The 122,500-nt window shown below is 41.7% G+C and overlaps 1 protein-coding gene across 1 annotated transcript; it reads left to right on the top strand.

The window, feature by feature from the left end:
• Positions 1–7,193: 7,193 nt before the first annotated feature.
• Sec10 (Exocyst complex component Sec10) lies at positions 7,194–90,837 on the top strand. The gene is made up of 16 exons (XM_068378401.1): positions 7,194–7,332; positions 45,300–45,430; positions 46,290–46,407; positions 48,011–48,208; positions 57,531–57,595; positions 58,402–58,585; positions 66,091–66,231; positions 70,228–70,415; positions 71,558–71,653; positions 72,633–72,795; positions 73,820–73,913; positions 76,876–77,014; positions 80,118–80,313; positions 82,095–82,251; positions 82,731–82,891; positions 87,133–90,837. Exons 1-16 carry the CDS (start codon positions 7,300–7,302, stop codon positions 87,217–87,219), a joined length of 2,151 nt encoding a protein of 716 aa, XP_068234502.1. The 5' UTR covers positions 7,194–7,299; the 3' UTR covers positions 87,220–90,837.
• Positions 90,838–122,500: the final 31,663 nt, after the last annotated feature.

A 122,500-nucleotide genomic window follows, 5' to 3' on the forward strand; every position in this document is an offset into this window, starting at 1 on the left:
ACAGTGCAGTAGTTAACCCCTTGGGTAAAGAAGAATTGTTTGGTATTCTCAGTGTTGTCAGGTGTATGAGGACAGAGGAGATTCTGTAAAGAGTAGGCCTGAATATTCGGTGTATGTGAACCGTAACCAGAGAGAAGGATCCAATGAAGTACTGTATGGCCAGTCAAAGGACCCCATCACTCTCTAGCAGTAGTATCTCAACGGGTGGTCATAATTATAAAGGTTATAATAATTAAAAGAAGCAGTGTAAAATTGACTAATTCAGTTTTATATGCCCTACGTCAAGCTTTTCTAGATTTTTATGATGGTGTAGTCAAGACGAATCTAATTGTTCGAAGTGCTGATCAAACCGACTTTACTCTTGGCAAACCTAATGTGTCCAGTGAAGCAGAAAGTGGATTTTTTTTTTCTAACGAGGCAGAGAGAGTGGATTTTTTTTTTCTGTTGGCTGCTCTGTAAACAAGAGCTCGTGCAGGTATAAAGTCAACATAATCTCTAAACCAACTGAAGTGAAAGTGTTTGACTGTATATATATATATATATATATATATATATATATATATATATATATATATATATATATATATATATATATATATATATATATATATAGTGTGACTGCAGACTTTGAACAGACTCATAGACCCAAACGCTAGGCTATAGATCTGAAATTCATCAATTTGTGAAATCAAACTTGTTGAGAATGTTAGTTGACTGTGCCTATCATGACAATACAGTCGGAATGGACATTCTCAATTAAAGTTTCTTTACCCTGATCACCAAATAGGCCTATTGTAGGCTTACACTTTCAACTTTACTCAACATCAGGAAATGAATTTACAACCTTTGTCCATCAATAGTATTGTAAGGAGAAGTTTAAAGTTTAAAGGACACTCGTGAATGGCAGAGGCAAGGGACAGTGACATTACCCTACCAAGCATGACAATGCCCTAGACACTGAACATATATACTATACATATGATCAGCGCCCAAACCCCCTCTCCATCCAAGTTAGGACCAAGGAAGGCCAGGCAATAGCTGCTGATGTCTCAGCAGATAGATCTATAGGCTTCCCCAAACACCCCCATCTTTAGCTCACAAGGATGGTGAGGTTGCAGGGACCAAAGAAACTAACGAGTTTGAGGAGGACTCGAACCCCGAGTTTTTAAAGGTTTTAAAGGTCGCTCATGAATGGCAGAGGCAAGGGACAGTGACATTCCCCTAGCAATCAGGACAATGCCCTAGAGACTGACCATATATACATATAATCAGCGCCCAAGCCTCCTCTCCACCCAAGCTAGGACCAAGGGGGGGGGGACAGGCAGTGGCTGCTGATGACTCAGCAGATAGACCTATAGGCTCCCCCAAACCCCCCAACCTTAGCTCACAAGGATGGTAAGGTTGCAGACACTAATGGCACTAACGAGTCTGAGCGGGACTCGAACCCCCGACTGGCAAATACCAGGTAGAGACGTTACCAGTCAGGCCACAGTCAGAGACGTTACTACATCGGCCACCACATTATGCACTAGTTAGGTCATGTACAGTGGTAACGTGTTTGCCAAGCATTCATATGGCAGCAGATCGATCCCAGACCGGGACTGTGAGTTTAAGCTGTTTACTGGGGAAGCCATTGCTGTGGTTGAGCTTGCACATCGGATGTTCCGGTGAGTATATTCTAATGAAACTGGAACTTAAACAAGACACCTTTATTTTGCCTTCAGTATAGTTTTGTGGAGAGTCCTGCGTTGTTATGGAATTCCAGTGAACAGAGGAGTACTCCAAGGGAATGTGTTGTCACCTATGTTGTTTATCCTCCTCATGGACTTTGTAATATTATGTAGAACAGTCAGTATAGTTTTTTTATATTGAAAATACGGGACACAAGGCTTCCCGGGAAGGGGTAATACAGGACACGGGATAAATGCCATAAATATGGGACAATCCCATCAAATATGGAGCGTCTCGTTACCTTGACTCTAGTCTCATTCAGAACCTTGAGCCAGATAACATTCAAAGCTGACCTCCTCAGCAGATAGGTTAAAAAAAAAGATGAATAATTGTATTTGTTATTCTAAACCAATCACAGAATTGGAATATATTAAATACCAAAAAATATATCTATGATGAAGTAAAGAAATAAACGAAAAAAAACCGGATATCTAATCAATACAAATTTTATCGGTAGGATTTTTTGCTCTCCGTTTTACATAGGCCTACTCTAGAGGTCATGATAACGGGTTATGATATTTTTTTGACGAGTCAGCCTAGATAAAAAGGCCTTTAAAGATAAATAAAGAAAATAAATATTTATATATATATATATATATATATATATACATATATATTTATATATATATATATATATATATATATATATATATATATATATATATATATATTCTTTTTTGACGAGTCAGTTAAGATAGAGAGGCCTTTAGAGATGAATTATATATATAATTTATATATATATATATATATATATATATATATATATATTGTATGTATATATACACACGCACACACACACACACATATATATATATATATATATATACATATATTATATATATACATATATATATATATATATATATATATATATATATATATATATATATATATATATATAATGGATTATTCGCCAATCTTTCTTCCATGGTTTATCTAGGCTTGTTTTCTTTGCAAAGATGGTAATAGCAATAATCTATTTTAAAATATTTAACCTTAACGGTAAAAATCTATGATTTAAAGTATTCTAACTTGTGATTTATTTAATCTGAAACACATTTCTATGTCAAATAGAGATCTCAATGTAACTATATTTGTGTACATAATTAATTAAAGTCATTCATAATTACTTGACACTGGATCAAGGGAGCTCTGATAATAAACAATAATTGAAGCTTTTACCTTTCCAGATAAAATTAATTTAGACCATTTTTTTTTCATATATTTTTTCCATGGTAACTTCCCTAACTGGTGAACGCCAGACTGGGGTTCGAGTCCCACTTCAAATTCGTTAGTTCCTCTGGTCACTTTAACCTCACCATCCTTGTGAGCTAAGGGTGGAGGGTTTGGGGGAGCCTATAGGTCTAACTGCTGAGTCATAAGCAGCCATTGCCTGGCCCTCTTTGGTCCTAGCTTGGGTGAAGAGGGGACTTAGGCACTGGTCATATGCATACACGGTTAATCTCTAAGTCATTATCCTGCTTGATAGGGCAATGTCACTATCCTTTGCCTCTGACATTCATGAGCAGCCTTTAAACCTTCAAACAGTATGTGTATGAGTACGTGCGAACTCGCACATGCTGAATGCAACGGTCTAAGAATTTAGTTAAATATAGTCTAGCTTATACAGAATTGATGTCACGAAGCTTACACGGAAAGGGGAGGTGATGACGTCAGCAGATCATGGCAGGAAGTACGCATTCATAGCCCTAAATAAATGGGGTCTTTGCCATGTCCCACACTCCTGATGTTAATTATCAATAAAAGTAGGAATGACGTTTATGAAATTGTACGCTGAAGTCTTTTAATTATCCAGAAATGGGGAACAAACGAAATATATAAAAAACGTAGATGTTCAAGGAGCCTTGGAGCATGTGATGTCCTTATTACAATCTCCAGTAGTGTACAAGAATCCCTTAATTGTGGTCAGGAAGTTAGTATGATTGACCTTTATTTAAGCACTTCCTTTGACAGGGCTAATCACGAGGCCCTTTTTCCCATTTTGGGCACATGGGATAGGTAGGTCATTTCATAGTATCGTTATTGACTTTTTATATCATGATTTGGAAAAAGTAGTGATTGATGGACACCAAAGTTACTAAAAAAAATTGTTGTATATGATGTTCCTTAGGGTATTGTTCTCGGTCCATTGCTTTTCATGGGGTTTAGCCTAGAAAGCAAGCTTGTTGCATAACCAGATGGTGCTACTCTTCGAATCAATTTCATCTCCTGACTGTAATCCTATTGTTGATGAATCCCTTAATTGTCTGTTTCTTCTTCAATTAGACAAAAAAATAACACACGTGAGAAAATATTTTAAGATTTTAAGGCCACTCATGAATGGCAGAGGCAAGGGACAGTGTCATTGTCCTATCAAGCAGGACAATCCCCAAGAGACTGACCATATTACATATGATCAGCGACTAAGCCTACTATCCACCCAATGTAGTACCAAGGAGCGCCAGGCAATGGCTGCTGATGACTCAGCAGGTAGACAGATAGGCTTTACCCAAAACCCCAATCCTTAGCTCAAAAGGATGGTGAGATTGAAGCCACCAAAGGCACTAACGAGTCTGAGCGGGACTCGAACCCCAGTTTGGCAATCACCAGGCAAGGACGTTACCACTAGACCACCACAACCATTAGGATATGTTTTAGATGTTTCATTTTACCATGCTTCGAGTAATGTTCTCCTGCCTGGTCGTGAGCTGCTGACTCTATTCTTGGTTTGTTGGATAAAAACTAGCAGTCTTTTAGATTCCTTATTCTTCGACGTTCTGTTAGTTCATTATTTATGTTAGATAAGAATTTTATAATTTTGACACTCCTTTGTAGTTATATCTTCCCAGACTCTACCATCTTGTATATAGTAATGTACTAGGTCTGCAGTTAACCTTAACAATCTTGCCTTCTCCGTCATAAGACTCAACGCCAATCAGTATTCTAGAAGTTTTATTCCAGCTGGGATCAGATTGTGGAATGATCTTCGTAGGTGAACAACTGAATCGGTGGAACTTCAAAGCTATGCACATCGAAAAACAACCGAGAGCATAGAATAAACATTTAGTTGACCAGCTTAGTTGTATTTCTTCGACATCAACAAACATTGAAATCCAGCCAGGCGTGTCATAATTTTGACAAGGTGCTTATTTCTGCAATTATTTCAGCCGAGCATAACTCCCATTAAATATAAAAGGAATTTCTAGCTATATGTTTTGTTGCTCCTGTCATACAAAAAAGTGTATATTGAGAAAGTCTTTCAAGATTTTTGATAAATTATCATGAGGAAAAGTTTTAATTATTTCCTACTGCCATGTTTTGAATATTGTTCTCCTCTCTGGTCTTCAGTCGCTGACTCTCATCTTAATATATTGGACAAAATCTTACTCTCTATTAAATCCTTTTTTTCCAAATCTGCATATTAATCTCTGGCTCTGTCGTTCAGTAAATTCCTTTTGCTTGTTGCATAAGATTTTTCATATTCCTGATCGTTCTTTGCGTTAAGATCTTCCCAGACTGTAGACTTCCCATCCTGTAGGTAGTACTAGATACAGACAGTTAATTCTAAGAGTATTGCCTTCTCGAGCATAATTCTCTATATTACAAAGTAATCAATAAATTTCAACCCAGCTGTGATAAAATTTTGGAATGATATTTCAAGTCTGGTAGTTGAACCGGTGGATTCGTGGAGCTTCAGAAGACCAAACTTGTTACGACTCCTATTGCTGAAGAGGTTAGCATGTCTCATTTTCATAGATTATGGCTTATCTCTTTAATGTTGTTACTGATGTTAATAAATCTTAGTTTTGGTCGATCACATTTCCTTCTTGCTTGCTTTAATGCTTTTGTGCAAACTTGGTGCACATGAGTTTCATATGGTAATTTGAACTTACTTTAAGGACTGCTTTTCTGTTCCTATACTGCAGTGGAACCCTACTCTCTACAGGACCTTTGCATTTTGTCTGCGCATGTAACTAAGAAATCAAATCCTTCTTTACTTCATTATTTTGCATCATGTTACAGCTTTTGTAAGTTTAAATGATTAAGTATTAATTAGAGATCTTCTTTGTAGGTAGTAGGTTAGCCAGGGCACCAGCCATTCGTTGAGATACTACCGCTAGTGAGTTATGGGGTCCTTTGACTGGTCAGACAGTATTACATTGGATCCTTCTCCAAGGGTTACGGATCACTTTCCCTTTGCCGACACATACACCGAATAGTCTGGTTTATTCTTTTCAAATTCTCCCCTGTCCTCATACACATAACAACACTGATATTACCAAACAATTCTTCTTCACCATAGGGGTTCACTACTGCACTGTAATTGTTCAGTGGCTACTTTCCTCTTGGTAAGGATAGAAGAATAGCTATGGTAAGCAGCTCTTCTAGGAGAAGGCCACTCCAAAATCAAACCATTGTTCTCTAGTCTTAGGTAGTGTCATAGCCTCTGTACCATGGTTTTCCACTATCTTGGGTTAGAGTTATCTTGCTTGATGATACACTCGGGCACAAGATTCTATCTTATTTCTCTTCCTCTTATTTTGCTGTTTTATAGTTTATGTAGGAAATATTTATTTTAATGTTGTTACTGTTCTTAAAATACTTTATTTTTCCTTGTTTCCTCACTGGGCTATTTTCCCTGTTGAGGCCCCTGGGCTTATAGCATCCTGCTTTTCCAATTAGTGTTGTAGCTCAATAATAATAATAATAATAATAATAATAATAATAATAATAATAATAATAATAATAATAATAATAATAATAATAATAATGTGCTCGCATAGGGTATCAGTTCTTGGGCGGCAAGAAATTATAAAAGGGATCTCACCATAGGTGGAACTGTCTCTTATTTTACTGATGATATTTTGGTTGTTTGTAGCTTGGCAAATAATAATAATAATAATAATAATAATAATAATAATAATAATAATAATAATAATAATAATAATAATAATAATAATAATAATAATAATAATTCTCTACATCAAAATATAAATAACAGTAAAATAATTAATTGTTAGTTTAATTTCCTGTATTTTGTGTTACGTATTAATTTATTTTATTTAGATTTAACAATTGTAAAATTTCCTGAAAATCGTTTTGGTTATCGTCAAAATGGGTGTTGACATTTGATAAAATTGATTCAATACATACAATTTCTTCATACTCGCACTAAGTATTCAAAGAAAACTATTTTGTCATAAAATCGTGAAATTATGAAGTAGTAAACTTTTAGATATGTTATCGAGATCAAAACATATTTAACTTTCGAACATGGCATTTGTAGAAAGATTAAAATATTGCATGGACATGCATTTTGTAATTCTTTTTACTGTTTGACATTTGTCCTAAATTACCACAAATCCCTGAACAGTATACTAGTTTAATGATTACCATCTGACTTTATATTATATCTCCATTTTTTCCATTTTTGCTTAAAATTTTTTCGCAATTTGGCACGGCCTCAACTTGCTAGATAAGCAGCCAATTCTTTGTATCCTTATAATAGCCGACCAATGCACCAAAACAACAGAGATTTGACGCTTTCGTCTGTCCTCATTTAGAATTATGTTAAACCAATACATTCAAGAGTTAGAACAGGTCAGTATTACAATATTATGATTAATATAAAGTTTATATGTTATTTGTCAATGCTGATGGTACAAAATTGATTATACATGATAGAAGAGCATTGTCAAGGGCTAAACTGAAAATAGGCTATAGGCCCCAAGAGTTCGTAATGTCATGGTTCTTTAATTTTTCGTCAAATACATTGATCGTAATTTTCCATTATATTATTTGGTAAAGTTGCACTGTATTACAGATTCTCATTTCGAACAGAAAAGATATGGGTTCCTGTAGGAAATGACGTGATTTAACCGAATTTGACCTTCATTTCAACCGTCCAACAAACAGAACAACCAGTTCGACTGCAAGTAGCCGAACTGTTTGCTGTTGTTGCTGATGAAATGAAGGTGAAAACCAGTTAAATCACATTATATATTTTACAGGAAAACATATATTTTCTGTTAAAATGTTTAGATATAATGGCTCTTGTTCAAATTCCGTCCTCACTTCACTCATCAAGAACGTATGTACTGCGCACACTAACATTAGCGTATAGCAATGTTACGCTGACATTTCTAACGTTAGCAATGCTACGCTAATATTACCATGTGTATTTGAAAGTTTTTTTCCATATACCCTTTACACAATATATGAAAGGGTACAGAACCTAACAAACCCACCTAACCTAACCTAGTAGTTCCAAGGTCACAACCCCTAGCCGGGGGCAAGCCCCCGGACCCCCTTCCCTGGTCACAAACTTGTACTGGTAATCGGTAATATTGAGCTGCGAACAGCTAAGAACATTTAAATTAAAGAAATTAATGACTTACTTTATGACCCGGACGACGAAACTTGTGGGTCACCGGGGTGTTGAGACTGTGACGTCTTAACTTGTATGAACGGCACTTGGGATACTGCAAACGATGTGGTATTACATTATGTGATTTAAGGAAATTATCAACATTGGTTGACGTATCAGAAAATTCGCCATGAAATTTAGTAAATCCTTTTAAGTATTTCTATAACTTCCATCGCAAAATACGAAAAAAAACCACTTGAAATAACAAAGGCCTGACTTGGACAAAGGTTTCCACATTAAAGGATTTGTTGGAAGGGGTATGAAGAGATAAGGGAAAGGGTTAGGGAAATATTAACCCCCACCCCCTGTGCAAACTTTCCATACGTATGGGTTCGTGATTGGTTAATGGAAAAACAACGGAGTCTAGAGAGTAAACATGAAAGAACTAGAATGGGAAACTTGTCCAGAGCAAGTATTTAGGCTATGTGAAATTGGGGTGTGACAAGGTAATAAAAAAATGTATGAAAGTAATATAGCAAGATAAAATGGAGTGTATGATAAATATATATTTAATTGGAATATAAAACGAGGTGATTTTACAGTATAAGGCATCGGATAATAAAACAAATAATACTGGGGTCAAACGTAATATGTATACGAAGGTATTACAGAGAAGGAATGGTATAGTTGTACTGGATCAAGTCATATACTTGATTAAAGCGGGTGGTCGAATAGATAACTTTGGTGGCTAGAGAAGAAGAAATCCTATTGGTGGAGGAGGAGTCTATGCGCAGGGGGGGGGGGGAGTTTATGCGCAGAAGGTCAAAACCTGCTATGTACAGATGAACGAACGAGAGCGACTACAACCGACCAGTAGAATGACAAAAAAATAAATGAAAAACACTGCTAATATTTAGCATGTTACTCTAACATTGATAATGTTAGATTGCGCAGCTCAATATTACTGTATTTTTTCATCAATTTATTATACCTGTACATCCAAGGAGGTAATGTATAGAGAAGAAAAGGCTTATTTTACCATTATATACCATTTTTCAATATTAAACTTACCCGGTGATCATATAGCTGTCAGCTCTGCTGCCCGACAGAAAAACCTAAGGACGAAATACGCCAGCGATCGCTATACAGGTGGGGGTGTACATCAACAGCGCCATCTGTCGAGCAGGTACTCAAGTACTCGATGTCAACACAGAACCAATTTTCTCTCTGTCGTGCCACCGGCAAGACCTATTGAATACGCTGTTGTTTTCTGGATTGATTTTCACGTTATTTGGTGAAGTATTCATTTCTGGTTATTAGCTATCGCTGTGCAGAAGTTATCTTCAATACTTCCTTGCATTCTTTTTTGGATTTTGGATTATTTGTTGACGACTTGGATAGATTTTGAATTCCCCCCTTTGACTAATTCAAGATGTCTGACCCTTCTCAAGTCCCCAAGTACAGGAAGTGTAGCGCTAGGGACTGTTCTAGGCGTCTTCCGAAGGCCTCTATCGATCCGCACACCGTTTGTTCCAATTGTAGGGGTAAAGCCTGTCAATTGGAAGATCGATGTGAGGAATGCGTTGGGCTTTCGGAATTCGGGTTTCAAGAATTCCTGAAATATGCACGTAGGCTAGGCTAGAGAAGGATAGGATCAGGAGGAGTTCGTCTCGCTCAATTGATTTTTCCTCTCCCCATGCCCCTCAACCTATTCCTTCCCCTGTAGTGGTTGCACCCGACCCCCCTGCTAGCTCTCATCAACCTTCAATGGCAGATATGATGCGTGCCACCTAGGCTCTAGGTGAGAGAGTCGAGTCATTGGCGAATGACCGCAATCAACTCATGGCTGACGTCAGGGAGTTGAAAGGTAAAAGTGCAGTGGGAAGTGAAGTGAGTGTCAGTGCAGTGAAAAGTGTCAGTGTTACGCATGAGGGTGCGTCTGTTCGTGCCTGTCGTCCTCCCAGTCCGGGACCTCTTGCAAGCTCCCAAGCCCAGGGGAGAAGCAATGTCGTACGACCAAAGGGTTCGACAGGCTTTAATCAGCGGACAGACGTTCCCTCCGTGGTTTCGGACATATCTTTCCTAGATCGTCCCACCCACAAGAAGACGAGTGAGCCCGTTTATTCCTCGTCTGCGGAAGAGGTTTCTCGACAGAAACGATGGACCAAGGTCTCACGGCCTCTTAAACGTAAGGTCCCTTCCGAGCAAGTCCAACGGCCCAGGTGTAGCCACTGGGTCAGTTCGGACTCGCTGCAGTCCTCCGACGACTGCACACCTCCTAAGAGAGGCAAAGTGGTACCGCAACAGGCAGTAACTCCGTCTGTTGCCGCACCCGCTGTTTTAGACCCTCAGTCACAACGGACAGTAACTCCGTCTGTTGCCGCACCCGCTTTTGTAGACCCTAAGTGGTCTTTGCTGCAGTCTATGCAGACTCAGTTAGCTGCTGTTATGCAGGAGTTTCGTGCGGAGAAGGTTGACGCTGCACCCGTTAGCCTACAACCTGCCACGGTTGTGCGCCCAGCAGACGCTGAGGCTGCCTGCTCCCACACTCCAGCTGTGAGAGCTCCTCCACCCATGCGCAGTCTACCCTGCCAGACGCATGCTGACGTTCACAGACGCACGGAACCCTCCGTTGCCGTTCGTGAGCTACCACAACAACAGGAGGGTGGAGTTAAGCTGCCGTGTTTTGACGCGGTGCGTCAGTCTCCGCAACCCACGGTGGTCTCTGCTATCCTTCCACAGTCGGGAGTAGACGCTTTGCACACCCACTCAGCTTTGGTTGTTGCCAGTTCTCAGACTGACCAACAGTGGCATGACGTTGGGTCCAGTGCAGCCACGCATGCACCCGTGCTGCCGGACTCAGCCGTCCAGCTTGTACCTACTCCGTTGCCTCTTCCTCCTCAACATTCAGACGATGGAATCTCTGATGATGACGAAGCTGCACATCTTGACGACCAACACTCGGACATCGAAGAACCCAAGACCACGCCTCCCTCCTTAGACTTTAGGAAAGTGCTTGCGCTGTTCAAGGATTTATATCCGGATCAGTTTGTGTCTGCAGCACCACGCTCGCCTCCCTCTGAGTTCGCTTTAGGCATGCAGTCAGCAGCACCTGCCTTTACGAAGCTCGTACTCGCTCGCTCGTCCAAGAGAGCTTTAAGGGTACTGGGAGAGTGGTTGCAGTCCAAAAAGCAACTTGGCAAGACATCCTTCATGTTTCCCCCGGTCAAGCTTGCTTCCAGATCTAGCGTCTGGTATGCCACGGGAGAAGTTCTCGGCTTGGGAGTTCCTGCCTCTGCCCAGGGCGACTTCTCAAGTCTGGTAGACTCTCCCCGCAGGCTGGCTATGAGACGCTCCAAGATTTGCTGGACTCCTTCGGATATGGACCATCTTATGAAGGGAGTTTTCCGTGCATTCGAAGTCTTTAACTTCTTGGACTGGTGTTTGGGAGCGTTGAGCAGGAAGACCTCCCCTTCTGATAAGGAAACTTCCATGCTCATCATGTCCTGCATGGACAAAGCCATACGGGATGGTTCTAGTGAGCTTGCGGCTTCTTTCGTGTCTGGGGTCCTCAAGAAGCGGGATCACCTTTGCTCCTTCTTGTCAGCTGGAGTCACCCCATGTCAAAAGTCGGAGCTTATGTTTGCTCCACTCTCGAAGTGTCTCTTCCCTGAAGAGTTGATCAAGGAGATTGCTGCCTCCTTGATCCAGAAAGACACCCATGACCTGGTGGCGTCATCCGCACGCAAAGCCACCCCTTTGCCCTCCGTGCCTAGACCCAGGATGGACACTCCAGCGTCAAGGTTCATTCCGCCCTTTCGTGGCAGAGCCTCCAGCAGAGGAGGTGCTCGTGCCGGAAGTCAACGTGGGAGCAAGAAGAAGGGTTCCAAGTCCTCTAGAGGCAGAGTCTGACTGCCACCTTCTTCAGACAGCAGTGGGAGCCAGGCTCAAGAACTACTGGCAGGCCTGGGAGAACAGGGGCGCAGACGCACAGTCTGTGAAGTTACTCAGGGAGGGGTACAAGATTCCATTCTTGCACAAGCCCCCTCTAGCAACAACTCCCATCGACCTCTCTCCCAGGTACAGAGAGGAGGACAAGAGACTAGCTTTACAGCAAGAGGTGTCTCTCTTACTTCAAAAGGGAGCGGTAGTCATAGTCCGGGACCATCAATCCCCGGGCTTCTACAACCGCCTCTTCTTCTTATTATTATTATTATTATTTGCTAAGCTACAACCCTAGCTGGAAAAGCAAAATGCTATAAGCCCAGGGGCCCCAACAGGGAAAATAGCCCAGTAAGGAAAGGAAAGAAGGAAAAATAAAATATTTTAAGAAGAGTAACATTAAAATAAATATTTCCTATATAAACTATGAAAACTTTAACAAAACAAGAGGAAGAGAAATTAAATAGAATAGTGTGCCTGATTGTACCCTCAAGCAAGAGAACTCTAACCCAAGACAGTGGAAGACCATGGTACAGAGGCTATGGCACTACCCAAGACTAGAGAACAATGGTTTGATTTTGGAGTGTCCTTCTCCTAGAAGAGCTGCTTACCATAGCTAAAGAGTCTCTTCTACCCTTACTAAGAGGAAAGTAGCCACAGAACAAATACAGTGCAGTAGTTAACCCCTTGAGCGAAGAAGAATTGTTTAGTAACCTCAAGTGTTGTCAGGTGTGTGAGGACAGAGGAGAATCTGTTAAGAATAGGCCAGACTATTCGGCGTATGTGTAGGCAAAGAGAAAGAACCGTAACCAAAGAGAAGGATCCAACGTAGTACTGTCTGGCCAGTCAAAGGACCCCATAACTCTCTGGCGGTAGTATTTCAACGGGCGGCTGGTGCCTTGGCCAACCTACTTCTTAGTGCCGAAGAAGACAGGAGGGTGGAGACCGGTGCTAGACGTCAGTGCTCTGAATGTCTTTGTCACAAAGCAGACGTTCACCATGGAGACGACAAAGTCGGTTCTAGCATCGGTCAGGAAGGAAGACTGGATGGTCTCGTTAGACCTAAAGGACGCTTACTTTCACGTCCCCATCCACCCAGATTCCCAACCTTTTCTAAGGTTCGTTTTCGGGAAGGTTGTATACCAGTTCCAAGCCCTGTGCTTTGGCCTAAGCACGGCACCTCTAGTTTTTACCAAACTGATGAGGAATATTGCCAAATTCCTGCATTTAGCAAACATCAGAGCCTCCCTCTATTTGGACGACTGGCTTTTAAGAGCTGCGTCAAGTCGTCGCTGTCTGGAGAATCTACAGTGGACTCTAGATCTGACCAAGGAATTGGGTCTCCTGGTCAATATAGAAAAGTCCCAACTCGTCCCATCCCAAACTATAGTATACCTAGGAATGGAGATTCAGAGTCAAGCTTTTCGGGCTTTTCCATCGGCCCCCAGAATCAGTCAAGCCCAAGAATGCATCCAGTCCATGCTGAAGAAGGACCGATGTTCAGTCAGACAGTGGATGAGTCTGATAGGGACGCTTTCATCACTGGACCAGTTCATCGCGTTAGGGAGACTACACCTCCGTCCCCTTCAATTTCACTTAGCTGCTCACTGGAGAAAGGACAAGACGCTAGAAGCGGTCTCGGTTCCTATTTCCGAGAAGATGAAGTCGTCACTGACTTGGTGGAAGAACAACATTCTCCTCAGGGAGGGTCTGCCACTGGCTGTTCAGACCCCCGACCACCTTCTCTTCTCGGACGCATCGGACACGGGCTGGGGTGCGACATTGGACGGTCGGGAACGGTCGGGCACGTGGAATGCGGTTCAAAGCGAGTTGCACATCAACTGCAAGGAGCTACTGGCAGTTCATCTGGCCTTGAGAAGCTTCAAGTCCCTCCTTCTAGGCAAGGTGGTGGAGTTGAACTCCGACAACACCACAGCCTTGGCGTACATCTCCAAGCAAGGAGGGACTCATTCGATGACGTTGTACGAGATCGCAAGGGACCTCCTCACCTGGTCAAGAGATCAAAACATATCCCTAGTAACGAGGTTCATTCAAGGCGACATGAATGTCATGGCAGACCGCCTCAGCCGGAAGGGTCAAATCATCCTAACAGAGTGGACCCTTCACAAGAATGTATGCAACAGACTATGGGCATTGTGGGGCCAGCCCACCATAGATCTGTTCGCAACCTCGATGACCAAGAGGCTCCCTATTTATTGTTCACCGATTCCGGACCCAGCAGCAGTTCACATAGATGCCTTCCTTCTGGATTGGTCCCATCTAGACCTTTATGCGTTCCCCCCGTTCAAGATTGTCAACAGAGTACTGCAGAAGTTCGCTTCTCACGAAGGGACAAGGTTGACGTTGGTTGCTCCCCTCTGGCCCGCGAGAGAATGGTTCACCGAGGTACTGCAATGGCTAGTAGACGTTCCCAGAACACTTCCTCTAAGAGTGGACCTTCTGCGTCAGCCGCATGTAAAGAAGGTACACCCAAACCTCCACGCTCTTCGTCTGACTGCCTTCAGACTATCGAAAGACTCTCGAGAGCTAGAGGCTTTTCGAAGGAGGCAGCCAGAGCGATTGCTAGAGCTAGGAGGACATCCACTCTCAAAGTCTACCAGTCGAAGTGGGAAGTCTTCCGAAGTTGGTGCAAGTCTAAATCAGTATCCTCAACCAGTACCTCTGTAACTCAGATAGCTGACTTCCTTTTATACCTAAGGAAGGAAAGATCCCTTTCAGCTCCCACGATCAAGGGTTACAGAAGCATGTTGGCAGCAGTCTTCCGTCACAGAGGCTTAGATCTTTCCAACAACAAAGATCTACAGGACCTCCTTAAGTCTTTTGAGACCTCGAAGGAGCGTCGGTTGGCCACACCAGGTTGGAACTTAGACGTGGTACTAAGATTCCTTATGTCAGCAAGGTTCGAACCACTTCAATCAGCCTCTTTAAAAGATCTCACTTTGAAAACTCTTTTCCTCGTCTGCTTAGCAACAGCTAAAAGAGTCAGTGAGATACACGCCTTCAACAGGAACATTGGATTTACATCTGAAACGGCTACATGTTCCTTACAGCTTGGTTTTTTAGCCAAAAACGAACTTCTTTCTCGTCCTTGGCCCAAATCGTTCGATATTCCAAGCCTTGCTAATTTGGTTGGAAATGAACAAGAAAGAGTACTATGCCCGGTAAGAGCTCTTAAGTACTATTTGAGACGGACTAAGCCATTACGTGGACAATCAGAAGCTTTATGGTGCGCCATTAAGAAACCTTCTTTACCAATGTCGAAGAATGCAGTTTCTTATTATATCAGACTTTTGATTCGAGAAGCTCATTCCCATCTGAATGAGGAGGACCATGCTTTGCTGAAGGTAAGGACACATGAAGTTAGAGCTGTCGCAACTTCAGTGGCCTTCAAACAAAACAGATCTCTGCAGAGTGTAATGGATGCAACCTATTGGAGAAGCAAGTCAGTGTTCGCATCATTTTACCTTAAAGATGTCCAGTCTCTTTACGAGAACTGCTACACCCTGGGACCATTTGTAGCAGCGAGTGCAGTAGTGGGTGAGGGCTCAACCACTACATTCCCCTAATCCCATAACCTTTTTAATCTTTCTCTTGAAATGCTTTTTATTGTTGTTTTTGGGTTGTCCGGAAGGCTAAGAAGCCTTTCGCATCCTGGTTGATTTGGCGGGTGGTCAAATTCTTTCTTGAGAAGCGCCTAGATTAGAGGTTTTGATGAGGTCCTTTAGTATGGGTTGCAACCCTTCATACTTCAGCTCCTAGGAGTCGCTCAGCATCCTATGAGGATCGCGAGGCTCAGTAAGGAAGACGTACTTAAAAAAGGCAGAGTAATTGTTCAAGTCGACTTCCTTACCAGGTACTTATTAATTTTATGTTTATTATTTTGAATAACTGCTAAAATGAAATACGAAATACTTAGCTCTTAATGTTAACATATATGCTGGTCTCTACCCACCCCCCTGGGTGTGAATCAGCTATATGATCACCGGGTAAGTTTAATATTGAAAAATGTTATTTTCATTAGTAAAATAAATTTTTGAATATACTTACCCGGTGATCATAAATTAAAGGACCCACCCTTCCTCCCCAATAGAGACCCAGTGGGCCGAGGAGAAAATTGGTTCTGTGTTGACATCGAGTACTTGAGTACCTGCTCGACAGATGGCGCTGTTGATGTACACCCCCACCTGTATAGCGATCGCTGGCGTATTTCGTCCTTAGATTTTTCTGTCGGGCAGCAGAGCTGACAGCTATATGATCACCGGGTAAGTATATTCAAAAATTTATTTTACTAATGAAAATAACATTTTCCCAGTATGTTTTCCCCACCCAAACCCCGAGTTCCCACTGGGGGTCCCCCATTATCGTTGGATATAGATATACTGTATATATATTTCTGAAACTATTCATTTGCGACGGGAACGAGTGTCCTTTTCGAAGAGAGTGGAATTTTTTCTATAGTGAAAAGTAGTTTATGTCCTAGGTTACATTGCCCTGTAATACAGTACATTAATACCTATTATTTTGTGTCTTAGGCCTTTATGACCATTATATGTGGCCTCTGACCAATATCTTGATGTAAACCTCAAGATTTCGTGTCCATCCTGCAAATATAACCTACGGAGTAAGTTTATCGGGAAACAAAGTTTTTATAGGGAAACTAAAAATATTATTGTATCTTACACATTGCACTCGTGTCAGATATGCATATACATACTAAAATAATAAAAAAAGGAGTGTATGTATGATAGCGGCCACCTGCATGTATGATTACAGCAGTATGGTGGTCGTAGGGGGTCGTAAGCCCCCCCCGTTAGGTAAGTAGGTAAGGACACGGCTTGTAGGTTAGGTTAGGGGGGAAAGTTGAGGTTTGTTAATATTCATTTTTAATCCACACGGGAGGAACTGGCCGCTGACATACAAAGGCTCCTAAAAAAATACATAGTTCATGTTGTTATTAAACGGAAAAATGGTACGGAAGATATGTATATTAGTGGACATAGGTAGGTTCAGGCATAGAAACAGAAGGTGGAGCTTTTGTAGGTGGATATGATAGATTTTGTGTAAAATTTTAAGAGTTTTGATTGATAAAACCATATTCTAAAAGGGTTAAGTAAACACAAGAACATCTAACCTAAGGTTCCCCTCCATACCTAACCTAACCTAGGAGCCATATCCTTATCTACTTACCTACCAGGGTGAGCTACGCTCCCTTAGACTGCTGTATCCGTAGCTTACTCTAAGACTAAGTCTCAACCCTGTATTTGCTTCCCAATCAGCTTCACTCCCGGCAATGTAATACTAAATCATACTTTGTAAACCATAAAACTACAGCTCTTCATATCATATTTCAGACCACAATAAACAACATTTTCCCCATAAATGAAATCAATTTTTTCAGGTAATAAGAAAGTTCACGCTTGTCCCAATGAACTCCATTCACCCCCATTAGTGCAAATTAGTTATACTAAATCAGATATGTCGTAACCTTAAGTAACCCTCCCCACGCTGAAATTATCACGTCCCTTCATAAATTTGGTGAAATATGAGTTTCCTATTTTTATGCGTTTTCAACCAATTTTCATATTCATTTTTGTAAGAAATTCATTGTTTTTACATTGAAAAAATTTTTCCGGGGTCTAAAATCTAAAATTTTTTGGTGATACAGTGAACCCTCGCTACTTCGCGGTTCGACCATCGCGGATTCACCACTTCGCGGATTTTTTCCATAACCCATATATATACAGTAATATATATATATATATATATATATATATATATATATATATATATATATATATATATATATATATATATATATGTATGCATGTATTTATGTATATATATATATATATATATATATATATATATATATATATATATATATATATATATATATATATATATATATATATATATATACACACACACACACACACATATATATATATATATATATATATATATATATATATATATATATATATATATATATATATCTAAAGTAGGAAGATGTGATGTAGTTCTAAGGGAAAAGTATGGGAAATATGTCTGGGTAATAAGCAAAGCTCTACCTCCAGTTTGTTTCTACATTATGATCAGAGATAAATGTAAACAAAACATTGGTTGCCATTTTTTATCGTGCTTTTTAGCATGTTTAGGAAATGCATGATATAAAATCACCTTTAATATTTGTGCCTGTTTTAGTTTAGGGTACTGTAGTACATGCATTAAGTGTTCTGTACATTAAAGGGTAGTTTGTTAACAGTACTACGTACAAGGGGAGGTTTTAAAAGTCTGAATATACATGTTGAATAAATAGGTAAATATGGTGTCACTACTTCGCGGATTTTCACCTATCGCGGCCGCGACTGGAACCTATCTACCGCGATAAACGAGGGTTCACTGTACCAAAACTTTCTGTAACAAAAAGATACAGTATGCCATAAAGATCATTTGTTCCGTAACCGAAATACAAACCACGCTATTTACAAAGGGTTTACTTTTAGCGCAGCTGAAATGACGAGCCAATAGTTTTTAACGAGGGTTAATTACCCCCGCGCTAGTTAGCGGGGGGTGGGGAAGGGTAGCTTGCTACCCCTCCCCCCTCCACACACCGGTGACTTGCTTCACTTCACTTTTGGCTCGGCGGTGATCAGACGTGTCTGCTCATCGCCTTCTGTGACAGCCTTTAATTTTCTGCTTTTTCTTTTCAGCGTGTGTGTTGGTTGAAAGTTGACCTTCAGTTATTTTCTTTACTATGCGTACATGCCCTGGAGTTGCCGGCCGTCCTTGTGGGACTGTCATGTCGGACGTTAATACGGATCCACACACCCTTTGCCCTCAATGTCGGGGCCGACGGTGTGACCAGGAGAACATGTGCCGTGAGTGCAGGGAGTGGTCTGCCTCCCAGTGGGAGAGGTTTGGCCGTCGGCGTAAGAAGAAGTCCAAGAGAGACCGTTCTCCTCCGGGGTTAGCCTTGAAGGAGGAAGGTTCTCGGGACTCTTCTTCCGCCGCCCAAACCTCCTTCGAAGCTCCCCCTCGTCCGCCTCCAAAGGAGAGTCGTCCGAGTGGGAGCGCAGGCCTTTGTTCTGTTTCCCTACCTTCGGTGGGGGGAGAGGGCGTCGCCTCCCATAGCGAGGCGGTTCCCCCTCCTCCTCCGGGGGAGGTTATTGATAATGCCTTATCCAGTGATGATCTTTTACAGATTTGGTCGTCCCTGGGGCTTAAGGGCTTGCCCTCCAGGGTCGCTCTTATTGACCTTGTCTCGTTGGGGGCCGCTGTTAAGCAGTCGCCGGTGGTAGCAGAGGTAGACCCTCTGTCTATTGTCGACGTCGTGGTGACAGAGGCCTCCGACGTGGCTGGGCCTTCCGCCGCAGGTGCTGTTGCTGGTGATGGTGCTCAAGGCTCTCCTCCTCCTTCCGTACATCCTTCGAAGGGGGAAGTGAGTCCTTCGGTCTCGACTGCTGCTCAGCTTCCTTCTGAGGGAAGTGTTTTGACGGAGACTCCCCTTCGGAGGACCGATGATCCCGACGATCTCCCCCGAGGCCGCCTCCGCCGTAAGGCTCACCGCCCTTTACGCCACAAGGGCCTCCCTTCCCCTTACAAGGGGACTAAGAGGCGCCTTTTTGGGTCTTCGTCCTCCGGGGGGGACTCTCCTCGTCAGCCTCAACCTACTGCTCCGCCCTCCTTGAACCTCTCTGCAGACCGCTCACCATCTCCTGCCGGATCTTCGCCTTCTGGAGAACTCGTTACCCGACGGGCAACGGTCCCTTCGGGGCTAAGGGATTCTTCCCTTACACGAGCAGTGCTAGGGCACAAGCGCTCTCCTGCTCGCCAGCGCTCTCTTGCTCGCCAGCGCTCTCCTGCTCGCCAGCGCTCTCCTGCTCGCCAGCGATCTCTTGCTCGCCAGCGCTCTCCTGCTCGTCGACCATCTCCTGCTCGCCGACGCTCACCTGCTCGTCGGCTCTCTCCTGATGTTCGCCCCCCTCGCCAGCGCTCTCCTGCTCGTCAGCTCTCTTCCGAGCGTCAGCGCTCATTTGAGGACCCTCGCCCTGCGGTCTCTGACCACCCTTTAGTTCCTGCTGAACTCCTTGCTCACCATCTGCCTGGTCCTGTGGCTACGCAACATCGTGCTGCGCGTGTGTCAGAAACACATGTTCGCCAACGCGCCAGCGATCTTCCCGTTCCTGCTCGTGAACGCGCCGCGCCACCTGTCCTCTCACAGGTCACGCGTCGACCTTCTGCTCGCCAGCGATCACCAGCTCGCCAGCGATCACCTACGCGCCAGCGATTACCTCCTCGCCAGCGTTCACCTGCTTGCCAGCGGGCACAGGCGATCTTAGTATCACCTATTCAACAGCGACAACTATCGCGCCGACGTTCGCAACGCTCCTGAAGGAACATGGTTCGCCAGCTTCTAGCTCGCCATCACGCGATCGCCCGCCTGCACATGCTGCTCGCCATCGCTCGCCATTGCACGATCGCCCTCCTGCGCATGCTGCTCGCCATCGCACGACCCTGCACGATCGCCCGCTTACGCATGCTGCTCCTCATCGCACAACCCTGAACGATCGCCCTCCTGCGGATGCTGATCACCATCGCACCCCATCACGCGATCATTCACCTGCGCATGCTGCTCGCCATCGCTTGCCCCTGCACGATCGCCCGCTTACGCATGCTTCTCCTCATCGCACAACCCTGAACGATCGCCCTCCTGCGGATGCTGATCACCATCGCACCCTATCACGCGATCATTCACCTGCGCATGCTGCTCGCCATCGCTTACCATTACGTGGTCATTCACCTGCGCATGCTGCTCACCATTGCACACCAGTGCGTCGACATACTACATCGCGCCATCGCCAACTTGAGCGACTGCACTCACCAGCTCATCATCGATCGCCTGTGGATCTACATCGCCAGCGATCTTCCTCACCTACGCGGCAGCACGATCCCTCGCCGTCGCGCCAACGCTTGCGTTCGTCGCCTCGGACACGTGTTCATTTACCTGCCCACCCTCGCGCCCACTCGCCCGCGCGATCGCTCGCCTGCGCGCTCGCTCGCCTGCGCGCCCGCGCGGCCGCTCGCCTGCGCGCCCGCGCGACCGCTCGCCCGCGCGCGACCGCTCGCCCGCGCGCGACCGCTCGCCCGCGCGCGACCGCTCGCCCGCGCGCGACCGCTCGCCCGCGCGCGACCGCTCGCCCGCGCGCGACCGCTCGCCCGCGCGTGACCGCTCGCCCTCGCGCGACCATCGTTCGCGGCGAATTTCACAGCCGGTGGTAGCAGCAGGGACGCGTGCTCCTAGACGGCACTCGGGATCACCTCCATCCAAGCACAGGTTGGTAGTGCAGGACGAAGACAGGTTAGTACAGCATTCTTCCCCACCTTCTTTTCAGGCAGGTACCGTCGTGTCCACTCCAAAGGATCGCCCGATCCCTTTCACTTTAGCGAGGATTTCGGACTCTGTGTCCTTGGAGCAGCAGACTTGGTTTGGTCCGCTGGCACGGGCGTTAGTGAGGGTTATGAAACCAGCACTCGCCGGCCAGGGTAACAAACCAGCGGCTGTCTCTCCTACGCTGAAGAGAAAGAGAGGAGTGGACTTCGTGGTGACTTCCCCCAGGGCGAAGTTGGTTCCCAAGAGGTCGGTCTCGAAGGTCCCTTCTCCTGCACGAGTACTCTCTCCTTCTCCCGTGGACGAGGCCTTTCCGTCCTCAGGTGAGTCCAGTGGGGCGGTAGTCTTCCCCTCGGCACCAGGGGGGGAGACTTCGCTTCAGGCAGGAGAATCGTCTCGTGAGGAAGGGGCCCCTCGAACCTCGTTGTTGGGATCCTGTATCCCTCCCAGGAGGGAACCCAAGGATTCCAAGGCCGTCCCTAAATCCTCTGCAAGGATTCGTCAGGAACCCACGACTACCCAGGGGAATGTCCACGTATCACCCCAGGAAGAGATTCCTGGGGCAGGAGACTTAGCTGCCAGCCCGCAGGGAGGAGAACAGCAAGAGTCCGAACATGCCTTCTGGCAGGTCCTAAGCCTGATAAGGCAACTTAACAGACTTACGGATCCAGTCATCCCCCCCCCCGTGAAGGCAAAGACACGATTCTGGATGAAGTGTTTGACGTTCGGAAGGCTCCTAAGACCAGTGCAGTTCTGTCCTGGTCTCGGGGGCTGAAGAGTGCCAGGGCTAGGGCCAACGCTCAGCTCGCACTTCTTGCCTCCTCCAGTCGTTCCACTGCCGGGAACAAGCTCATCCCTCCTCCTCGCCTTCAGCAGAGGAGGTATTTCGAGATCCTGGGTGAGCACAACCTCGCTCTTCCTCTCCATCACTCTGTGGAAGAGCTGGCGAAGGGAGTTCCCCTGGAGAAACTTTCTGCCCGGCAGGTGTCGTTCTCGGCGGCAGAGATCCTTAACCACGAGAAGGTCGCTAAGTGTGCCATGCAGGCCACTTCGTGGCTGGACTTCTGGTTAGGATCTCTGGGCATCCTATTGCGATCGGAGGACATGTCCAAGGAGACCAATAGGAAGGCCCTAGAGACCTTCTTGCTCTCGGGCACCCGCTCCATCGAGTTTTTGGCGCACCAGGTTACCACCCTGTGGGCCAACTCGGTGTTGAAGCGTCGCGATGCTGTGTCCGAGAGATTCCATCCGAAGGTCCCCGCCGTAGATGTGTGTAGGCTCCGACATGCTTCCCTTCTGGGGGAGAGCCTGTTTGAGCCTCAAGACTTGGAGCGAACGGCTGAGAGGTGGAGGAAATCCAGCACGGACTCCCTCCTCCACAGGGCCCTTACAACTCGGCCCTATAAGCCTCCAGCCCCGCCACAACAGCAGCAACAGCCTCGTAAGGCTCCCAAACAGGCACCGGCAGCTAAGAAAGTGGTGTCTAAGCCCCAGCCCTTTCCAGCCAAGGTCAAGATTGATTGAAAGTTTTCTGGCATCCTGACATCTAAGGTCATTGACGCCGATACCATTTACTGTATATGAAAATTAAAAGAGAATTCGATTAAAACCATAAAAATTAAGAAGTCATTAAAATAGTTAAATAGTTTTCAGAAGACCTGCTTCTGAAATAAATCTAAAAATTCCGCTCGCATAGTAAGACACATCATGTCCAAGAATCTTGGCAAGGATAAACCTGCCATCCTCACCTTGAGCCTCAAACAGATATCTATTTCTTAGGTTAGTAAAATTAGGGCATTCGGTCAACAAATGCCTCACTGTTAAAGGTACTAAGCAGTCCTCGCAATACGGTTGGTGTTGGCCCTTCAGCAGAAACTCGTGTGTCAACCGTGTGTGACCAATACGGAGACGACAAAGAGTCGTCTCCCATTTTCGGGGAATCATGTTATACCTCCAAGGTGATATGATATTTGTTACTTCCCTCATTTTATTGCCGTCTTGACTGTCCCAGTGCTGTTGCCATTTATCACAAACCAATTTCTTGATGTAAGGTAGGAGATCGTTACATGGAATGGGATACCTCCTTGGTAACAACTCGGATGCCGCATTCTTCGCCAGTAAATCTGCCTTCTCATTCCCACACACACCTACATGTGCTGGAACCCAACAAAATCGAACAGTTATACCTTTCCGTGAAATAATAAAAAGCCATTCTAAAATCTTTAAAACTAGAGGGTTACTAGAATTAAAAACTTCTAAAGCTTGAAGAACACTCCTTGCATCACTAAAAATTGTAAAATTACCCTCCTTTTCCAAAGCTATTTTCTCAATAGCGGTTAATATGCCATACAGTTCGGCAGTAAATATGGAAGCTGTTAGAGGAAGTGCACCTCTACAATTAAAATCATTACTATGTACTCCAAATCCAACGCCAGCATCAGATTTGGAGCCATCAGTATATATAAAAGTCGATCCCCTATGTTCTTCGACATGTTCCATAAAAAGAGACCTGGATTCTAAGTCAGTCATATTCTTCTTAACTCCAATAAAGTATTTACAAAATGATATGTCAGGTAATTTCCATGGAGGCGTTGATGATACCTTGAATGGAAGTACCTTATTTCTAATTATATCCAGACTATTTAAAAATCGTTTCACCCGAAAGCCATAAGGTTGAGGAGATTTTGGGTGCAACTCAAAGTATGATGCGTGTCTTACAAGGCTTGCAGTCTGAAAGGCTAGAGAGCTAGGGAGTCTTTGCAATCTAAACCAATACCGAAGAATGGAAGACATTCGGTAAAGGTCTAGAGGTAACTCTCCAGCATCAACAAGGAGACTTGGGATAGGCGAGGTTTTAAAAGCTCCAGTAGATAATCTAATACCTGCATGATGTATCGAGTCTAATATTTTTAACCGGCTTGGGGTGGCTGAAGAATATACCTCACAACCATAACTAATTTTGGAAAAAATCAAGGCCTTGTATAATTTTAAAATAGTATTGCGGTCTGCCCCCCATGATGTATGGGACAATACTTTTAAGATATTCAGAGCTTCAACACATTTAGCTTTTAGCGCTTTTAGGTGAGAAACCCATGTAAGTCTACAGTCAAATATCAAACCTAAAAATTTGGTTTCCGATACACATGGTATCCGTTGACCTTTAATGTATATATCCGGGTCTAGATGTACTCCCCGGATACGACAAAAATGGACAATGGTAGTTTTACTTGTCGAGAACTTAAATCCATTCATGTCAGCCCACTGGATAATTTTATCAATAGAGAGTTGGATTTTTCTCTCAACCATTGCCATTCTAGTGCCAGCAAATGATATTGAGAGATCATCCACAAATAGTGTTGAGAGAACATCCTGGGGAATGGCTGAGGATATCCCATTAATTGCTAGTGCAAAAAGGGTTACACTCAGCACACTACCCTGAGGAACTCCTTCTTCCTGGCACTTACTCTCTGATAGAGTTTCCCCCACTCTCACTTGAAAAACTCTACGTGAAAGAAATGCCTGAATAAATAGTGGCAGCTCTCCTCTCAATCCCAATTCATGAATGGTTTTAAGAATACCATATCTCCATGTGGTATCATATGCCTTTTCAAGGTCAAAAAATACTGTAACATGGTGCTGTTTGGAAGCAAAGGCTTCACAAATAGAAGACTCAAGTCGTATCAACACATCAGTCGTTGAGTGCATTTTTCGGAATCCACATTGAATCGGTGATAAAATACCTTTCTTTTCAAGGTACCATATCAGCCTTGCATTGACCATCTTCTCCATAATTTTACATAAACAAGATGTCAATGCAATAGGACGATAGTTTGCTGCTAAAAACTTGTCTTTACCGGGTTTTAAAAAGGCTAAAATAATGGCTAGTTCCCAAACACTTGGGTAACTATGATCATGCCATATTCTATTAATAATGCTTAAAATAAATAGCTTTGTATTGAAATGTACATGTTTAATCATTGCATATGGAATTCCATCGGGTCCAGGGGCTGTATCGTTGCAATGAGCAAGTGCGGAATCAAATTCTCTTTCAGTGAAAGGAGAATTATACGACTCTTCCCTTCTTGTTGCAAAATTTAAAATTTTATTTTCTTCAGTGCTCCTATACTGGTGACCAGGGGCTCCTTCACACTTGCTGGATACATTTGAAAAATGATTAGCCAAGGCATTGCTAACTTCATTTGCTTCAGTTACATACTGGCCATTCACCTTCAACACTGGTGGTGGGTTGGGGGTGAATTTGCCAGCTATCTTTTTTACTTTCCTCCACACAGAAGATGCTGGTGTTCTACTGTTAATGGAGGAAACAAAAGACATCCATGACAGGCGCCTTGCTTCTTTCATGGCACGACGGAACTGTGCTCTACATTTCTTGTACATAATTAAATTCTCATCAGTTCGGAGTCTACGCAATCGTGTTAGAGATCTTCTTGTGGCTCTGTGGAGTGCAGTTAGTTCTGAAGACCACCACGGGACTGGTCGTCGTTTGAATAACCCTGTTGTTTTGGGAATTGAATTGACTCCTGCTGTATGAAGAGTTCCATTCAGCAGGTCTATAGCATCATCAATACTTTCAAACTGTTCTGCTCTCCCTTCGATTTCACTTAGCTCGGAAAATTTAACCCAGTCTGCCTTGTCTAGATTCCAACGTGGCGATCTTTGCAAAGGTGGACCCTTGCTGGTGTTTATAATGATTGGTGCATGATCACTAGTATGCCAATCATCTAATGTCCTCCAATCAAAATCAAGAAGGCAGTTAGAGCTTGCAATTGAAAGGTCAATGCATGACAAAGTACCTGTCTGAACATGGAAGTGCGTGGGCTCTCCTGTATTAAGGAGCCCCACATCCTCATTCTCCACAATTGATGAGATAATATTGCCCCTTGTGTTGGCCAAAACATCACCCCATAAAGGATGTCTACCATTCATATCTCCCAGTAAGAGAAAAGGTTGAGGGAGTTGTTGAATAACTTCTGCTAAATCATCATATAAAATATCATCATTTGGAGGTAAGTACAGAGAGCATATTGTATATTTTCTCCCTATATCAATTTGTACAACAACTGCCTGCAGGGTTGTACGTATAGACATAGGTATTTGGGGAACATCTCGACGAATGTACATGAGACTTCCGCCATGGCTCCCTGCTTGTTGATTATATGGTGTTCTATAGCTAACATACTCTCGAGGACTAGGAGTGTTAGAATCAAGCATACTTTCCTGTAGACATACTATTATGGGGGAATGCTCATGAATTAGGAGCTTAAGTTCTTCATATTTCGCCCTCAAACCCTGACAGTTCCATTGCAAAATGGAGGAGAAAACTATGGATTATTTCTGGAAGACGTCTTGGGTGAGGTCTTCCCATTAGCAGTTTTTAATCTAACATTATTACTTGTAGGTTTCTTCAGAGATGGTCTTGTTATGTTGGGTTTTACGTTGGAGTTTTTCTTTGTATCTTTTTTATATATTTGTTGAGGGGGATGGTGGACCTCAACTTGAATTTCTGATTTATTTAAATTGTCTTCTGGTTGATCGCCAACATCAACAGACAAAACATCATATTTATTTGATGTCATAATTCTAGTATTTCTTATGGAAGGGGGTGAGAGAGATGGAGGTCTCTCTCTTTTACGATTAATAGGTTGCAGGTTACCAGGTTTTTGTACCTTCCCCACTACAGGTACACCTGATAACTTGGTGTCAGGTGGAATCTCCATTAAATCAGGCAAGGATATGGCCTGGGAGAGGTTAGTACTATCCTTTGTAATGGGGGACAAAGGTTTGATAGTGGTGGGCAATGTCTTTTTGTTGATACTCAATGATAAATCTTTAGGAGGAGATGTTCTTGTCTTATGCAGCACTTTATCAATAGATTGTGAATTCCTTTTTCGAGAACTACCTACAGTAGTAGGTGGGTGAGATGATTCCCGAGGAACTTTTTCTCCTGTTTTTAATGTTTTTGCATAAGTATTAGATTTATCTAATAATCTCTTGGCATGCCCCACGCTTACATGTTCAATAATTGATTTATTGAGGGCAGCCTCTTCTAACTTATAAAACTGGCAGCTCCTATCATTAGATTTATGATTAGAGTTGCAGTTTAAGCATCTTGCCTCAAGTGTACAATCCCCATGGTAAATTTTGGAGCAAGTATTACAAATTTTTTCATTATTGCAAACTTTGGAAGGATGTCCAAATTTAAAGCAATTACAGTATAACATTGCAGTGGCTTCTGCTTAAAAGGTTGAACTCTGATCCTTTCGTTTTCTATGTCTATGTGGAAAGGTACATCAGCATCCTGGAAAGTAAGAACAATCATTGATGTTCCAGGTACTTTATGTACTTTCCACACTGATAGGGGACACATGGCCAATATCTCCTCTTCAGTAAATTCATACAGATCCCTATTAAAAACCACTCCCCTTCCATAGCTAAAGTTTAGATGGGGTTTGATGTCCAATTTTATATCATCATTTACTGTCTTCAAATTAGACAGTATAACAGACTGTGTGTATGACTTGGCCTTTATCAAGAAACTTTTCTTCCCGAATCGAGATATATCTCCAGGTGCGATCGTACCTACCTTCCTCTGAAGAAATTTGCATATCTTGAAATAATTTTCCGTACCTCCCACAGATTGAGCAAGAAGCCACATTGGTGGTTTTGGCTTTCTTTGGGATGGTATATCTGCCTCTATATCTTTATCAGCCCAGTCTGCTGGTCTGTAGACATCCAGATCTTTAGGTGCCCCATCACAAAGAGCACCCTTAACACTCATATTACCTACTTTAATATCAACAATGTTACAGCTTGCATTAAATGCTTCCTCATGACAATTAAATGATAACCAAGATTCCCAATTATCATCTTGAAGTTTCATTCTAATTTCTTTTATTGATCCGTAACACTCAAATATTTTATGTAGCACATCATAATTAGCTTCTAAAGGGATTTGGGTAACGTGCAGGACTTTCAGTTTTCCTGTGTTGCCCAAATTACCCTTTTTCAGAATGTTTAAAGAACAGTCCTTTTTAGTTCCTAGGTCGTCAACGGAGTTTTCTTTAAATGAATTGCCAGAGGTCGTCAACAGTGCCGGGGGCGAGTCAGCATATCCAGGGGAGGTGGGGTCATTTTCACAAGAATCCATCATAAAAAAGAAGAGAGAAGAGTGATTTTTTGAAGTTTGATTTACCTGCTTGAGAACATTAAGGCATCACATGTTGGGAAGGAAATTTACACTCTCCACTACCGGCACAGTGAGAGTATACTTCCCAGATGGTCCACTCCATACCCTACCCGAAGGATAGCATCAAAACAGATATAGAGGCACAGGTGTAAGCTGAACCCGCCTGTTAGGACTGAGACCAAGAAACTATGGAATCATCCTCCCCATATCTGTAATGACGGGCTTCCGGCCAGAAGCCGAGAGTCCTACCCCAAGCATTGGATCCCCCTGGATTCCGAAGACCCAACACTTGGAATAGTTCCGCCAAAAAGGTCCAAACCATCTTCGGGATGGCTGAGATCATCCTATACACTCACATATAGCTTTGAGCACAAACGCCTCCCAACCGCGACACCTTTCACATTCATCAAAGCAGGCAGCAATACCGGATGCATAAACATCCGCCCAAGTGGCAATAACAGATGTAGAAACATCCATGCCATAAATAGAAAAAAAAAAAAAAAAAAATAATAAACATACATATATATGTAAAAATATACACATACATATGGAAAATTTTACTCATAGGGTTGGGACAGCATCATGAAAGAAAGTTTATAATATTAGGAGAAGGTTGAAGCAATATAAAGAGGAAGAAAAAGATAAGAAAGAGAGAAATTTAGATTCGAACTGGGGGAGCAATTTCCCCAAGTTCGAGAGCCCTCTTGCCCGTCACCAAGATTCAGCATGGGAATGAAATGCCGTGCTGAAGCTCAATGACTTCATCAAGGCATTCTCTCATTAAGAGGGCCAAGGTCAAGAGGGGCGGTAAGTCCTCCAGGGGAGGCAAGACTCCTAGGGGTGGCGGCCGCGGCCGCAAGCACTAGGGGTGGCAGTCCCTCTGCGTGTCCACCTGTGGGGGGATGCCTTCAGCGTTGTGTCCGCAGGTGGCAGCAACACGGGGCCGATGCTTGGACGGTCTCAGTGATCGGCCAAGGTTATCGCGTCCCGTTCACGTCATCTCAACCTCCCCTGACAGCGAATCCAGTGTCGTTGAGCTCCTATGCCATTGGATCGGCAAAGGGGCTGGCCCTTCAGGCCGAAGTCGAGACCATGTTTGAGAAGGGTGCTCTCCAGGAGGTCGTGGACGGCTCCCCAGGCTTCTTCAGTCGACTCTTTCTTGTAAAGAAGGCTACTGGAGGCTGGAGACCCGTCATTGATCTCTCAGCTCTGAACAGGTTTGTCAAACAAACCCGGTTCAGCATGGAGACAGCAGACACGGTCAGACTTGCGGTGAGACCACAAGACTTCATGTGTACACTGGATCTAAAGGACGCGTACTTCCAGATCCCAATCCATCCGTCTTCCAGGAAGTACCTGAGATTCAGCTTAGACAACAAGATCTACCAGTTCAAGGTGCTGTGTTTCGGTCTCTCCACAGCTCCTCAGGTGTTCACCAGAGTGTTCACCCTGATTTCATCTTGGGCGCACAGGAACGGCATTTGTCTCCTTCGTTACCTAGACGATTGGCTGATCCTAGCAGACTCGGAGTCGACCCTTCTTCGGCACCGAGACAGGCTTCTGGATCTTTGCCAGGATCTGGGGATCGTGGTAAACCTCGAGAAGTCCTCTCTGCAGCCGTCCCAACGACTGGTTTATCTAGGCATGCTAATAGACACCAATCTCCACAAAGCCTTTCCATCAGACGACCGGATAGCAAGGCTGAGGAGGTTGGCGGAACCTTTCCTCAGGCGAAAAGAACTCCCCGCCCAATCGTGGTTGCGTCTCTTAGGCCACCTATCCTCCCTGGCCCGTCTGGTTCCAAACAGCCGCCTCAGGATGAGATCCCTTCAATGGCGGCTCAAGTCCCGGTGGAATCAAGGATCCGATTCCCCGGACATTCTGATCCCAATGGGGTCTCTGGAACAGACGGACTTGCGGTGGTGGCTGGCCGACGAGAACCTGCGGAAGGGAGTGAGTCTTCTCGTCCTCCCCCCGGAATTGACTCTGTTTTCGGACGCGTCAAAAGAAGGGTGGGGGGCGCACGTTCTGAACCAGAGGGCCTCAGGCCTTTGGTCAGAATCAGAAAAGTGCCTACACATCAACCTGCTAGAATTGAAGGCCGTCTTTCTGGCTCTTCAGCAGTTCCAACGGTTCCTGGCGGGTCACTCCGTGGTGGTGATGAGCGACAACACCACGGTAGTGGCTTATATCAACAAGCAGGGAGGCACTTTTTCGCAACAGCTATCCCATCTTGTAGTAGAGACTCTGAGGTGGACCGAAATCCACTCGATAACACTATCAGCTCGCTTCATTCCTGGCAAGAGGAATGTGCTCGCCGACAGTCTGAGCAGGGCCTCGCAGATAGTGAATACCGAGTGGTCTTTGGATCCTCAGATAGCCAACAAAGTCCTGACTTTGTGGGGTTCCCCGACGGTGGACTTGTTCGCGACAGCCTTGAACTTCAAGCTGCCCCTGTACTGCTCACCAGTCCTGGACCCCAAGGCACTCTGGCAAGAGGCTTTCCAGCAACGGTGGGACAACATCAACGTGTACGCCTTCCCACCATTCTGTCTGATGAGAAGGGTGCTCAACAGGACCAGACTATCGGTCAACTGTTCCATGACTCTAGTAGCTCCGCTATGGCATCACGCGGAATGGTTTCCGGACCTTCTGCAACTCCTGACGGAACTCCCAAGGGAGCTTCCTCCACGACACGAGCTTCTCAGACAACCCCACTCCGGTGTACCTCACAGGGCCGTAGCCTCGCTTCGGCTTCACGCCTGGAGACTATCCAGCATCTCCTCGCGGAGAGAGGCTTTTCGCAACAGGTTGCGGAGAGAATGTCTCGGCACCTGCGAAGGTCCTCTGAGGGAGTCTACCAAGCGAAGTGAAGAGTCTTTTGTGGTTGGTGTCGTGGAAGGGGTATCTCTCCACTCGATGCCACTATTCCAGCAATAGCGGACTTCCTCGTGTATCTGCGAGAAGAAATGCGCCTTTCTGTCTCGGCAGTGAAAGGCTATCGCTCAGCCTTAAGCTTGGCCTTCAGATTGAAGGGCGTGGATATTTCTTCATCGCTAGAACTCTCTTTACTCATACGTAGCTATGAGCTTACCTGCCCCCAGTCGGAAGTGAGACCCCCACCTTGGAACGTGGTTCGAGTCCTCAGGTCTCTCAAGAGACCTCCCTTCGAGCCATTACGCCAGGCCTCCGATCGCCACCTGTCTTGGAAGACGGCTTTCCTACTCGCCTTGGCCTCGGCCAAGCGAGTTAGTGAACTTCATGGTCTCTCGTACGACATCGCCCATTCAAGGGGATGGGGGGAGGTAACGTTCAGGTTCGTCCCTGAGTTTGTGGCCAAGACTCAGAATCCTGGAGTGCCGGATCCTCGGTTCGACTCTTTCAGGATCGCGAGTCTCCGTTCTGTAACAAACGACCCAGACCAGCTGCTACTGTGCCCAGTGAGGTGTCTGAGGTACTACTTGAAGAGAACGGCTGCAGTCCGTCCTCATGTGCGAGCTTTGTTTGTGAGCACAGGCAGGACAAAGAGGAGGGTCACCAGGAACACCATCTCAGCTTGGATTCGAAGGGTTATCCACCATGCCCTGAATCCTGACCCTCCTCCGTCACGTCGCCCTCGGGCCCACGATGTCAGGGGTATTGCTACATCCCTGGCCTTCAAGAGAAACTTCTCTGTGACGCAGGTACTTCAAGCTGGGGTCCGGAAGCGTCAAACGACCTTCACAGCCCACTACCTGCAAGACGTGACCCACAGGAGCCTCGATACGTTCTCTATCGGCCCTGTGGTGGCTGCACAACAGCTGGTCTAACCTCAGGCTCCTTTTTGGACAAGTAGCAGTAGGTTGAGGGCGTTGTTACCCGGTCTTAGTCTGCGTGAATGAAAGAGTATGTCTGACCCTTACTTCTTTCTTCATTCTCCCCTCTCTTGGGGAAGCAGCATCCTGGTCCTCGCATAGCTGACCTCGACCTCTGCAGGTAACCCATGCTTCTTTGTGCTCCTAGTATTAAGCTTAATACTGTTGCGTCTCCCATACCCTGACGAGGTGGTATGGAGAACGTCCTATCCTAGAATTCCTATCTGAAGGTCTCAAGGTCAACTTCATAGGACGAGTCACACTCTCCTCCTCACACTGCTTATGTAGGCCACTCGTTCCTAGCGATGCTAGGAACCTGTGAGGTACAGGGGCTCCCTCTCTCTAGTGCTGCTCACTGAGGGATCGAGCCCCCGGGCAAGCCGAAGTCAGTAAGGCTGGGGACTTTCCACCCTTCCTAAGGGGTAAGTCACCCTTTGTAAATAGCGTGGTTTGTATTTCGGTTACGGAACAAATGACAAATTCGAAGATAATTTGTATTTTTCCTAACCATACAAACCTTAGCTATTTACACATATGTGCCCGCCATCCCTGACCCCCAAGTCAAGTCCTACCTCTAAGTGAAGTGAAGCAAGTCACCGGTGTGTGGAGGGGGGAGGGGTAGCAAGCTACTCTTCCCCACCCCCCGCTAACTAGCGCGGGGGTAATTAACCCTCGTTAAAAACTATTGGCTCGTCATTTCAGCTGCGCTAAAAGTAAAACCTTTGTAAATAGCTAAGGTTTGTATGGTTAGGAAAAATACAAATTATCTTCGAATTTGTCATAGCTTATCTGGTAAGTGAATTTACATAGGAAGCATTGCAGCTTCCCCAGGATACGGTGACCATATCTTAACCAAAGTGTCTTACCTTGTTGTTTGAGGAGTAGATAGATTGCCAGTCCATAGAGGATTTAAATGTGAATTCAAGGTTATCCACCACAGTCCGGCAATCCCAGTTGTGGTGGAGAATTGATTGATTGATCGATTTAAAGTTTTCAGGCATCCTGATATTTAAGATCATTGACGCCGATATAATTTATTTTGTATGAAAATTAATAGAATATTCAATTAAAATCATAAAAGTTGAATGTCATTACTGTATAGAAGTTAAATAGTTTTCAGAAGACCTGCTTCTGAAATAAATCTAAAAATGCCGCTCGCATAGTAGGACACATTTTGTCCAAGAATCTTGGCAAATTATTATAATTAGGGCATTCGGTCAACAAATGCCTCACTGTTAAAGGTACTAAACAGTCGTCGCAATACGGTTGGTGTTGGCCCTTCAGAAGAAACTCGTGAGTTAACCGAGTGTGACCAATACGGAGACGACAAAGAGTCGTCGTCTCATTTTCGGGGCATCATGTTATACCTCCAAGGAGATATGACATTTGTTACTTCTCTCATTTTATTGCCATCTAGACTATCCCATTGCTGTTGCCATTTATTACAAAACAATTTCTTGATGTTAGGTAGGAAATCATTATACAGAATGGGATACCTTCTTGGCAGCAACTCGGATGCAGCATTTTTCACCAATGAATCTGCCTTCTCTTTACCAGGTATACCTACATGTGCTGGAACCCAACAAAATTGAATCATTATACCTCTCAGTCCAGTAATAAAAAGCCATTCTAAAATCTTTAAAACTAGAGGGTTACTAGAATTAAAAAACTTCTGAAGCTTAGAGAACACTCCTTGCATTACTAAAAATTATAAAATTACCCTCCTTTTCCAACGCTATTTTCTCAATAGCGGTTAGTATGCCATACAGTTCGGCAGTAAATATGGAACCTGTTAGAGGAAGTGCACCTCTACAATTAAAATCATTACTATGTACTCTAAATCCAATGCCAGCATCAGATTTGGAGGCATCAGTATATATAAAATTCGATCCCATATGTTCTGCAACATGTTCCATAAAAAGAGACCTGGATTCTAAGTCAGTCATATTCTTCTTAATTCCAATAAAGTATTTACAAAAAGATACCTCAGGTAATTTCCCTGGAGGCGTTGATGATACCTTAAATGGAAGCACCTTAATTCTAATTATATCAAGACTGTTTAATAATTGTTTCACCCGAAAGCCATAAGGTTGAGGAGATTTTGGTTGCAACTCAAACTATTTTGGGTGCCTTACAAGGCTTGCAGTCTGAAAGGCTAAAGAATTAGGTTATCTTTGTAATCTAACACTATACCGAATAATAGAAGACATTCGGTAAAGGTCTAGAGGTAACTCTCAAGCATCAACAAGGAGACTTGGGATAGGTGAGGTTCTAAACGCTCCTGTGTACAATCTAATACCAAAATGATGTACTGTATTGAATCTAATATCTTTATCTGGCTTGGGGTGGCTGAGGAGTATATTTCATATCCATAATTAATTTTGGAAAAATTAAGGCCTTGTATAATTTTAAAATAGTATTGCAGTCTGTCCCCCATGATGTATGGGACAATACTTTTAAAAGATTCAGAGCCTCAAGACATTTAGCTTTTAATGCTTTTAAGTGAGAAACCCATGTGAGCCTATAATCCAATATCAAACCTAAAAATTTAGCTTTTCTTACACATGGGATCCATTAACCTTTAATGTATATATCCGGGTCTGGATGTACCCCCCGGATACGACAGAAATGGACAATAGTAGTTTTACTTATCTAGAACTTAAATCCATTCATATCGGTCCACTGGATAATTTTGTCAGTTGAGAGTTGTATTTTTCTCTCAACCATTGCCATTCTAGCTCCAACAAATGATATGGAGAGATCATCCACAAACAATGGTGAGAGAACATCCCGGGGAATGACTGGGGATATCCCATTAATTGCTAGTGCAAACAGGTTGTGGTAGAGAAATGATTAATGAAAACGACTAGGTTTCACAGTTCAAAATTTGTCTCCCTGAATGGCATTATTCTGAAAAATGGAGTAATAACACCAACTCCATATCTCGGTTTTTGGAATACAAAGAGTTTTATGGCAACTCCAGACATGTTCTTCCCTTAACTTAGGGTAACTACCATAGTTTGGACACTTGACTATGTAGTAACCTATTATTTTCTTTGTGTTTAGAAATTATGAAAATTACCATATGATAGTAATGTCAGAACTTCCATATGATAGAAATGTCAGAACTAAAGCAAAGAAACGTTTTAGTAAAACAAGAGTAATAAAAGAACCTTTTCAAAATGACAAATATAGTGTCACATTCAAAATGAAGGTACTGTAGGTGTTTGATTAAAAATGAAAAAAATTAAAAAGTCAAATCATAATGACCAACATCACTAGAAGACTGTGAATGACCCTTTGGATGATGAATGCATGTGGAGCCGGTGTTCTATGACACGAGAAATTAAGCAATAAAAATAGTTATTTCAAGTTTCTGACAAAATTCACCTAATGAAAGTGATTAGGTAAGAACATCATTGGGAGTTTAAGAATATATACTATATTTCTTCTTATATGAAGTTGGTGATGTGATATATTTATATATATACTATATTTACAGTGCACCCCCTTACATTTTGTGACTCTCCATTCGCCTGCAGTCTGAGAAAATCACTTCAGTCTAGCAGATCTAGGAGCTCTTGCTTTTCCTGTTGGATATCAATAGGCTTCGATACATTTCACCTCCATATGGATGGTAGCATAGACCAATTTGGTCTCTCAGGGTGATAGGCTTTGCCTTTGTTCCTATGTAAATACAAACCTGTCTTCCTTTAGATAATAGTATGAATTTATTAGTACCTGAAACGACCATTAAACTGTTAACTAGGTTGTTATAACTACTGACAGGTGGTTGGGTGAAGCCCCGCCAGTCAAGACACTAACACTTGATTTTAGCCGCAAGTAGTATTGTACACATACTCTTTCTGCCTCTAGACTTATGGCTTTTATATCTTTTTCTTTATCTTTTCAGGGTGTGTATATGTTTTACCAATAGAGACACATGAAATGAAATATTACCCTGTATGGGTGGAAAGTGGTATGGCAGATTTATATGTAAGCCTGCCATTGATCCCCATCTTCTCTGTTTGTTTTGTAGGGGACACAACTGTTCAGCCGTCTTCATGTGGTAAATGCCGGTTGTAGCCTCCTTTTCAGCAGTAAGGTTTCTCTAAGAGGAGGAAGAAAAAGACTGAAGGATTCTTCGTTGTCAACTTTGGAAGCACCAAAGTTTATTCTGAAGAAACTTTATAGCTCCTTCTATCATGGAGAGACCTAACTCGCTGTGCATTCTACGGGTTCTTCTGGGGCTTGGTTTTCTGGAAGTACTCATGGGGAGGAGACTTTGGTTTGCTCTCGGAATATTCTTCAGGAAATGTCAAAGTGTCACCTTCCCCTAGTGAAGGGAACTCTCTTGTGCCTCTTAGTTCACTTGTAACAGTTTAGACTGATGATAACAACTGTGGAGGCATTATAAGATGGTGATCCAGTGACTGAATCCCTGGAGGTTCCTGTTGCTGTTGAAGAAGCCCCATGTGGATCTTCCACTGTGAGAGCAACCTTGTTGGTCTCTCAAACTTCATCTCTGAAGAAAGCCAGAAGGGGAAGAAGCATGTTCACCCCTCCTCTTCCAGTACTTCCTCTTATTATGACACTCCTTCTAGAAATTAGAAGAAAAATTCAGGAAGACATTACAAGTAGTCTTGTGAACCTCCTAGTAATATTTCTTCTCATATGTGAGACAGTGACCATGTGCTTCCTGTTACCAAACCTGCCATGCAAGGTAGCTCAAGCAGAGTTAAAGATGTACAGGCTCATTTTACCAGTGCTAGGCTCCCTACAGGACCAGGAACGTACAATAGAAGTCACGAGGTTAAAGAGCGATGCTCTTCTGGACAGTTGAGGATCATGTTGGTCACTAACTTAAGAATTTTTAGTATTGAATGGGAGAAGACGATACGAGGTGACATTCCATTGTGTGCGCATGAACTAGAACAAGTACTGAGAAATTGGCAATGTACTGGAAGCTGTTTGCCAGAAAGTTGGTAACCTTTCTGGAACACCAGAAAGCCAATCAATGGGTTATGAAGAGGAGAGAAACAGTTGAATCTGGACTCCCCAGATTGGATCAGAGGTGATGAGAACTCCTCATTACTGGAGGCCACCTCTCCATTTCTGAAGTGTGACTTTGAGGGAGGGTTAGGAAAACGGAGAACTGCCAGACACGATTCTTTCTTTATCCTACCAACCTTTGAAATAATTGTGGAATATTCATGAATCTTGCATATGAAAATGCTGGTATAATTAAAACATACAATTTTAGCCCTGTAGTGTTTATAATAGAATTACAGTGTGTTCTATATATGGAACATTGGAGAGTTAGTGACAGGATAACAAATTTATAAATCTTACCAGTATCATTAATTTATTTTATTAATTTCTCAAACACATCTTAAGAACTTTTTGATAAAGAATAATCTGCTCAAGCATACATTTCTATATTAGGACCTAGAGTAATTTTCTTGAAACTTTCTAACTCCTTTGGTATGAAGCTGTGCTTTTAATTTTTTGGATGTTATTGTGCTTTACAAATTTTAAAACTTCCTTGAGATGTAGATGTCTAAACATGATTTACTCCATTAAACCAAGCATCATTTAGAATTGCCTTGGTATCAGATAGCAGTTGTTGGTGTGGTAACTGTTTTATTATGCCATCTGCATGAAGTAAGCATAAAGTGACTTGCTGCCTGAATCCCAAATGGGAGAGATTTTTCTATTCAGCACATCATGTACTCGCTCTGCAGCATTGGTAGGTACATTGAGTCGGTTTGGAAATAACGGCCAGTACCCTTTTTCCCTCGAATCATTGGCCGCTATGAGGGTGAAAGCCTATCCATTATATCAACACCACCCATGCCTTTATTGTAGGATTTAATTAGCAGTAGTTGTGGGATGTTCTTTGTGTCACAATTCCCTCTCCTTTTCACATTATGGACTGGAGTGCGTGTGTCCTGATTGCTTGCAATAGAAGCTAATGAATTATCTTGCCACTTTGCAATGTATACCTTTCTTTCACTGAAACAGTCAAATAAAAAGTAACGAATTATCATGCCACTTTGCAATCACTGAAAAAATCAAATGAGCCTCTTTCTATCCTTTCTTTAGAGTTTTTGATGAATTAAAAGAGATCATTTCCTTTTCATCATGTTCAGATAGCTGAAAGAGTACAGTAGATCACAGCTGGTGGAAAAACTTAACACATTAGAGCTGTTGTTTGTCAGCATCAGAATTTACTGTAATCACATGTAGTATCCAAGTAATGACACATGTGCTATAAAGATGAATTGCTCTATTCTGCTCCTTCCCTTGATATAACTTGAAAGGCACCATATCTAGTAACCAAACCGGATTAGTTTTCCCCTTACGAAGGTCTTTGCACTATGGCAACCACAATATGGAACCATTGATTTCTACACTAAGCAGTTAATGAAAGACACCAAACTGTACAAGCTTTTCATTCAGCATATTATACATTGAAAAATGACGTTCTACACTAGGCAGTTTATAAAGACAAAAAGCCTTTATAAGCTTTTCATTCAGATTATTATACACTGGAGAAAGCTTAGCCATTTTGGTTCCTGTCTCAAGATTCTGGTTATCAGAGAAATGCATGTATCTTTTTAGATTTAGAAAATTGTTCATAGTCATTGTACAAAGCTGGTACACCCAAATCGGTTCAAGTTGACAATGTTGTTCTTCCGGTACAATTTGATAGCCTGAAAGCAATAATATGACTAAAAGGTTCTTTGCATCTTTTTCAGTAGTTTTAAAGTTTGGGTTATCACATTTACCATAAAGTTGTTTTGCGTTATAATTATTTTAAAGTTTACCATAAAGTTGGTTTGTGTTAGAATTATTTTAAAGTTTACCATAAAGTTGGTTTGCGTTAGAATTATTTTAAAGTTTACCATAAAGTTGGTTTGCGTTAGAAGTTGGTTTGCGTTAGAATTGCTTTCACCACATCAGAAAATAAAATTTTTCATACTTCATATGGTGACCACCAATCCTCTGCAACTCATCAAATAAACTTATGTCCCCTGATGTCATAATCTTATCAAAATCCCACTTTATTCCTCTTCAGTAAGTCAACGAACAATTTTTTTTTTTTTTTTTTTTTTTTGACGATGGTTGTTCACTGCTATCATCACTTTCAATCTCTTCTTCCACCTCCAGCTTTCTTTCCTGCTGATTCATATTCTTCCTCTGGATTTTCATCCACATCCTCTATATCACTTTCTTGGGCACAAGAAACTCCAGCAGCTGGTGGAAGTACAAATATCTTAACTACATGACTTGAGAATCCTGCTGTATCCATTGCATGTCTGGGAGATCTTGCTGTATCTACTGCATGTCTTGAAGATCTTGATGTATCTACTGCATGTCTTAAAGATCTTGCTGTATCCACTGCATGTCTTGGAGATCCTGCTGTATCTACTGCATGTCTTGAAGATCTTGCTGTATCCACTGCATGTCTTGGAGATCTTGCTGTGTCCAATGCATGTCTTGGAGATCTTGCTGTGTCCAATGCATGTCTTGGAGATCTTGCTGTGTCCAATGCATGTCTTGGAGATCTTGCTGTGTCCACTGCATGTCTTGGAGATCCTGCTGTGTCCAATGCATGTCTTGGAGATCTTGCTGTATCCACTGCATGTCTTGGAGATCTTGCTGTATCTACTGCATGTCTTGGAGATCTTGCTGTATCTACTGCATGTCTTGAAGATCTTGCTGTATCCACTGCATGTCTTGGAGATCTTGCTGTGTCCAATGCATGTCTTGGAGATCTTGCTGTGTCCAATGCATGTCTTGGAGATCTTGCTGTGTCCAATGCATGTCTTGGAGATCTTGCTGTATCCACTGCATGTCTTGGAGATCTTGCTGTGTCCAATGCATGTCTTGGAGATCTTGCTGTATCCACTGCATGTCTTGGAGATCCTGCTGTGTCCAATGCATGTCTTGGAGATCTTGCTGTATCCACTGCATGTCTTGGAGATCTTGCTGTATCCACTGCATGTCTTGGAGATCTTGCTGTATCCACTGCATGTCTTGAAGATCCTGCTGTATACAATGCGTGTCTTGAAGATCCTGCTGTATCTACTGCATGTCTTGAAGATCTTGCTGTATCCACTGCATGTCTTGGAGATCTTGCTGTATCCACTGCATGTCTTGGAGATCTTGCTGTATCCACTGCATGTCTTGGAGATCTTGCTGTATCCACTGCATGTCTTGGAGATCTTGCTGTATCCACTGCATGTCTTGGAGATCTTGCTGTATCCACTGCATGTCTTGGAGATCTTGCTGTATCCACTGCATGTCTTGGAGATCTTGCTGTATCCACTGCATGTCTTGGAGATCTTGCTGTATCCACTGCATGTCTTGGAGATCTTGCTGTATCCACTGCATGTCTTGGAGAACTTGCTGTATCCACTGCATGTCTTGGAGATCTTGCTGTATCCACTGCATGTCTTGGAGATCTTGCTGTATCCACTGCATGTCTTGGAGATCTTGCTGTATCCACTGCATGTCTTGGAGATCTTGCTGTATCCACTGCATGTCTTGGAGATCTTGCTGTATCCACTGCATGTCTTGGAGATCTTGCTGTATCCACTGCATGTCTTGGAGATCTTGCTGTATCCACTGCATGTCTTGAAGATCTTGCTGTATCTACTGCATGTCTTGAAGATCTTGCTGTATCCACTGCATGTCTTGGAGATCTTGCTGTATCCAATGCATGTCTTGAAGATCTTGCTGTATCTACTGCATGTCTTGAAGATCCTGCTGTATACAATGCGTGTCTTAAGATCTTGCTGTATCTACTACATGTCTTGAAGATCTTGCTGTATCTACTGCATGTCTTGAAGATCTTGCTGTATCCACTGCATGTCTTGAAGATCTTGCTGTATCTACTGCATGTCTTGGAGATCTTGCTGTATCTACTGCATGTCTTGGAGATCTTGCTGTATCCACTGCATGTCTTGAAGATCTTGCTGTATACAATGCGTGTCTTAAGATCCTGCTATATCCAATGCTTCTTGAAATGTGGTAACCTTTTTTGTTACTAGTTTTCCATAAAATGTTCTGGCATTCATGATCTGCAAGAAGAAATATCATATCGAGTTACTGTACTGTAAAATAGTAAAAGACAGAATGACTAAAGGAATGATCATAAGTAATACAGGTTATGTAAACATTATAGAAAAAATATGTATACTAATGTTTAGCATAACAAAATATTTAGATAATCAGTTTACAGCTAAACACTATGAGGAAAGGAAAGGCTATTTACTTACCCAATTTATCAGTTGTATATACAAAGTTTGCAGAGATGTTAGATCCAACTAACTGCTACAGATGTGTGAACAGTGTGATGTCTCTCTTGTATCTTGTTTTCAGTCACAAACATGGATCATAGAGTGATAGAAGTGCATCAAAGGAGACAAGTGGAGCCCTCTAGTTACTGCATGTAGAACTAATAATGTCTATTAGCTTATTAACTTGCTTGACTAGCAATGAGTTTCTACACCATGAATTGTTTAAACCTCCTTCAATGTTCCTTAAATGGAACATGAAATAAATCAGTAGATTTTTCATATTTTTAAGATTAAATGAAAATATATTTAGCTTTATATTCACATAGCCTCTTATCTTAACGAAGAAATTAAAACAATAAAAGTACATACTAAAGATCATTTACTGACAATGTAAGTATTTCCCCAAAATATAATTTTTTTTTATATTTTTTAAGAATTTCAAATATTCTTCAAAATTATAGCACACAAGGCGATGTCATTTATTATCTTTCATTTGGTAGGTTTAGCAGTAATGTATGCTAGAAGAAGCATAGTTCTTCCGGCACAACATACAAAACTTCCGCTCTTTATTGTTGAGTATTTATTTAGGAGAAGCTGAAATTTCAGGTTATATCTATCCACTGCTAGTTAATGGCGGAGGGGGGGGGGTGTAGTCTAGTCCCCGCCCCTGCTTCCACCAACACTAGTGAATAACTGTCACTTTTTAATTCGGCTCTGTGGATTGTAGACATGTCTCACTCCCCAGTTAACGAAACCTAAAATTTTTCAGCTGGCCTAAAGATAAACTTTTCTATTTTTTCCTTTTGCACGCATGAGTGCCTGTGAGGATCCCTGTCATATGGGTTTGTCTGGGTACTGAAGGGCACCGGTGCGGCACCTTCATGCCGGCGAAGGAGACCGATCCTCACTGTGTCTGTCCTTCTTGCCGAGGCTAGTCTTGCACACAGGAGTCTCCTTGTGCCGTGTGTAAGGAGTGGTCACCCTCCCATTGGTTAAGATTTAGCAAACGAAAGAAAAATAAGGCTAAAACAGAGAGAGAGGGGAACACCAGAGAAATATGTTAGACTGATTAGACTACGGGCCGATGTCAGGACCGGGCTAGAGAAGGACACTCTCCAAGAGGTCCCAGGAGTGTCTATAGGCTTCAACAATCGCTTATTTCTGGTAGAAAAGGCTTCTGGAGGTTGAAGACACGTTATTGAAATCTCAGTCTTGAACGAGTTTGTTCTGCAGACTCCGTTCAAAATGGAGACGGCACATATGGCCAGACAGGCTGTCAGACCTCACGATTTCATGATCTCGTTGAATCTAAAAGATGCATGCTTCCAGATCCCAATACATCCATCACCTAGGAAGTACCTACGCTTCACCATAGCAGAACAGATATACCAGTTTAAAGTGCTGTGCTTTGGCCTGTCCATAGCACCCCAGGTGTTCATAAGGGTCTTTACGCAATGATAAAAGTAGCTGTTAATCACAAGTGCTGGTGGGAGCGGGGGAAGGGGGAGGGGTAGTCTACCCCACTCATCCCCCCAGCTAAGTAATGGTGGGTAGTTATACCTTGACAAAAGCTTATTGGCTAGTTTCAACTTCGCCAAAATAAAAACTCCACAGTAAAGATCTCCAGGTTTTTATTGCTAGGAAAAATACAAATTATTTCCAAATTTGTCATATTTCATAAGAATTGATATATATGACTTACAGAACCTAAAAAGTCATGTTCCATTTAAGGAACATTGGTAAGGAAAGCATTGTAGATTAGCCTTCAGGGGTTACGGCTTTGCGAAGCCAACTGTGGCCAAGTCTTTGAGGGCTTCAGTACCTTCAGGTTTGGGGATGAAGAATGCTTTGATTTTCTCCAAGACTTGATTAGGATCTCCAGTAACCTCTTCCACCAAGAAAGGACTGGATGGCTCTTCGCCTTTCTGAGGCACTGCCTGGCCAGTCCAACATTTTCTTATAGAAAATACAGGTTTTCGGTTCTCTCGTTACACGCCACCTTCCCCACCCGAAAAATTTGGGACCTGGGGTTTATAGTCAGGGAACAGGATTCAAATTGATCCAAAATGATCCAAGGATTCAAAGCAATCCAAAGATCCATAGGTATTCAATGCAATCAAAGGATTAAGTGTAATCCAAATCAAACCAAGGGTTAACGTGATAAGAATCCCCTCCCCTCCATATGTTGCGAATGTAGTAGCAGGCATGCTCAGTCGCCAGGGGCAAGTTTTAGGATCAGTGTGTTCCCGACATCATTGCTTGGCGGAAGGGCTTCTTGCCCAAGGGGGGTCACTTGTGATTGAAATATTAGCCACATGGCTGAACAGGAATCTCCCAGTGTTTTGTTCCAATATTCCAGACCCTTGTACTGCATTCGAGGACGAAGCATATGCCATAATGTGCTGCTTCCTCATTTGCAGACTAATCAACATGTTTTTGAAAATGTTTGGTCTCAGGGTGACCCTGTTTACTCCTAGATTGGCTGCAGGCCAAACGGTACCTTGATCAGATGATGCCTCTAGTTGCCTTGATGTTATTATGCTCCTAGTAGAGATCCTAATAGATGGACGTTTCTAGGAAATTAGATCTTGGTTTGAAGGGACTTCCTCCCGGCAAGTAAAGAATGAAAGTTTGTATCTGTTTAAAAACAAATCACAAATTTTTAAAGGGATTTTTATTTTTCCAAGCTATACGAACCAGAGTCCTTAATAAGGCTTTCGACCTCAATCACTCTTCTCAGTCCTGGGTGTTAAGTCAGAAGTCCTAGTTTCTTTCCCTTGCACCACATTTCAGTAGCTTATTACCCCCTTATAGATTCAATTTTTGTTGCAGCCTGCACTGAAGTTATACTTCTAATTATTATTACTGTATTATTATTATTATTATTATTATTATTATTATTATTATTATTATTACTTGCTAAGCTACAACCGTAGTTGGAAAAGCAGAATGCTATGAGACGAGGGGCCCCAGCAGGGAAAATAGCCTAGTGAAGAAAGGAAACAAGGAAAAATGGAATATTTTAAGAACAATAACATTAGAATAAATATTTCTTATATAAACTATAAAAACTTTAACAAAACAAGATGAAGAGAAACTAGATAGAATTGTGTGCCTGTGTGTACCCTCAAGCAAGAGAACTCTAATCCAAGACAGTGGAAGACCATGGTACAAAGGCTATGGCACTACCCAAGACTAGAAAACAATGGTTTGATTATGGAGTGTCCTTCTTCTAGAAGAGCCCCTCACCATAGCTAGAGTCTCTTCTACCCTTACCAAGAGGAAAGTAGCCACGGAACAATTACAGTGCAGTAGTTAACCCCTTTAGAGAAGAATAATTGTTTCAAGGGACTCAGGCTTGTAGAGCTAGGAAAAATAGAAATTATGGAAATTTTTTTTTATATAATCTGAATTCTGTTCACTGTCCTCATTTATATGTATGTTTGATTTCTTAATCTTTTTTTTTATGTCCTACCAGGATCCATTTGATGGAGAAGAATTTGTGGAACGATTAGCGTGGCGTGTCAATGCTAGTATATCACCTCCTGGAACCAATGATGCTAGTTTCAATCCAGATCTGTTACATGAAGCCTTTACTCAGGCTATTAAGTAGGTGATAAAGCGTTTTGCTTATATTTTTCTTTTTAATTTTGAATCGTATTTGTATCGATTGGTCAGATAATAAAGCAGAGAAAGATGTATAACCTATAAGGCTTATCTAATTCATCATATAGCCTTTGCAATAATAATGGATGGAAGTAAAAAGGCGCAGTATTAATAAATACAACTAGAATGACTCCCTGAAACATATTAGGGCCAAAATAGAATTTCAAATTTCTGCAATTTGCCACCCACAGGGCCCCCTGCAAAACTTTTCATTGAAAATACTGTATATAGAAACTCAAATCTCTCAAACAGCCTTTATAATAAGGATAATGGATGAAAGTAAACGTGTGCAGTGGCAATGATACTTGCAATAAATCAGCTAGTAGGAAACTTTTTCGAGCTAAAAGGGCACTCTTACGAGTGAGTGCAAATGCACGTTTGTTTAAAAAATATCTATTCTATTTTATTTGGATGAAGAACAGGGATTTAATTGATGGCATCCTCATGCTCTAGTAAGTTCCTTTGATGTAGCAACTGCTATTTGTTTCCCAGTATCAATTTATCAGGTGAATTTGATAACTCTAGCAAATAAATTCTTAGTGAATTGAAAAATTATATGCTCGGAAGTAAGAGCAATTAGAAATTGATCAACATCATATTGTAACGGCCAGTGATATAAGCAATGAACATCCTGTAAATGTAACTTTTACCAACCTGTAGAATTCTGTATTTTTGAGCCATAATTGCATTTATGTAGCTGTACAGCTGATGTACTGTAGATGTAATTTTTTTCCTGTCATACAGTTGCATAACATTTTTAGTAGTTTAGCCAATAACTATATATGTTTGTCCCCTTTTACAGAGATCTACAAATACTGGATGAGAGAACGGCCAAGAAGTGTGAGCGATTAGAAGCTGCTGTAAAGGATGAAGAAGTTAGACATTGGCATAATATAGCACAACTCCTGGATAACAATAGGGTAGATATTTAAAATCTGCAAACAAATTTAAACAATTTAAGAGTTTTAAAGTCTTTATCATATAGGGCCTTTTGACTGGCAATACATGTAGATTATAAGATGATTAAAAGATATAAGAATATGAGTTTTGGAAAAATGGTCCCTTTACAGAAGTGATTCATCATCCTTATTTCAAATATTCCAAATGTAATAAGCCAAACCATATCTCCATTACCTTATTCTATAGTAAACAACTTTGACAAATTTCCAGTGTTTGACCGAAGGTCACATCAGTTAACTTAAGTCCAGCTCTGTAAAAGTTGAGCGTGATGTAATGAGGTGGTAAATCTTCTCCCATTTAATAAAAATAATCCTCTTGTAATATTTTACTGCATTTTGGAATCTGACCATTTATTCCTACGCATATACAGACCTTCCATCCTTTAAAATAGGAATTATGTTATCAGCTGGAGCTGGAACGCCCATTAAATTTGTTGATGAGGTAGTTAACGACAGGTAGTGAGCATGGGTTGATGAGGTAGTTAACGACAGGTAGAGAGCATGGGTTGATGAGGTAGTTAACTACAGGTAGAGAGCATGGGTTGATGAGGTAGTTAACGACAGGTAGTGAGCATGGGTCAGTAGTCGTGCCCCTCCATGTGTCAGGAGCATATCACTTCAGTTTTATGCCACAAGCATGCATGTACTGTTGAGCCCCTAAAAATTTTTTTCATCATATAGAAAGTGAGTACTGGCTGATGAATGTGATGGATGTGAAGCGAGAGATTTGTACTTGTAAGGAAAAGAGTGGACATTGCAACTGATTTCTGTCTTCTGTAAATCAGTTGTAGATCCATACTCTCTCTCTCTTTCTCTCTCTGCCTTGTGGGGGGTATGCTTGTTCAGAATCGTCCCCATGTGCCAAGCGTAGGTCATGGCCTGTGCAGTGGTAGGCATATGCCTTAAAGTGGAGGAATAGAGCCAAGTCTTCTACAGGGTCTGTCTTGGCAATGCCCAAGAAGACACCGAAGAAGTCCTTCACTTCTTCCTTTCTCTCACTCAGTGCGTCTTTTACCGCTGCTCCCGTGCATATGCTCCTACCTCCTCGGTCTCCCAGAAGTATGTTACAAGCAAACAGCCCTCGTAGCTATAGTAAAATTATCTTTCAAATGCTTTTTAAATTAAAGACATTTATCGAGAAAGGAAAAAGTAGATGGAATTTGAAGTAACCTCAAAATGACATTGTTTAAATGAGGGATGAGTCATGCTTTTTAAAGATAAGTTTCCTACCTTAACCAACCCTCTTAGTCCTGAGCCGAAGGTCAAAAGCGAAGAGTTTTTACCTGTCGTTAACTGCCTCATTAACAAATTCAATGGCAGTTCCAGCTCTGTTGAAAAAACATTCCCTATTTTAAAAGAAATGCAAAGTTTTCACAGAAAAATAATAAATTACTTCTAAATTTGTTACATTTTGGGGAACAGTTCAATTAATGTTCAAACAAAAAGGTGTTCAAAAGGCGATCTGGAATGAGTTGAGTTTTATCTCCTGGGTACCACTGAGTAAGATATGCCTATTATAAAATTCATATTAACATGCTACTAACTGATTGCATACATCTTCCAGGAAGCATTTCAGAGCTTTCAGGACTTAGATAGCCACATTAATAGTGTAGCTACTAAAGTTGTCCATCTAGGGGATCAGCTGGAGAGCGTCAACACTCCAAGATCACGAGCAGTGGAGGCTCAGAGACTCATGAATCACTTCAGGGAATTTCTTTTACCGGGGCCACTAGTTTCGGAAGTGTTCACAGATAAGACCAAGGTAAGTTCTGTTGTGAGGTTTGAAACAACCATATTTAATCTTTGAGAGAGTTCACAGTCATTCAAACTTTAAAAGATAGGGAATTTTGTTCTCACTTTTGTAATAATAGAAGAAACTTCCTTATGAGAAATAGTCATAATTGGAAGTATCTTCCATAATTTGGTAATAAGTATCAGAAAAAATCAGAATTATATAAAAATGTCCCATTTCAAAATTTTTGTATATAAGATTATCTTTCAAATGTCTAAATAAAAGAAATCAGTCATGAAACAAGAACATAGAGTTTGAATTAATTCCAAATTAGTATTGTTTCAATGAGGCCGTGTCGCACTTCTTTATGTCATCTTCATTATTGTTTGGAGAACTTATTTTTAACCTAGATTGGATTCCTATTTCCAAGTTGTATATGCCATTAATTTAAAACTCAATCCACCCTCTTTCCTCAAAACTGTTTTGTCATTAGTTCATTTTGAGTTCTATAGCAGACTAACAGAAAATTTGAAAGAGATGGAAAATGGGAAAATTAATCTCTATTCAGTGTTATCCGATATGTAGAGAAAGAAAAAGTATGAGTATGTGTATGAGTATGCAATAGAAAGTGCATTGCCTAGTACCTAAGGTTTTTCATCAAACTCGTTGGCCAATTTAAAAAAATGGGGCACTTTTTAAACTGGCCAATCAGTATCTCAACTGATGACTAGTGCCATGGACATCCATCTAGATGTAAGTAAATTATACAGCCAAAGTGCTGCAACTTTTTTATATGTGTACAGGACAAACATTGTTCTCTAGTTTCCACTTAGTATTAAATCTTATATTTTACTTTGTAAACATGTGTATGTGTGAGGAGGTGGAAGACTATAATCAGGTCAGACATTATCAGCAACACATATTGTTTGCAGATTCTGCAGAATGACTGGAACAATGTATAATGAATAATAGTAATAATATGATAATGATTATAATAATCCATCCATCTACCATGTCTGTGGAGTCTAAGTTTATGATATTGGTATTGCAACTTCTAGGGCCTAGGTTATATATCAGACTAATTATTACACCGCGCCCACGACTACATCTCAGAAATGTTCATTATGTTAAAAACACTGGAATGGTAGCTAAAAATTCAAAATCATTAAGCCTTTACATCTTGATTTTTACTATGATTAAAAAGTAGCGTTAATTCTTTTATAATGTTCGAGCTGATATTTTGAAAAAAAAAAAAAATAGCATTGATACTTTAAAATCATGTTTACTGAACTATATTTTTTATTGAGCAAAGTTGCAAAATTTTTAGTGTTGCAATTAAGCGTTACAAGAAATGTGAAGATGATAAGAGTTACCAGTTAGCTTTTTATGAAGGTCACAGGAATTGGGTCACATGACTTTTACTGTGCAATGGTCCTCAATTTATAAACACTTGACCTACAAACATTCGGAGATGCAAACACAAATCCAATTGAAAATAACAAAGATAAAGAAATATTGTAATAAAACAATTTATAGTTTAATACATTAAGCAAAACATTTGTAACAACCCAATATCTGTTTTATATGAAACCTGACAATTTGTAGACTTTTGTGACTGGAAATCATAGGCATGGAAATCAGGTTAAGCCTACCCTAGACCAAAATTTAACAAAATTGGAGTTACAAACAATTTGACTTACAAAGAGCTTTATGGAATCAATTAACCCTTTTACTCCCAAAGGATGTACTGGTACGTTTCACAAAACTCATCCCTTTACCCCCATGGACGTACTGGTACGTCCTTGCAAAAAACTGCCATTTACATTTTTTTTGCATATTTTTGATAATTGTATGAGAAACTTCAGGCATTTTCCAAAAGAATGAGACCAACCTGACCTCTCTATGACAAAAACTAAGGCTGTTAAAGTAATTTAAAAAAAAACCATATTGCAAAATGTGCTTGGAAAAAAAAAAACGCCTGAGGGTTGAGGGTTGGAAAGTTCTAAATAGCGTGGGGGGGGGGGGGTGTTAACCAAAACGACATTTGTAATAACCCAATATCTATTTCATATGAAACCTGAGTGTTTGTTGACTTTTGTGCATGGAAATCATAGGCATGGAATTCAGGTCAAGACACTAGAATTGATTGATTGTCCCTATACATGAATTGTAGCAATCAAAAAGTACAGAAGGTCCTTGTCTTTCAAACTTAATATGTTCCAAGAAGTCTGGTAGTCGAAGTTTGTTCAATTTTGTCCTAGGGTATGCCTAACCTGAATCCAATGCCTATGATTTCCAGCTACAAAAGTCAACAAATAGTCAGGTTTCATATGAAATAGATATCATTTTGTTTGATGTATTAAATGATGATAATGTTTTTTCAATATTTAACTTAGTCGGTGATTATAATAGCTGCAACTCTGTTGCTCGACAGAAAACTCTAAGGTAAAATTCGCCAGCGATCGCTACACAGGTTGCGGGTGTGCCCAACAGCGCCATCTGTCGTCCAGATACCCAGTACTCAATGTAAACAAAGAACTCAATTTTTCTCTCTGTCGTGCTCCCGACAAGACGTGCTTATTCGCTGTTGCTAAACTGGATTTGTTTTCACAACTAATTGGTGAAGTACACTATTCTAGTTTTGAGCTTTCGCTATGCAGGTGTTTTATCTTCATCTTAAATCTTGAACTCGTTTTGGATAGATTTAATTATGGTGACAAAGAGAGTATGGACTTTCTTTCACTTTTAAATGGCCGACCCTTCCCTTAGCGGAAGTGTGTTTAGGCTTTTAGTAATTATATCACGTTATAGATTTTCCTCTATATATTTTATATCTCTCCGCCTTTATTAGGCCTCTTCGATTAACTTTCCATTTATTATAAACATATAAAAATAATTTTAACGTTTTGTTTATATAGACCTTTCCTGAGAGTAGGCGGTCCTAACTTGGAAACCGAAGTTAATCAACGTTGAGCCCTTTATATCGTAATTAGCTTTTAAAGAGCTAAGGATTTAAAACTTTTTAAATGTAATATTTTATGAAAGAATTTCTTTGATAGTCTTCGTACTGTTTTCAAAGATGAACTAACGTTTAGTTTATTTATGCTACGCAGTTGTTGACGTTCAGGACGTTCAACATGCGCTCTATCGTTACGATAGAGACAGAGTGTATCACGGTTTCACTTTGCAGTAAGAGTAAATCGATTCTGACGTTTTGTTCATTCTTTCTTAGCTTAAATGTTTTAAATTCTATTTTAAAGGAACTTTTTATTTGAAAAACCTTTCAGTTTTTTCCTTTAGTCAAATAACATGTTTTTTTGACGAAATATAATTGGGCTCTTCTCTTAGGTGCGAAATCAAGAGAGAAAGAGAGAGAGAGATAGAGACGGAGGGAGAGAGAGGAGAGAAAACGTTCCGTTCAAGCGGGTAACGTTGTTCTCGTGTTACTCTCGTCCCTAGTCGCTGTACGGGGAGGAAGGATAAAACGTTTTAGTTTTTTATTCTCGTCCCCAGGCTATGTGCGGTGAGAGATTGAAAACGTAGTTATATGAACTAGTGTTTAGTCTCTTTCCCAGCCACTGATTTTTTTTTTTTATCTTTAAATGTTTTCTGTTTTTTGCTGGTATTAATGAGCTTGCATTATACGACTGATTTCGCAATTACTACCTTTTAATGAAGGGTAGAATTGCGTGTTTCAGGTAGAAATCAGTAAAAATTTCAGTGAAATAAGTGCAAAACAGAAAATCGAAGTGATAAAGTGATATGCGCAAAGTGTTACAGTGTTGCGTCCGAGGGTTCGTCTGTTCGTGCCTGTCGTTCACCTAGTCCGGGACCTCTTACATGCTCCCAAGCCCAGGGGAGAAGTAATGTCAAACGACTTATGGGTTCGAGAGGCCTTGACCAACGAACAGACGTTTTTCCCTCTATGGTATCGGGTGTATCTTACCAAGATCTCCCCTACCATAAGACGAGAGAGACGTTGTTTCTCCTCGTCATCCGAAGGCTTTTCGCATAAGAAACCTGTCACAAGGTTTCGAAGCCCTTAAGCGAAAGTCAGTCCTTTCAGGACAGGTCCAGCGTCCTGGTTACAACCATTAGGACAGCTCTGACCCTATGCAGTCATCGGATAACTGCTCGCCGCCTAACAAAAGCGTAACACAGACTCCGAGTCTTTTTTTGTAGGCAAAGTGTTGCGGTCACAGACGTTACCCTCGTCTCTTACCACAACCATTTCCGTTGATCCTTAATGGGTTGTATGGCAAGACATGCAGTATATGCTTGCCTCCCTTATGGAAGACTATTCTGCCGATTAGTCCGTTGAGTCTAGACGTTTATCTCATCGATATCCTGGCTTTCAGCCAACCTAACGTTCCTTTGTGCTTACTGTTGACGTTGGCGTAGCGTAGTCACGTCAGTCAGGTTGTTTAGAACCACACTCGATGCGGTCTCGTGTGGTTTTTCAGCCGCATTTGGACGTTAGGCCACTTGCTGAGGCTCCTGTTGACGTTCAAGACGTTCACTAACAATCGGAGTTGACTTGTTTTGACGCTGTGCGTCAACCTCCGCATTCTAGAGTTGTTTTGACTGCTCAGTCTAGGCAGTCAAAGCAGTCTCGAGGGGACGCTGTTGTGGTTGACAGTTCAGTTGTTGACAGTTCACAGACTGTCAAGCAGTTACATGACGTTGCGTTCTGGTCCGCTACTAATGCACCAGTGAGTGTGGACTCTGCTTGTAAAGCATTGCCACCACGGTAGGTCTCTCCCTTGCTTGAGACTCAGCTTTTATCGGACAAGGTTCCTGTAGATGAGGAAGTTGCTGTTCCCCCTCCTACTGATATTCCCTTGAGGACTCTGTCAGATGGAGAGGAGCCTAAAGCTGCTTAGCCTCCTATGGACTTTAATTAAATCATGATGATTTTTTTAAGGATCTTTGTCCGGATCTTTTTGTAACTGCTGCTCCTCGTTCGCCTAAACGTCAGAGCTTACACTAGGCCTAGCTACTTCGAAGCCGTTGTTTTTAAGCTAGTGCTCTCTCGCTCTCCTAGAGAGCTTTACGTTGGCTAGGCGACTGGTTTTTCACCAGGAGGAGTTTGGGGGATACAGCCTTTGCTTTCCCTTCTTTTAAACTGGTTTATAGAGCGAGAGAGTGATATGACACGAAAGAAGTTCTCGGCTTGGGAGTTCATGCCTCTGCCCAGATAGACTTCTCAATTCTCGTAGACTCTCCCTGGCGCCTGGCCAGGAGACGCTCCAAGTTGTTTACAGGTCAACTTCACAGCTGTTTTCGAGCGTTTGAAGTTTTGCTGTACAATTATGTCACGCATAACAAGGCTTTCAGGGATGGTAAACGGTACCGCCTCAGTCGCTAACCCCGTCTGTTGCCACACCTGCTCCCGTAGACCCTAAATGGGCTTTGCTGCAAGACATGCAGTCCAAGCTTGCGTCCTTGATAGAGGACTTTAATGCGGAGAAGGTTGCTACCGAACCTTCTGGCCAACAACCTTCCAACCGGTCGGTTGTGCGCCCTGTTGACGCTGAGGTAACCTACTCGCGTCTGCCAGTTGAGGTGGTTCCTCCACCGATGCGACCCAGTGTGGGTTGCCAGCCGCACGTTGACGTTAAGCGACGCTCGGAGGTGGTTGTTGACGTTCAGGACGTTCAACAACCAGCAGAGGTGACTTGTTTTGACGCAGTGCGTCAACCTCAGCAACCCGGTAGGGTGTTGACTGCACAACCCAGACGGTCTAGACAGTCTCGGGTTGACGCTGTGCTTCCTCGCGCACCCATGGTTGTTGACAGTTCACAGAAGGAACGCTGCTCAGTCAGGCTGTGGATGAGTCTGGTAGGGACGCTGTCATCCGTGGAACAATTTGTGTCACTAGGAAGACTACACCTCCGTCCTCTTCAATACCATCTAGCTTTTCACTGGAAAAAGGACAAGACGCTAGAAGCGGTCTCGATCCCGGTTTCCGAAAAGATAAAGTCTTGTCTGACTTGGTGGAAGGACAATATCAACCTAAGAGAGGGTCTTCCCCTGGCTGTTCAGACTCCCAACCACGTTCTCTTCTCGGACGCATCGGACGTGGGCTGGGGCGCGACACTAGACGGTCGGGAATGCTCAGGACTGTGGAACTCGAGTCAGAGGAGCATGCATATCAACTGCAAGGAGCTGTTGGCAGTACATCTGGCCTTGAAAAGCTTCAAGTCTCTCCTTCGAGGCAAAGAGGTGGAAGTTAACTCGGACATCACCACGGCCTTGGCGTACATCTCCAAACAAGGAGGTACCCACTCACTGACGTTGTACGAGATCACAAGGGACCTGCTCATCTGGTCAAAAATTCAAGACATCTCCCTAGTAACGAGGTTCATCCAAGGCGACTTGAACGTCATAGCAGATTGTCTCAGTCGGAAAGGGCAAGTAATTCCAACCGAATGGACCCTCCACAAGGATGTGTGCAAGAGACTTTGGGCCACTTGGGGTAATACCATCCATAGATCTCTTTGCAACCTCGCTGACCAAGAGGCTTCCAATCTATTGCTCTCCAGTCCCGGACCCAGCAGCAATACATATAGATGCTTTCCTCCTAGATTGGTCACATCTGGATCTCTACGCATTCCCACCGTTCAAGATTGTCAACAAGGTACTGCAGAAGTTCGCCTCTCACGAAGGGACAAGGTTGACGTTAGTTGCTTCCCTCTGGCCCGCGAGAGAATGGTTCACCGAGATACTTCGATGGTTAGAAGACGTTCCCAGTAGTCTTCCTCTAAGGGTAGACCTTCTACGTCAGCCACACGTAAAGAAGGTACTCCAAAGCCTCCACGCTCTTCGTCTGACTGCCTTCAGACTATCGAAAGACTCTCGAGAGCTAGAGGCTTTTCGAAGGAAGCAGCCAGTGCGATTGCTAGAGCAAGGAGAGCTTCTTCCATTAGAGTCTACCAATCGAAGTGGGAAGTCTTCCGAGTCTGGTGCAAGTCAGTTTCTGTATCCTCGACCAGTACCTCTGTAGCTCAAATAGCTGTTTTTCTCTTATACCTGAGAAAAGGACGATCCCTTTCAGCTCCCACTATCAAGGGCTACAGAAGCATGTTGGCATCGGTCTTCCGGCATAGAGACTTAGATCTTTCCAAACATAAAGATCTGCAAGACCTCCTTAAGTCTTTTGAGACCGCCAAGGAGCGTCGTTTGGCTACCCCTGGATGGAATTTAGACGTGGTACTAAGATTCTTCATATCAGACAGGTTGGAGCCGTTACAATCAGCCTCCCTGATAGATCTCACTCTTAAGACTCTTTTCCTGGTATGCTTAGCCTCGGCTAAAAGAGTCAGTGAGATTCATGCCTTCAGCAAGAACATAGGATTTTCGTCAGAAAAAGCCACTTGTTCGCTACAACTTGGTTTTCTAGCCAAAAATGAGCAGCCTTCTCGGCCTTGGCCTAAATCTTTCGATATCCCCAGCTTATCGGAGATCGTAGGCAATGAACTAGAAAGAGTCTTATGCCCTGTTAGAGCTCTTAAGTTCTATTTAAAGCGTACTAAACCTTTACAAGGCCAATCTGAAGCTTTATGGTGTTCAGTTAAGAAACCATCCTTGCCTTTGTCAAAGAATGCTTGGTCAGACTTTATCAGATTGTTAATACGAGAAGCTCATTCACATCTGAGTGAGGAAGACCGACCTTTGCTTAAGGTGAAGACGCACGAAGTTAGAGCTGTAACAACTTCCGTGGCCTTTAAGCAAAATAGATCTCTGCAAAGTATAATGGACGCAACCTATTGGAGAAGCAAGTCAGTGTTCGCGTCATTTTACTTGAAAGATGTCCAGTCTCTTTACAAGAACTGCTACACACTGGGACCATTCGTAGCAGCGAGTGCAGTAGTGGGTGAGGGCTCAACCACTACAATTCCCTAATTCCATAACCTTTTTAATCTTTCTCTTGAAATGTTTTTATTGTTGTTTTTGGGTTGTCCGGAAGGCTAAGAAGCCTTTCGCATCCTGGTTGATTTGGCGGGTGGTCAAAGTCATTTCTTGAGAAGCGCCTAGATTAGGGGTTTTGATGAGGTCCTTTTGTATGGGTTGCAACCCTTGATACTTCAGATCCTAGGGGTCGATCAGCATCCTAAGAGGATCGCGAGGCTCCGTAAGGAAGACGTACTTAAAAAGGCAGAGTAATTGTTCAAGTCGACTTCCTTACCAGGTACCTATTTATTTTGTTTTTGTTATTTTGATAACTTCTAAAATGAAATAAAAATTCTTAGCTCATAATAATGTAAACATATTTTGCTGGTCTCTACCCACCCCCCTGGGTGTGAATCAGCTATTATAATCACCGGCTAAGTTAAATATTGAAAAATGTTATTTTTATAATAAAATAAATTTTTGAATATACTTACCCGGTGATTATAAATTAAAGGACCCTCCCTTCCTCCCCAATAGAGACGCAGTGGGACGAGGAGAAAATTGAGTTCTTTGTTTACATTGAGTACTGGGTATCTGGACGACAGATGGCGCTGTTGGGCACACCCGCAACCTGTGTAGCGATCGCTGGCGAATTTTACCTTAGAGTTTTCTGTCGAGCAACAGAGTTGCAGCTATTATAATCACCGGGTAAGTATATTCAAAAATTTATTTTATTATAAAAATAACATTTTTACAGTATTTCTTTATCTTATCTTTGTTATTTTCAGTTGGATTTGTGTTTGTATCTCTGAGTGTTTGTAAGTTTGGGACCTTTTGTATACTTAAGACTGAAAAATATCTCTGCACAATACTAAGAAGTTTTATTTATTTTTTTCATAAACTGTTCAGTAATATTCAAACCCATCGTGGTTCACTTGAGTGAAGACAAGTAATATTCAGGTCCCATGTGATTGTGGTGGCCGATGTGGTAACGTCCCTGACTGGTGAACGCCAGACTGGGTTTCAAGTCCCGCTCAGACTCCTTAGTTTCTTTGGTCGCTGCAACCTCACCATCCACGTGAGCTAAGGATGCGGGTTTTTGGGGGAGCATATAGGTTTATCTGCTGAGTCATCAGCAGCCATTGTCTGACCTCCCTTGGTCCTAGCTTGGGTGGAGAGGGGATTTGGGTGCTGATGATATGTATGTATGGTCACTCTCTAAGGCATTGTTCTATTCGATAGGGCAATGTCACTGTCCCTTGGCCCTGCAATTCATGAGTGCCCTATAAAAAAATAAAGAAGTGGCCATCTCCTCTAGGTTAATTTAGGAATATATTTTACCACACCCCCAGTTTACATGTGATTTTTGTAACTTTATTTTCTTTTCAGGGTGTCTTCATATTTTTTTTATTGAAATTAATTCTTTAGTTAATATAATTTTTCAATTTTTTTTATGCAGATATATGAAGCAGCAGATGTTATACAGAAGTTGCATCTGATCGCCCAAGAGCTTCCGTCTGGAAAGTAAGTATTTCGCTGAAATGTATGTTTGACATTTATATAAATGATGCACAGGTTACAGGGTATTATTATTGGAGATATTTATCTATACAGTGTACAGACTACTCATTTTACTTATTATTGAATATTATTTATCATTACAGTATACAAAAGACTCATTTTACTTAATATTGAAAGATATTTATCCATAAAGTGTAAAAACAATGCCTTTTAGTGTAACTAATAAGTTAAGTGGTAACTGATGTTTGTTATTAAAGGACTGGAAAACTTTTTTCAATCTCTCAGATTAGTATTCTCACGTAAACTAGAACTTATTATGTAATGAATCTTTCTGATTGACTTGTGGATATGACACACACACACCAATTTTTTAGCTGCAATAATAGTAGTAACTATAAAGCTTTTCTTACCAGAGTGAGTAGCTCTCAATCTTCCAATTCTAACACAAAGACATTTTCAGGGGCGAGTGAGTTTTTATCACAAAGAAGCAATAAGCAACCAACATAAAAAAAAATTTCAGCAAGAAAAAGGGAGACGATAAATGATACGAAAAACTACGTCCGTTTTTAATAAATATTCAAATATAATAACTTTCATCTTTCAGTATGCAGTGTTGATGTTGGCGAGTCTTAAGGAACAGAAGTTTAAAGTTGCCGTTTGTGCAGAACCAGAGGAACTAAATTATTGAAAGTTGTAATAAGAGTTGATAAATTGAGATGCTTCGGAGTGGTAATAAATGCATCAAGTGCTATGTAGTTGGGTTGTTGCTAGATTTAAAATGTATAATCAACTTTATTTTGTGCTTGCAGGTTCGAGAACGCCAAACAAAAGATCTCCGAGAAATATGATGAAATAGAAAGGTCGCTCATCATGGAATTTGTTAAGGCTCATCGTGCTGGCGACAAGGAACGCATGAAAGAGATAGCAGCTATTTTGTCTCACTTTAAAGGCTATTCGCAGTGTGTTGATGCATTCATTGAGGAGGCTCAGCATGTAAGTCTGTCTGTATGTACAGGATGCTCTTAATTACGTCAGGATTACTTTTCCTGAAACGTAGATGATTTTCGAGAAGGTTGATGGATGGGATTTTTTAAATATTTAACTTAGCCGGTGAATATATAATAGCTGCTGCTCCAGCGGCTCGACAGAAAACACACACAAAAACTCGCGAGCGATCGCTATGAAGGTTGCGGGTGTGCCCACCAGCGCCAACTATCGGCCAGATACCGCATATACATGTAAACAGACCCAATTTTTTCTCTGTCGGCCTTAACGACAAGACGTATCAATACTCGCTGTATAACCTGGAGTTTTCTCAACATATTTGGTGAAGTACTTCCTTTTGGTTTGAGCTTTCGCAGTGCAGGTGTTTTATCTTCAACTTAAATCTTGAACTTGTTTTTGGATAGATTTAATTTTTGATGACTTTGGATTGATTTTGGACTTTCTTTGACTTTTAAATGGCCGACCCTTCCCTTAGTACGGAAGTGTGTTTTAGGCTTTTAGCAATTATCTTATCACGTCATAAATTAATTATAGATTTTCCTCTATATATTTTATATCTCAACCGTATTTATTAGGCCTCTTCGATTAGCTTTCCATTTATAATAAACATCAAGATAAATTTTAATGATTTGTTTATATGCGACCTTTCCTGAGAGTAGGCGGTCCTAACTTGGAAACCGAAGTTAAACAACGTTGAGCCCTTTCAATCGTAAATAACTTTTACAGAGCAAATGATTTAAAACTTATTAAATGAATATTTTTTAGTAGATATTTTATGAAAGATTTTCTTTGAATAGTCTTCGTACTGTTTCAAAGATGAACTAACGTTTAGTTTATTTATGCTACCCAGTTTGCGCTCTATCGTTACGATAGAGAGAGAGAGTATCACGGTTTCACTTTGCAGAAAGAGTAAATCGATTCTGACGTTTTGTTCATTCTTCTTTCAAAGCTTAAATGTTTTAAATACTATTTTAAAGGAACTTTTTAATTGAAAAACCTTTCAGTTTTTTCCTTTGGTCAAATAACCTGTTTATTGACGAAAGGTAAGTGGGCTCTTCTCTTCGGTGCGAAATCAAGAGAGAGAGAGAGAGAGAGATAGAGACGGAGAGAGAGAGAGAGGAGAGAGAACGTTCCGATCTTTATTCTCGTCCCAAGCGAGTAACGTTGCTCTCGAGTCAGTTTTTTTTTTTTTTTTTTTTTTTTTTTTTTTTTTTTTTTTTTTATACTCTCGTCCCTAGTCTCTGTACGGGGAGAAAGGATAAAACGTTTTTAGTTTTTATTCTCGTCCCAAGGCACTGTACGGTGAGAGATTGAAAACGTAGTTTTGAATGAACTAGTGTTTAGTCTCCTTCCCAGCCACTGATCTTTTTATCTTAAAATATGTTTACTGTTTTTTGCTTGTATTAATGTGCTTACATTATACGACTGATTTTGCAATTATAACCTTTTGATGAGGGTAGAATTGCGTGCTTCAGGTAGAAATCAGTTTTATTCATACCTAATGTGAATTGTTAAAAAATTCGATTTCAGTGAAATAAGTGCAAAACAGAAAATCATAGTGATAAAGTGATAATTGCGCATAGTGTTATCAGTGTTGCGACCGAGGGTTCGTCTGTTCGTGCCTGTCGTTCGCCTAGTCCGAGACCTCTTGCAAGCTCCCAAGCCCAGGGGTGAAGTAATGTCGTATGACTTATGGGTTCGAGAGGACTTGATCAGCGAACAGACATTCCCTCTATGGTTTCAGGCGTGTCTCATCAACACCGCCCCTACCATAAGACGAGCGAGACGATTTTCTCCTCGTCATCCGAAGGCTTTTCGCATAAGAAACCGTGGAACAAGGTTTCGAGGCCCTTTAAGCGAAAGTCAGTCCTTTCAGGACAGGTCCAGCGTCCTGGTTTTAACTATTAGGACAGCTCTGACCCTATGCAGTCATCGGAAGACTGCTCGCCGCCTAAACAAAAGCGTAACACAGGCTCCGAGAGTCTTTTTGTAGGCAAGGTTTTGCAGTCACAGACGTTACCCTCGTCTCTTACCGCAACCATTCCCGTTGATCCTAAATGGGTTGTACGGCAAGACATGCAGAATAAGCTTGCCTCTCTTATGGAGGACTATTCTGCTGAGCAGGTTCACGATGATCCTCGCCGCTTAGCTGATCGAGATCCTGGCCGTCAGCCGCCCAAACGAACCTTTGCTCGTCCTGTTGACGTTGACGTTACAAAGTCACGTCAGTCACGTTTTGTAGAGCCTCACTCGATGCAGTCCAGTGTTGACTTTCAGCCGCTTGTGGACGTTCAGCCGCTGCCGCATGCTCTTGTTGACGTTCAGGACGTTCGCCAACCAGCGAAGTTGACTTGTTTTGACGTTGAGCGTCAAGCACCGCAGTCAAGAGTTGTTTTGACTGCTCAGTCTAGGCAGTCAAGGCAGTCTCGAGTTGACGTCGAGCGTCCTCCCGCACCTGTTGGTTGTTGCTGGTCAGTCCTTTAAGCAGTTACATGACATAGCGTCCTTGACTGCTACTGTTGCTCCTTTGCGTGTGGACTCTGCTTGTCAAGCATTGCCACCACGGCAGGTCTCTCCCTTGCTTGAGACTCAGCTATTGTCGGACAAGGTTCCTTCAGATGAGGAAGTTGCTGTTCCCCCTCCTACTGATATTCCCTTGAGGACTCAGTCAGACGGAGAGGAGCCTAAAGCTGCTCAGCCCTCTATGGACTTTAAATAAATCATGCTGATTTTTAAGGATCTTTGTCCGGATCTTTTTGTAACTGCTGCTCCTCGTTAGCCTAAACGTCAGAGTTTACACTAGGCCTAGCTACTTCGAAGCCGTTGTTTTATAAGCTAGTGCTCTCTCGCTCTTCTAAGAGAGCTTTACGTTTGCTAGGCGACTGGTTTATCACCAGGAGGAGTTTGGGGGAGACAGCCTTTGCTTTCCCTACTTTTAAGCTGGCTTATAGAGCAAGAGTCTGATATGACACGGGAGAAGTTCTCGGCTTGGGAGTTCCTGCCTCTGCCCAGATAGACTTCTCAAACCTCATAGACTCTCCCTGGCGCCTGGCCATGAGACGCTCCAAGATTTTATGGTCGACTTCAGAGCTAGACCATCTCCTGTTAGGAGTTTTTTTTTCGAGCGTTTGAAGTTTTGCTGTACAATTATGTCATGCATAAACAAGGCTTTCAGGGATGGCTCCAATGATCTGACAGCCACGTTCTCTGCAGGAACAAGTCCCTCAGGGATGGCTCCAATGATCTGGCAGCCATGTTCACTGCAGGAGTACGTAAGAGGCAAGTGCGCTCAATGTGTTCATTGTCAAGACAAACTTCACGATGAAGTCTACCAGGCTGTCTTGACAGCATTAATGGAAGGCGACTGGATGGTCTCTCTCGACCTTCAGGAGGCATACTTCCACATTCCTATACACCCGGATTCCCAACCGTTTCTGAGGTTTGTTTACAGGAATGTGGGGTACCAGTTTTGAGCCCTGTGCTTTGGCCTCAGTCCTGCTCCTCTCGTGTTTACGAGGCTCATGAGGAATGTGGCAAAATCCCTCCATCTATCGGGGATCCGAGCCTCCCTGTACTTGGACGACTGGCTTCTCAGAGCATCGTCCAGTCTTCGCTGTCTGCAGGATCTACATTGGACGTTGAGTCTGGCCAGGGAGTTGGGACTTTTGGTCAACCTAAAAGTCCCAACTGATCCCATCCCAGATTATTCTATATTTGGGGATGGAGATTCGCAGTCCAGTTTTTTCGGGCTTTTCCGTCTGCCACCGAATAGAACAAGCCCTGCTCGAAGTCCAACTAATGCTGAAAAGAAAACGTTTGTTCAGTCAGGAGTTGGAACAGTCTCGTAGGGACTCTCTCATCCCTGGAGCAGTTTGTCTCACTAGGGAGACTACACCTTCTGCCTCTCCGGTTCCATCTAGCCTCTCACTGGAACTAGGACAAGACGTTAGAGACGGTATCATTCCCAGTCTCCGAACCAGTAAAGGCATGCCTGAAATGGTGGGACAGCAATATCAGTCTGAGAGAGGGACTATCCCTAGCAGTCAAGAACCCAAACCACGTGTTGTTCTCAGACGCGTCGGATTTGGGTTGGGGTGCGACCCTGGACGGTCGGGAATGCTCGGGTCTGTGGACCTCAAGGCAGAAGAGCATGCACATCAACGGCAAGGAGCTATTAGCAGTCCACTTGGCCTTGATGATATTCGAAAGCTTCTTCGAAACTAAGTGGTAGAGGTCAACTCAGACAACACCACAGCTTTGGCGTACATCTCCAAGCAAGGAGGCACACACTCCTTCACGCTGCTTGAGATCGCAAGGGACCTTCTCTTATGGTCAAGAAATCGAGGCATCTCCCGGTTGACGAGATTCATCCAGGGGGACTTGAACATCTTGGCAGACTGTCTCAGTCGGAGGGGTCAGGTGATACCCACGGAATGGACCCTCCACAAGGACGTGGGCAAGAGTCTTTGGGCTACTTGGGGTCAACCCACCATAGACCTCTTTGCCTCCTCGTTGACCAAAAGGTTACCAATCTATTGCTCTCCAGTCCTAGATACAGAAGCAATCCACATAGACGCGTTTCTACTGGATTGGTCTCTTCTGGACTTATATGCATTCCCACCATTCAAGATAGTCAAGAAGGTACTGCAGAAGTTTGCCTCTCACGAAGGGACAAGGTTGACGTTGGTTGCTACCCTCTGGCCCGCGAGAGAGTGGTTCACCGAGGTACTTTAATGGCTGGTAGACTTTCCAAGAAGTATTCCTCTAAGGGTAGATCTGTTACGTCAGCCCCACGTAAAGAATGTCCATCAAAGCCTCCCCGCTCTTCGTCTGACTTCCTTCAGACTATCGAAAGACTCTCAAGAGCTCGAGGCTTTTCGAAGGAGGCAGCCAGTGCGATTGCAAGAGCAAGGAGAGCTTCTACCATTAGAGTATACCAGTCGAAGTGGGAAGTCTTTCGAGACTGGTGCAAGTCAGCATCTGTGTCCTCGTCCAGTACCTCTGTAGCCCAAATCGCAGATTTTCTTTTACATCTGAGAAAGGTTCGCTCCCTTTCAGCTCCCACGATTAAGGGCTACAGGAGCATGTTGGCTTCGGTCTTTCGACATAGAGGCTTAGATCTTTCCAACAATAAAGATCTCCAAGATCTCCTTAAGTCTTTCGAGACCTCTAAGGAACGTCGTTTGGCAACTCCTGGATGGAACTTAGACGTGGTCCTAAGGTTCCTCATGTCAGACAGGTTTGAGCCATTACATTCAGCCTCCCTGAAGGATCTCACCCTCAAGACACTTTTCCTAGTGTGCTTGGCTTCGGCTAAAAGGGTCAGTGAACTTCATGCCTTCAGTAAGAACATCGGCTTTTCTACAGAAAAAGCCACTTGTTCACTTCAACTTGGTTTCCTGGCCAAAAATGAACTGCCTTCTCGTCCTTGGCCTAAATCTTTTGATATTCCTTGCTTATCAGAGATCGTAGGCAACGAACTGGAAAGAGTATTATGTCCTGTTAGAGCTCTTAAGTTCTATTTAGCTCGTACTAAGTCATTACGAGGTAAATCTGAGGCATTATGGTGCTCAGTTAAGAAACCATCATTGCCTATGTCAAAGAATGCTTTGTCATATTTTATCAGGTTTTTAATACGAAAAGCTCATTCTCACTTGAATGAGAAAGACCGATGTTTGCTTAAGGTTAAGACGCACGAAGTTAGAGCTATAGCAACCTCCGTGGCCTTCAAGCAAAATAAATCTCTGCAAACTATTATGGACGCGACTTTTTGGAGAAGCAAGTCAGTGTTCGCGTCATTTTACTTAAAAGATGTCCAGACTCTTTACGAGGACTGCTACACACTGGGTCCATTCGTTGCAGCGAGTGCAGTAGTGGGTGAGGGTTCTACCACTACATTACCCTAATTCCAATATCCTTTTTAATCTGTCTCTTGAAATGTTTTTAATATTGTTTTTTGGGTTTACGGAAGGCTAAGAAGCCTTTCGCATCCTGGTTGATTTGGCGGGTGGTCAAAGTCATTTCTTGAGAGCGCCCAGATTAGGGGTTTGATGAGGTCCTGTTGTATGGGTTGCAGCCCTTAATACTTCAGCTCCTGGGAGTCTTTCAGCATCCTAAGAGGATCGCTGGGCTTCGTGAGGAAGACAGACTAATAAGGCAGAGTAATCGTCTAAGTCAACTTCCTTACCAGGTACCTTTATATATTTGGGTTTTGTTATGATATAACTGTCAAAAACTCTAAGCATATACGCTGTAAACTTAATTAACTCTGGTCTCTACCCACCACCATGGGTGTGAATCAGCTATTATATATTCACCGGCTAAGTTAAATATTTAAAAATGATATTTTAATTATAAAATAAATTTTTGAATATACTTACCCGGTGAATATATAAATTAAAGGCCCCCCCTTCCTCCCCGATAGAGACCCAGCGGGATGAGAAAAATTGGGTCTGTTTACATGTATATGTGGTATCTGGCCGATAGTTGGCGCTGGTGGGCACACCCGCAACCTTCATAGCGATCGCTCGCGAGTTTTTGTGTGTGTTTTCTGTCGAGCCGCTGGAGCAGCAGCTATTATATATTCACCGGGTAAGTATATTCAAAAATTTATTTTATAATTAAAATATCATTTTTATTATTAATGTTTACACCAAGAGATATTACCTTCGTGTACTGTACATACAAATTGTTTTAAGAGAAGGGTCATTATAAAAAGACAAATATTATTTACACAAAATTATAGTTTATCTGTTATAATAGTAGGGAAGTTTAAAAGGGAAACTTACTTCACATGTAATTTTTAAGCATGATTTTTTAAATATTTTTATGAGTGAATTTTCTTGTACTGTATAATACTGTACTTCTAAAATGGTGCTACAGCATTTTAAAAGTGGGAACATTAGTGAATCCATCGTTAAGAAGGGCAGACTGTACTACAAATATTAATACTTCTTGTATCTTTGGCTTTTATATATTTTTTTAACTGTATGTTTGCAAAGCCTAACCATAGGTCGGCTGGTGGTTTTTGTGTTAGTATATCCTATGGTATTCACTAATCCTTTAAATGTACTTTTGGAGTTGACAAAATTCACCCTTGGACCTATTAGTGGGATTGAAAGATTAATTACTATACTTTCATATAAGTGTAAGACTGAAGCACCAGTCCTTTTTTTCCTTATTACAATCTTGTGGAGGTTCTGGGTATCGTTGCAATAATAGAACATTTCAGAATTAATTTTAAAAACAGTGAACATATAGTATACCCTAAAAAATCAGTACTTAAAGGTAGATTCTTATCAAAAGAATTATTTTTCCATCAGTTTTTAAATATTAGTAAAGAAAAAAAAAAAAGTCTTCCTTTAACTTATTTGAAAATAAGAATTACCGTATATTGAAGATATATTCTTATCCCTTCTATTGAAATAGTGTTTATTTATTCCCTTCTATTATTTCTATTTAAATAGATTGTTTATTTATTTATTCTCATTTAGGGTGCGCTACGATCACGAGACCTTTATGGCGAGGTGGTTCCTCTGTGTTGTAGATCCGAGGTGGTTATTCAAGAAGTCTTCACAAACCCTGAGCAGGTTATGGGGAAGTTTGTACTAAATATATTTCAGGGTCAGCTTCAGGTAAGAAAAAGCGTTTATGATGTACCTGTCACACATGCCCTTATTGGCCTATCTTAGCTAACAGATCATTGTAAAATTTAAACATGTGACTCTGCTTAGTTGGTATCTGATCTTAGTGTTTCTTAGTCTCTCACTGAAGATGAAACTATCTCTTTACCACCGACAACTAAGTTGGAAGGAGGTTATGTTTTCTTCCCTGTTTGTGTTTGCGAACATCTTCCTGGCCACAATTTTATTTTTAGAGTAATGAAGCTTGTAGGGATTAACTGTTATGTAAAAAGATGGAAATTATTATATTGTGGAAGGTCAAGGTCAAGCAAAATGTCCAATTCACATAATCAGCTGTCTGCTCTCTACTGAGTGCCCCTCTAGTTTTCTTTTGGTTTTGCTATTCAACTAAGAACTTTTTCTATTTTCAATGTGCAATTGCATCAAGTACCTAATAATAATATAAGTAATGATAATATGATAATAGTAATCATTGTTCTAATCAAAATAAATACTGTACTGCATTAAGGGAAACTGCAGTATCTCAAAGTAATCTACCACTCACATAAAAGATTAAATTTATGTACACCCTATGTGGTAATCATCACTGGATTATAGAGTCACACTTGATTTTACTTACAAACCCATCATTCACTTTAGCCTTAATGTGTAGAGATTCATGTCTCCTTTAAGTCCTGACCTTAAAGAAAAAGAGAAGATGATAATCAGGGGTTGACTGACAGCAGTGTGCAAGTGTGACCTCCTCGGGTTCCAAGTAGACAAGAATCTTCCATTGGGCGTGTCTGCCTCCCTGTTAGCAAGTTGCAGCTTCAGTTAACTTGTTTACATTATGTTCCTATACTTATACAAATGTTTCGTCCTTTAAAATAGGGAAGGTCTTTAGCGGAGCTGGAATGGCCATTGAATTCTTTAATGAGGTAATTAACGACATGTGGCGAGTGTGAGCAAGTTGCACCGCTCATCTGCATGTCAAAGACTTCACTCTTGGCATCAGCCGTAACAAGTACGGATGTACTGTTGGGACCTATCCAAAGGCTTTATACTTAGGTTTTACGATCTAGAAAGTGAATGCAGGCTGTTGTTGGCATAGGGTGGCCACTTCAATCAGTTTACTGTTAAACCAGCTGTATATCCACACTCTCTGCACTTTTTGTATGGGGCATGATTGTTTGCAATCATCCCTACGTGCCGAGCGCAGATCGTAGCCTCCTGTGTAGTGTTAGGCATATGCTTTGAATGTGAGGAAGAGAGCTAAGCCTTCAGGGTCGGTCTCGACTTCCTTCCCACATCAAGTGCTGCTACTGCTGTAGCTTCTGTGCATATGCCCCTGGATTGGGCCCAGGGGAGTATATGTGACAGTAGCAAGGAGGTCTCGTATCATTTTGGCGAGTTTTTCAGGCTTTGGTGGTGTTAGGAGTTCCCCGAGTAATTGTAGCAGTCTAATATAAGTTGGAAGGTCTATTGTTGCTGTGCAAACCACTGCCTTAGATCTTGCAGGTAAGCCTTGTGTTTTTTTTTTTTTTTTACCAAGTCTTTCTTAGATCTTGCAGGTAACCCCTTTCTATATTTTTTTGAGAGAGCTGGCAGATAAGGCTACCTTGCTGCTGATGTCCCCAGTGCCAGTGTTTCATGTAATACCTGTCATTTCAATGGGGACTGCCAGTGAACCCTGTATAAGTGACCCTAGTGCTGTTGTTTCCATTGGTGAATCCCCCTTTGGTCCCTAAGCCCAAAAGAACATTTAACACCTGCATCCCACTTAGTGTACTGGTGCCATTGTGAAAGAAGGCTCTGACATTGGTTAATGCATCTACCAAAGTTGGACATAAGTTGGCTCCAGGGTCTATATTACCAGTGCATGTTGCCCTGTTGCCCTGTTATTCTTTGTGTAGTATTTAATTGAGGCTTAAGGAAATTATTTTCTCTGTTACAGAGAGAGAGAGGGAAACATTTATTTGTTCAAGTGATAACTAATAATAATAGCTATAAATGAACTGTATGGAAACTATGATACCTTATAACATATTGGTGATGATGCAATATTCATTATGATGTTGAATAAATTAAGAAATTATATAAACTATACTCTTGTTCTTCGTATATGCGCACATTCTTGTGAGCGAGTGGCAAGTGGCAGCTTGAAATCAGCTAATCAGTATGAAAAAGTAAAACAAAAAAAAACACTATAATACTTGATTGTTTAAAATGCACCTGAAATTGAAAACAAAAGTACAAAACTGTTTTGATTAAGCACAATTAACTATTTAAAAGATCATTATTTTTAGAATGCGACAATGTTTCCTAAAACTAGAGATCAGCTGACGAAATCGAATGTCATGTTTTAGGCGCATCTTACTATTGAACATAAATTTAGATAAGGATAAATTTATTCTTTGTGTTGTATTTAGGATAATTGACACTTTAAAGAAACAGATTTCGGCTGATGAAATCGTATGTCGTGTTTTTGTTTACTTTTTTTCCTCCAACATGAAGCAAGGAGTTTTTCACCGTAATTAACGATATATTTATATTAATTTCATTCGAAAAAGTCAGGGTTTTTTAATGTAATAATGCATACTGTAGTTAATGTAATTACAGTACTGTATTTATTTTGGGTAAATACAGTTAATTCAGTTAAAATATGTATTCTTAAATGAAAAATTCATCTTCATAATTGCAAATAACAAGAGTTGAGTGTACTTTGTAAAGAAAAGATATACTTGTACAGTGGTTCTGATTAGAACATATTATATGACTGAAAATTAATGCTATTAGTCGAAGTAAAGAGAATAACTCGCTTAATGATGTGGTTGCTGGAACAGAATGCCATCATTAAATGAGGAGTACCTGTACCGTATTATGATTATTTTGCTATGATAGGCTGGTCAATATGAAATTAATGTAGGGTTGTGGTGGCCGATGTGGTAACGTCCCTGACTGGTGAACGCCAGACTGGGGTTCGAGTCCCGCTCAGATTCATTAGTTTTTTTGGTCGCTGCAACCTCACCATCCTTGTGAGCTAAGGAGGAGGGTCGGTTTTGGGGAGCCTATAGGTCTATCTGCTGAGTCATCAGCAGCCATTACCTGGCTCTTCTTGGTCCTAGCTTGGGTGGAGAGGGGCTTGAGTGCTGATCATATGTATATATGGTCAGTCTGTAGAGCATTGTCCTGCTTGATAGGGCAATGTCACTGTCCCTTGCCTCTGCCATTTATGAGGGGCTTTTAAAGCCTTTAAACAAAAAAAAAATTGGACGGAGAAGTCTCCCCACCCATATTCTGGATAAGTAAGGTTTTACTGTATTTATTCCCTTCTTACCTATCCCAAAAACTTTGGGGATATATTTCCAAATGATTGCAGGTATTTTTTAGTATGGTAGGCTCCTTGGTGTCCAACAATGACCAGAATTGTGATCTATGATGGTACTTGCTCCTAGTTATTTCATAAGAAACCAGTCCAGTGGTTTTCCTTTGCTTGGAATACAGTGTTTTTCAAGCCTTGTCCACACGATCGTGCATGCTCAAAAGGTAAATAGTGATACCTACCACAATAGGCAGTGAGAATGAGGGTTGAGGACGTCAGAAGCGGGAAAGGAAAACCACAGGTAGCAAACAGTGTTGCCAGATCCCTGTCTGTGGTTTTCCCACTTCTGACGTCATCAACCCTCATCTCACTAACTATTGTGGTAGTATCGCTGTTTGCCCTTCGAGCATGCTCGATCGTGTGGATAGGGCTTTATGGAGAAGTTTCCTAATGTTATCTTGATTATATACTGTATTGCAAATGCAAGATATATCAAATTATACATTTTTTATCTAATTAATCAGTCCTTTTTTTTAGTCATAATATTTTCTTACCACATTAATTTAGATCATTAGGTAGTAAATAATGTTTTAGATTTAATCTATATTTGGCTAAGATTCTTCATATTTAATTTACTGTAATATCTACTTCTGATGATCATCTCCTAAGTGCAAGTTCTCATTTAGGAATACGTCCAATCGAGGTTAGACAACAAAAGTGTTCCAGAGATTTACCTGAAGAACCTTCACGATCTCTACTGTCAAACGCTAAAATTGTGTGCAGACCTACAACGATTCAATTTGGGGAATGATTCGCAATTTTTGTCCAAGCTCACCAAGTCGATCTTCCAACGGCACTTACATTCATACATTAGGTTAGTTGTCTAATTTGAATCCAGTATATGTATGTTAAATAGAGAATTAAGTTTGTAGGAGTCAAAGTATTGACATCCTTAAATTCTTAGTGCACCATTATTGTAAAGTAACTGTGAATAAACATCTATTTTACAGACAAGGTTATTGGCCATCTCCTTTCCTTGTGTTAATTTTCTAGTTTTTGTAGGTTCCAAAAATTTCTTCAATTTAAACATGTCTAAGTGCTTAGGCACATTATCTCAGCTCCCTCCTTTATAAGCTGCTGTTTATATCGGTAAAATTTTTGAGTTTCTGATATGGGAGTCATTAGCCTGGTAGGCTCTCATTATTTGCCTCCCCCTTTCCATTTTAGCTAGTTATGTGTTAATCTTATTTTACCTTATTTTTGTGGTGTAGGTGTTGGGATTTAAATTGTTTATACTCAAGATTTAAGTAGCATAATCTCAGTCAGGGTTGAGACAGATTAACTATGGCTTATTTTATGTATAGGATCTATTTCTCTATTTCTTCTGCCCTTTTACCGCTGGTCTTCTCTCCCAAACTGTCATAATTAATGATTATAAAATTGTAGTGAAGAATGCCGTGGTTTCACTAGGTTAACAAAAACTTTTAGCTGCATGTAATTTTTCTATTAGCCCCAAGGAAAGGAAATATGTATCACTTCTCTTTTGCATAGTGTTATTGTTTATTAAAGATAATTTTAGTTATGCGTCTGGGCGTTTATGGTACTGTCCCCAAAAGTATTGTTAAATGAAAGGAGAATGTTTAAATCAGCATGAAGGGAAAAAATTTGGACAGCGATGTCGGAAGTCACCAGACTACTGCAAAGATGCATTACAGTCAGTATGCTCCTACTGTGGCATACATTATTGCATTTTAGTTTGTGGCAATGTGATAAAGTTAAGATATTTGGGTCATGTTGCTCTGAGTTAATAAAGGCCATTTCTTTAAAAGTCAAGCTCGACTCATTGGGCTGGTGAATCTCCTTCATTTTAATAATAAATTTAGGTAATAAAACATAGTGACGTTTTACTATTATGGATGTGAATTGTTTTTGTGTTGAATACATGATAGAGGTTGTTTGATAAAAAACATTCATTTTGTCAATATTTTACAAATTACTTTTTTTTTTTACTTTCAGTGTAGAAACAAGGTATCTTCGTGAAAAGTTTAATCTCATTTTGAATCGATACTACGAGTCAAAAGGGCATCAGAAGAAAAACATTCAGTCTGGAGGGTGAGTTCTTTTCAACTTTGCTGTAATTAATAATCTTATTATTTGCCTTCAGCTTTTCCCATTTCTATATAAGGGCCGCTATTTTTTAATCATCCTTCTCCATCTTCCTCTGTCCGGTACATCTTGTTCTCTTGACCCTTTTCCTTCATGTCATTTAATAATTTATCTTTTCATCTGAACATTGGCCTTCCCATCCTTCTTCTGCTCTCCACCTCCATGTTCATAAAATTTTTACACACGTGTTCAAGAGTACAACACAGTATTGTTCAACTTTTTAACCAGTTTTGATATGTCAGTGCAGATCTGTAGGTTTTAACTGATATTTCTGTGCAGTTGTTTAGACAGTCAAAAAATTACAAGTATAATTTGTTCTGTATGTCAAGAAGGCTGGTTGTGCACATCTATCCTAATCAAGTAAGTACTTTGTCTGAATGTTACTCAGGAAACAACCGATCAAGTAAAAAAGAAAATTTCCATGAATACTGTACAACCTTCTCTAAACTCAGGACAGTCATGGTTTTAATCTGATTTATCTTGTGTTTTGTATCGATTGATCTTATTTGTGGTTTTTCAATAAATTTTGTTGGGAGTTTAATTTTGTAGGCTGGGTTTATTGTTTAGGTATAACATTGTTGCGTTTATCGTGTAATTCGGACCGAAGTCTTGATTAGTAGTTGATATAACAGAGCCAAACTATTTTACCAGCATTTGTGACACTTCATTCAATTGTTATTTTAAAGAATCTACCTAATATTATGCTAAATGTTTCGAGAGACAGGCTTTATTTCAGTAAGACAGTGCCTGGCCTTTGGTATTAATTTTATAGTCCAATTCAATACATTAATTAATGCTCTTCTCATATTAATTTTCATCCTGTAAACAAGTGAGAGTGAGAGGTATTGTATGTATTTATGAAATAGAAACTCTTAGAAATTTGTGATGGATATTTATTTCACCGATCAAAATATTTAAATTTCAGCATTAACGATATAAGGCGAAACCTCCAAGATGTTATTGGTACCAAAGCAAATATAAATATTGGCCCAGCCGCCGAGAATTATGGTGGAGAAACTTTTTTGTCCGAAGAGGTTGTGATATCCTTATTACAAGAAACAAAGCAAGCCTTCAAAAGATGTCAAATGGTAAGTAGATTTAGTTTGTTTGAACAAGGAGGGTTTTTGCATGTCATTGAGTGTGGATTGTTTAGGGCTTTTGTTATTTCTCTACTGTATAAAATTTACTCAGATTTTGAAATGCTTCTCAACAATAAGATAATTGATATCCTGACTAGTACCGTATAGTGGTAACGTGTTTGCCTAGCACTCGCATGGCAGCAGATTGATCCCAGCCTGGGACTATGAGTTTAAGCTGTTTACTGGGGAGGCCACTGTTGTGGTTGGGCACCACATTGAGGTGTTGGATTTGCCCGGCTGACGTTCTGGTGAGCATAGAAAGATAGAAAGTGTGGGTAGATTTTGGTACATTGGTAGGGAGCCGTTAATCTGATAATTGAGGTCAAACGGTAGTGCAGTTCTCACTAAAATTCCTTAAACCGACTTCATGCTACATATGCACTCTAGTGTCCATTATGTACACCATATATTAAATACTGTTTATTAAAGTAAAAAGTGGCTAAAAGACAACTCTTGACAAATCTATATTAAAAAAAACAGCCTGCAGATTTATAATAGTTTTCTGTGTAAATTTTTCCTACCATTTCATGTGCATTTTTTCATACTTGTGCCAAGACAGTGATAAAGGGGTTTTTATTGTAAAATATGTTACTTGGCAATTTTTCTAACATTTTATTTCATTAGTAAAAGATTAAATAATGCATATCTATTAGAAATACTATTACACAAGGTACAAAGCTAAAATATGATTTAGCAATAACAAATTAAGGTAATTTTTCTGATGTTTGCATTTGGTTTTGCGATGTTCATATTGCACAGTATGATTTACCCTTAACGTTTCATGGTAATATCCAGATAAAACCCATGTTTGTGCAATGTTTGCTATCTCTAGAGTTCATTTTATCCCATCCCCGTTTCTCAGACTCTGTTAACAGGCAGATTTGGATAATGGAGGCTCAGAATAGTAAAGAATTAAGATATATTCTTAGTCTTCAAATAAACATGAATTGATTGTTAATTTTCCCTTTACCAGCTCTCTACACAATCAGATGTCCATAATAATGCTGTCCAGATATTTGACCTTCTTACGAAAGCCATGCTGAATGAACATGTTGATTATGCGATTGGTGAGTATGCCATCAGTATTATTTACTTGGTGTTTATGCTTATCATCATCATCATCTCCTCCTTCACCTATTGACGCAAAGGACCTCAGTTAGATTTCATCAGTCATCTCTATCTTTAGCTTTTAAATCAGCTCTATCTGCCTTGAAATATCATCATATCCTCCTACGCCTATTGACTCAAAGGGCCTCGGTTAGATTTCGCCAGTCATCTGTATCTTCAGCTTTTAAATCAATACTTCTCCATTTATCATCTCCCACTTCACGCTCATAGTCCTCAGCCATGTAAGCTTATCGGAAGGAGGTTTTTAAATGTTTAACTATTACAACTTCTCTAAGAGTACATAACATGTATCTGCCATGTAATGAAATTGGGTCTAATTGGGTTTTTTAGATGGTTTGGTAATATTTTGGTTAATTAATATATAGTCTGCCAGCTCTTTTTTGGGTCTGGGTACACTACTTAATAGAAAAGTAACCTTTAGAATCTTCTCTCTAGTGTAACTATTCACTTACTTTTGTTGTAACTAAACTAAATTTTGTTCTCAAACAACAAACATTCCTCTAGTTTTGGCCTTAATGATCAGCAAATATAACTGATTGCCCATTAGTTATTGAAAGTAAGGTGATATCTCTTCTCATTTGCCACACCAAGGCTTTTTATAACCCCTGTAGTAAAAGCTTCAAGATGTTGGCTGTTGTTCATATAGTCTATATTCCACACAGTTCATAAATTAAATATTAGTAGTATCTGTTTGAGAGACATGAGGGTTTGAAGTATTGCCAATAGGCCATGGAGGTACACAAGAGGTCAAATAAAAGCCAGGAACTCATGTTTCCAGTGCCTTGGGAAAACCACTAGTCATTGCTTTGCTAACAAGGGACAGCATTCATCAATTGCAATTGCTATGGTAACTATCATCTGTATTTGTGCCTTCATGCATGTCAGAGGACCACCAATATCAATGTGGTCCCGTTACCAACCCTTGAAGTGAGGAATCCCTACTGACAGCAACCTAGAACTGTTGTTCAGAGTAACAAGAAGTTTCATGACAATAGAAAAAAGCCAATTAAGCAACTGAGGGTTATCGTCTTTTCTATGGCCTCCTCCTGACTCATCACCAAGGAGAAATAAGAGAAAATTCAATACTTGGTTGATAGCTACTTGCTACAAACCATTTGTTCATGCTCATACAGAGGCTCCAGCTGCAACCTGTCGGTCAGTAACCCTCAAACTCACCACCTTTAGTGAGACTCCCTTGCTTGGGACCTGTGACATAGTAAAATTCAAGGTTGGTGGCCATAAGCAAGACACTTACCACGAGCTGTTGTGAGCGAGGAAGGCCCCAAGACTATTCACATGCCTGGGATCTGAAGCGTCATGCTTCCCAGACTTATGACATTAGACTGAGAGTTTGGGCAGCAAGTGAAACTTCAAACTACGAGCTGTCATGTGTGAGGAGCGCCCCAGTAATAATCACTTGTCCTGGATCTGCAACCTGCATGAGTGAATAAAAAGACATGGCTTCATATCCCCCATCGGGAAGGGACCTCCGACTTGTTGGAGTGAACTACTTTCATATGGTGGTGTGAGGCCAAGGAAAAGTCGTGTGGAATATGCTGATAAATCTGAATTGTCTTTTGTTAGCCAATTCCAAAAATGGATACATCTATTGGATGAGCCAAGGGCCACCACCAAGTTACAGCCCCAAGGAAGCAGCAGGGCACCGTTTGCCGACATGGATTCTTTGCACTATAAACCCAGAGCCAGTCAGTCTGCCTTTAATATTGCTATACTGGAGCATGAGTCAAGAACTACCCCGGATACCATCTAGCAAACTGCTTGATCCCTTTAAAATGGATCTGAACATTGCAATTCCATTATGAAATGGCGGAGAGACCTCAACTGAAAGATTTTCTGTACCCAGGAATGCTCTGTGGGAATCTCACCACCTAGAGGAAGAAAGGAACAAATTACCATTCATTTCCTATGCCCTTCAGGATTCACTCCGGACAGAGAAAATCAAGGTGCAACGATCTCGACTGACCTTCTAGTAACCAACAATACCTCCCACTCCCTAGAACATCCTTGACCATGGGCGCAGCTGGAGAAGAGAGCCCATTTAGATGTGACGATTTTGATTCTATGATAATTAGAACTGGAGATATGATGACATATCATTTTATGTACCGCTTCATAACAGCTGTCGTAGATGGGGGTGCCTATGAAAATACATAGAAAGGAAACATTGTATCCCAGTTTATATACTGTTACCACTTAGGTTTGCCTAAAAAACTGTAGCAGGGTTGCATGGTGACCCCCTCTTGGCTGGTAGCCTAACAGTTTCCATCTAGAGTTATTGCAATACAATATTAACAGTTAACATATATTTACCCAATTGTGAAGTTTTTATGAGGCTGTCACTAATTGGATAAAATTCCACTAGTCCTTTTCTAAGAACAAACTAGAGGTGTGATTATTAGCTAAGTGATGTAATTAAGGTATTTTTATAAGAAACTTAGCATTAAAAACCAGTCTGCCCCTTTTCTCTGGAATATATTTTTGGATGTGATTGATTGATTGATTTGAAGTTCTCTGGCATCCTGTCATCTAAGGTCATTGATGCCATCTGGATGCTGTGTTTATAGACCTCTTGAGTTAGAGTGGCTCTATTATAAAAGCTTTAACAATAGTTTGTTTGATTTGTGTGTTGGTGGTTCAGTAATTACCTCGAATCAGACATATGAACATTATCTTAGAAACTAAAAGAATGGATTATCGGTAAAGCTTTCAATATAATTTGTGTAAATTTAGATATATGCTCTCTATGATTTTTCTTCTTAATAATGGGTGATGCATAATAAAAAGAATGGTACTTATTTATTATATTCATTTATCTTCTATTTATAATAATTAAACCTTAAAGCTTAAGATTAAAAGCTATCTTTTTATTATTTTCACCAGAACTCGGACTACAGGTGATCCCAGGAGGAGAAGTTCGGTCACCGCCAGAAATTAGTTTCTTTGAAGTGGTCCATCAGAGCAGCTCAATGATGAATCTACTTGACAAATTGTTTAGTGATAGCCTTGTTCCACTTGTTATGTGAGTATTGTCTGATATTACATCTTACTCAATTATAAGAACTTGAGGAAAATTCATTATTTCTCTCGTGTTTATTTTACTCTGTAGGATTCTTCAAGAATTAATTTACCTATCTTAGAAGTTTATGTCACTTTGCTGTTCCTTTCCCTCTGTCATAGGCTTCAACTTTAGTCTATTTTGGATATATTCATGGTTCACTAGCATGTTTTGTGAATCAAGGGGTTGAATAATGATTGTTCCTATACATATACAAACATTTCATCCTTTAAAACAGGAAATGTCTTCAGCGGAGCTGGAACGGCCATTGAATTTGTTAAGGACAGGTGGTGCATGCAGGAGAGTAGCCATGCCCATCTGCCTGTTGGAGGCTCTTCACTTTTGTCTTCATCTGCAAGGAGCACTGATGCACTGTTGTGACCTATCCAAAGTCTTTGATCCATCTTTTACTTTACAGAAAGGGAGTGCAGGCTGTTGTTGCTGTGTATAATGGATTTGAATAAGTAAGAGGTTTGTACTTGGCTGGGAAAGGGTGGATGGTGCAAAGATCTATGGCTAAACTGGTTATCGATCAACACTCTCTCTGAGATTCTTGTAGGGGACATGATTGTTTGTAATTATCTTATGTGCTGAATGAAGATCATGGCCTCCTGTGCAGTGGCAGGGGTATGCTTTGAAGGGGAAGAAGAAAGCTAAGTCTTCTCCATTGTCAGTTTTTATAATGACCAAGGAAGTCTTTTACCACTTTCTTTCTCTCATCGAGTGCAAATGCTGCTGCAGCTTTTGTGCATACACCCCTGCATTGGTCCCTGGCAAGTATGCAGCTGGAATGAGATCTCTGAGCTGCGTTGGTGGACTTTTCAGACGCTGTTGTGTGGAGTTCCCCCAGTGATTGCCATGCCCCAATGGAAGTTGAAAGCTCCTCTCCTGTAGATTTGCATACCACCGATGACAACTTTGACCTCCTTAAATTTGTCAGGTAGGCCCTCCATGTCTTTGCTGAGGAAGCTGGCAGCTATGGCTATCTTGCCCTCATTGTCCCTAGAACCAATGTCTCCCATGGTAACACCTGTGATTAAAGGTATAGGTGTAGAGATCCCAGTATTGGTGTCTCTAGTGGTGACTCCCCCTTTGGTCCCCAAGCCCAAAGGGACTGTTAAGGCCCACAGCCCAGTAAGTGTGCCATACCAGTGCCTGTGAGTAAGGTTCCGGTACGGTCGGTGCCATTCCCAAAATTGTGTCTGTCAACACGACAACTACGACCTTCACCCCAACCTGTGCCTGTTGTTCTGGGGCCCATGAATGACGATCAGATTTGTGGATCTGAGAACTTTCTCACCTCCAGTTAGTCAAAGAAGATCTTGAAGACCACTTAGTCAAACAAGATCTTGAAGACCACTCTTCCTAGGCAGAGAAAGTTTTATGTGCAAAAGCAAGCTGCTTCGATCTCTAATATGAGAGCAATACATATCCAACTTCTTTTAAATGATAAAACATGCTTGTAATATCATTAAAGTTTATTAGTCAGGAGGAAAAAGGTTCTATACTTTTAGTCTCCTTATGTCTTTATTTATGCCAAAGCTGTTGTGTTATCTGTGTGTACATGGCAAATACCTTTCCTTTCACCAGCTCTTTTGCCAGAAGTAGGTACCTTGAACACAGCTAGTAACTAGAGGCAATTTATGTGTTTTTGTGGTTCTACAATTAACCAATTCCTTGATTTATTATAACTTCAATCTAGCTACATATTCTGCCAAAGAAGCATCGGAGAACAGAGTTAGATTCGGAACCTGCAACCTGAAACTCCCTTGGAGTAGACACTGATTAGAATCCCACTAACTGAGAAGTTTTGACTTATCCTTGAAGGATGGAATAGAAGCTGCTTTCAGATCTATTGACCAACCCCAATACTGCTTAACTAAAATTCTGAGTCGAGCACGAATACACTAATAAATTTCTCCTGAGAGGCCATAGTCCCTAAAAGGCTCATCCACTTGTGAGTCGACAGAACTTGGGATTATTTGAACATTTTGACCATTAGAAAATTCTGAATTCTTTTCTCTGAGAGATACGTTCGAAAAGGAGCATTGGCTATCGCCATTCCCAAATAAAGAACCTATTGAGATGGAATTAGACAAGACTTTTTAAATTGACTACAACCTTAACTCTTCATAACAAATTTAAGAGAACCTTATAGTCTCAACTGTTGTTGAAAACTAACTAACTGCTATAATCAAGGACTCCTATTCTCAGAATACATAATAATAAAGGTCTCAATCACAACTTCACCCAAAATCTTATCAAGAGTTTTCAGGGGAAGGCCATATTTTCTCCTGCTACTCATAAACCAAGAGCAGTGGATCAGAATGTCCACAATGAACACTTTTTTTTTTTCCCCACTGCTGCCAAAAAAAAAAAATACAGTAATTGCATGTGAGGTGGGTATTCCTGAACCTTAGTTTGCTTGAAGTAATTTCAGACTTTTATTTGGAATTGAAATGAGTGAGCCTGAGGGTTTCATATCTCTTATTATTGACATGAATGGGAGACAGCCACCTCTTTGGCCATTTTCCAACTTGGTCTTCTCATCCTGTCTTAGTGAGGGAACGTCTTTTAAATGCATAAAAATGATTTAAGGTTGGTTTGTTCTGGTTCCCTGTCTGCTCTCTCATTACTGTACCACAAATTTCCACTTGGCAAGGAATCTAGATTTTCAGCTAACGGGTAATATAATAGAAGATTCACTCTTGATCTTTTTGAACTGAGAAAAGAAAGGGCATGTGAAGCTTTAATGTATATGTAATTTTTATATTATAAGATTTTTTTTCATTGCTTAGAATCACTGCTTCTTTCTTATATGTAGAAATTTAGAGAAGATAACCAGCAAATATACTGAATTTTGATAAAGCTAGTATTTTAGAATAGTTATACAGTACTGTATACAGTAGACTCAGGAAAATTACAAAGAATCAAAATATTGTTTCTTTTGATGTGAAATTGGAAAGTTAGAAAGTCATTAGCAATAAGCTTTGTTCAGATTATATGTTGAAAAGTTCTTATATTGTATCCTATAGTGCTTTTTTCTTGAGAATATTTTATTTTACAGATCTACTCCCAAACATGGAGACTGTATACAGAAGAAAAAACAGTTAGGATTGTCCTTAGAACAGAAATTGGATCTCGGTTTAGATCGAACTTTATCCGCAATCACTAGCTATGTTCGTCTTGTCTTGGTAGTAGAGCAGAAACGAACAGACTTCAAACCGGACGAGGAAGATATTCTCATGGCAAATGTAACGACGGTATGTAGTAGCAGACAGTGTTTTATAAATTTCAATATAATTTCTTTATTGATGAATAAGTAATTGATAGGATAACTATGATTTAGACCATCCTTAGAAGATATCAGACTTGGCTAGCTTCCATAAGATTTATTGTAATTTGAAATGGCTACTGTTTTACTTAACGTCCGTGTTTCCCGACTTAGATGAGGCGTATAGTTTTGCTAAACTCTGCATCTGCATCCACATTCTGTTGAAATCCACCTCTGTTCCACATTCCAGCACCAGAGAGCTATTGTTCCCTTTATAACTACACTTGTGATTTATTTTTTTAAAACACACATGCAGATGTTAATCTTTTTGTATCAATTCTATTTGAATGTAAACGTGAGGTTACTGATTTCCCTTAATAAAAATCTACCTAGAATTAGTGCACAGTGAAACTTATGGAGATTGTAGTTTGACCCAAACAAAACTTCCACTTTGGGTTGTAACGTGACTACTAATAACAACAACTGCGGCTCTTGGTAACTGTCATTATTAATGGATATTAATGCTTGAATATTTAAAAAGACTTGAATGGCACCTTTAAGGCGTCATGTCCGTTAGCTAAATTTTATGTAATTTTCATTATTTTTGTTTGATTGTTAAATAGTTTATTTTTATAATCTTCGTACGTAATTGAACTGATCTTATCGTTGCTTTAGTGTTCTCTCTCTTTTTCACATTAAACATTTTTCTTTATGAAGTTGGTATAACAAGAATGGTCTTTATCTTCTTTCATATGAGTGTGAGAACATTACTTATATCAATAAAAATGAATAAAAGTAACAAATATTGAGGCAATGATGTTTACTCCACAAAAAATTTGCATATTTTTATAAGTATACTTTTTGTGGAATATCTTTAGCAATGCATTTATAATGAGAATTTTTATTTTTACAATTATACTTTTTGTAAAATATCTTCAGCAATGCATTCATAAATTTATAATGAGAATTTTTATTTTTACATTTATACTTTTTGTAAGATATCTTTAGCAATGCATTTATAATGAGAATTTTTCAGGCTTGTCAATTAGTTATTTGTATTTCATTTTTATACTTATACTTTTTGTAGAATATCTTTAGCAATGCATTCATAATGAGAATTTTTCAGGCTTGTCAATTAGTTATTTGTATTTTATTTTTATACTTATACAGTGATACCTCTGGATACGAAAGTTTCTGCTTACGAAAAATTCAGGATACGAAAAGCGATACAAAGATTTTTATGCCCCAGTATACGAAAAAATTTTCAGGATACGAAAAGCTTACGAGATCCCAACTCATCGCCGAGAGTACAGTACCTTTTTTTTTCAGGGTATCAACCCTTAATTTAGGTGTACAGGTAACAATACACCTTCACTGATCCAAATGCTTTACATACAGTACCGTAACTTTTATACAGTAGTAAAGAAAACGGACCGTTTTCTTAGGGCTTGGAGGGGATAACTAGGCTATAACTACATTATTGAATAATCTCATGGTAGTTTCTGGAATGGATTAGGCTGTTTTTAACAGTTGGGTTAATTAATGAATGATAAAAATGGCTGCATTGCATGTTTATTACTACAGTTTAGCGTGTTTATGAAAGAAAAGGTGTCTTTTCGTAAGGCTTGGAACGGATTAGGCTATTTACATGTAAAACACGACTCAGGATACGAAACCGTATCCTGAACGGATTACTTTCGTATCCTGAGGCATCACTGTACTTTTTGTAGAATATCTTTAAACAATGCATTCGTAATGAGAATTTTTCAGGCTTGTCAACGAGTTGTGCGGTGGATTAGCGTTGTAGCGGAACGGATAAGGGATTCTCTAGATGGCCAAAACTTAGAAAGCGTCTTGCTGGAACTTGGCATTAGATTGCATCGCACAGTATTAGAGCACCTCATGAAATTTGAATACAGTTCAATAGGTTAGTAGCTCACTTTCCTTAAGATTTTATTTTCCTGCTTTCAACAGAAGAATAGTTTTTCATAAAATTTAATTCGGTTTAATCGTACTATAAGCAGTGGCTGTATGTTTTATCTTCCTGTTTTCAGCAGAATAATTTTTTTTTTTTTCATAAAATTTAATTAAATTTAATTGTACTGTAAGCAATGGCTGTTTATAAGCACTGTGTAACTGTTGCAACCCCTATTTTGATGGGGGTAGGGGTTTATATAATCTACAGTATACCTTTTTTCAAATTGAAATGATGGCTAAACATTTTATGAAGTAGCAACTCCACTAATTATAGTCATGACTAAGTATAGTACAGTATTCTGCTAATTTAAAAAAATAAGATTTATTAATAGGAATTTTTACGAGATCAAATATTCTATATATCAATAACAATAAATGCATCCTAATTACATTGTGTTTTGATTATCAAGTGTATTTGAATATTTTCAGGAGCAATGACAGTAATTTGTGATGTGAATGAGTACAGAAAGTGTGTCGCGAGCTTCAAAATCCCATTAGTTAACTCATTATTTGATACTTTACACACATTGTGTAAATTACTTCAAGTTTCTCCGGAGAACCTCAAGGTGGTTTGCTCAGGGGACCAACTGGTAAGAAATTATAGTTTGTCTTTTGTTGATAACATTTATTATAGTTCGTCTTGTTGAAAACCTTATTTTTTTTGGCTTTTGTTGTATACTATTGTAGTTTATCTTGAGAACATTATTTTTTTTTTCTTTGAAGTAGAGTAAAACTCTCCGCACACCTTAACAGGTAGCTAAAAAGTAATAATTCAAATTTGATCATGTTTTAACACTTTCTTTACAGCTTTAAGGTATTATTTCCTTGGTCATATATAATTTCTCCAGGGAAGAAAATATGTTTTTCTTAGCCTCAACAAATTCTCCCATTGTTTACCTTATGGAAAAACTTCATCCAAGTTTCATGTTATGGTATATTTTCAAGACCTGTTTTTTTTTTTTTTTTTTCAAAGAATATAAGCATATTGGGTTATGATTAATTGAAAATTAATTCCTATATAGCCCTTGTGATTGAAAAGGAGTTCATAGCAATTTTAATAATTTAAAATTAATTCATAGCCCTTGTGATGATTGAAAATGAATTCGTAACCCTTGTGATGATTGAAAATTAATTCATAGCCCTTGTGATGATTGAAAATGAGTTCATAGTCATTTTGATAATTGAAAATGAATTCATAGCCCTTGTGGTGATTGAAAATTAATTCATAGCCCTTGTGGTGATTGAAAATGAATTCATAGCCCTTGGTGATTGAAAATGAATTCATAGCCCTTGTGGTGATTGAAAATGAATTCATAGCCCTTGTGGTGATTGAAAATGAATTCATAGCCCTTGTGGTGATTGAAAATTAATTCATAGCTCTTGTGATGATCAAAAATGACTTCATAGTACTTTTGATAATTTGATAATTTAAAATGAATTCATAGCTCTTTTAAGCTTTGATTTATTGGGAAAGTAGAGTTTTTCATTAAAAGCACACAGAACTGTAAAAAGATAAAATTTAGAATTAAAAAAAAAAACAATTTATTAATTAGATGTATAATAATCTTGAGAATATATATAATTGAAAGGATTGGAGTCTCATAAAAGTAAACTTGGGGAATAGAGTAATACTGTAACCAAATACTAGTAATAGGAAGAGGTATAAACATATCTGTGAATGTACTCGAATTCATTTACTGACAGTATTATCAAAATATCGCAAACCACAATACAGTAACATTCTTAACACAACGTTATAGCTCTTAGTGAAAGCAATAGGTGTGTTGGGTATTCCAAAAATTGAAAGTCTCTAAATTGGGGGTACTCAAAAATTGGAAGTCTCTAAATTTGGGGTACTCAAAAATTGGAAGTCTCTAAATTGGGGGTACTCAAAAATTGGAAGTCTTTAAATTGGGGGTACTCAAAAATTGGAAGTCTCTAGATTGGGGTACTCAAAAATTGGAAGTCTCTAAATTAGGGGTACTCAAAAATTGGAAGTCTCTAAATTGGGGGTACTCAAAAATTGAAAGTCTCTAAATTAGGGGTACTCAAAAATTGTTAGTCTCTAAGTTAGGGGTATTCAAAAATTGGAAGTCTCTAAGTTAGGGCTACTCAAAAAGTGGAAGTCTCTAAATTGCGGGTACTCAAAAATTGGGAGTTACAATTTAGAAATGCACTGATATGTGTCATCCTTGGAAATAGGCATCTGATGATACCCACAAAGTGCATTAAGTTTGTGGAACACTTTCGTATCATGCATAATATACACACTCAGATACAACACGTCAAAAACCCCTTTTACATTCACAACATACACTTGGTACTATCGAACAATTCCATGGCATTTCCCTTTGCTTAATTATACCCACTTCAACTTCTCACTGCTCCTCAATCTTTCTTGTGGCAAAAAGGGAAAGGGCCTTTGGTAGTATTGAGTTACCATAATTCCAAACAATTGTATTTTGAATCCAGGTTAACTATAATGTTCCAAAATCTTCATCTCCCGGAATCAAAACTCTTCTCCTCTCCCACAGATATGTTCTGCTGCTCACTTTCACTCAAATTTATTTTTTTCAATCAATTTCTCTAATTTTCATTTGCATTGATAGTTTTCACAAGTTATTACATGATAACCCATATCATACCTATCGTCATCAACTTACACAACAGTACTTTTCCTTCTGAACCTATCCTCAACTTCTACAACTCTCTATCTTCTCTTTTACATTCAAAATCTTTAAATGACTTGCTTTTGTACAATCTTTCTCATGTTTTACCTCACCATAACTATGAAAGGGACATAGTGACCACCTAAACACATTCCATTTACAACTCGCTCTTATGCCTAAAACACCTTTCACTTTGGCTTTCATTCTTTCTGATATCCCTCTCAAACTTACAGTCAAAGACCTTTTTACAGGATGATCCTGTTTTTACTCAACTCATATTGGCAGAAAATATATTGGTGCTAAGAATTTGGCAAAACAAGATTCATGGTATATCTGAATAAATTTTTTTTCCATTTATATATACTGTAGTCTTACATACTGTATTTTGTTTTTAAAATTCCTACACAGGAGTTTATTTTGGGCTAAAATATTGAATTTTATGCTAAAATGTTGAATTATATTTTTCAAAAGAAAACTTCAAAGTTATGATATTTAGATTTTATAACATTTACTTATTTTGCATCTGTATAAGCTTTTCTTATTTTTTCAGGGCGAGAGAGTTTAATGATAATGTATCTTATTGCTTATTAATATTTTTGCCATGCAATCTACATTACCAGATTTTTATTTAGTGCCAAATCATGCCGTACGTGGTGGTACCAGTTTACCATATACTGTATCTAGAGAACTTCATTTAAATTTTAAAATGGCAAATTTAGAATTAGCTTCTAGACAGAGAAGATAGAAATACTGGTTATAAATTAAATGCTTGAGTCACTTTAAAATAGCCTGGATAAATATGAGCATATCTTATAATAAAAGTTATCATAGAGATCCCTTTAAAAAAAATTTTAGTCAATAAAAAGTTATAAAATAGATGATCAACAGTGAGTGTTTTATACCAAATGGTTATTTAATGTTTTTATTACGGTTTATCATCATTATGATTATGGTCATAAATATATTGACAGTATTACCTTGTGGCCATTATACAGCAGTTTTACTGTATTTCTTATACTGAACTCTTCAGTTTTGTACTATAAAATACGCACCACACTTATCCTGGATAGGCTATTAGACTGACAGAGTGGGTAACAAAAATACTTTTTAAATTTCATATAGTAGAAATTTTATTTCACTGTCATGGTTATTATTAGAGTTTGGCATAGTTAGACCACAGTCACATCTCTAGATTCTCATAGGGTTTAAGGATTCATTCTTAGATTAGAATAATAAAATGTAAACAAGATGAAGTTAAATCACTTGGACAGTTAGGTGGGAAGAGACGAAAGGGAAAGAACCCAAAATGTAAAGAAACTTAACAGGGTATTAAAAGAACTTCGGACCATGCTAGCTAATTGTGCTGCTTAAAACATAGTTGAAAAAAATGGCGGCAACTTGGCGTGGGCAGCGAGTAAGTTTACCTGGTGGGCCCATCAATAGTTTGTGTTTAACTCTATTACCTAACCCTCTATAAATAGCAGGGTATGACTATCTAGAAACCATATCGTGAATTCTTTAGTATATAATCAACAACTATATCAAAATACTGTACTGTATTACTATACAGAAGGACCTCGACTTAAAAACAGCTTCTTGGAATCAATTAAGTTTGTAAGTCTAGGACCTTCTGTATAGTAATTCAGTACTGTTCATTATTTAGATTTAGTTGTTGATTATATAAATAAGGAATTTACGACATAGTTTCTAGATTCAGTCATACACTGCTATTTTTGGGAGGTTAGGCAATAGAAATAACCACAAACTATTGATGGGCCCACCCGGTAAAATTACTCACTGCCCTCACCAAGTTGCTGCCTTTTTTTTCAACTTGCAAACAATTTCAGTTACAAACAGCTTCTTGGAACCAATTAGGTTCCCAAGTCATTGCTTGCGAGTCGAATTAAGCTACAAAAGTCAACAAACAGCCGGGTTTCATATGAAATGGATATGAGGTCATTACGAATGTCATTTTGCTTTCTGTATTAAATGATATAATATTGTTTCACTACAGTATTTCTTTATCTTTGTTATTTTCAGTTAGATTTGTGTTTGTACCTCCGAATGTTTTCAAGTAAAGTTGAAGACCTGTATTCCCATGTAGAGATTTCATATTTCAAAATCAGTGTATTAGAAATTAATTTCTTTTTTCCACTTTTCAGAGTGGTCTTGATCGAACTGTTCTAGCCAGTTTCATTCAGCTTCGTTCTGATTTCAAGACGGCTAAACTTGGAAATCAGCTGAAGTAATTGGAGAATTGTAGTAGTTTAAATTGTTAATTATGCAGATTTCTACTGTAATTAGTAATGTATAGTATACTATAATTTATATTGAAACTGTAAAAACTATTTTGAGCTGTTAACCATATGTGCCTCTGTTGGTCCTATTCAATTCGCATACTGAAGGAAAAGTATCTCCTCTTAAATATTGTGCTGAAGGTTGTCTTAGAAGGTTGTACCAAAAGTTGCCAACATTCCGTGAACAACCAGCCCCTTTACAGCCAGTTGTTGTTGATGTACATAGAGAAGATTTTGTATATATACTTTATCAATTATTTCCTTTATTTAGAATTTAATGATTTAATAGGTGTTAGTGTCATATTTTGTTGTTTATCTTACAACCTTTGCAACAGTGCAGTTTTGGATGTTGATAAATTCTTTTTTAGATGTTCCAGATTCAGCATTCTATAAATTGTAGTGTAGCCACAGTTTAACTGTAGTCACAATTGTTAAAGCTTGTGAATTGAGTTATAGAGGATTGGTCAGTTAATATGGACACCTTTAATATGATTGGCAAAAAAACAAAATACAGTACAGACAGTATGAATCAGCTGTTATAAAACAATGCGCCTAATATTGCTTAGTCTAGAATTGGCTTGTACTCCACTGAAGTAATGAAAATAAAAAATATCAGATTCTCCAAAAATAGTAAATTTCAATATCTGAATGAATAGCATTTGATATCTTCAGCCATATTAACAATTTTATGCTTTGTTTAGACAAAATAAGTTGTATTACTGTTATTTTTGCCTGTATACTGTTAGTTGTGTATAACTCTAACTAGTTATTCAATGTTTTAGTGATTAGCGAAGAAATTTGTAAAGTATTACTGACTCAATTGATTGCAATTAGAGCCTTGAAGATTTATTGATACTGTTTAAGAGTTATTTTAGTGAAATTGGTGTTCTAGGTTTAGTTTTGAACTCTCATTTTATGAACAGTAAATAGAGAGGAGTTCGTATCCTCTTTCACGCACTTATCTAGCTTCATAATTATCAAAGTTTCATGCAACAAACTTCAAAGTAGTTTAAGTTTCTCAATAGTGTTTACTTAGATACTTTCAAAGGACAGTCAGCTTACTTAAGAAAATGTTAATGCCCGATAGTTCATTGGTATTGTCTAAAAAGTCTATTTTTTTTTTTTTGGTATACTTAAATATTTTCATTTGGTTATTTCAACCTGTGTAGTGATAAACACAAACCGTATATCTTGGCTTTGTTCAACATAAATACTTTTAACACAAATTTACTCAAGCAGGTTAAAGTACTTGAATAACTATAGAACACATGCATAAGCAATAATAAACAACAGTAGGTTAACAACAAGAGTACAATAAAGTAAACAATTGTATATAATAACCACACAATATAAAACGACAGAGTAAACAGCCACTTCTGCTATCAAACAAAACACTACAAGGTGGACATCCAAAGCATCTTCCTTTACATTATCACCACCACATTTACCCCTTCCATATTACCACATTTACCCCTTCCATATTATACTAACTACTGTATATCCCTTATAAGTCATAATTACAGATCAAGTCGATTATACATCCAGATCTCATCAATGAAATCACAGGAGCCGCCTCTTGCTCTCCATCATTTTTAAAGGAGGTTAAAGAAACTGGAATATCTATATGTAGCAAAGGCTTCAGTCATAGGAGTCCCAAGGAGCTCTCCCGTAGAAGTTAAAGCATCTTTAATACCATCCCTGGAGTGTTCTTGAATTCCACATGAATGGGTGCCTCCACTGGGCTAAGTCTCCAGTTGACCATGGCCTCCTCTTCATTTTAGTGGATGAATATGGGCATAAAATGTATGTGCTTGAAAGAGCTCCACTTAAACCATTGGGTCTTTACCCTAGTTCATCCAGATGTGACTTCACTTAGAAGGGGCCAGGGTAGCCCAACCAAGATGATGCCAACATACCAGTAGAAGAATGACTTAAATAGTTCTAGAGCTTCTCACATGGTGTAGCATTAGATGCAGTACACATTAATGAGCATTATTGAGCGGAGAGCATCTGGGAACTTTTGTTTGTGGTTCAGCTTCAAGCAGTTCCTTCATTAACCAAACTGTAAAAGTTTGTTTATAAAAGATGCTCGTCTTTCGTAAGTGGATAGAGGCAGGCATTTCAAACTTCTAAGAAAAGGTAGGGATAGTTGAAGCAGTCTTAACCACAAAAGGTAACCTTTGATACCCATCAACAACATTCCTATTTGTGCTCGGCCGAGGTCCTTTAAAAATCCATATTCAGTCTTTCAAGTGGTTGATTAACTTTAAGGGGATAAAAATTATGGTTGATGAAAAGTTTGCTTACACTCTGGGACAAAAATTATGGTTGATGAAAAGTTTGCTTACACTCGGCACATGCCCTCCATGGTATGTTCACCTGTCACACAAAGTCAACAGAGTAGGACATTTTTTTTCCACCTAATTAAATTGTACAACAGAGTAACCCCTGGAGGACACGAAATTCTGGGGATAGCCAATAACTGATGGTCTTGACATGTGGCTCCATAGTTGGTAATACAATAAATGTATATTAAGTAACACTTGTATAATAACCACATAAACAAAAAAGTACAGATATAAACAACCACTATTGCTATCAAACATTAAACATTACCAGTAGTACATCCAAATAATTTTTCTACACTTCATTATCACCACAACTTATATTAGGAAGTTGGAAAAGATATACAGTATATCAAAAGCATTTCATTGGTTTTAAATTCACTGTGATAAATGTTTGTAATTGAAACTAAACAATTCATCTAATAATTTGCTTCCTAACGGTAATATAGCTTAGTATTTGGTGTATTGTCTTTAAATATATTTTCCGTTAACTTTCAACTTTTTAATGATAATGTCACAAAAAACAAGATTATTCATTTATGTTTGCTGTCAACATTTTAAGTTACTTGCTAGCAGTTTAATTGTATATAAATCTTGTCAAAAGATAATAGGTTAATTGTACAAAAAACTTTTAAATGCGCTAGAGTATTCATTCTCAAGAATGTATGACTTTAGATTTAAAAAAAAGAATTTACATTAAAAGTCTGGTACAGTATTTTGCTGTAGATATGTAATACAATGAGTAGTTCATTTTGGTGTCTTGCTTGTAAATAGTTGTCATAGAATATTTTTGTATTCCCCAAATTGTTAATATGGCTGATCAATATACATTTGCTTTCATTATATGTTAATATCGAGGATGGTAGTGGTGCTACTGATATTCAGAAGGCTCGGAAAAAGTTTATACAGTGCATATGAACCTGAATTTGTGATATTTTCTCTTCATTACCAACATGGTTACATTTCATTTGGAATTATTTTATTATGAAAATTATTTCCCTCATTCTTTTGAGTTCAAACACCGTATGTCACAAATAGTGTGTTATTTAAATACCCATGAGGCAGAAATACTTTTGTCCTTGTGTGTACTATCCTTAAAGAGGAATTATACAGTATAGTCTTATTTATTGTACAGTAAATATGTCTATGTATGGAATTTTATATAACTTTCTCCCTATCTATTCTCCTTTTTGTAAAGAAACTTAAAGTATCCCCTCTGAATTAATTGTGTTTTCTTATCACACGTCCTTGATATGTAACTTATTGTGTTGCTGCAGTCAGGTGTTTACTGTAATGTAACTAAAATGCTGTGAGAATTGGTACTGTGGCTTTTTACCTAAAATACGATGTTCCTTTTGATTAAGCATCACATGTCACGGTACGCTCATGAACCACATGGGAGAGTATTTTGACTGTTTTAATTACTGTATATAATTAAAAATGTTGATTTGCATCATAACCTATTTTGACTTGAATTATATATTAAAAAAATTATTCAGGCCAAAATGGTTAACATTAATTCAAAACACCGAAATCTACCAAAAAAAAAAAATATTTAAATCCAATGTGAGACTGACTGAGCTCTTAAACCCATAATTCTCTCTTGAAGCCTTGTATCATATAGACCTATACTCCAGAATTTAGAATTTCCCTTTCCTTTCAATATGGTTAGACCTATACCACAGTATTCATATAATCTGGTGGTTAATGGCAATAACAATTTTTTTCAACCTAAAAACCATCAAAATTTGTTCTCCAGCTAGGGTTTAAAGAGCAGTTTCTTTCATCTTCTTAAGCTATATGAGCATGTTCTTGTATCTCCACCTGCAAGCAGTCTTGCTACCACTCAAGGGCATCATTTGCTAATGCACCTCGACTTCAGCTGTCAAATGTTTGTCCAACTATTTTTTACAGGAGTAAGTGAGCCGTCAAGTGCCTACCTCCCAGACACTACACCTGGACCTGAGCCATCTTATGTTACTGTTGTGCAAGCACCTGTGAGCTTTGAAGCAAGCACCTCCCATATGCTCGCCTCCCACACTAGGATTTGAGCTGTCAGGAAGTCTTATATTTTTCTGTTTCCACCTTCAAGTGCTTTTAGGTGGCAGCTCCCTTTGGGACGATTTTAGCGCCAGTTTATTTAAGCTCTTTTGCTCTAGTGTCCAAATTAGTACCCCCTAACTTTACTAACCTAGAACCTACATCTTCATGCTTAGTTGCTCCTACTTTGGTGATTTTTGGCATCTGTGCCGATGATTCTTTGTATGCGACTGACCCTTCACAAGTTGCGCAGACTGTTCTCACCTTTCCGGGATCTTTCATACCTTGTTCCGCCAGCAGGTAAAACTTTCTCAATCCAAGCAGTCGTACAAGATAGATAACATCCTGCATAATCTTCATAGAATGAAGGCAAGTGCTTCTGCCACAGAATCAATTACTGAGAGAGTGGACTCTAATTGTGATACATAGGTGGGTTCTACCAAGGGCTTTTATTTACAGGTAATATGACAAATTCGGAGATAATTTGTAATTTTCCTAACAATACAAACCTTAGCTATTTACATAGGGGGGGTTTACTTTTGGCGTAGCTGAAAATGATGAGCCATTAGATTTTAATGAGGGTTAACTACCCCCGCGCTAGTTAGCAAGGGGGTAGGGGAAGGGGTAGCTTGCTACCCCTCCTCCCCCACACTGGTAAATTGTCTCACTTCACTTAGAGGTAGGACTTGTCTTGGGGGACAGGGCTGGCGGGCAAATATGTGTAAATAGCTAAGGTTTGTATGGTTAGGAAAAATACAAATTATCTTTGAATTTGTCATTTGTTCCGTAACCGAAATACAAACCACGCTATTTACATAGGGTGACTTACCCCTTAGGAAGGGTGGAAAGTCCCCAGCCTTACTGGCTTTGGCTTTACCCGGGGACTCAGAATCCAAGTGAGCAGCACTCGAGAAAAAGAGTCCCTGCACCTCACAAGTTCCTTGCTCTGCAAGGAACGTGTGGCCTACATATGCTTGTGTGTGGAGGAATAGTGTGTGACTCGTCGTAGGAAGTTGACCTGGAGTCCTTTAGATGGAATTCTAGGCTAGGACGTTCCCAATACCACCTCGTCAGGATATGGGGGACGTGACAGTATTAACTTAATACTAGGAACACAAGGGTGCATGGTTTACCTGCAGAGGTTGAGGACAGCTATGCAGAGACCAGGATGCTGCTTTCCCCAAGAGGGGAGGATGAAGAAAGAAGTAAGGGCCAGACATACTCTTTCATTCACGCAGACTGAGACCGGGTAACAATGCCCTCAACCTTCTGCTACCTGTCCAATAAGGAGCCTGAGGTTAGACCAGCTGTTGTGCAGCCACCACGGGGCCGATAGAAAAAGTATCGAGGCTCCTGTGGGTCACGTCCTGCAGGTTGTGGGCTGTGAATGTCGTTTGACGCTTCCAGACCCCAGCTTATAGCACCTGCGTCACAGAGAAGTTTCTCTTAAAAGACCTGACGTCGTGTGCTCTAAGAGTCAGGATTCAAGGCGTGATGGATAACCCTTCGAATCCAGGCCGAGATGGTGTTCTTGGTGACCCTCCTCTTAGTCCTTCCCGTGCTTACGAACAACGCCTGCACGCAGGGACGAACTGCAGCTACTCTCTTCAAGTAACGCCTCAGACTCCTTACTGGGCATAATAGCAGATGGTGTGGGTCACTTGTTACGGAACGGAGACTCATGACCCTGAAGGAGTCGAACCGTGGGTCCGGCACTCCAGGGTTCTGAGTCTTGGCAACAAACTCAGGACGAACCTGAACGTTACCTCCCCCCATCCCCTTGAATGGGCGATGTCGCATGAGAGACCATGAAGTTCACTAACTCGTTTGGCAGAAGCCAACTCGAGTAGGAAAGCCGTCTTCCAATTCAGGTGGCGATCAGAGGCCTGGCGTAATGGTTCGAACGGGGGTCTCTTCAGAGCCCTGAGGACCCGAACCACGTTCCATGGAGGTGGTCTCATTTCCGACTGAGGGCAGGTAAGCTCATAGCTACGTACGAGTAAAGAGAGTTCTAGCAAGGAAGAAATGTCCACTCCTTTCAGCCTAAAGGCCAGACTTAAGGCTGAGTGATAGCCTTTCACCGCCGAGACCGAAAGGCGCATTTCCTCCTACAAATACACGAGGAACTCCGCTATTGCTGGAATAGTGGCATCGAGTGGAGAGATACCCCTCCCACGACACCAACCACAGAAGACTCTCCACTTCGCCTGGTAGACTCCGCGGAGGACTTCCGCAGCTGTCGAGACATTCTTTCCGCAACCTGCTGCGTGAAGCCGAAGCGAGGCTACAGCTTTGTGGAAGATGTTGCAATGTTGTTGTCTGAGTAGCTCGTGTCGTGGGGGAAGTTCTCTCGGAGGTTCCGTTAAGAGTTGCAGAAGGTCCGGGAACCATTCCGTGTGATGCCATAGCGGAGCTATTAAGGTCATAGACAGGTTGACCGATAGTCTGGTCCTGTTGAGCACCCTTCTCATCAGACAAAACGGTGGGAAGGCGTACACGTCAATGTTGTCCCACCGTTGTTGGAAGGCATCTTGCCAGAGAGCCTTGGGGTCCGGGACTGGGGAGCAGTACAGAGGCAGCTTGAAATTCAAGGCCGTCGCGAACAGGTCCACTGTCGGGGAACCCCACAAAAGTCAGGACTTTGTTGGCTATCTGAGGATCCAAAGACCACTCGGTACTCACTATCTGCGGAGCTCTGCTCAGACTGTCGGCGAGCACATTCCTCTTGCCAGGAATGAAGCGAGCTGATAGTGTTATCGAGTGGACTTCGCACCACCTCAGAATCTCTACTGCAAGATGGGATAGCTGTTGTGAAAAGGCACCTCCCTGCTTGTTGATATAAGCCACTACCGTGGTGTTGTTGCTCATCATCACCACGGAGTGGCCCGCCAGGGTCCGTTGGAACTGTTGAGGGGCCAGATACACAGCCTTCATCTCTAGCAGGTTGATGTGTAGGTACTTTTCTGATTCTGACCAAAGGCCTGAGACCCTCTGGTTCAGAATGTGGGCCCCCACCCTTCTTTTGATGCGTCCAAGAACAGTGTCAAATCCGGGGGAAGGACGAGAAGATCCACTCCCTTTCGTAGGTTTTCGTCGATCAGCCACCACCGCAGGTCCGCCTGTTCCGTGGGTCCTATAGGGACCGGAGAGTCCGGGGAATCGGAGCCCTGATTCCACCGGGACTTGAGCCGCCATTGCAGGGATCTCATCCTGAGACAGCTGTTCGGGACCAGACAGGCCAGGGAGGCTAGGTGACCTAAAAGACGTAACCATGATTGGGCTGGAAGCTCTTCCCGCCTGAGGAAGGGCTCTGCAACCCTCCTCAGCCTTGCTATCCTGTCGTCTGATGGAAAGGCTTTGTGGAGATTGGTGTCTAATAACATACCTAGATATACCAGTCGTTGGGTCGGCTGCAGAGAGGACTTCTCGAGATTTACCATGATCCCCAGATCTTGGGAAAGTCCCAGAAGCCTGTCTCGGTGTCGAAGAAGGGTCGACTTCGAGTCTGCCAGGATCAGCCAGTCGTCCAGATAACGGAGGAGACGGATGCCGTTCCTGTGCGCCCACGACGAAATCAGGGTGAACACTGGTGAACACCTGAGGTGCTGTGGAGAGACCAAAGCACAGTACCTTGAACTGGTAGGTCTAGCTGTCTAGGCTGAATCTCAAGTACTTCCTGGAAGACTGATGGATTAGGATCTGGAAGTACGCGTCCTTCAGATCCAGTGTCCACATGAAGTCTTGTGGTCTTACTGTAAGTCTGACCGTGTCCGCTGTCTCCATGCTGAACGAAGTTTGTTTGACAAACTTGTTCAGAGCTGAGAGATCGACGACGGGTCTCCAGCCTCCAGACGCCTTCTTTACAAGAAAGAGTCGACTGAAGAAGCCTGGGGAGCCGTCGACGACCTCTTGGAGAGCATCCTTCTTGAGCATGGTCTAGACTTCTGCCCGAAGGGCTAGCCCCTTTGCCGATCCCATGTCATAGGAGCTCAACGACACTGGATTCGCTGTCAGGGGAGGTTGAGATGTTGTGAATGGGACGCGATATCCTTGGCCGATCACAGAGACCGTCCAGGAATCGGCCCCATGTTGCTGCCACCTGTGCACGCAACTTTGTAGGCATCCCCCCACAGGTGGACACGCAGGGGGACTGCCAATCCTAGCGTTTACGACCACGGCCGCTCCCTCTAGGATTCCTGCCTCCCTTGGAGGACTTTCCACCCCTCTTGTCCTTGACAGGAAAGGGCTGGGGCTTAGACACCTTCGTCTTTGCTGCCGGAGCCTGCTTCGGTGTCCTGTGAGGCTGCTGTTGATGCTGTTGTGGAGCTGGAGGCTTGTAGGGCCCTTTTGAGGAGCGAATCATGATTCGACTTCCTCCACCTCTCAGCTGTGCGTTCTACATCCTTGGGCTCAAACAAGCTTCCTCCAAGGATGGAGGAGTGTCTGAGCCTGCAGACATCCATGGCGGGGACCTTCGGATGAAACTTCTCGGTCACCGCATCGCGTCGCTTTAAGATCGAGTTGGCCCACAGGTTGGTAACCTGGTAGGCCAGGAACTCGATGGAGCGAGTGCCCGAGAGGAGGAAGGTCTCCAGGGCCTTCCTATTGCTCTCCTTAGACAAGTCCTCGGAGCGCAATAGGATGCCCAGAGAACCCAGCCAGACGTCCAGCCACGAAGTGGCCTGCATGGCACACTTGGCGACCTTCTCCTGGCTAAGGATCTCTGAAGCCGAGAATGTCACTTGCCGGGATAAGAGCTTCTCAAGAGGAGTTCCCCTTGTGAGCTCTTCCACCGAGTGGTGGAGGGGAAGAGCTACACTGGACTCCCCCATGATCTCAAAATACCTCCTCTGCTGTAAACGAGGAGGTGGGGGAGTTTGTTCCCGGCGGAAGAACGGCTGGAGGAGGCGAGTTCCGAGAGCTGGGCTTCGACCTTGTCTCTGGCACTCTTCACCCCCTGGGACCAAGGGAAAGCTGCACTGGCCCTTGGGGGTTTCTGGGTACCATAGACTTGGTCTAGGACCGTATCCTTGCCTTCGCGAGGGGGGATCTCCGGGTCCTTGAAACTGTTGAGTTGCCTCATCAGATTCAAATGAGTAAGATATCTGGACTTTTTTGTGACATGGGATTTCTGGCAGCCATAGTGAATTTATGTAAATTATGCACATATCCCCATGTTACATTTGCGTGCATTATTGATGTGTTGTACTAGAGACTTTTCTGAAATGCAATACAAAAATCTAACTTGCATTTTGTGGTGGACCAAGTTGGCTAATCTCAGATTGATTGGATGACTTTAGTTAAACTCTCTGCAAAAGTAGAAAAGTAAACCAAGATGTGTTTTTAAGGGTAATTACTCACATTTTCTATGAAATTGTTTATCTTAATACTTACCCTGTCTTTATAATTCCTCCTACACAGAGATTTCAACCCTTTTTACGTGGGTATAGGAAAGTCTAGATCACTCGTGTAGACAATTTCATTCACACTCAGCAACCATATCCATCATCACCTTAATTTCTGTAAAAAATTAAGATTTATTTCTTGACTTTTTGCACACACCCTTCCACATTAGAATCATTATTATTATTAATGTTAGAGCAATGATAATGATAATTGTTATCATCTTTATCATTACCAGTACCTGTGTTGTTCAAGGTGTCCGGTTTCAGTTTCATCAGAATAGATACTCGCCAAAAAGTCAGCCGGGCAACCCCAACCCCCCAGTGTGGTGCCAACCACAGCAGTGGCTTCCCCAGTAAACGGCTTAATTTTTTAGTCCTGGACGGGGATCGATCTGCAGCCACGCAAATGCTAGGTTAACACGTTACCATTGTACTAGCCAGGAGGCTATTCCTCTTATTTTGAGTCACATCTTCTACAGTAGAACTCGCCTCATTTGTAGGTCCTCAACTTGAAAACTTTATTGGTCCCAAGAAGCTGTTTGTAAGTCGAATTTCAGCCACAAAACTCAGCAAATAGTCAGGTTTCATATGAAATAGATATCAGGTTGTTATAAATTTCATTTTGCTTACTGTATTAAATGATATAATATTGTTTTATTATAGTATTTCTTTATCTTTGTTATTTTCAGTTGAATTTGTGTTTGTATCTCCGAATGTTTTTGAGTCGAGTGTTTGTAAGTTGAAGACCTTCTGTAATAGGAGTAACTTATGAAAGCTGGAACGAACATTAAATTTTAAGAGTTGGTTATAACTACTGATGGGTAGAAGGGGAAATCACACTCCCCTATATCAGCAATACCAGCACTTTTGACTTCGGCTGCAAGAAGGAAGTATTCTTGCTACCTCTCAAAAACGAAATTTGGGCTGTTTTGATTTTGTCTTTCTCTTTCTGAAATGGGTAACTGCAGGCATGCAGTTGTGTCTAGGGAGACATGGTAAAAAGGATGGCATGTTTATGTAAAAACCTACTGTTGTTCCACTTCTGTTTTTTTTTCAAATGACATGGCTGTTGGCAGTCATGGCCCTGTGATGATGACTGTAAGTTGTGGCAGTTCCTGGAGTGGGTAGAGTTCATCAAAGACAACACTTACGAATCAACCTTGGTTTCTCTTTTAAGGCCTGGGGGAAATATGAGGTGGGAGAAGACTTGTCTTGCTATCTGGAAGATGCTCAAGGAAAGAGGAAGCATCACTTCTTCCTAGTGAAAGTAATACTTCTCTGGCTTTTTTTAAGGGTTTCCTGTGGCCTACACTTCAGAAAGATGTGTCTTTCCTTAGCATCACTGGTGCCCCGTCGGCAGGAAAGCTACTGAGAGTGTTAGCTACCACCAGGATTTTGAACTTAACTTTGCTACAACTAACCCATATTCTGCTACCTCTGTGGAGGCACTGGAGGGATTAGAACTTGTTGGTGTGGCCACGTATGCAGTTGGAGGAGCCTGTTTGGCCTCTTCCTTAAAGAGAGCATCTTCGTTGTTCCCCAGGGCCTCGATTTCGAAGAAGACTGGCTAGAGGTAGCAGTGTGCGTACTCCTCTTCAAGTTGTTCATCCTTCTCCTCTGCCTCTTCTGTCAGATGCTCCAGATGCTGCTGTTTCTAAGTAGTAGTAGTCATCAAAGAAGTCCAGGAAGACTGACAGACAGGACGGTGAAACAGTGTGGTACTGAAAACCGACCCAGCCATGGGGTGTTCTTGGTATGTGCTGTCTCTTACCAAACCAAGCATGACCACTGTCAGTCAGGGTGAAGGTTGCCTCCTTTCTCCTGGATACTCTAGGTACACCTCGTCACTTTCCTTAAAGATACTTCAGTATTGAAAGGAGAGAGGTTAGCTGGTGGAGAGTTTTAGTTGCCTACTTGCATTTGAGACACAGGTGTGAGGGAATCCATTTATCAGCCTCCTCAATTTTACAGTGAAGAGACATTCCCTCGTGTGAACGTGAACAAGAATAAGATCCTCAGTCTCCTCGTGATTGGTCACCTCATCACCCTCGGGTCACTTGAAACACACTCACTCATTCGCATGGTAGGGAGCTTGACTTACCACCTGTTCTTTCCCTGCATGGCTGGTCCACATCCCAGGAACAAGAACAGTTTACCTTGCTGGACCGCTCTCAACGCTCTTGAGCAGAGGTATTCCATCGCATACGTGCAATTGGCGACAAGGTCCTTCACCTATTAGTGACAGGTATGTACCTGATGTGTCTTCGCTAATACTGGGCTCACCAACACTCAACACAGACTGAAATACACCGAACTTAGTCTGTCTCTTGAGGTGCGAATGCCAATGACAGTTCTGTTTCTGAAGGGAAGGTCAATCATGCTGTATAGGGGCACCCTTCGACTTCACTAGGATACGCTCCTTTATACATTCTTGGTCTTTATCATTATTGCTCTGTGAGAAAAGGACTATCTAGGTGATTGTTTAGATCTTCCTTATGTGGGAGAGTCTCTGGTTTTCATCACTCAATGACACCTGACTTCTATCCAGCTCAGGTGGAGCCAGGTCTTCAGATATTTCCTATTTGTGTAATTGCCTATGCTATGAGGAGCTTTGAGCATCCTTCCCCACCCCTAGAGTGATAGGACTTGTGTTCTCGTGTTTCTTATACATGCTCCTTATGAGCCTTTTTGAGATTTGTGGGATAGATATCTGACTCTCAAGACTGTCTTTCTGTTAGCCTTAGATTTGGCAAAGTGAGATGGCGAGCATTAAGGCATCTAGCATGTCATAAGTCATTCCTAAGGATGGAAGCAGGTCTCCTTTACTATTCTTATTGAGTTCATGATCTCCATTTCTTTAGACATGTCTAGAGCTCGCTCTTGAGGTGTTATCTAAGCAAACTCGGTGCTTCAGGCGTGAACACCAAAGATTCTTTATTAGCACTAGCAGGATCTAAAGAGAGATATCTGAAAACAAGGTTTTATCTTGCCTTCGTAAAACCATCAGAAGCGTTATCCTTCAACCAGTGAGGAGCTTCCATTTCAGGCAAGGACTCTCAATATGGGTATCCACTTCATCTTAGCATTCGGAAAAAAAACGTCAATAGCTCTGGTATTAAAGGTAGGAGTCTGAAAATGCCAGACCTTTATCTCCCACTAACTGTGCAAGTACAGTATACCCAAACGTTCTGGGATAACTTATCTTTTGTCCTGTGGTAGCTGCTCAACAGGTTGTTGTTAGCCTAGCTCCCTCACAGGACAAGAAACATTTTTGGGCTCAAGCCATGGCGTCCTGATGGAAGGTTCCTTTTTGGTAGCTTCCTTGGGTATAAAACTACTAAGATATTCCCAGAGAATTTAACCACAGGTTATCACAGAATTCTAACTTCTGGAGCGAGTATCCCAAAGGTTTCCCTTTAAGACATCGTATATCAACAGGGGACGCATGTCTGAACGCGCCACATAGCTATCTTCACCCCGAACAGAGTTAATGCTTCGGTGTGTAAGGGTTGAGAATAGCTGGGAGCCGCTCCACAGCCAATCTCACTCGTGGCTACTACTGATACTCGAGACGTAAACAAACGGGCGCCATTGCTCAAATGACGTCACGCCCGTCTTCATCCTTTGTTTAGTAGCTGCCCTACTTAGACGGATTTTCCCTGTGCTTCATTTATCGATTTGCATCTACGTTATGTCGCTACCTTCAGCCTCACCATCTTCTGGAAAGTTGAGTACAAGGTTCCAGTATTGTTTAGTTAAGCTCTGGCCGTAAAGTAAATATTACTTTCCGAGATAATTGCTGTTTTGTGGCAGAGCTGTGCCTCTACCGGACCCGCCATTTTATGGCGTCGTTGTTGTTATGCATGCCTTATTTAGTTAGCCACAACAACGCTTCCGGCCTTATTTACTAATCGAATACATTAGTTTATTTAGTCTTCATAGCTAGGAACTTTTATATCGTGTTTCGACGCTTTTTATCGGTCATCGATTGACCTCATACCAGTCGGGTACTATAGCCCCCAGGCCAGAGCGCCTGTACATAAGTGTTCATGCATGATTTATTAGTGATCCTAGGCTAAGTTATGAAGATAGTGGCATTATTTTACAATACTTTCGACCGTGATGCAATGTTCTTTCGCCTTCAGGGACCATATAGGGGATAGGTTAGTTAGTGTCTCTTTCTAACCTAACCTACTTGTAGGACCCCTATATGCTTCCTTCATCCCCTGCCTTGGCATTCCCTCTAATTAGCCTTGATTCCCTTTCTGAGTAAAGGGATCAAGTGTCTAATGGAGTATTTATCGCCTCTCAGTCCTCCCTATGGGAATGAACCCCCCTTAGGGTTGCGTCCGAGAGTGAGGTTAGGCTAGCCCTACCTCTATGGCTAGGATTAGTCTATGACTATCCTGCGATAGCGATATGTCTTCTACCTTTCCTAGTTCAGGACTATTAGCCCTGATCTAGGTTAGGTTAGGAAGGTTTCTCTGTTCCCTGCTGAAACTGTACCCATGCACCGTTTCAGCCGATCTGCCTTATCTTAGGTTAGGGAGTGTCCTCCCTTTCCCTAGTGGCCGCTCTGGTACAGAAACCCTTCCTTGGAAGACTTCTCTCTACTCCCCTCCCCACCTATCTCTTGTATAGCCTAGCCTATGCTTAGGTTAGTCTATACCCATCTGTCCCCTGTCCTACAACTCCTCCTTAGGGTGGAGTAGTAGGGCTACCCGAGCTTCCCTGTGCAGTCCGCTCTGGTACATATACCCTTCATAGTGTCGTATGGGGTTAGTCTCTAGATGTGTTCTGCATATGGGGGGCTCCCCTCTTTGGGTGTCCCCTAGCCCTCCCTTGGGCTACCTAGCTCCCGGTCCTCAGTGACCCCTGCTCCTGGATGATAGAGCCTGTCTCTATCATGGGTACACCCTCTCAGGGGGGGGATGTCCGGAGTCCATGACTGAACTTCCTGCATCCCTCCCCCCCCCTGTCTCTCTCTCTATCCGGGTGCTGGTCTCTTGCCGCCTCCACTGTCGGCGATACCCGCCTCCTACCTTGGTGACTCTCCCTACCCTTGCCGCCAGCCCCCTGTGTGCCGGGGGACTGCCGACTGCCGCCGGCTCCTACCGGCGGCTCTCCTCCCTCCTAGCTTGTCGTCCGCTCGTCGGTCGGCCGCCGGAGTGCTGGCATCTATTGCCGGCAACCCGGTTCCGCTATAACATTGTCCCAGTCACCAAACCGGCATCCTCCGACTGCCGGAGCCGCCGCTCCCCTGCCGGCGTGCCGCCGTTGTACCGGCGGCCGCCACCCTGGTATACTCTTGACTTACATATTGTCTGTCTTAATGCCAGAAACTCTGTCGGAGCGACCTCCGGCATGCCGGCGGCTTGCCGGAAACCCCCGGAGGCGTCAAGAATATTTGCACCCCCTTCTTCTAGCTATCGTATGATACTGATAGCCCTATACCGCAAACAGATGGGCTGTTTCCACTATTAAGATCAATACCTTGGTACTGTTCTGTTAGGGATCATGCTGTCTCTTTGCACTTTTCTAAATTCCAGCATGCTGCGTGCATCTTAGCACGGCTGGTTGCCGGAAGCAGTTACCTTAAAAGGAGGCCCTCTAGCCCCTAGTTTGGGACCGAATGATCTCGGTCCCAATCTTACCCTTGGTTTTTCCACGGAATTCCATTGCCCTATGGAACTCTAAGGAATACTATCCGGTGCCTTCGGTCTCTCGGATTATCCAAGGACAAAGCTTACGGTAACCAGCCGGGCGAGATGCATGGAGTATGTTCTCTTTACTATTTCAATCTCTATGCATCACACCCTTCTTTAAGTTAAAATTAATAATTAATATTAACTTAGTTTAAGAGCCATTCTTATGACTCCCCCATACTCATTTTCTCTTTCTTCCACAGGAGGAGCAAATGAAGTGTGACTTCGCCTTCTGCGCTGTGAAACGCCCGCAGTTTTACGGGCATACGGCTTGCAGGACTCACGCCCCTTGTGCCGACAAGAAAGGGGATCTGAAGTTTTGGAATCCACTGAACTGTATGGTCTGCCAGGCTCACATAGCTGACGCCTTCCATAACCCTCCCTCAGCGGAGGTCAGAGACATTTCTCGTGAAAAGCTACGCAAGTGGGTGCGTGGCTTCCAGAAAAATGCCACCGGACCTTACCTGGCCACCGAAGAATTGAGGTCACTCCTGTTCCCTAAGGCCTCCCCTGATTCAGTGGTACCCAAAGACGTGATTCCCATTGTCCAACTTACAGTGGAACCTGATGTTGTCATGGCTCAGTCCATGCATGAGTGTCGCCTGGATTCCGGAGATGACGAACAGATGTCGGATGTCTCGGAAGACACGGAGAAGACGCTTATGGCTCAAGGAGCCGAAGATGACGAAGACAAGGTGGAATACGCCGAGTCGGAGCAAGAGGTCGCTCCTCCTTCCATCCCCGCTCCTACTCCTACACCGACGGAAGTGTCTATTCCGTCTACCTCCTCGACCCCGGATCCCTCTTCTTCCACTCAAGAAATGATCCGACTGATTAGAGCCGTCATGGACGACAGGTTGAAGGAGAATCAGGAGTTCATCAGGTCCATGATGGGATCCAGAGAACCGAAGAGGATTTCGGTTAAGGATCTCCCCGCTTGCTCACATGCCAACCCGTGGAGGTATGCTGAGCATATGGTTATCGCGACCGGCAGGATCTTTGTCAGCGATAAGATCGGCACGGTCCCCTTGGAAGACGTGGAGTTCTTCCCAAACTTTGAGGCCTACCCGGACTGTTACGTCCGTCTGCGTTCTGAACCTGCCTCGAAGGAAGAGACCGAACCGAAGGAAGAGATAGTGTTCGATCTCGCAAAGGCCCAGGCTATGCTAGCCACCACATTCAAGAGTAGGGGCTTTACCTGCTCTAAGCTTCCGGCCCTGAGCAAGAAGCACCCTACTTATGTCGCACCTGAAAGTGCGATTCTTCCATTCCTGGAAAAGGCCTTAGCTGCGTGCCTTAAAGCTGCGGAAGAGGGGAAAGCCTGCCCTGCACTGGAGGAGTGCAGACCCTTCTCCATAGTAACTCCCCCTGACGCTCGACACTGGAAGGATGTCCAGCATACTTTCGTCGTGGGAAAGCTAGATCCTGACGTCGCCGGACGTCAGTTTAATGAAGACCTCCCTAAGCTCAACGATCACCTCCTTCGTCGGGAACAAGATACGAAGGAGAGGCTCGCAGCATCCTTATCTCATCAAGTCCAACTTGAAATTATGGCCTGTGACACCAGAGTACCAGACCACTACATGGTACTCTCCAAATCCCACCTGATGGCCGTGATGAAGGACTTGTACCACTTCATAAAGGCTCGGAGAGCCTGTCGTGAATTCGTGTTTGCAGGTGCCACCGTGAAACACGAACCCCGGAGGCTGATTTCCTCCAACATCTGGGGTAAACACCTCTTTCCTTCTGACCTCGTGAAGGAAATCACCGACAGAGCCGCCACGGAGAATAGGAACCTTCTCCACAAGTGGGGCATGTCCAGGAAAAGGAAACCCTCTCAGGACGACGGACCTCAACCTAAGAGGAAATCCCAAAAACAGAAACCCCAGCAACGTCAACAAAGACGTCAGTTTCCGGGACCCGCTACCTCCCAAGTGGTTGCCCAACCACAACAGACCTTTCAATTGGTCCCCCAACCGGTGTTGTCACAGTCACCGGTCTTCACCCCTGCTTTCGAGCAACAGTCAACTACCTTTCGTCCCAAAGGTAGAGGCTCATACAGGGGTGCAAGCAAAGACGCTTCTCGCCGTCCCTCCAGAGGCAGAGGAGGAAAGGGAGCTAGCGGCCGAGGCAGCAAGCCCTCGGGACACCAGAAGCAATGAAGTGCTTCCGGTGGGAGGAAGACTCCGCCAATTCCAGGATCGTTGGACCTTCGATCCCTGGGCACACAGCATCGTCAAGAAGGGTCTAGGCTGGAGTTGGACTCAACCACCCCCAATCTTCCAGCAATTCTTCCAACAATCAACCCCTCTTCTGGAAGAATATGTCCTAGATCTCTTGAACAAGAAGGTGATAAGGAAGGTAAAGTCCACCAGGTTCCAAGGGAGACTGTTTTGTGTTCCCAAGAAAGACTCAGACAAACTCAGAGTCATTCTGGACTTATCCCCCCTCAACAAGTTCATAGCGAACGACAAGTTCAAGATGCTGACTCTTCAACAGATAAGGACCCTTCTGCCTCGAGGTTCCTACACGGTCTCCATAGACCTGGCGGATGCCTACTGGCACGTTCCAATGAACCATCACGCTTCCTCCTACCTAGGATTTCGACTCCAAAGGAAGAGCTACGCCTTCCGGGCCATGCCCTTCGGCCTCAACGTGGCCCCTCGGATCTTCACAAAACTGGCGGATGCCATAGTACAACAGCTCCGCCTACGAAACGTCCAGGTGATGGCCTACCTCGACGACTGGCTAGTCTGGGCTCCATCGCCCGAAGATTGTGTAAAATCTTGCAACAAAGTCACCCAGTACCTAGAACACCTGGGATTCAAGATCAACGAGAAAAAATCTCGCCTCTCTCCAGCTCAGAAGTTCCAGTGGTTGGGAATCCACTGGAACCTTCAGTCACACCGCCTTTCCATCCCCCAGAAGAAAAGGAAGGAAATAGCAGGGTCTGTCAAGCGACTGCTGAAATCCAAACGCATTTCAAGACGCCAGCAGGAACGAGTTCTAGGCTCTCTACAGTTTGCCTCAGTGACAAACCCAGTGCTTCGCGCACAGCTAAAGGATGCCGCGGGAGTCTGGAGACGTTCGGCATCCATCGCTCGAAGAGACCTCAAGAGACGGCTTCCAAACAGACTGCGACTTCTCCTAAAGCCGTGGTCAGAAGCAAAGGCCCTGAAAAGGTCCATTCCTCTCCAACACCCTCCTCCATCACTCAACATCCACACGGACGCTTCGCTGGAGGGTTGGGGAGGTCACTCCCACCAAAAACAGGCTCAAGGCACCTGGTCTCCTCTGTTCAAGACGTTCCACATAAACATCTTGGAGGCCATGGCGGTCCTTCTAACCCTAAAGAAGTTATCCCCGCCACCCTCGATCCACATCCGTCTAACCCTAGACAACTCGGTGGTAGTTCGTTGTCTCAATCGCCAAGGCTCAAGATCGCCCCAGATAAATCAGGTGCTTCTCCCAATCTTCCGTCTGGCAGAGAAGAAGAAGTGGCACCTGTCTGCAGTTCACCTACAAGGATTCCGCAACGTGACAGCGGATGCTCTATCTCGGACAAACCCGATAGAGTCGGAATGGTCTCTAGACTCAAGATCGTTCTCCTTCATCTCTCACCAAGTCCCAGAACTTCAGATAGATCTCTTTGCAACGAGCGACAACAATCAACTTCCTCGGTATGTGGCCCCGTACGAGGACCCCAAAGCAGAAGCAGTGGATGCCATGTCACTGGATTGGAACAGATGGTCCAAGATCTACCTGTCCCCCCCCCACCAACCTTCTGTTGAAAGTCCTCTCCAAACTGAGAACCTTCAAAGGGACAGCGGCCCTAGTGGCTCCCAAGTGGCCTCGGAGCAACTGGTACCCCCTGGTCCTGGAGCTGCAGCCCAAGCTGATCCCTCTCCCGGGCCCAGTTCTCTCTCAACAAGTACAGAAGTCGACTGTCTTCGCTTCATCATCGAAAATCAAGGACCTTCATCTCATGATTTTCTCTCCCTAGCCGCAAAGAAGAGGTTTGGGATCTCGAAGAAAAGTCTGGACTTCCTAGAGGAATACAAGACCGAATCCACAAGACGGCAATATGAATCATCCTGGAGGAAATGGGTCTCCTTCGTCAAGACAAAAAATCCTAAAGAAATCACGATTGATTTCTGCATGTCCTTCTTTATTCACCTTCATGGACAGGGATTAGCAGCCAATACGATATCAACCTGCAAATCGGCCTTGACCAGACCAATTCTATATGCTTTCCAAATTGATCTGTCCAGCGACATCTTCAACAAACTACCGAAAGCATGTGCTCCCCTACGCCCAGCACCCCCACCGAAACCGATCTCCTGGTCACTAGACAAGGTGCTCCATTTCGCCTCCAACTTGGACAATGATTCATGCCCTCTCAAGGATCTGACTCAGAAAGTTATATTTCTCTTTGCTCTCGCTTCAGGAGCTCGAGTCAGCGAAATAGTGGCTTTATCAAGAGAGGATGGACACATCCTGTTTACCGATACAGGTGAAGTTACCCTCTCCCCTGATCCGACGTTTCTCGCCAAAAATGAATTACCCACCAAAAGATGGGGCCCTTGGAGAATATGCCCCCTGAAGGAGGATGCCTCTCTATGTCCAGTAGAGAGCCTCAAGGTCTATCTTCGCAGAACTTCAAACTTTGGTGGAGGCCAACTCTTCAAAGGAGAAACATCGGGCAGCGACCTGTCACTGAAACAATTAAGAGCGAAAATCACCTACTTCATTCGCAGAGCGGATCCTAACAGTACACCCGTTGGTCATGATCCTAGAAAAGTGGCATCATCGCTGAATTTCTTTCAGAGTATGGACTTTGAAAGCCTTAAAAACTTCACGGGTTGGAAGTCCTCGCGAGTTTTCTTTAAACATTATGCGAAACAAGTGCACGAAGTCAAACATTTTGTGGTAGCCGCAGGTAGTGTTATGAAACCTGCACCTAACTCTGCGTAGAACAGTGAGTTACTTGGGACTCTAACTCTTCGGGTGCCTATGTTGACCCTCGAGCGATTCATAGTGATGTCGAAAACACTTAGTGCTTTTATAACTGTTCTTATCCCAGGTGAAATGTCATAGTTGTCACACAAGTGCCGCATGCCCTGAGCATGACGTGTTTTTTAATCAAAGACTTGCGTTCCTCGAGAACGAGTGCCTACTAATAAACTTGAAATTCCTTTTCAGATTCAAGAGCAAGTCTTTATTACTATGTACATTATAATTACTGTAAATGAACTTTACTTATTGCTGTAAATTATTTAATTTCTGCATTTGTGAAATAAAATTTCTATTTTATTACCTGTGCGTCTCAATCAGCTCCTACTTACTATGAAATACATGCCTGTCATAGTTTTATTATCCCCCCTTTTCCTTATGGTTATGAAGAAATTAAGATGCTAACTCTTAATTTATATTCACTCTGATTATGTAAGGTTCCAACACGAATACTTACTTTTAATACCTGGGAGATGAACCATCACTCTCAATACACAGTGCCCAACCACCACTGGTCTAATTTTCAGAATGTTCCTATACAAATACCAAACATTCGGCTTCATCTCCAAGTTCTTCAAGTTCTTCTATCAGGATGAATAGCCCTTCAATACCACTTTGACGACGGCATAGCCCATGGGAACTTCACTGCCAAGGATCACTAATAAATCATGCATGAACACTTATGTACAGGCGCTCTGGCCTGGGGGCTATAGTACCCGACTGGTATGAGGTCAATCGATGACCGATAAAAAGCGTCGAAACACGATATAAAAGTTCCTAGCTATGAAGACTAAATAAACTAATGTATTCGATTAGTAAATAAGGCCGGAAGCGTTGTTGTGGCTAACTAAATAAGGCATGCATAACAACAACGACGCCATAAAATGGCGGGTCCGGTAGAGGCACAGCTCTGCCACAAAACAGCAATTATCTCGGAAAGTAATATTTACTTTACGGCCAGAGCTTAACTAAACAATACTGGAACCTTGTACTCAACTTTCCAGAAGATGGTGAGGCTGAAGGTAGCGACATAACGTAGATGCAAATCGATAAATGAAGCACAGGGAAAATCCGTCTAAGTAGGGCAGCTACTAAACAAAGGATGAAGACGGGCGTGACGTCATTTGAGCAATGGCGCCCGTTTGTTTACGTCTCGAGTATCAGTAGTAGCCACGAGTGAGATTGGCTGTGGAGCGGCTCCCAGCTATTCTCAACCCTTACACACCGAAGCATTAACTCTGTTCGGGGTGAAGATAGCTATGTGGCGCGTTCAGACATGCGTCCCCTGTTGATATACGATGTCTTAAAGGGAAACCTTTGGGATACTCGCTCCAGAAGTTAGAATTCTGTGATAACCTGTGGTTAAATTCTCTGGGAATATCTTAGTAGTTTTATACCCAAGGAAGCTACCAAAAAGGAACCTTCCATCAGGACGCCATGGCTTGAGCCCAAAAATGTTTCTTGTCCTGTGAGGGAGCTAGGCTAACAACAACCTGTTGAGCAGCTACCACAGGACAAAAGATAAGTTATCCCAGAACGTTTGGGTATACTGTACTTGCACAGTTAGTGGGAGATAAAGGTCTGGCATTTTCAGACTCCTACCTTTAATACCAGAGCTATTGACGTTTTTTTTCCGAATGCTAAGATGAAGTGGATACCCATATTGAGAGTCCTTGCCTGAAATGGAAGCTCCTCACTGGTTGAAGGATAACGCTTCTGATGGTTTTACGAAGGCAAGATAAAACCTTGTTTTCAGATATCTCTCTTTAGATCCTGCTAGTGCTAATAAAGAATCTTTGGTGTTCACGCCTGAAGCACCGAGTTTGCTTAGATAACACCTCAAGAGCGAGCTCTAGACATGTCTAAAGAAATGGAGATCATGAACTCAATAAGAATAGTAAAGGAGACCTGCTTCCATCCTTAGGAATGACTTATGACATGCTAGATGCCTTAATGCTCGCCATCTCACTTTGCCAAATCTAAGGCTAACAGAAAGACAGTCTTGAGAGTCAGATATCTATCCCACAAATCTCAAAAAGGCTCATAAGGAGCATGTATAAGAAACACGAGAACACAAGTCCTATCACTCTAGGGGTGGGGAAGGATGCTCAAAGCTCCTCATAGCATAGGCAATTACACAAATAGGAAATATCTGAAGACCTGGCTCCACCTGAGCTGGATAGAAGTCAGGTGTCATTGAGTGATGAAAACCAGAGACTCTCCCACATAAGGAAGATCTAAACAATCACCTAGATAGTCCTTTTCTCACAGAGCAATAATGATAAAGACCAAGAATGTATAAAGGAGCGTATCCTAGTGAAGTCGAAGGGTGCCCCTATACAGCATGATTGACCTTCCCTTCAGAAACAGAACTGTCATTGGCATTCGCACCTCAAGAGACAGACTAAGTTCGGTGTATTTCAGTCTGTGTTGAGTGTTGGTGAGCCCAGTATTAGCGAAGACACATCAGGTACATACCTGTCACTAATAGGTGAAGGACCTTGTCGCCAATTGCACGTATGCGATGGAATACCTCTGCTCAAGAGCGTTGAGAGCGGTCCAGCAAGGTAAACTGTTCTTGTTCCTGGGATGTGGACCAGCCATGCAGGGAAAGAACAGGTGGTAAGTCAAGCTCCCTACCATGCGAATGAGTGAGTGTGTTTCAAGTGACCCGAGGGTGATGAGGTGACCAATCACGAGGAGACTGAGGATCTTATTCTTGTTCACGTTCACACGAGGGAATGTCTCTTCACTGTAAAATTGAGGAGGCTGATAAATGGATTCCCTCACACCTGTGTCTCAAATGCAAGTAGGCAACTAAAACTCTCCACCAGCTAACCTCTCTCCTTTCAATACTGAAGTATCTTTAAGGAAAGTGACGAGGTGTACCTAGAGTATCCAGGAGAAAGGAGGCAACCTTCACCCTGACTGACAGTGGTCATGCTTGGTTTGGTAAGAGACAGCACATACCAAGAACACCCCATGGCTGGGTCGGTTTTCAGTACCACACTGTTTCACCGTCCTGTCTGTCAGTCTTCCTGGACTTCTTTGATGACTACTACTACTTAGAAACAGCAGCATCTGGAGCATCTGACAGAAGAGGCAGAGGAGAAGGATGAACAACTTGAAGAGGAGTACGCACACTGCTACCTCTAGCCAGTCTTCTTCGAAATCGAGGCCCTGGGGAACAACGAAGATGCTCTCTTTAAGGAAGAGGCCAAACAGGCTCCTCCAACTGCATACGTGGCCACACCAACAAGTTCTAATCCCTCCAGTGCCTCCACAGAGGTAGCAGAATATGGGTTAGTTGTAGCAAAGTTAAGTTCAAAATCCTGGTGGTAGCTAACACTCTCAGTAGCTTTCCTGCCGACGGGGCACCAGTGATGCTAAGGAAAGACACATCTTTCTGAAGTGTAGGCCACAGGAAACCCTTAAAAAAAGCCAGAGAAGTATTACTTTCACTAGGAAGAAGTGATGCTTCCTCTTTCCTTGAGCATCTTCCAGATAGCAAGACAAGTCTTCTCCCACCTCATATTTCCCCCAGGCCTTAAAAGAGAAACCAAGGTTGATTCGTAAGTGTTGTCTTTGATGAACTCTACCCACTCCAGGAACTGCCACAACTTACAGTCATCATCACAGGGCCATGACTGCCAACAGCCATGTCATTTGAAAAAAAAACAGAAGTGGAACAACAGTAGGTTTTTACATAAACATGCCATCCTTTTTACCATGTCTCCCTAGACACAACTGCATGCCTGCAGTTACCCATTTCAGAAAGAGAAAGACAAAATCAAAACAGCCCAAATTTCGTTTTTGAGAGGTAGCAAGAATACTTCCTTCTTGCAGCCGAAGTCAAAAGTGCTGGTATTGCTGATATAGGGGAGTGTGATTTCCCCTTCTACCCATCAGTAGTTATAACCAACTCTTAAAATTTAATGTTCGTTCCAGCTTTCATAAGTTACTCCTATTACAGAAGGTCTTCAACTTACAAACACTCGACTCAAAAACATTCGGAGATACAAACACAAATTCAACTGAAAATAACAAAGATAAAGAAATACTATAATAAAACAATATTATATCATTTAATACAGTAAGCAAAATGAAATTTATAACAACCTGATATCTATTTCATATGAAACCTGACTATTTGCTGAGTTTTGTGGCTGAAATTCGACTTACAAACAGCTTCTTGGGACCAATAAAGTTTTCAAGTTGAGGACCTACAAATGAGGCGAGTTCTACTGTAGAAGATGTGACTCAAAATAAGAGGAATAGCCTCCTGGCTAGTACAATGGTAACGTGTTAACCTAGCATTTGCGTGGCTGCAGATCGATCCCCGTCCAGGACTAAAAAATTAAGCCGTTTACTGGGGAAGCCACTGCTGTGGTTGGCACCACACTGGGGGGTTGGGGTTGCCCGGCTGACTTTTTGGCGAGTATCTATTCTGATGAAACTGAAACCGGACACCTTGAACAACACAGGTACTGGTAATGATAAAGATGATAACAATTATCATTATCATTGCTCTAACATTAATAATAATAATGATTCTAATGTGGAAGGGTGTGTGCAAAAAGTCAAGAAATAAATCTTAATTTTTTACAGAAATTAAGGTGATGATGGATATGGTTGCTGAGTGTGAATGAAATTGTCTACACGAGTGATCTAGACTTTCCTATACCCACGTAAAAAGGGTTGAAATCTCTGTGTAGGAGGAATTATAAAGACAGGGTAAGTATTAAGATAAACAATTTCATAGAAAATGTGAGTAATTACCCTTAAAAACACATCTTGGTTTACTTTTCTACTTTTGCAGAGAGTTTAACTAAAGTCATCCAATCAATCTGAGATTAGCCAACTTGGTCCACCACAAAATGCAAGTTAGATTTTTGTATTGCATTTCAGAAAAGTCTCTAGTACAACATATCAATAATGCACGCAAATGTAACATGGGGATATGTGCATAATTTACATAAATTCACTATGGCTGCCAGAAATCCCATGTCACAAAAAAGTCCAGATATCTTATTCATTTAAATTTTCAAAATGTATGTTTTTTTTTTAGGGGGCCTAGAGAACGTTTTAGAATACATCAAACTTGATATGGACATTTTAATTTTCTGTACAATTTCAATATGGGTTATGAATAACTGGATTTACTTTATTTTACCATTTAGAATAAATATCTAAGGATTTTCCTGAGATTACCATAGAGAACCGTATTATGGTACCAAGGTAAGTCCTTTCACAAAAATGTATCATTGATCTCTACTCTTATGGAAAAAGATGAAACTATAATTTGCTAAAATAAAATACTATCAGTATAGTTAAGAGAATCTCAACAGCCAAGAGCCCTAATCACCACAGGTATGTTTTATTATTCACAGGTAAGAGTGAATGACTGCAGATATTTGCAAGTTACTGCACAATCATCAAAGGTGAGTCAATGACCACACACAGCATAAGTAACCCATGTCAGCACATACAGTTAAAGATTAAAGGTGTGTGTTTCAGTTCCTGTTTCATCAGAATAGATAATCACCAGAACGTCAGCCAGGCAAGCCCAACCACCCACTGTAGTTCCCAACCACAGCAGTGGCCTCCCCAGTAAACGGCTGAAACTCACGGCGCCAGGCGAGGATCGATCTGCTGCCATGTGCATGCTAGGCGAACGCGTTACCACTGACTTCTTTATTACATAATACCATCACTACTGTGTAACACTTTAAAATTAACGTGAAAGCAAATACATCCAATTCAAGATAATTTGGTTATTCGGTATGATCATCAATTTTTAAGTTTTCTTGATCATCTGATGTCTTGGTACACACTACGATATTCTCCACATGAGGGAGAACTATCAAGATCCGCCTTGCGATAAGAGAACTTCATTGTTGAGTAACCACTCTTGAAAGAGCATTTGACTACTTCCTATAAAGGCTTTGGTGCAACATATGCATTATTTGACCTGGGTATTTTACAGCCCAGGTCAATTAGTGACAAAATATTTCCACAATTATGTGCTCCAAGGTAAACTCTGAAACTGTGATAACGGGTTGCAGCTGTAGCTTAGCAAGTAGTAATAGTAATTACAGTAGTCATACTGGAACTGAAGCCGATGAGAAAGAAATGACACTTGTAAAACAACATAAACGAACTTACGTATAAATATTTGGAAGCTCTCTATTATTTATAATTACGTTATAAAAAAATAAACAAAGCTGCCAAAAGTTAATGCCCAGTAACTCACAATTACTTACTTTTTAGGGGTTTATTTCTCGCCCTCCATCAGACACTAAGTCTGTTCAGTCGAGCCTTGATGTGTGAAAATAATTTCTTTCCAGTTTATATTTTGCTCTGTATCTTTTCAGTATTCGCTAGCATTTGTATTCAGGCTTAATAGTTTTCAGGTCACTATTATAACACTTTCTAAAAAGATAAGTCTTCAGGTTTTTCTTGAAAGCTGCCACATTTTTGCTATTCTTGACATCAAGTGGAAGGTCGTTGAAGAGTCTCGGTGCAGCATAACAAAAAGTTCTTCCTCCTATTGCATGATTCACACTAATTTCGAATAGTCTATATGGGTCATCAGCATGTCTAACTCTTATAGCAGCGCTAGTAGCTTGAGGGTAGGGGACAAAGCAATCACGATGATATTTAGGCTTATCACTAGTAAGTGCCTTGTAAGTCAACAAGCAAATTTTGAATTCAATTCTAGCCTTAACAGGTAACCAATGTAGATCGATCAGTGCATGAGTTATTCTCACCCGAAATTTAATGCCTTTTATCAGTCTAGTCGCCCGGTTTTGCACATTTTGAAGCTTTCTTAGTAGTGTATTGGGCAATTCATAGTACAGAGAATTGCAATAATCAAGCCTTGATATTACGTGACTCATCACTAAAATTTTTGTACTGCCCTCTGTTAAATATTTTCTAATAAATGCTATGTTTCTCAGGTGATAGTTACACACTTTCACTGTATTCACTATTTGATCCCTCATTGGCAAATTACAATCCACCAGTACACCCAAATTTTTCACAACAGGCACAATCCTAACATCAGCGTCACCAATTTTTATACTTTGAAATAACTGGTAATTCTTCAAAGCCACATCTGTGCCAAAAAACATACATTCTGTTTTATCATTTAATTTAAGCTTTTTCCTCTGCATCCATGTTTTTATTTTAGTCATTATCTCATCAGTTTTCTTCATTGTATCTTTTGTTGTTGAAATTGAAAGGTAGAACTGAGTATCATCTGCATATAGTTTAAAGCCCACTTTTTGTTTTTTTCAAGATAGCTCGATAGTATATATGTTGAACAAGATAGGGCCCAGAACACTACCCTGTGGTACACCTTTCATAAGAATTCTCTCACTAGATCGGTTTCCAGAGACTTCTACAATAGTCTTCCTGTTCGTAAGTAGTGTACCAACCGTGTGTCACACGATCGTACATAGTTCATTTTGTGTATATATTATGCCGTATCTTCGCTCTTCCCTCGCACTAAAAAGAGCCTGAATAAACATGTCTGTTTTTCTCATCGGTAACGGTGTCGATTTTGAACATGAAATTTCTTGTTGCCTTGAGCTTTTGTATATAAAGGAGTGTGTTCTATAATAAACTCACTCAGTTGCTTTCATCCTGTCTTTGAGTCACAACCTTCTCTCGGCCCGTCACATTGGTGACCCAGGAAGTCGACTCGCTCCTCCCGCCTTCCACCCCCCTCACCCCTCCATCGCTGGTACTATGGCGGACTCTACAGAAGTTGGCGCTGCGGCTGCCCCATTGAATCTTTCATCATTCGCCGGCAGAGAGGCGTTTGCTTGGTTTCAGCGCGCAGAAGTCCAGTTTCGCATCAAGGGCGTGACTCGCTCAACCACCAAAGCAGATTATGTTCTCGCGGCGATACCCGAGGACACCTTCCCGGAAATATCCGACTGGCTTTGTGAACAAGGAGACACCCCAATAGCGCATGACACCCTCAAAACATACCTTCTGCAGCAGTACTCATCGTCGCCAGCCGCCCGTATAGCAAAGCTTTTTCAGCTCTCTCAACAACTGTTGGGGGACCAAAGGGCTTCGCTCGCCCTCAGGGAAATGACCAGTATCGCTCGCTTGCAACCTGCCGCAGACGGCTCTCCTCGTGAGGTGAACCTACTTCGTGCTCTTTGGCTACGCCGTTTACCCGAACCTGCATGCGCTGCCATACCCGATGTCGATAGTTTACCCATAAAGGACTTGATGACCAAAGCCGACGCCCTTATGGACAGCCACTTCAAGACCTCCATCAACGCCTCCACCCCTGATGAAGAGGACGCCTATTCAACGTCAAACGAAGCTAACGTGAATGCCGTAGGACATACACGCCTACCCCGTGACGTGCCGAAGCGGCGACAAAGCCACCCACCACCCACCACTGGCTCGCGCCCCAACCAACGACTTCTACAGCCACTTACTACCTCCCATCCGCCGCAGTTTTGCTACTATCACTTCAGATTCGGGGCAACCACGAAGAAATGTGCCAAGGATTGTCAGTGGCCAAAAAACGTGTAAGTAGGCCATTGCTCGTGGCGGTGGCCTCCCATGTTTCTAATCTTTTCTTTTTACATGATGCAGGAATGGGTGTGCGATTTTTGGTAGACACGGGTGCTTGTCGCTCTCTTTTGCCAAGGGAACTCTTCAGGACACGACGTAGTCTGTCTACGTCTGCCGACGTCCGCTTGGTAGCTGCTAACGGATCTGCGATACCCACCTACGGTTACGAGAATCTCACATTATCGTTCGGAAACGGTAAATTTAATTGGAAGTTTCTCGTTGATGACGTCACATTGCCAATCCTCGGTGCGGATTTCCTCACTCATTTCCACCTTCTGGCCGATGTCGCCCACCGACGATTGGTCAACGCAGACTCATACTTGTCGAAACCCCTCCAACCTCGCTCTCCACATCAGCACACCCACGGATGCCTACGCCCACCTCCTCACGTCATACCCGGAAGTTTTCCGTCCAGAACTTCGCCAAGCGCCCACGGCCCCTGCCAAGCACGGTATTTATCACCATATCAAGATGACGGGACCCCCAGTCTTTGCAAAATTTAGACGTCTGGCACCGGAACGATTGGCAGCCGCTAAACAGACGTTCGCTGAGATGGAGGAAATGGGCCTTAGCCAAAAGGCCTCCAGCCCATGGTCATCACCCTTACACATTGTTCTGAAGAAAGACGGCTCCCTCCGTCCATGCGGGGATTACAGGCACCTGAACATACAAACAGAACCGGATCACTACCCCCTCCCAAACATTCCAACGTGACCTCCTACCTGCACAAAGCAAAGGTTTTCTCTACGCTCGACCTCCTGAAGAGGAATTAACAGGTGCCTATGAACCCAGAAGACATCCCCAAGACCGCCATCACCACTCAGTTTGGTACATACACCTTCAATTACTCCTGTTTTGGCCTTCGTAATGCCGGGGCAACATTTTAACGTCTCATGGATGGCATCTTAGGGGACCTCCCTTTCTGTGTATGTTATGTGGACGACATATTTGTGTTCTCCTCCTTAAAAGAGGAACACCTCTGTCACCTGCGGATCGTGCTCGACCGCCTGCAACAAAACGGCCTTGTAGTCCGGTACAACCTGTGTACCTTTGGCGCCAATGAAGTGTCGTTCTTAGGGCACCGCATCACTCCTGAAGGAGTCCATCCCCTCCCTGAGAAGGTAGCAGCCATTCAGGACTTCCCCGTTCCCTCGACCGTCAAAGCTCTGCAGGAATTCTTGGGCATGATCAACTATTATCACCGTTTTCTGCCAGCCATTGCCGCCACTCTTGCTCCCCTCTACGCCTCCCTCAAGGGCAAACCAAAGGACTTGAAGTGGGGTCCCCTTCAAGAAGCGACCTTCTGCAATGCAAAGAAGGCCCTATCAACCGCTGTGGCTCTCACTTTTCCTATCCCACATGCCCCTCTCCTTCTCTCCACCGATGCCAGCGACGTCGCTATTGGTGCAGTACTCGAGCAGGTGGTTAACGGCTCGCCCCGCCCATTGGCCTTCTTCAGCAGAAAACTGTCCAAGGCAGAATCGGGTTATTCTACCTTCGATCGCGAATTGCTGGCGGTGCACTTGCCTGTCCGTCATTTTCACCATTTCTTAGAAGGTACGCCCTTCGTCATTCGCACAGACCACATGCCTCTGGTGCACGCCTTCACTCGACAGTCTGACGCCTGGTCCGCCCGTCAACACCGACATCTCTCCGCCGTGGCTGAATACAATTGCACCCTTCAATATGTCCCTGGGAAAATGAATCCCGTTGCCGATGCCCTGTCAAGAAACACGTTGGCTGCCGTTCAACTGGGATTGGATTACAACGCCCTGGCTGAAGTCCAACGACAGGATCCAGAGTATCAAGCATGTAAGACATCCTGCATGTTCCTCCGTTGGGAAGACTTCCCCCTCGAAGAATCCAACATACACCTTCCTCTTTGTCATCAGTACTGGTAGACCGCGACCTTGGATTTCTGCTCCCATGCGCCGGCAGGTGTTTGATTTCATTCATGGCCTTTCACATCCCTCGTGCCGTTCTACCACACAGCTGCTGAAGACGAAGTTCATTTGGAACGGTATTTCTAAGGATGCTAAGGATTGGGTCCGCGCCTGTACTTCTTGCCAAACTTCCAAAGTACATCGACACACGGATTCAGGAGTGGGCACCTTTCCTCAACCTCAGCGTCGTTTCGCATACATTCACGTCGACGTTGTAAGCCCCCTATCCACATCACAAGGACATCGTTACCTGTTTACCGTCATCGACCGCTCCACTCGTCGACCTGAAGCCATTCCTATGGAAACTGCAACGTCCGCCTCATGTACATTTGCCTTACTCTCAGGATGGATTGCAAGATTTGGTATCCCTGAGCATATTACTTCTGACAGGGGTACCACTTTCACCTCTCAATTGTGGACATCATTAGCGAATCTCCTGGGCATCACCCTCCATCAGACAATGGCCTACAACCCCGCTGCCAATGGAATGGTTGAACGTTTTCATCGCACCCTCAAAGCAGCTTTGATGTCCCACTGCAAGGATTCCAACTGGTTTACTCAGCTTCCCTGGGTCCTCCTGGGACTAAGGACCACTCCTAAAGACCCCCTCGATGTCTCGGCAGCTGAAATGGTGTATGGCGACCCGTTGGTCGTCCCTGCCAAATTTCTTCCTTCTACAACCTCCTCCGACGATCTCCAGTGCATACGTCACGTCGTGGGAAAATTTACTACATGCCGCCAGACTTACATGCCCCCAGCGAAGCATCACATACCGACAGACTTGCACTCTGCAACGCACATCTTCCTGCGCAACGACACTACCAAGCCACCGCTAACGACGCTTACACAGGCCCTTTCCTTGTGATCCGACACAGTCCTAAAGCATTCCTTCTAAACATTCGTGGCAAAGACGACTGGGTCTCCATTGATCGTCTAAAACCTGCTTATCTCCTGCAAGATGACCCGCCTACAGTTCGCCTCTCTAGACCAGGGCACCCTATTTAACATGTACAGTATGTCATTTTTAGGGGGGAGCCATGTACCAACCGTGTGTCGCACGTTCGTACATAGTTCATTTTGTGTATACATTATGCCGTATCTTCGCTCTTCCCTCGTACTAAAAAGAGCCTGAATAAACAGGTCTGTTTTTCTCACCGGTAACGGTGTCGATTTTGAACATGAAATTTCTTGTTGCCTTGAGCTTTTGTATATAAAGGAGTGTTCTATAATAAACTCACTCAGTTGGTTTCATCCTGTCTTTGAGTCACAACCTTCTCTCGGCCCGTCACAGTAGCTTCGCAAAAATTCCAGTGCTTCCTCAGTCACTCAAATGGACTTTAAGTCGTCAAGTAAGTACTCGTGCAAAACAGACTCTCAAAAGTAAACAATGTACATAAATGAAAATTGGTGTTCACAATTTAGTCGATTGATACTCTTTATTATGCCCCAGGCCCCATTAGTCTGAGAAAATTTACAAAATAGCCAACACTAGTCCATTTCTCATAACGAATTCCAGTTTCATTGGAAAATAGAGTATCATATATTAACTTTTATGATTATATATATATATATATATAGAGAGAGAGAGAGAGAGAGAGAGAGAGAGAGAGAGAGAGAGAGAGAGAGAGAGAGAGAGAGAGAGAGAGAGATCAGATTTGTCTAAATTTTCAATAGTTAACGGTGACACGAAAATATCAAAACACATCTAGTATACAATACACATACACAGATGCATACCAATTCATACACACAAAAATACACACACAGAATGTGATAATAGCTTTAAATTTTACAACAAATTGTAGTTGCAAATATTATAACTTGCAACAATGATGAGCGTTTGAATGGTACCGCATTACAAAAGACTAGACTAAAGAATTAAATTGTAGAAACGTAACAGTATTGATAATCAAACTATTAAACTTACGATGCTCAAATGAAATTGATATATCAAAATTAGCTTAAATAATTGATACTTTACTTTTACTTAGTTTAAGGACTGCTTTATATACGCATAAAATAGGGATGAGTGAATGATTGGTAATTAACTAGTATCATAACATCTATGGTCATTGATGCCAATTTGAGTATGATTAATAAACGAAAACTTAAGATAAAAAAACACAAATTCATAAATAGCTTAACAATGAAACTCTTTAAAATTTCAGTGACGATTTAACAGTAAATGAGTAATACTTGATATGAAATGCTGAATGCTTAGAACGAACGAGATAAAATAACAGTGGCGGTCCTGTAAAGAGTAGGGTTCCCCTGCTTTATAGGACAGGAAAAACAGCCGTCAAAGTAAGTAAGTAAAAGACGAGCAAAAAAGCCAGCTTTCAATACGAACTTAGAAATGCCACTGGCATAAAAACAAACAGCCTCCTCCAAGAATCTTGGGGAGGATGTCTAGTTTAGGCTCCAGAGCCTTTAAATATGCGGCCCCGAGACTATATAATAAGAACCCACGAAACATTCGAATGATTGAAGACATTCTGCATCCTCATGACTTCTTAAAAAATGGCCAACGCCTTTTCGCTCTCAGGGATATCTATTCCCGTTGTTGATTATAACGAATTTACCATAATTTTCCATGAAAGAAAGGCAGGTGGAGGAGATGAATTTGATAAGAAAAGCCGTAACGAAAGAGTCTACAGTACTTTAGATCACTAAAAAAATAGTTATACTTTAGGCTCCAGAGCCTTAAATATGCGGCCTCGGGACTATATAATAAGCTCCCACGAAACATTCGAATGATTGAAGACATTAAGGCTTTCAAGAGGAAACTGAAGACGCTTATTTCATGAGTCCTTTGACAGTGACGATTTAACAGTAAATGAACAATACGCGATATGAAACGTTAAATACTGAGCGAACAAGGTAAAACGACATTGGAGGTCCTGTAGAGAGTGGGGTTCCCCTGCTGTATGGGACCGGAAAAGCAGCCATCAAAGTAAGTAAAGTAAAGATGTACCTGCCGTCCTCATTACGAGCTTCAGAGAAGAATCCTTCTTTGATATCCTCAAGACTGGAACATGCAATAAGTAAATGCTGAACAGTAGATGAACCAAGCAATTGTCATAAAATGATTGGTGGCACCTGTCAGTCATCAGGAACTCGTGTTAGACGGAATACGTTAGACAAAATATTAATTTGTCACTATTATGGACTAAAATTTCATAAAACTCGCGATGCAATAACAGAACTAAGGGCTCATACTATAGCCAAACGGCATTTCACACTTAACGCAGTAAATGTACACTTATGACAAATATCTTTAAAAAATCCCTAATCTTTTAACTCGTGAGTTAGACAAAATACACATTGATCACTCTATAATGAACTAACATTTCATAGATATCGCAATAAATTAACAGAATTAAATGTTCATACTATGGCCAAATGGCATTTTACACTTAAGACAACAAAAAGTAAACAATTTTACAAATATCTTTTGAAAATCTATAATTCTTGAACTCGTGAGTTAGACAAAATACTCATTTGTCACTTATGAATTAACATTTCATAAAAATCGCGAAACAATAACAGAAATGGTCATACTATGGCCAAATGACATTTCACAAAATAAGACAGTAAAATGTACACATATGACAAATATCTTTTGAAAATCTATAACTCTGGAGGCTGTTCTACCTTGGTTCCACCCACCCCCAAAACCGATAATCTTAATTTAAAAACATCATAATAACATAACACAAAAATCTCACAAAACACTTACCTTGATCTGATTACGTACCAGACTTGAAACTCTCTTTAAATGTTATAAATCTCCACGAACAGATTGAACCGAATCCAGGTATCTCTCGAGAGATGGCATGGTCTAACCGCGAAGCCACATTAACTTCTTTATTAAACAAAAACAACTAGATGGGCACTCAGTAGAGCGCAGCCCTCCACCACGGCAGCTTATTTCTCGATCTTGACCTTGCCCTTTGACTTTAACATGTATTAATTGGCGTGGATTTTCATACACCCAAATATGAACCAAGTCTGAAGTCTCTGTGAATATGCGCATTGGACATTTTGCTTCACTGTGACCTTGACCTTTGACCGTGACCTTCCAAAATTTAATCATTTCCAGCTTTTTACATAACAGTTAATCTCAACAAGTTTCATTAATCTAAGATTAAAATTGTGGCCCGGAAGCTGTTCACAAACAA

This window comes from Palaemon carinicauda, chromosome 8 (genome assembly GCF_036898095.1).
Source record: "Palaemon carinicauda isolate YSFRI2023 chromosome 8, ASM3689809v2, whole genome shotgun sequence".
Taxonomy (NCBI): Eukaryota; Metazoa; Arthropoda; class Malacostraca; order Decapoda; family Palaemonidae; genus Palaemon; species Palaemon carinicauda.

What these genes read in the sequence shown, in the direction of transcription:
- Sec10 (XM_068378401.1), top strand. Translation starts at nt 7,300, where the DNA reads ATGTTAAACCAATACATTCAAGAGTTAGAACAG. An exon ending in TGTTCACAGATAAGACCAAG is followed by an intron (nt 48,209 to 57,530) that starts GTAAGTTCTGTT and finishes TTTTTTATGCAG; the next exon opens with ATATATGAAGCAGCAGATGT. An exon ending in ACATGTTGATTATGCGATTG is followed by an intron (nt 73,914 to 76,875) that starts GTGAGTATGCCA and finishes TATTTTCACCAG; the next exon opens with AACTCGGACTACAGGTGATC.